This window comes from Adiantum capillus-veneris, chromosome 6 (genome assembly GCF_014529385.1).
Source record: "Adiantum capillus-veneris isolate H3 chromosome 6, ASM1452938v2, whole genome shotgun sequence".
Lineage (NCBI taxonomy): Eukaryota > Viridiplantae > Streptophyta > Polypodiopsida > Polypodiales > Pteridaceae > Adiantum > Adiantum capillus-veneris.
The window spans coordinates 160,644,220-160,788,398 of NC_140936.1; the positions used below are offsets into that span (position 1 = coordinate 160,644,220).

Below are 144,179 nucleotides of genomic sequence, written 5' to 3' on the forward strand. Positions count from 1 at the left end.
GGAAAGAGATGGGACCCGTGGTGGGGGTCCAAAGGGGGAATCTCGAGACGAATGGATGGCAGAAAAAAATGGGCACCGACTGTAGACACAAGGACTCGAACCCAAGCAACCAGCGTGAGAGCCCAATGCACTAACCGCACAGCCATGTGAACATGTGGGCAAACCATAAAATCATAAATAAACTTGGACAAGCTCCCCACCAAGTTTACTATATTTTGTCCTAGTTTACCCCCGAAATCAAGGACTGCGCACGCCTTGACCCCCCCCCCGTCATAGTTTTCCCGCCGTAGATCCCAACGTTGGAGCTTCATTAAACCTCCCGTGCCCTTGCCCCTCACCCTCGACTTTTGACGCCCGGGATTGGTCCCCTGCTGACCATTCCCTTTTTTCAGTGCTCCTGCCAATGGCTCCCAGCATCCGCGAATAGCCATGCATTTGCCCTGAAAACAGGGAATGGTCAGGTGACCATTCCCTACACTTCAAAGCGTAAACATTATATTTCCGAAATAAATAAAGGCAATATGTGCAACCACCATAGATTGCACTTGTCCAGCTAGCCGAGAACTGAAATGGGATGGTTAAAGGTTTGTCAAGGAAGAGGAGCTCTAAATGTTTGAGGGCTTACTCAAGCGTCAGGTTTGCATTTATCTAACACAAAAGTATGATCTCTAATATTAAATCTACTAAATTTCTAAGGTCTTTTTGGCACCCTAATCAAACATAAAAGCGGCTTCTAACAGTCAATGCTATCATCACCAATAAGGATCAAAATGGCCCACGAGTTAAGGCTTGGCAGCTAAGTCAATAGAGAAAAGGAACATTTGTTATGGCTTAAAAAACTAAGGTGCAAGGAGATCATGCTCTGTACACTCTCAGGTGTAATTAGAGGTAGATCTTATCTATTAAGTAAGATGATTATAGCCAAACCATGAGGTATGTATACTTTCTGCAGTCTTCTAACAAGTAGCAACCTTGCCAAGATACCTCGTGCTAGAGAACCATATTGCAATCACAACTTCATATACTCAACCAAATGGCAAGTTAAGCCATTAGCAAGGAATCAGAAATCTCATTGGTGAATCAAAAAACTCAAAAAACTAGCAAGGTCATCCCAAAATAATGGTACAATAACTGCCATATTTTTGCAAAAAGCAGCCAAAGAATCAGATGAGGCAATATAGGCCCCAACCTTACCGAGATTAGCTGTGCGCAAAAACCATATATTTCCTTGTCAAAGATAAGAAGAAGATCAATGTAGCACTTGACTTTCAAACACCTACAATACTACTAGCAGAAGATTTCACATTGGCTATTATTCTATCAAATAGAGGAGGTAATTCCTGAAAAAGATGTTTAGACATTCATTGAACACGTCAGTAGTGAGACTAGTAAGTTCTCGACCTTGAAGAAAATTGAAAACGAGAAAGAACTAATGCTTCAGCAGCAGCTAACCGCGCTATCTTCGAGGCTGGCTTGGATGGGGAATAATCCGCATCCGAGCGTCCCCGACATAAGCGTGACTGCAAAGAATATCTAGCACAGGCCCAAGAAGAGCATGCTGTTGGCAGGGCAACCTCCTATGTCCAGGAGTCCTCATGTATGTATACATAGCATGGTGGGATCTGCGTATTAGCAAAGAAGTAAACCACAATCTGTCTACATCTTGCCGAATCTGGAAGTGTCATTGAGAACTTGGCCAACGGCTACAAAGTCTGTACCAGGTCTCAAGTGTTCCATGTGGTGAGATAACTCGAGTGTTCCATGTGGTGAGATAACTCGAGGGCCTGTGTATGCAGCCACTCCATCACTGAGTCCAGAGTCCACTGAGACTGGTCCCTGCCACATAGGGGAAAAGAGAAACACAAGGTCGCTATCTCTCTAGCTGCAAGGAACAATACATGGACTCTGAAACAAGCTGCCTCAAAATCTGGTGGAGGGTCGCTCGAGAAACCGAGTGAAGTCGTAGGCGAAGAAGTCCCACCTACGACGAATGTTGAAGTTCGTAAGTCCACGAGAAACAGCTGCAAAGGGAGACGTCTGCACCAGAAGGGCGGTTCGCAAGAAAGGTTGTCTCTCTCTTGCCAAGCGACTTGCGCATCTATGCGCCCAATAGATGCGCCCAATGTGGCAAGTGCACGTGCAGAGTTTTGGTTTCCCATTGTAGAGTCTCTTCTGCATACAGAGCAATGGTGCATTGGGGTGACTTCAACATGCTGGAGGACCCCTCTGAGAGGATTGGAGGTAGCCATGCTACTGTGCACGGGGCTGAGTTGGCAGCTTGGGAGAGGCTATGTATGACTTTTGGGGTTTCAGATGTTTGGCATTACTCTGGCTTTGTGAGGCCCCAAACAGCTTGGCCTTCTCTCGCTCGGACCGTAGAGTGGGAGGAGTGAATCTATCTCAGATAGATTGCTTCTACGCTAGTGACCACATATGTGACTAGGGTGGGTCATCTTTTTGGCTGGGACATCTTTTTCGGCCATGCACCAAGTGATCCTCATTGTGACAAATAGACAGAGGAGGGGGGAGCACGATGCTACGCATCCCTGAGAGGATCTTGTTGGATTCAGAGCTCAGTGAGCGAGTGGTGGCTCTTTGGACAGAGGGCTTGGACATGTAGGACTCTCCTGCTGACAGAGTGGCCTCTGGACTTGCTCAGCTTAGTCGTTTCTTTCTTCAGGAGTCTACGGCCCGCCTAGCTGCAGCGAGAGGGAGGAGGAGCAATGTCTCCGACGGAGCGTTGCTTCCTTGCAGAGGATACAGGAGCAACACCCAGACAGTCCTTGGTTGGAGGAGCAATTGCAGCAGGCTCGCCAAGAGCTTGCCAGCATAGAGGAGAGACGACATGAGTTTTCTTTCCATTGACAGGCGTCTCAGTGGACCCAGGTGGGTGACAGAGTGACTCGGGTGTTCTTTGAGGCAATGGGACCCCGCCATGCGCACACCAGTGTCAGCCAATTGAGGAGACTCGACGGGTCGGTGGCTTCAAAGCCAGAGGATATGCGTGGAGTTGCTACTAACTTTTACTATCAGAGCCTCAGTCAGAACGTTAGGATGCATGAAAAGAGCAGGTTTGGGCACAAATGCCTTGTCTTGTGACTAAGGAGATGCGCCAAAGGCTTGAGTTGCCTCTTCATTTAGAGGAGCTGCATGCAACCCTCAGAGCACTTCCACGAGGTAGTTGTCCCGGTGAGGATGGTTTGACTCTCGGTTTTTTCTTGGAGTACTGGAACTTGCTTGGCTCGGACCTTTGCAACACTTTTCAAAGTACATCTTGCACACAAGAGAGATGCCTGACAGCATGAGTGAGGGCTTGATCTACCTCATTCCCAAGGAGGGTGGCTCCTTGGATGAGATTCAACAATGGCAGTCCATCATCATCCTCAACTCAACCTACAAAATTATAGCCAAGGCTCTAAGTTCGAGGATTCACCACTTCTAGAGAGTATTATAGATGGGACCCAGACAGGTTTTGTCAAGGAGCGCATATCCTTGACATCATCTTCACTTTTTGGGAGGCCTCTGCCCTCCCGCGCCTCCGTGGGGACGATCTAGGATACTTCTCGATTTTGAGAAGGCCTACGACAGAGTTGACTGGGACTTCTTGGAGGGAACTCTACGCACGATGAGTTTCTCAGATGCTTGGATCAGAGGTGTGTCAGCTTTCTACAGACATGCACACAGTCGGGTGCTTTTGGTAGGAGGTAGAGGAGACCATTTCATGCTCACACGCTCGGTCAGACATGGCTGTCCTCTAGCCCACTTCTTCTTTCTGTTCTATGCTGAGGCGATAAGCAGATTCTTGCTTTCATAGCAGGTTGGTCTGCGTCGCTTAGCGCTCCCTATTCGGGGCGATGAGCTACTGGATGCTGAGTTTGCAGCCGACTCAGCTTTGTACTTGGAGGGCGGAGGCCAACATGCACATGTGTGAGCAGGCTCTAGCGACTTTTTGTTGTGCATCAGGAGCACTGATCAACTGGAGGAAGACAGTGGCTTTCTGGGTTGGCAGTGCTCCTACGCTTGATTGGTTGCCAAGTGAGGGTTTTAGATGGATTCCCCCAGGGACTACAGTTCGCTACTTGGGCTGTCAGGTTAGCCTGGACTTGTCTCCTAAGCAGCAGATTGCTCCCCTCCTCCTGTCCATTAGGAGGAAGTTGTTACATTAGAGTTCCGCATGACTCTCTTTGGCAGGCAGAGTTGTAGTGGCCAACCAGGTGTTGTTGGCTACTACGTGGTACATTACATCTTGCTCGATCTTTACAAGCTCTTGCATCAGCCAGGTAGAGAGGCTGATCAAGAACTTTCTTTGGTCAGGGCGCGACACTCAAGATAGCCCGGGCCAAAGTAGCCTAGCAGGTCATCACTCTACCTTGTTCTCAAGGGGGGTTGGGGATCATAGACCCAGCACAACAGAGCAAAGCCCTTTTTGGGAAGTTTGTTGTCAGAGGACTGCTTCCAGGGAAGGAGCCCTGGAAGGAGTTTTTGCTTCAGTGGCTTAGAGCTGGAGTGCCTCGGGCAGAAGGCCCCTGGAGAACTTCCATCACATGGATCTTCACAGAGATGCGCAGAGTTGATTTGAGCAGGAGACCGGAGGATCGTTTTGCTGTGAGCTTGCTTCGCTCTTGGGAGCAGCTGCGGAGAGGCCTGGAGCAGCACCAACCCATTTGCACGGAGGAACGCTTGAGACAACCCTTGTTTGGAACCCGCTCCAGATGGATGGGACCTTCACGCGATTGGAGGTCTTCATCGCAGTTCGAGCTTGCTCAAAGACTATACCCTCCCTGTTCTTTGAGATACAGGGCAACGGTCGGTCACACAGAGTCTGAGTAGAGGCTCCACAGGTTGCAGAGTGTTGTTTTCAGGGGATTCGAGTAGTGTGCATCTGCGGGAGGACTTGTGTCATCGATCGTGACCAAGCAACTCTTGAGACAGGCCACCGGAGGCCTTGGGCTTGGAAGAGCTGTCCACTGGCACAAGTGCAGTGGTATCCTGGAGAGTGGTTTTGGAGGGACCCTTTCTCTTCAGCCGACCATCCAGGGGTCCCTTTCTTTCAGTACATTGTTCGACAGGGACATCACATACTAGTAGCACGGAGAGAGGCTTGTCTTGCTACAGCACCTCATTGGCGGGAGGAGGGTCTCATGTCAGCCTTTTGGGTGAGGTTGTGGTACGCCAGACAGCCGCGGCAAGTCACTTTGTTCCAGTGGCTAGTTGCACATAGAGCTACAGCAGTGGGGAGCTGGCTGGTACATAGTGGCATTTCGACACAATGCGCAGCTTGTGACCATCCTTTGGAGAGTCAGTGTCACTGTCTATGGGACTGCCCTATGGCACAGTAGGTTTGGCTTCAGGTCCTTCGGCTCATGCCAGTTCTTTCCATAGCACGACAGTACACTTGGGGGGCAGCTGCTTGGTCCACTCTCACGGGCCTTGCACTTCAGTTTGAGCTATCCTCCACTAGCAGGATGATAGTGATACAGGGGGGTCAACCTATACTCCAGCCTGCTACAGAGCTTACTCCACAGGAGTGGTGCAATGAGAGAGAGGTGTGTTGGGAGCTCGTCTGTGGCCTGACACTCTGGTTCATTTGGCGGGCCCGCTGCTTCCGCATCTTCGAGGCTCGCCTTGTGCCACCAACTAAGACTGTTCGAGATTTTTGGCTGGAGTTGATCCATACTCTCAAGGGACAGTTCAAGAGACTTCAGGGCAGCTCCGACCGCATGCCGGGATGCGTTCCTTAGACTCTGGCGCCCTGGACCTTTCTTCACCATGGTCCGAGGTGAGCTCAGATGGCACTACCGTCCACCTGTGTGGTTTTTCCCTCCTCCCATCTCCTGATTTAGCCCTCATTATACATATGCTGTTTTTTCATTGGGAGAGTCTCCCCTTATGGTTGTCTCTAGTAGACGTGGTTGTCGCCCTATGGGCAGTTTTATTAACTAATAGAAGGATCTTTTTCTCGGAAAAGAAAAAAAATGTATCCTTTATCGCATGAACTACTCAGCTCTGAAGTAAAGACCCACTTGCCACTCGAAATTTGACATTGCCAACTGCCCTTGCTACAAACAAGGTTTTCAAGCCATCAAACACATAGACATACAAAACATAAGATGACATGGAAAAGTAGAGTGAATGAACATGTGATAATTAAGGCCGAACCAAAAATGACATCACTTCAATAAACACTCCAAAAACCAAAATTTGTTACATTCGCCACGTCATAATATGAAAGCACCGTTACCAACCGCAGGAAACAGTTTTTGTGGCTTGGGGTTTCAGCATATTTTATTTCTGTGTGATACTCTTCGATTGGCTGCAGTAAATGCTAACATTGCAGGCTTTCAAGATAAATAAAACTTCAGGATCCTTTCCATGCTCGAATGGATCTCATTTCACAACATTAGAACCCAGCTTGCTTCTTCTTCAAGAGCCTGTAAGTCCCAAATTTATTTGCAGATTGCCAAGACCACGGGAAAAAGAAAGCACGTTGAATGGCTGGTGATCTCTCGTTGTCTAGAAAAGGAAGCTCCACAATCACCTAGAAGTCCAGTCACATTCCTCAGTGACGTAACCTTGGCAATAAAAACGATAGAAAAAGTAATCACTCTACCTCCCACAAGGTTCTGTTACTCCCTCTAAGTTGCATTCCTTCACGATGCAGATCCAACTCCAGTAAATAATTGCACGCATCTTCATTTGTCATCTGTCGAGAAAAATAATGGTTAAGAGAACACTAAAACTAAGTGCAGTGACAATGAGAAATTTGGCTGGTCAACATTGAAATTACATACAAACTGCTCAACAGAAGCCTTATTAAGTTTGTTGAAATAAGGAGGGGCTGCTGCAGTTCCACCAATAGAGGCATTGAAAGGCATTGGTAAAAGCCCATTAAAGCCATCATCAAGCCATCCGACTTTGTATGAAGGGGATGGCAAAAAAAAAGATGAAGGAAACCGGTGCCATTCACTGCCAATGCAAACTATAGTATCTGCAAAAGAAAATGTACACTTACACTTAGTACTTTTCACTTAGAGTTTGTGTTTATAGCAGACTCAAAGGAATCCTCTTCAGCTACCGTTTTGAGTTGCTGGGGGCAGATAATTCAGTACTTTCATGGGTGCAGAATACCCATTCAACAAGGAAGTTGTTCTGCTATATGAAATTACCAAAATGATCCCCAGTATCACAGGTCTGAAAATCTTCAGTGCCTGAGAGGACATCAGCTTATGTTAGCTCTCCAGGAAACACATTTACCCCTCCGATAATTACTAAACAATCAGTGGAGTTTCTCACAGAAGATTTTTTGCAGATAAAAGCCAAATAAGGCTTCCAACCGTGAAAAGAGTAGAATCTTGGGAGCGCCGTTTGCCTCGGAAAGCCATTTCAGGAATCATCTCAATAGTAGCCGCTGCTGCCAAGCATATCAACGTATACACAGGATACAAGAACCTGCATTAAGAGGACAAGCTTGAAAAACCATCTGAACAATAATTACACTCAATTCATTAATGGTTTGATTGACTTCAACTTATGCACCGGACCATGAGAGAACTTCGGTGAAAGCGGAGCTTAAATAATAAAACCCACATGCACTAACTAGCACATGCATGTAGGAATTCAGAATAAGTATCACCCATGTCCACAGATGCTTTTCCAAGCCCAGCTGCCCTTCAACTGCAAAGTGGCCATCCCTGTAGCTACTAGAAAGTGTTCCCAACAAGGATGCACGATAAAGTACATCCTCCACAATGAAATAACAGAGGAATAAAAAATGCACATGTTAATAGTTCCTACTGTATCCCTTGTGTACAACATTATGAACTAGGAATTCTTTACCTTGATTGTCTAATAGCGATTCACGTGAAATACCTAAGAAATTCAAAAAAAATGCCAAAAGGCAGTGACAAAAAAGGAGAGGAGCGACAGAGGACAACGCTGAAAAAGGCAGAGATGAGCGTCTAGGCTAAGGTAAAGTGGAGAAATGAAATGAAATGGTATATTAATGTCTTCAAAAGGCCAAGGTGAACTGAGAGACCAATTCGTTACAAACTGGTGAATCTGATACCATGTCGAGTACCAAAAAAAAAAAAGAGAAACTTGCTACTAGCTGGAACTGTGTGGGGTATGTGTAATCACTGATACAATGGGTGCCCAATACAAGAGAGAGATACAATGGGTGACGAATCCATCCTCATATGTACTCTAGATGTTGAGATAGTATGGCTCGAATCCTCTGTTGTAGTCTTCGTCAATGCTATGAAGCTCCTCCCCTTAGTTGTGGGAGTCTCGATCTCCCTAGCTCCAATGCTAGGTCAATGAGAGTACCGCGGGTGTGAGTATGAGCTGAGCTTTGCAGTGGTGGTTGTTCCTCTATTTGTCCAGAGTTTGGTGTGAAGAAATCAATAATCTGTCTGTGGGGTTGTCTCTCTCCAGATCTCCTCACTAAACCATCTCAATGTCTGTGTACCTTAAGTAGATACTGTAACCGGCCTGTTCAATCCAAAAAGGGCGGTAGACTCTAGACTTAAACCTTATTTGCTTTCACCCATTTAATTTGTGGCCCACTTTACCTGTACTTTAAGGACACAACAAAGGGGAGAGGGATACAAGCTGCTAGATTGCACTTGTATGAGTAGACCGACACCAGATTGGCCCCTGACTTAGGCGCCCCTTTCGGTATTTCTTTATTGTTTAAAACAGGGAATAAACGTTGTGGTTCCCTACAAGCTGCCCTGCACAAACTTGGCTGAATTCCAACTGTTCCGGCCCGATTTCGGCAGCATAACTGTACTAGGACCCTTCACAGTCAGTATTCCCACGCATTGAATGACTTTCCCGACGCATACGGGCACTTTGCAAAACCTGGCGAGAATTTCTCTGTTTTGTGCCCCGAAAATGCGCCAGATCACCTGTACAACGGTCCCCTCGCGTCCCCGAACCTCCTGGGGGTATTAGGGACCGTTTAGGGCCAAAACCCTAAACCTGCAAAAATACACAGCAGGCTGTAATTTACTGTTTCGGGCTCTGTTTCGTGTGCCAGTCGCATCCGTAGCAAGTCCTCGAGCTCCCGCACCTGTAGGGCTACTTGCCCTTTGAATCGGACGAGATTTCTGGCGTGAAACCTCTCTGAATCCACTTGTACCTAAGGGGGATTAGCCGCTAGCTAATCCGGTACCTGTGCAAGAGGCTCTTGCCTCTGCAATCGCGCATGAACCCACACAACTGTACATTGGTCAATTGAAAAGCCCACTAGAGGGGCATAACATACTGCCATAGGGGAGAGAGAGGGCAGTGCGTAGCGTGCAGGGAATCACTCCTGGAACCGCACTGTACATTAGAGGGAAAGGAAGCACTCCATAGCTCTTAACCTGTGACAAAATCTACAAATGAGCCTCTTTCCCCTTCAAATTCAGCGCCACCTTCTCTTGCATGAGGAAAGTGCACCAGAATGTGCCACTTGGCGCATTTACAAGCATTTTCCCATTTCGGGGTTGCCGCCTAAAAATCTCCCAACCGGTTGCCCAGTTGACTTCACGGCAGAGTAAGAAAATGTTCCCCTTGTCATTCCGGAGGTAATGACGCAAACACATTTTCAGGTCCCAAAATAGCAGTTCCCTAAATTTCAAGAGATGCTGCCATTGTATCTTTCTAGGTCATCTGACCCCCTTTGTACATTACAGCCACACACAAAACTGAAATGTAGCCTCTGTAGCAAAGGATTCCAGTTTGGCTAGTCAATGACCCCACTTTGGCTAACCATAGTCTTTGTCCAACCTTAGTGCTCTCTTGCCCTCAGGCCTGGACTCCCTCTAGACAGTTCCACACTAGCTATGCAGTTCCACACTTCAGCATCTACATAGGACTGGATATGTAGGCGCAACTTTCCGATGATGGGTGTCACAGCCTCTGTATGGCCAAGACATGCCAAACCTGCCTCTGCTGTATACCCCATCTCTTCAGGTCTGATTCCCAACTTTGAAGCCAATTCTGGGGAAATGAAGTTGGCTTTGGCACCTGGATCAAAGAAGATAAGCATTGTTTGATCCTTGACCTTTCCCCATGCTCTGCAAAGCTCACTTGCATCTGAATTTGGCTTGTCGCCCACCATATCTGGCACTAGACCAGCCATGGGCTTCTTTCCTTTCCTGTTCTCCTTATCTTCAGAATCAACTGGCCTTTTCTTTGTAGAACAATTGTAAGCAATGTGGCCAAGCTGCTCACAAATGAAGCATTTGTTCTCTGACCTCAGGACCTTTTGCTCTTCCGACTTGCGAGGAAAACGTCTTTTCCATTTCTTCCTTGGTCCCTTTTCTGATTCAGCCGTAGCTTTGTCTTTCCCTGCGTTGGCTGGCTCCTGAGTCACTTTAGGAACCTCCTTGGGAACATACTTCTTTGCTGAATTTTTCTTAGCTGATCCTTCCTTGACGCCAGTATCGAATTCACAATCTTCTCCCTTGAGCAAACCATTGCCAGTGTTTCCTACCTCGATGAGCTGCGTCAAAGTAGTGACTTTGGTCTTCTTTCAGTACTTTCTCAATCCTTTGAGTAGGCCACAACAATATTTTTCAATCTGTTCTGTCAATGGCACAAACCTATAGGAAGTTACTGGAAGTAGAGCTTTCCAAAACTTCCGATTATAGTCATCCAGATTCTTGTAAGTGGCAACATTAAGCTCGTGCCATTCTGTCATGACATCTGCTTCAAACTCATCAGATAACCATGCTGCTGCAAAAATCTACTTGAAGTAAATCCATGTGGACGGAGCTTGCCCTTGCAACAATAAAGTTGTCCACCATTGTCCCACATTCCCTGTCAAGAAAGTGGCCGCCTTGCGGACCTTTGAAGCCTCTGTAAAATTTCCCCCTGCATAGGCCTTGTCAAACTGCTGGAGGAATGAGAGAGCCTTCTTCTTGTCATCAAACCCTGTTAAGGTCGTGAATGTCACACCTTTGCCACCTTCTTTGTACGGAGTTGGCCTCTCCAGCGGCGTTAAATTGTCATATGGAAGTGACTGAAACATGGGAACACTGTTAGGGTTCGTTTGTGTTCCCTGACCGCAATTAAGTTGACCTGGAAATGCCATATTTGGCTGTTGATTTGTAATTCTAGCCTTACCAAAATTTGCCTGTGGCATCCCAAATTGGCCGTGAGTGCTTTGAAACCCTGGTAGCATGCCCGTGACACCATACATGGGGTTAGGCATCATCGTTTGAGCACCCCCGAACACTGTTCCTGGCGTGTAAAACTGATTTCCAGGTGCATGACCAACCATGCCAGGGTGTACTGAAGGTGGTGGGAAGACCTGTTGCATAGCCTGTAGGTTGCTTCCCTGCCCATTAGAACCAGCTATAGGCTGCTGAAAGGTGGTGGACTGAACTGGTACATCTTGAAAGATTGGCATCTCAGCCACCTGTTCTTGCACCTTAGACACAGGTTGTGGAGACTGCATGTTCTCCGTCAAGTGTACAAGTGTTTCCATTGACTGTGTAGTATAAATCACCTGTGCTCGAGCTTTAACAGGCTTTTGAATATGATCCAGTGACCCAACTTGCTGAGACGGAAGAGGAGGTTGCAGAATGGCTAAAAACCTCGGGTTCTGCATTACTTGTGTGAACATAGCCACAGCAGTAGCCAACTGGGTCCTGAATATATCATCATCCGTCTGTGGTGGTCTTGAAGAATCACCCACTTCATGTGTCTGTTGACCCTGTGAAGAGGAAACCTCTTCAGTCACATCATCATCTGGTTTGTCAGCCATAATTGCAATTCCCTGTGTCTGGTCTATGATCCCTTGTGTCTTCAAGCCCAACCCGACCAAGGCTCACTTCTATGGGAAAAAGTGATTTAATCCCGGCGAGGGAACCATGTAACCGGCCTGTTCAATCCAAAAAGGACGGTAGACTCTAGACTTAAACCTTATTTGCTTTCACCCATTTAATTTGTCGCCCACTTTACCTGTACTTTCAAGACACAACAGAGGGGAGAGGGATACAGGCTGCTAGATTGCACTTGTATGAGTGGACCGAAACCAGATTGGCCCCTAACTTAGGCGCCCCTTTCGGTATTTCTTTATTGTTTAAAAGAGTGAATTGACGTTGTGGTTCCCTACAAGCTGCCCCGCACCATCTTGGCTGAATTCCAACTGTTCCGGTCCGATTTCGACAACATAACTGTACCAGGACCCTTCACAGTCAGTATTCCCACGCATTGAATGACTTTCCTGACGCATACGGGCACTTTGCAAAACCTGGCGAGAATTTGCAGCACGCTGAATTCTCTGTTTTCAGCGCCGAAAATGCGCCAGATCACCTGTACAGTGGTCCCCTCGCGTCCCCGAACCTCCTGGGGGTATTAGGGACCGTTTAGGGCCAAAACCCTAAACCTGCAAAAATACACAGCAGGCTGTAATTTACTCTTTCGGGCTCCGTTTCGCGTGCCGGTCGTGTCCGTAGCAAGTCCTCGAGCTCCCGCACCTGTAGGGCTACTTGCCCTTTGAATCGGACGAGATTTCTGGCGTGAAACCTCTCCGAATCCACTTGTACCTAAGGGGGATTAGCCGCTAGCTAATCCAGTACCTGTGCAAGAGGCTCTTGCCTCGGCAATCGCGCATGAACCCACACAACTGTACATTGGTCAATTGAAAAGCCCACTAGAGGGGCATAACATACTGCCATAGGGGGGAGAGAGAGAGAGAGGGCAGTGCGTAGCGTGCAGGGCATCACTCCTGGCACCGCACTGTACATAAGAGGGAAAGGAAGCACTCCATAGCTCTTAACCTGTGACAAAATCTACAAATGAGCCTCTTTCCCCTTCAAATTCAGCGCCACCTTCTCTTGCATGAGGAAAGTGCACCAGAATGTGCCACTTGGCGCATTTACAAGCATTTTCCCGTTCGGGGTTGCCGCCTAAAAATCTCCCAACCAGTTGCCCAGTTGACTTCACGGCAGAGTAAGAAAATGTTCCCCTTGTCATTCCGGAAGTAATGACGCAAACACATTTTCAGGTCCCAAAATAGCAGTTCCCTAAATTTCAGGAGATGCTGCCATTGTATCTTTCTAGGTCACTTGACCCCCTTTGTACACTGCAGCCACACCCAAAACTGAAGTGTAGCCTCTGTAGCAAAGGATTCCAGTTTGGCTAGTCAATGACCCCACTTTGGCTAACCATAGTCTTTGTCCAACCTTAGTGCTCTCTTGCCCTCAGGCCTGGACTCCCTCTAGACAGTTCCACACTAGCTATGCAATGTAGGGCAGTTAGATTTCCCAAGGGGTGTTTCCAAAAAGTGAAAGTAAATAAATAATAAGAAAGAAATCAACAAAAAGGATAGATAGTAGTCACACGCTGGTGACAGATACAATCCAAGACATCTCTGGTCCTAACTCTGGAGAAGGGTCTTAAGCCTTCTCCAAATAGACAATGGAAGCAAGTCCATATTTCGTAATACACTCTGCATTGACATATATAATGCATCTCCGTCTCTGGCTCTGTATGGCATAGGCCGCATATCCTGCTAGCTGTTGGTATCCCTTTGAATCTACCACTATCAATCTCAAGCTGTTGTGAAGATGTCTGGATCTAACAAATGGCACACCGTAACCCATGAGATAAATATGTATCTCATGTGTATCCAGCTATGTGTATCCACATAGCTAGGTCGAATCACAAACCCATCCCCTGTTAGTTGGAGAAGATGCTCTCTATAGGAGCCATCTTCGTGCCCAACTCTTGTGTCGGCTCTATCCATGTCCTCCTAGTGTCCAATTGGGTCAGGTCCTTGCAAATATGAGTGAGAGAGAGAGAGAGAGAGAGAGAGAGAGAGAGAGAGAGAGAGAGAGAGAGCCAATTCTATCAATAATAGGAACAAAGAGAAAGTCTTCTCATTTGAAAGCTGAAAAATGAGCTAGTAAGAGCAGTACATGAGCACCAGGTTTTAGTTGCGATCGGGAAACTGGTTTAGGGAAAACAACACACAGGTTACACAATATCTAGCGATCAAGGTACACGACAATAAGAAGGATTGACTGCATATAACCTCGAAGAGAGTGGCATCAGCGTCTGTAGCCAAGAGGGTTTTTGAAGAATTTGGTCACACGCTTGGTGAAGAGGTTGGTTAATCAGGTTTGAAGTTTGCACGGGGGTGTGAGATATTAATCAAGTATATGACAGATGGTTGTTTTCATGTTTCTATAGAGATGTTTCTTCATAGAGAGACACACACTTAGCCATCTTTTTCTGTTCGTGGAGCCTTTGTATTAAGGGCAGAGAAGCTTCGTGCTTTGTATTATATGTATACTTGCAAGAGGTCTTGAATGTATTCTTCTATTGTCATGAGATGGGCACCACGTGCCAATGGAAAAGAGTAGACTAAACAACTTTAAGCACTTCAAATAACAATGAACCTGAAAAAGATGCACGACACAAGAGATGGAGAGTAGCCGAGAGAGCACTAGCCCCAAACCTTGGCGCCCCTTTCAGTATTTCTTTATATTGCTTGAACTCAGTACAATGCCAGTACTCGCGTTGTGCACCTTCACCCAGAAGAGTGGTAGAGAATGAGCGCTCATATTCTTGAAGGCCCTTGGCCATGAAAAGCAGTTATATACCTTCATAAGTTCAGAATAGTCTAAACTCACGAATTATAAGAGGGAATAAAGCACTCATAAAACTATAAAAGCAAGGGACACTGTAACTAAGTCAGACTTTGTAAATAATTAATTTATTTACGAGAAAAGAATTATCTAATTAGTTGTGTGCACACCAGAATAGACCTAGCAGTTCTAAGGCCTCAAGTGAGCCTAAATGCGGGCTAGAACACCTCAGAGGGACCTTAGCAGAAATTACCCTGAAGCCCTAGTGATTGGGAAATCGGGTCTTCAGAAAGGGGTAAGCAGTAGCCTCAGATTTTAGGCTCAGAAAAATACGCGCGTCAGTACAAGCACATGAATGAGATGGGGTCCTTAGAACAGTGACCCTAAGGCTAATAAAGCTAATAAAGCCTTAGGGTAAGTTTCGTGAAATTAAATTTAACCATCCGTGCCCGGGCGGGCGGCCGGACAAGTGTGAACAGGTAAAGGCGGTGCAGTGCCCGTGCGGCATTGCGCCGGCAGACCTTTGGTGTTCTCATAAAAGAATCATTGGTAGCAGTTGTTAGTTAGTTGCACATTTTTTATTAATGAGCTAAAAGTTTTTAAAGTCAAAAGTTGAATGGTTTTTAAGTTTTTAAAGTAAGTGTGCCAAGTGGCAAACTTACCAATGCAAACTAACTCTCTCTCACTCTCACTCTCACCCTCTCTCTCTTCCTAGCGCCCCCTCTCCCTGATGGCTATTTAGGAGCCCCCCTCCCCCATTTTCAGGGCTGGCAGTGCACCTACCCCCCCCTAATGTGAGCGTGCTCTACGCGGTGGAGCCCTCCATTGAAGCTTGAGAGCAGCCCCTTGCGACATATGTGGTAGCCTTGTGCTCCCATTGTCAAGAACAAGGGATCTCACAGTCATAGACACCTTCTGGTGAAGTTTCATCGCGATAAGCTGCCGTAGACGCTCACTTAGCAGAGTGCGGCTGCTGAAATTCTCTGTTTTCAGCCCCTAATCACCTCGATTAGGGCTGTTTTCAGCAGATCAGCCATAGAAATTGTCTTCTCTCTCCTTATCCTAAGTCTACATCAAGTTTGGCGCGATTCCATCGCGAAGAAGACCTCTGTTTCGGCGTAGGGGTGCGCACAGGTAAGAATTTCAGGTTATGTGCAGAAAATTACAGCAAGCATGTGCGTGTGCATTTTGCTTGTTTCTCTTTTCTGTTCGATGCATGAAAGAATGAGCATGAAGGCAACACATAACGGAAGATGGGCTCTCCTCTGTGAGAGCTTCCGATGAGCTGTTTCGGAAGATAGACTCTCTTTTCGAGAGCTTCCAACCAGTCTCGCAGAAGAGGGGAAATCCCCTAAGCCGTAAGAAAGTGGAAACACTTTCTCAGTCAGTAGTCAGAACAGAACAGAAGAAAGAATAGAGGACGGGCGTATGCCCCGTTCCTGTGCTTGTAAAGATTCTCCCTTAGTAATAAAGATATTCTCTTTATGGAGGGGGGACCAGCCCATCTTCTAGTCCCCAATGAAGTGTCAAGTTTTCTCGCTCCCTCTAATTCTCTTGAGTATTTGAAGTGCAATTAAACGTCAGTTTACGCTTCCGTGTTTTTTGTGACAGTGGTATCAGAGCAAGGTCCTCTCTCTCTTCCTGAAGGGATTGACGACTCTTGGCAGACTGCAGAAATGGGAGGACGCGAGATAGAGTTCTCTCTCCTTCAATAGCAGGTGGAAGAGTTGCAGAAAGCTCTCTCCCATCCAGAAGTCCAAAAGATTCTCCATACTCTTGAAAAAGGGAAGGAGAAAATGCCGATGGGGTCAGGACAAATCCCGCAGAACCCACAGGCACCACAACCAAGAAAAGATCCTTTGATTGGAACTTCCTGCATGCACGAGAGGCAGAAGAAATCTCCAGAACGTCATGTGCGGTTTAATCCAAAAGTTCAAGAGCAGGATCCCCCTGATTCCCCTCAGTTCTCTTTCATGAAGGATCTGGAAGACATAGTTTCTCCGGAAGACATGTTTCTCGACGATCCGTCGCAGCAAGAAGTACATTCAAGGGAAAGGACTCCTGTCCCCAAGGAGTCTAAGCATCGAAAGAAGGAGCACCATAAGAAGAAGCACCACAGGCAGAAAACATTCAAGTCGGGAGATAAAGATGTGAAATTCGACACCTACAATGGACGGCGTGATAATGACAAAGCTTTGGCTTTCATCCGCCAATTTGAAGTTGCATTTGCTGAAGGGAATTTTAAAGAAAGATCCAAGCTTCGCCATGTTAGTTTGTACCTGAAAGGCACCGCCAACAATTGGTGGTTAACCCTTATCCTGGAAGATCGCAAACCCCAAGATTGGACCGCTTTCAAGAAGGAGTTCTACGCACAGTTCCTTCCTCCAGACTATGAGGAAGAGGTAAAGAAAGAATGGGATCGACTTTCACAGTCAGAGAACGAAACCGTTCCACGCTATGTGGATAGGTTTTGGGACGTTCTCTTGAAAGTCACTCCATTCAAGAAGATTGACGATTCGGAGAAGATGCGCAAGTTTGAAGCAGGTTTGCATGAAGCCTTGCAAAAGGCTATGAAGCTTTACCCTCGAGGTAACTTGCAGATACTTATGGAATCAGCCCGCATAGCTGATGGAATACATGACAAGGGTACTCCCAGGAAGATGGAGCAAAGCACTTACCATGCTAAGCAGAAGGCTCTACCTCTTCTACTTCTTCTCAAAGAAGAAAAGAACCGCCTCCGAAGCAGAAGCAAAGCCAAATCAGCCCAAGAAAGGGAGATATCTCTCTCCTGCTGAGTTGCGAACATACATTAGTGAAGGAAGATGCTTCAAGTGCGGACAAGTTGGTCATATGAAGGGTGACTGTCCTACCAAACCTCCAAAACCACCCTCTTCCAATGCAATCCCAGATGTACAGGGAAATAAAACCAAGGATGGAAAAGAAAGAGCTCTTCTCAAAGCATGGGGTAGTATCAACAACCAGCGGGCTCTTATTTTGTTTGACCCTGGTAGCACAGACAACTTCATCTCTACCAAGCTAGCTGACGACCTGAACTTGCAGCCCAATCGTTTGGGAGTCTCTATTCAAGCGCAATCTGCTTTCAAAGGGCAGAACTCAAACTCTACTCCAATCATAGGGAAGTTGAATCTAAAGGTCGACGACTACAAGGATCAAGAGTCTTTCTTACTAGCTTCACTTGAAGGATGCGATGTTATCTTGGGAATGCCTTGGCACTACAAGATGCATCCCATTCCTGACTATGTTCAGAAAACCTTATCTTTTGCTCATAAAGGAAAGGAGTATCTTGTACTTGCAGATGCAGGTGATTGGCGTATTCCTATCGCCAACCACATTGCCATCAAGAAAGAAATGAAAAAGTGTGTTTCAGCGTACTTGATTTTTGCAAGAGAGAGATGTGTCTGTTTCACAACTTTCTTCCTCTTTAGAGCAAAAAAAACTTAAGTTAATAGAAAGATATAAAGATTGTTTTGCAGATGAACTTCCAAATGAACTCCCACCTTCGCGACCTGAGGATCATACCATTGATTTGATCCCAGGGAGTTCTCCTCCAAATCAGCCCCCTTATCCAGTTAGTCTAATGCAGCAAGAGGAAATTCTCAAGCAGGTTAACGAACTTTTGGAGAAGGGCTTAATAAGGCCTAGTACTTCTCCATATTGTTCACCTGTCTTGCTAGTACAGAAAAAGGATGGCACATTCCGCATGTGCATAGACTATAGATCTCTAAACAAGATCACAATCAAGAATCGATTTCCAATTCCTCGGATTGACGACATTCTTGATAAGTTACAAGGAGCCAGTGTCTTTAGTCGTATAGACTTGAAGAGCGGTTATCATCAAATCCGCATAGCTCCTCAGGATGTGCATAAGACTTCATTTAGAACAACCTTCGGGTTGTATGAATTCTTAGTGATGCCTTTTGGACTCACTAATGCACCAGCTACATTCAACAGAATGATGGATAGAATCTTCCACTCATATAGAAGTTTTACAAGCGTTTTCTTTGATGATGTCTTAATCTTCTCAGAGTCGGAAGACGAACACTATAAGCATCTCGCCTTAGTGTTTGAAGAATTACGCAAACACAAATTATTTGTGAATGCTAAGAAGAGTGAATTCTTTTTAAAAGAAATCCACTATTTGGGCCATATAGTGTCTCACAATCAGGTGAGAATGGACCCTGATAAGATTCAAGCAGTTGTAGAATGGCCTACGCCAACTACAGTACATGATGTACGAAGTTTCCTCGGCCTTTGTTCTTATTATCGGCGTTTCATTCGAGCTTTTGCCGCGATAGCAGGTCCCCTCCATGACCTGACAAAGAAGCGGATTCCATTCCATTGGGGGTCTGGACAAAAACAAGCTTTCGAAAAGCTTAAGTATCTACTCAGTCACGGACCTGTTCTCACCGTCCCTGATCTTCGCAAACCTTTCGAGGTATACTGCGATGCATCTGGAGATTGTGTAGGAGCAGTTTTGAACCAAGAGGGTCACGCGATAGCCTATGAAAGTCGGCGCCTTAAAGATGCAGAGTTGCATGTCTCCATATACGAGAAAGAGCTAACGGCAGTAATTCATGCTCTTTCCATTTGGAAACACTATCTATTAGGAGCTGATTTTATTATCAAGACAGATCATCAAAGTCTTCGCTACTTTCTCACACAGAGAAAGTTATCAGAAAAGCAGATGAGATGGGCCAACTTTCTTTCAATGTTTCATTTTCAGATTTTACACACTTCTGGAACAAAGAATGCAGTTGCAGATGCTCTCTCCAGGCGTCCAAAGATCAATGCACTAACAACAATTTATATGAGGAACTAGAATCTCTCAGCGAGATGTATCCTCAAGATCCAGACTTCGCCACAATTTGGGCAGATCTTCAAGCTGGTCATTCAAAGCCACCTTATTGTATCAGGGATAATACACTCTATCGTCAACAAGCAATATGCATAGCTCAGCCCTTACGACAAAAAGTGATGGATGAAGCACATAATTCTCCTTATGCCGGGCATCGGGGAATTGCTTCCACCACTAGTCCCCTCGAAAGGCATTTCTTTTGGCCAACACTCCGTGCGGACATTGAAAAACATGTACGTGAGTGTTTAGTATGCCAAAAAGTGAAATATGACAGACATAAAGTTTATGGCAAGCTTCAGCCGCTCCCTGTGCCTAACACGCCATGGGAAAGTATTGCCATGGATTTTATTACGGATCTTCCTAGATCCAAGAATGGAAATGATGCAATCTGGACTATAGTAGACAGGTTCAGTAAGCAAGCACATTTTCTTCCAGTAAAAAAGACGATCAAAGCTGATTACATGGCTAGAATATTTCTAGCTCAGATTTTTAAACACCATGGATTGCCAAAGACTATTGTCAGCGATAGAGATCCCCGCATGACTAGTCTATTTTGGCAGGCATTGTTTGAAAACTTGGGAACTAAGCTTGATTTTTCATCAGCTTATCATCCTCAAACAGATGGTCAAAGCGAAATCGCTAATGCCACTGTTTTAGATCTCCTCAAGTGCTATGTTTCGGAACGACAATCCGAATGGGAACAGTACTTACCAATAGTTGAGTTTGCGTATAATAATACCATACATTCCTCAACTGGTAAAGCCCCTTTCGAAATTATTTATGGGAAGCCACTCTTACTTCCTATTATGGTGACCAAAGAAAACATCTTCGCTGCAGATGAATTTGTGCGCAATATTGATATTGCCCATCAACAAGTAAAGCAAGCGATTCTTCGTACTCAAGAGCAACAGAAGAGAAAAGCAGACAAGCACAGAAGGAATCTCAATCTTGAAAAAGGACAATATGTCCTGCTTCGGTTTGAGAAAGCTAGATTGAAAAAGCGGGTCGGCAAAGGGAAAGTTGTCAAACTTTCCCATAGATTTTACGGCCCTTTCAAAATTACAGATAAAGTCAATGACGTGACTTTCAGATTGGATTTGCCTTCTCACTGGCGCATCCATAATGCTTTTCATGTCAGTCTCCTCCGACCATATGTTGGACCTCCTCCAGTGGCACCAGTACAAGAAGATCCTCCAGAAGTCGCAGAGACTGAGGAAATCCTTCAACCTGAACAGATAATACACCACTCGGAGAGACAACTCAAGTCGGGGAGTCTACATCGAAAGTATTTAGTCAAGTTCAAGAATTACACTCCTTTAGATGCAAAGTGGATGACTGAGTCCGATATCAAGGACTACCCTGACATCTTGCACAGTTATGTTGACGCTCTACAGTTGAGGTCAACTGTTTAGAACCAAGAGGGATGTAACTAAGTCAGACTTTGTAAATAATTAATTTATTTACGAGAAAAGAATTATCTAATTAGTTGTGTGCACACCAGAATAGACCTAGCAGTTTTAAGGCCTCAGGTGAGCCTAAATGCGGGCTAGAACACCTCAGAGGGACCTTAGCAGAAATTACCCTGAAGCCCTAGTGATTGGGAAATCGGGTCTTCAGAAAGGGGTAAGCAGTAGCCTCAGATTTTAGGCTCAGAAAAATACACGCGTCAGTACAAGCACATGAATGAGATGGGGTCTTTAGAACAGTGACCCTAAGGCTAATAAAGCTAATAAAGCCTTAGGGTAAGTTTCGTGAAATTAAATTTAACCATCCGTGCCCGGGCGGGCGGCCGGACAAGTGTGAACAGGTAAAGGCGGTGCAGTGCCCGTGCGGCATTGCGCCGGCAAACCTTTGGTGTTCTCATAAAAGAATCATTGGTAGCAGTTGTTAGTTAGTTGCACATTTTTTATTAATGAGCTAAAAGTTTTTAAAGTCAAAAGTTGAATGGTTTTTAAGTTTTTAAAGTAAGTGTGCCAAGTGGCACACTTACCAATGCAAACTAACTCTCTCTCACTCTCACTCTCACCCTCTCTCTCTTCCTAGCGCCCCCTCTCCCTGATAGCTATTTAGGAGCCCCCCTCCCCCATTTTCAGGGCTGGCAGTGCACCTACCCCCCCCTAATGTGAGCGTGCTCTACGCGGTGGAGCCCTCCATTGAAGCTTGAGAGCAGCCCCTTGCGACATATGTGGTAGCCTTGTGCTCCCATTGTCAAGAACAAGGGATCTCACAGTCATAGACACCTTCTGGTGAAGTTTCATCGCGATAAGCTGCCGTAGACGCTCTCTTAGCAGAGTGCGGCTGCTGAAATTCTCTGTTTTCAGCCCCTAATCACCTCGATTAGGGATGTTTTCAGCAGATCAGCCATAGAAATTGTCTTCTCTCTCCTTATCCTAAGTCTACATCAAGTTTGGCGCGATTCCATCGCGAAGAAGACCTCTGTTTCGGCGTAGGGGTGCGCACAGGTAAGAATTTCAGGTTATGTGCAGAAAATTACAGCAAGCATGTGCGTGTGCAGTTTGCTTGTTTCTCTTTTCTGTTCGATGCATGAAGGAATGAGCATGAAGGCAACACATAACGGAAGATGGACTCTCCTCTGTGAGAGCTTCCGATGAGCTGTTTCGGAAGATAGACTCTCTTTTCGAGAGCTTCCAACCAGTCTCGCAGAAGAGGGGAAATCCCCTAAGCAGTAAGAAAGTGGAAACACTTTCTCAGTCAGTAGTCAGAACAGAACAGAAGAAAGAATAGAGGAAGGGTGTATGCCCCGTTCCTGTGCTTGTAAAGATTCTCCCTTAGTAATAAAAATATTCTCTTTATGGGGGGGGACCAGCCCATCTTCTGGTCCCCAATGAAGTGTCAAGTTTTCTCGCTCCCTCTAATTCTCTTGAGTATTTGAAGTGCAATTAAACGTCAGTTTACGCTTCCGTATTTTTTGTGACAGACACACGAAAAGAAAAGGAAAACAAAAACAAACAAACTAACTAACTAAATCACTTTGATTGCTTCGAAACAAAACTAGATAAATTATTAACTTAAAAATGTTTTCAAAAAAGGCATGCGTAAAATAAGTTGACGCAACTTACTTGGCTTAAAACAAGTACTCAACTTTAAGCAAAAAAAGGATAAGACATCTTAAACACTTAATCCTAGAAATCAAACTTCACACAACAACCTATAACGGAACGCATTATTAAGTCCTCAGGTAAGCTAAATATGAAATCAAAAAATGAATACTACTACAAACCTACGAAGAGCAAAGAACCAAACTTGACAATATGTGATCTCAACTTCACTACTTGTCCAAACAGGAAGAATAAGATTATCACCTTTATCATGCATAGCTTGGACAACAGCTATGACATCCCTACTCACGTCGTCAGTGCCCAAGAGTAGGTGCAGGTTTATATAGAGATCATTCATGCTTTGAACGTACTCTACAAAACCAACGAGTTGAGTTTCTATCACCCTCCGGAGGTGATGGGCATACTCAGCCATGATAAAGGCTAGCAATTGTCAAGCTATAGTGAAAATACTAGAAGCGCTAAAGATCAAAACAACAACATAAGGTGTTATGAAGTCAAACAATAAGTGGGCTTTTTAGCTCCCCACTTCTATTGAATTTACTACTGATTATCTTGAGCATTCCAAAGGAAGAAACACTAAAAATAAACTTACTACGATGCAAAAATGACTTAAACTTAAAAGCAGCTGGTCCCAAGAGCTGCTACCCAACGTAAATCACGGAAATCCGTACACCCGCCACGTCAGCATGTATGTCAGCGCGAACGGTGGAACTCCGTACACGCTGCCACGTGGCACTGCCAACGCAAATCACAGGCGTCCGCACAACTCCCACGTCATCATCTTCTACGCAAGAGAGTGTGGTCGTGCTTTATTTTAATCTCTTTAGGTCCCCAGGGCCCCATCAAACGGAGTCCCATAAGTTGATAAGACCACTCGGCAAGACTTTGCAAGTTGATAGAACTTTTGCTGCTTTAAAATAGGCCACTCGGCAAGACTTTGCAAGTTGATAGAACTTTTGCTGCTGCTTCTGCTGCTTCTTCTAGGGTTTTGGCTCCTCTCTGTATGTTGGCTCCGTTCTTCAGTGGCTTGACACATCAGCATTTTGTGACATCCCCCCTTCTTGAAAGAAAGTAATCATCCGCAATTACAGCATATCTGCAAAACAACTCAAATTAGCTCAAAATTTTCCAAGAGTCATTCAGAGGGACAATCAATTTTCTCATTCCAGATTGGAACTCTTGATATCTTGGGTCGTTGGCTTCGCAAAAAAATCTCATTCAATGAGGAGTCTCATTCAAGATTGGAGCTCTTGATATTATGGGTCATTGGCTTCCCAGAAAAATCTCATCCAATAAGGAATATTCAATGGTTGGCACATCACAATGCAACACAAACGCTCACATATGCATGTTACAAGACACAACGAACGACGCCGTTGAGCACTCCCCCCGAGACAGACGATCTGTGTTATGAAGCTACTCAACGACTACCTCGTCACTCCTCCCGCAAATAACCTAAATAAGTATGGCCATGAGCTCAGAGGACTCGTACAACCAAATGCTCCCCAGACCGCAGTCTGCGTCGTTCGGAGGTTTTCCAGCATACAACAAAATGCTCCCCAGACATCCCGTTTGCATCATTCCGAGGTTTTCAAGCATACAACGAAACGATCCCCAGACATCCTGACTGCGTTGTTCCGAGGTTCAGACAATACCAAAACAACATTTCTCACTACTCCACCCAGGAGTGAAATCTCCAATCATTGAAACCAACATTAAAACCAGAGTCAAACAATTCAAATTGGCACCAAGACAGGTTCAAAACACATACCATCCTTTTCTAACAAATTCCAAACAGGATCACCAAACAAGTTCTCAAACAAAATTGAAACTCAAAAAGCAATCTCGACAATAATCGAGCTCGAAAAGACAACCATCCTCAAACCTGCACCAAGATTAGGGTTAGATTGCTTCCATAAGGTTGCAGCCGACCGTAGCATGGTCCATAAACTCTTGAATAGTGGAAACAAGCCTCAACAAACAGTGTTCTTGTGGTGGTGATGGTAGCCCCAAGATACACCAATCACACTGGGCGAGTTATCAGCTCGGGAAGAGACAACTGATGAAAGATGTCGAGAAATTTCAAGTTGTAATCTGCTAGGGTCTCTGTGGCAAGCATCTCAAGATACCCCACTCGCCAACTTGCCAAGTCCTTGGAGTGTGCGGCTTGGTAGCTATAGACATCCACCGCTCCATAGCACTACCTCTGAGAAAATACAGCGGCTTGAAAAAAAATCCCTGATCCTTCTCTTCCAATTGATCTTCATGGCTTATTCCCTGTAAGACAAAGCGATAAAGACAAGAGTGTGCCCGATGCATGATGAAGGGTGGGAGTGGCTAATAAGTACGGGTCGGGACACGAAGATTCTTTAATAAAATTTATGTATGCTCTTTGGTAGGACCGGTATGCTTTGAGAAAAGCAGATGTCTGAAGCTCCATTACCACTGTCACAGGACACGCACCACGTGCCAACGGTAAAGAACAGATTAGACAACTTTAAGCACTTCAAATACCAACTGAATTAAAAGAGATGCACGACACAAGAGACGGGGAGTGGCACAGTTCCACCCCGAGAGAGCACTAGCCCCAAACCTTGGAGCCCCTTTCGGTATTTCTTTATATTGCTTGAACTCCGTACAATGCCGGAGAGAGCCCGCCTAGAGGTTAGTCAGAAATCTCCTCTTGAGGTCTCTGGCTTCGCTCCTGATATGGACTCTCTCATCACGAAAGAGTGTCTTGATGCTGCTACTTGCAAGAATCTGGATGATTACAATCGGAAGTTTTGGAAAGCTCTACTTCCAGTAACTTCCTATAGGTTTGTGCCATTGACAGAACAGATTGAAAAATATTGTTGTGGCCTATCCAAAGGATTGAGAAAGTACTACACGAAGACCTAAGTCACTACTTTGACGCAGCTCATCGAGGTAGCAAACTATCACAAAGTGATGACATGGCTACGGACAGCAGAAACCCTAATTTCTGCCAAAAACCCTAAAATTCCTGCAAACCCTAATTTTTGCCAAAAACCCTAATTTCCGGAAACCACGGAGGCTATTAAAATTTTATTTTATTTTTTAAAAAAAATGAAAATGATGAGCGACGCAAATTTTGCTTCTTCTCTACAATATGAGAAAGAGAGAGAGAATGCTTTTGCTTTCAAGTTTTGACTCTCTGTGGGAGAGAGAGAGCAATTGCTTTTGATTTGAAGCTTTTGGGGCTCTGCTTTTGGGCATCCCTTGTAACCTTTAAATTAGTGGTGAGGGCCTCACTTCTTAGAGCATCTGGATGCAGAGTCTGAGAGTGAAACCCTAGCCACTCTCTTGTACTTTGATTTGATTAATATAAAAAGAAATACTGAAAGGGGCGCCAGTCTTTGGGGCCAATATCTCTAGGCACGGAACTCCGCCAGGCCAGTGCAAATCTATTGTGATCTGTGAATTGTTTTAGAGTGGTTATTTGGTGTTGTCGCGATTGATTCTTGACTTGGAATGTCCAAGTTTGTTACAGTGGTATCAGAGCACGGCCGATTTCTCTTCAACGGGAAATCCGATCCCCGAAAATTTTTTCCCGCGGCACCTATGGCTTTAGGCAATGATCAGTCGACTCCCTCTGCATTTGGAGATGCGCGCTGGGATCACAACGAAGATTCAGACAGAGAGTATGGCCCGCCTCGGCCTACTCAGGCGAAGCAAAGAGAGGTGGAGCATCGTCAATTGATTGGCGATGCAACAAAGATGATGCTCAATTTTGCCGAGGACCCGAAGATGGCAAAATATATGAACCAGACCTCTTTTGAAGAGTTACAGATGGAGTGGCAAAGAACCACAACACCACTCCCGAAACCTGCTCTCAAGAAACCTTCTGCCTCCAAGAAAATATACGGAGAAGGAACTGGAGAACGTGGTTGATGCACGGATTGCTCAGCTTTTTGACGTGCAAAAGAAAGCCAAAAAGCACGGCAAAAAGCAGAAGAAAAGCACTGACTTTCCACGTTATTTGGGTCGTCAGTCGACTTTTGACAAGGCAAAGAAACAGAAGAAGCGTGTTCGATTTGAAGGAGTACCCAATTCTTCTTCTTCTTCTTCTTCTTCTTCTTCTTCTTCTTATAGTTTTTCTAGCTCCTCGGATTCGAGCGAAGAAGACAGAAAAGGTAAAAAGCGAAGCAAGAAACAAAGCGCAAGAAAAAGGCAAAGAAGGCTACATCTCGCCCAGAGACTGACAATTCTACTGAGGACTCGTCTACAGACAGCTCAGATTCCGATGACGGAAAGTTTTATGCGAACAAGAAGAATTTTTACAATGCCAACCAGTATGACTTTCTCGAAGATAAAAGCAAGAAAGTCCGAGAGTTTAAGGAAGGTGGCCACTCGATCAAGTTTGATACTTTTCAGGATACTCAGATGCTTCGAAGGCTTTGTATTTTATACAGCAGTTTGACATCGCTTTCGCGGGAGGACGCTATTCAGAGCACTCCAAGATTCGGAGAGCTACCTCTTACCTTAAGGGGAATGCTCGTACTTGGTGGTCCACGCTTCTTTTAACAAGAGTGCGCCAGTTAAATGGCTGAAATTTAAGAAGCTTTTTATTTCTTCTTGGTTGACGCAAGAATATGAACGAGATGTACGAGCTGCTTGGAACCATCTTCGGATGACCAAGAAAGATACAATCAATGCTTATTGTGAAAGATTCTGGAGCTCTTTTCTACCCGCCTCTTCATTCAAGAAGATCTCGTTCAGAGAACAGATTGAGCGGTTTACCTTGGGTCTACCTACAGAGATCCGAGATCACTGCTTGGAACAGAAGTCAGCTTCTATTCAGGAGTTGATGAGTCATGCGAAGCGGGGCTTTGCCATTCACTCTGGCAGTTTGACCTACCCCACAAATAAGGCCATGACACAACGAGAGGAACAGACTTTTGAGAATGAAAGTAGAAAGAAAAAGAGCAACCCAGAGAAAAAGGATGCACGACCCAAGCTTACTCCTGAGGAGAGAGCTCGCTTCATCAGAGAGGGGAAGTGCTTTGGATGCGGGGAACATAGACATTATCTCCGCGAAGCGCCCTAAAAAGGCACAGAAAGAACAGAATGATAAAGACGACGACAGGCCTGAGAGTTCGAGAGCAGCTGAGGAATGTGGCAGAAAAGGCAGATAGAAAAGCAGAACTGGTACCACATGGCGTGGGACCTGCACCGAATCTAATGAATGAAAGTACAAACTTTGCCGCTTTTGGGGCAAAGTGAAGGATCAGGAAGCTCTATTGAAGGATCCAAGGCCAGCTTCTTTTCACTTTGAATTGGCGGATCGAATTGGAATTACGCTCGACAAACTGACGCCACACGCGGAGGTAGTTCGATTGGCACCCGGATGGGATGTTGCCATTACACCGAGCATTGGCAAACTTCGTTTGCAATGACAGGGGTGTTCAGGGCATGCGAGTGACGTTCTACTCAAGATCCCTTGGTACCACAAGAACTACGCCGTGGTTGACTACCGGGCCGAGAAAGCGACTTTGATAAATGAAGGGCTTAGAGATTCTACTTGATGAACTTCAGTTTCTTACTCATTCTTTTGGGAGAGAACTGAACGATTGATAAAGGTTGAATATGTTTTGACCTGATCAAAAGAACGCCATGATTTTTCTCCACACTCATGCCGATTGCTTTTCAGAGGGCCTGAAGATCAAACCATTGATCTGATACCTGGAAGCACGCCACCGAATCGGCCACCTTATCCTGTGAGCCAAGTACAGAATGAAAAGATTATGAACCCAGTGAAAGACCTCTTGGAAAAGGGTCTTGTCCAGCCTAGTACTTCACCGTATTGCTCTCCAGTGTTGTTGGTTTTGAAGAAAGACGGATCTTCGAGAATGTGCATCCATTATAGCACTCTCAACGAAATCACCATCAAGAACAGATTTCCGATTCCTAGGATCGATGATATACTCGACAGGTTATAGGGATCCTCGTGCTTTAGCAAAATTGACTTAAAGAGTGGATATCATCAGATCAGGATAACGCCTGGAGATGTCTACAAGACAGCTTTCCGGACGACTTTTGGGTTATTTGAGTTTTAGGTGATGCCTTTTGGCTTAACCAATGCTCCTACGACATTTAACCGGATGATGGACAGGATTTTTCGAGAGTATAGGCTATTTGTTGGCACTTTCTTTGACGACATCATTGTTTTCTCCAAGAATGAGGCAGAACACAGAAATCATCTGCTTCAAGTCTTTCAGGCATTACGAGATCACACATTAGTGACTAATGCAAAGAAAAGTGAATTTTTCCTACCAGAGATACACTTTTTGGGACACATTGTGTCAGCAGCAGCAGGAGTGCAAATGGACCCGGCCAAGATAGAGACTATCTGTGATTGGCCCAATTTGAGGAATGTCCATGAAGTTAGAAGCTTCTTGGGACTGTGTTCGTAGTATAGGCGGTTCATACGAAAGTTTGCAAAGGTTGCTTCCCCTTTGCATACCTTGACACAGAAAGGAGTATCTTTTTCGTGGGGACCCACAGAGGTGACTGCCTTTCAGACATTAAAAGAGAAATTGACTACGGGACCTATTTTGACTTTGCCCGACTTGCAGAAGTCATTTGAAGTATATTGTGATGCTTGTGGTCGTAGTCTGGGAGTGGTCTTGATGCAAGAAGGCCATGTCATAGCTTACGAGAGCCGTTTGTTCTCTAGGCCGGAGATGACAGCACAGATCTATGAGAAAGAGATTTTGGCGGTTATCCGTGCTCTTACTCAGTGGCGGCATTACCTACTCGGAGCGGATTTTACTATCTTTACAGACCATCAGTGTTTGCACTACTTCTTGTCACAGAAGCAACTTTCGGAAAAGCAGATGAGGTGGGCGAACATCTTGTCACAGTTCCACTTCCAGATTGTCCATGTGCAGGGACAGAAGAATGTGGTGGCAGATGCTTTGTCTCGGAAACCGTTGGTTCTGGTTGTTTCCGCGATACATCATAGGAGCTTCGAGGATATGGTCGATCATGGTCGATCAGTATGCCACAGATACAGATTTTGCAGATATTTTCACACGGATACGGGATGGGGAGACAGTAGCTGGATACTCCCTTCGGGAAGGCTACTTGATGAAAAGACTATGTTGTGCGTTACACAACCGTTGAGGGAAAGGGTTATGACTGAATGCCATTGTCCACCTTTTACGGGTCATCGCGACATTGCTACCACCATGAAAGGGGTAGAGAGATACTTCTTTTGGCCGTGACTCAAAAAGGACGTGGAAGAGTTGTGCGCAGTATGCCAGAAGGTCAAGTTTGACAGGCATAAGACATAGGGATTGTTACACCCTTTACCCATACCCATCCACCCCTGGAAAAGTATTGAAATGGATTTCATTTTTTATCTCCCGAGAACACAGAATGATCACGATGATTTTCCGATTACATGGCACGTCTGAGACGATTATCTCCGACACAGACCCCAGATTTATAAGTTTGTTTTGGAAGGCAATTTGGGAGAACATTGGCACGTAGTTGCAGTTCTCGTCATCGTTCCACTTGCAGACTCACGGGCAATCTGAGATTGCCAATTCAGTGGTTTTAGATTTATTGAAGTCTTGTATCTCGGATCAGAAGACTCAATGGGAAAAGTTGCCTACAATAACACGATACACTCAACGGGGAAAACGCCATGTGAGATTGTTGAAAGTGCTACGAAGGTTCCATCCTTCCTGAGCACGAAAGATTAGATATTTGAAGCGGATGAATATTCGCGAGATTTGGATACGGCTTTTGCCAAGGTCCGCGAGACTTTGCAGGAGTCTCAAGAACGACAGAAAAAGACAGCGGATCGCCATCGTCGCGACTTGAAATTGAAGGAGAATGATTGGGTGCTCTTACGTTTTGAGAAGGCACGCCTACGAAAGAAAAAGGGAAAGGAGAGGCTTTCCCCAAAGCTTAGTATGCGATACTACGGACCTTTCCAGGTCACTGAAAAGATAAATGATGTCTCCTTCCGATTGAAACTGCCAGATACTTGGAGGATTCACAATGCATTGCATGTGAGTCTCTTGAAACCTGTTAAGCGTGACGTGCCTGATGATGGGGAGCCTGATGAGCAACCCGAAGTGGAAGAAAATGAGGAGATCCTTGTTTCTGAACAGATTTTGGCACATAACGATACGAAGAAAGGTAAAGTCTGAAGGCGGTTCTTGGTTAAGTTCAAGAACTTTCCTGCATTTGATGCGAAGTGGATGGAGGAGGAGGACCTAGCAGATTCCTCGGATTGTGAAACTTTACCTCGATGTTTTGGTTTAGCATAGTCTACTCCAAATGGAACCCAGAATTCACCTTGGCCGGAGATCTGGTGCAGTGGGATGCACAAGAGGGGAGTCACTCCACTCCTTTGTCAACAAATGCCTCGATTTTGATACTAAAGTCGTTGATGTCTCTTTGAGCTTCAGGGATACTGATAGCTGACAGTATTTTGCTGGATGACTTTATGAAATGGAATTCCTGATAATGATACTGATTTGTTCTTGACTTCTTGTGAGTGCAGGAACTGATAGACGAAATGACTGCAGCATTTTGGTCTGATTGATCTGGAATAGACATGGTTGCAATAGGGGTTAGTCAATCGGACATCGATGAGGTCCCGATTGGACCAAGATGTGATTGCTAGCTACATTGCCGATAAATCATGGTCTAAGATCCGAATGAATGTTGAATGTCATGTGATGTCCTGTGATGTCTGGTGATGTCCTGTGATGTCGTGTGATGTGACTGTCGATTTTGTACATGTGCTAGATGTGTGTTCCTAGTACATAGGTACTAACAGTCAGTGTCTGCTAAGACGGTTTATGGCTTTTGTCGGTTTTGCAGGCGTAATCACGGTCGATTACAATGCTTTCAAGAGGGGGGTATGTCACAAAGTGATGACGTGGCTACGGACAGCAGAAACCCTAATTTCTGCCAGAAACCCTAAAATTCCTGCAAACCCTAATTTTTGCCAAAAACCCTAATTTCTGGAAATCGCGGAGGCTATTAAAAAATAAATAAAATTTTTAAAAAAATGAAACTGACGAGCGACGCAAATTTTGCTTTTTCTCTACAATATCAAAGAGAGAGAGAGAGAGAGAGAGAGAGAGAGAGAGAGAGAGAGAGAGAGAGAGAATGCTTTTGCTTTCAAGTTTTGACTCTCTGAGGGAGAGAGAGAGAGAACACTTGCGTTTGATTTGAAGCTTTTGGGGCTCTGCTTTTGGGCATCCCTTGTAACCTTTAATTTAGTGGTGAGGGCCTCACTTCTCAGAGCATCTGGACGCAGAGTCTGAGAGTGAAACCCTAGCCACTCTCTTGTACTTTGATTTGATTAATATAAAAAGAAATACCGAAAGGGGCGCCAGTCTTTGGGGCCATTATCTCTAGGCACGGAACTCCGCCAGGCCAGTGCAAATCTATTGTGATCTGTGAATTGTTTTGAAGTGGTTATTTGGTGCTGTAGCGATTGATTCTTGACATGGAATGTCCAAGTTTGTTACACAAACACTCGCAATGGTTTGCTCAAGGGAGAAGATTGTGAATTCAATACTGGCGTCAAGGAAGGATCAGCCAAGAAAAATTCAGCGAAGGAAGTATGTTCCCAAGGAGGCTCCGAAAGTGACTCAGGAGCCAGCCAACGCAGGGAAAGACAAAGCTACGGCTGAATCAGAGAAGGGACCAGCGAAGAAATGGAAAAGACGTTTTCCTCGCAAGTCGGAAGAGCAAAAGAAGGTCTTGAGGTCAGAGAACAAATGCTTCATCTATGAGCAGCCTGGCCACATTGCTTACAATTGTCCTACAAAGAAAAGGCCAACTAATTCTGAAGACAAGGAGGACAGAAAAGGAAAGAAGCCCATGGCTGGTCTAGTGCTAGATATGGTGGGCGACAAGCCAAATTCAGATGCAAGTGAGCTTTGCAGAGCATGGGAAAAGGTCAGGGATCAAACAGTTCTTATCTTCTTTGATCCAAGTGCCAAAGCCAACTTCATTTACCCAGAATTGGCTTCCAAGTTGGGAATCATACCTGAAGAGATGGGGTATACAGCAGAGGCAGGTTTGGCATGTCTTGGCCATACAGAGGCTGTGTTACCCATCATCGGAAAGTTGCGCTTACATATCCAGTCCTATGTAGATGTTGAAGAATTTTACATCATGCCACTTGACGGATGTGATGTGTTGTTAGGTATTCCTTGGTTGTTTCGTGTACAGGGAATCATGGATGCCTACAACAAAAAGATCACTGTACAGAGCAGGGGAAAGACTCACATTCTGGATGTAAAGCTTAAAGGGGAGTCTATTCCCACTGTATCAGCTTCTGCTATTACTTCTGTAATGAAAAAGCATCTTTCTACGTACTTGGTTTTTGCACGTGAAGTGTCAGATTGTGATGAATCAAATTTATCTGTGCTAGATAAAGAAAGGTCAATGTTTTTACAACAGTATACTGACTGTTTTTCCGATTCATGACCGTCTCAATTACTGACACAGAGACCCGAGGACCATGCGATAGATTTGGTGCCAGGCAGTAGACCACCAAATAAGCCTCCGTACACGGTTAGTGCGGCTCAGCAGAAAGAGATAATGGGCCAAGTACAGGAGCTGTTAGAAAAGGCGCTGATTCAGCCCAGTTCATCCCCATTCTGTTCTCCAGTGTTGTCGGTGCAGAAAAAGGATGGCTCATGGCGTATGTGCACCGACTACCGTGCACTGAATAAGAATACCATCAAGAATAGGTTCCCTATACCCAGAATTGATGATATTCTCGACAAATTAGAAGGAGCAGCTATGTTTAGCAGGATAGATCTAAAGAGTGGGTACCATCAGATCCGCATTAGATCAGAGGATGTGCACAAGACTACTTTTAGAACAATGTTTGGCCTTTACGAATTTTTAGTGATGCCCTTTGGTCTCACAAATGCTCCTGCTACGTTCAATAGGATGATGGACAGAATTTTCCGTCCACACCAGCAGTTTGTTGGTACATTCTTTCATGACATGATAGTCTACTCAAAGAATGAAGAGGAGCATAGACATCACTTGGCCATTGTCTTCGAAGAGCTACGCAGTCATAGGTTGCTCATCAATGCAAAGAAAAGTGAATTTTTTCTGGAAGAGATCCACTTTCTGAGACACATTGTCTCAAAGGATGGTGTCAGAAAGGATCCTGCAAAAGTTGAAGCGATCAAGTCATGGCCAGATTTGAAGACGGTGCACGATGTCCGAAGTTTCAAGGGACTATGCTCCTATTACAGAAGGTTTATCCGAAATTTTGCTGAGATTGCTTCACCTTTACATGCTCTTCAATAGAAGGCAGTCACCTTTACATGGACACAGAAAGAGATTTCAGCTTTTAATCTCTTAAAGGAAAAGATGACTTCAGATCCAGTCATTGTGTTGCCAAATCTTAGGAAGTCATTTGTGGTCCAGTGTGACACCTGTGGTAGTAGCATTGGTGCAGTGCTAATGCAAGATGGCAGGGTAGTAGCCTATGAGAGCAGAATTTTGCAAGGGCCAGAGATGACCATGCAGGTCTATGAGAAAGAGTTACTGGCTGTGATTCATGCGCTCTTAAGTTGGAAACACTACCTACTAGGTGCAGATTTCGTTGTCCAAACGGACCATCAGACCTTGCGATACTTCATGACACAGACAAAGTTATCTGAGAAGCATATGCGATGGGCAAATACCTTGTCCATGTTCCATTTTCAGATTGTGCATGTGGAAGGCAAGAAGAACGTTGTGGCTGATGCCTTGTCAAGGAAGCCACAAATTTCAGCTGTGTCAATTCCTTATCATCATGAACTTGATAATATGAGAGAACGGTATGGAAATGATGAAGATTTTGCAAGGGTCTTCGAGCACCTAATGGATGGACAACGTCATGAAGACTATCTTCTCAAAGATGGGTTCATGATGATCCATGGCAGATTGTGTGTCACAAAGCCATTGCGACGCAAAGTTATGGAAGAGAGTCATGTCCCACCGTATGCAGGGCATCGTGGTATCGATGCTACAGTTAAAGCGGTTGAGACATTCTTCTATTGGCCTACATTGAGAAGAGATGTGGATGCCTTTGTGCGAGAATGCCTGATTTGCCAGAAGGTCAAGTTTGACAGGCAAAAGGCACCAGGGTTATTGCAACCACTACCTATTCCAGATAAACCACGGGAAAGTATTGCTATGGATTTTAACTTTCATCTTCCGAGAACGCAGACAGGAAATGATGGTATTTGGACCATCATTTGCAGATTCAGCAAGCAGGCTCATTTTATTCCTGTCAGGAAGAAGATAAAGCCAGATCACATGGCACGCTTGTTTATGAGCAATATTTTCAAGTATCATGGCATGCCATAGTCGATTGTTAGCGACCGTGATCCACGCATGACAAGTTTGTTCTGGAGAGGCTTGTTTGAGAATATGGGCACAACGCTCAAATTCTCTTCGTCATTCATCCTCAAACAGATGGGCAGTCATAAGAGGCATATTCTACTGTCCTAGATCTGCTGAAGTGCTATGTGTCAGAGCATAAAGGAAAGTGGGAGCAGTATTTGCCATTGGTAGAGTATGCATACAATAATACAGTGCATTCATCAACTGGCAAGGCACCTTTTGAGATAGTTGAAGGTGGCAAGAAAGTTCCTCCCATACTGCATACAAAGGACAAGATATTTGAAGCAGATAAGTATGTTCAGGACATGGATGAAATGTACAAGAAGGTCAAAGTGGCCTTAGAAAAGACTCAGGCAAAGCAAAAGAAAGCAACTGATCGTCACCGTCGTGAAGTGGTATTTTCACTTGGTGATTGGGTGCTTCTACGCTTTGAAAAGGCAAGGTTAAAGAAGATGAAGGGCAAGGAAAGACTGTTTCCAAAGCTCAGCGTGCGTTACTATGGGCCTTTTCAAGTGTGCGACATAATCAGTGATGTTGCATGTAGGCTGAAATTGCCTGAGAGTTGGAAGATTCACAATGCGTTTCATGTGAGTCTTCTCAGACCCTATGTGGGTGATGTGCCAGAGGATATGCCAGCTGAAGATCAGCCGGAAGTCGAGGAACTTGACGAGATCTTGGTCCCGGAACAGATTTAGGCACATAAAGAAAGAAAAGTGAAAGGCAAGGTTGCTAGGCGTTACTTGGTGAAGTTCAGAAACTATCCACCAATGGATGCTAAGTGGATGGAAGAAGGTGAACTTGCAGAGTCACCAACTGTGTTATCACTTTACCTTGAAGCCTTCGATTTGCAACCTACCTTGACCCCTTGAGTTTCAAAGCTACATGGATTGTCAGTGTGACAATGGCTTCTGAAACAAATGATGTACATGGTATTTAAAGTGAGCTCAAATCAAATACTTGTTACATGAATGTCAGAGCTGTACAGATTGTCAGTTTGGCAATTGCTCTTATGGAATGTCCAAAAGTTTGGTTAGTGCTATAGAAGTGAGTATTTCTTGTCAGTTTGTCAAGGATACAGTAATTACTTCTATTAAAGGGTACGTGTAACTGCATTCTTGAACTGTAGGTTTGGGTATGCTCGAAAGTGTTACGGGATCCAACGTGTATTATAAGACAGTGGCAAAATGTGTAGCTACCATTTTGTCATTGGAAAGTTAGTGACTCAAAGCATTAGCAGAGTGCGAAGCTACCACTATGTCATTGGGACAGGGTTCACACGCAGGCAATACATGTGTCGACGAGGTGTTGAATACACCAGGGTTGACAATGAGCATGTATGTGTCGTACATGTGTCGACAGGTGTTGAATACATCAGTGTTGACTGTGAGCATGTACAACATAGATGCAAACGAGGACGTTTGAGATTTCAAGAGGGGGGTATGTCACCAGCGTGTGACTACTATCTATCGTTTTTGTTGATTTCTTTCTTATTATTTATTTACTTCCACTTTTTGGAAACACCCCTCGGGAAATCTAAGTGCCCTGCATTGCATAGCTAGTGTGGAACTGTCCAGAGGGAGTCCAGGCCTGAGGGCAAGAGAGCACTAAGGTTGGACAAAGACTATGGTTAGCCAAAGTGGAGTCATTGACTAGCCAAAGTGGAATCCTTTGCTACAGAGGCTACATTTCAATTCTGGGTGTGGCTGCAGTGTACAAAGGGAGTCAGATGACCTAGAAAGATACAATAGCAGCATCTCCTAAAATTTAGGAAACTGCTATTTTGGGACCTGAAAATGTGTTTGCGTCATTACCTCCGGAACGACAAGGGGAACATTTTCTAACTCTGCCTTGAAGTCAATTGGGCAACCGGTTGGGAGATTTTTAGGCGGCAACCTCGAAACGGGAAAATGCTTGTAAATGTGCCCAGTGGCACCTTCTGGTGCGCTTTCCTCATGCAACAAGAAGTGGCGCTGAATTTAGGAGGAAGAAGGCTCATTTTTCAGTTTTGTCACAGGTTAAGAGCTATAGAGTGCTTACTTTCCCTTCTATGTACAGTGCGGTGCGAGGAGTGATGCCCTGCACACTACGCACTGCCCTCTCTCTCCCCTATGGCAGTATGTTATGCCCCTCTAGTGGGCTTTTCAATTGACCAATGTACATTTGTGTGGGTTCATGCGCGATTGCCGAGGCAAGAGCCTCTTGCACAGGTACTGGATTAGCTAGCGGCTAATCCCCCGCAGGTACAAGTGAATTCGGAGAGGTTTCACGCCAAAAATCTCGTCCGATTCAAAGGGCAAGTAGCCCTACAAGTGCGGGAGCTCGAGGACTTGCTACGGATGCGATCGGCACACGAAACGGAGCGCGAAACAGTAAATTACAGCCTGCTGTGTATTTTTGCAGGTTTAGGGTTTTGGCCCTAAACGGTCCCTAATACCCCCAGGACGTTCGGGGATGCGAGGGGACCGCTATACAGGTGATCTGGCGCATTTTCGGGGCTGAAAACAGAGAATTCAGCGTGCTGCAGATTCTCGCCAGTTTTGCAAAGTGCCATTATGCGTCGGGAAAGTCATTCAATGCGTGGGAATACTGAAGGGTCCTAGTACAGTTATGCTGCCGAAATCGGGCCGGAACAATTGAAATTCAGCCATGTTTGTGCGGGGCAGCTTGTAGGGAACCACAGCGTTTATTCCCTCTTTTAAACAATAAAGAAATACCGAAAGGCGCCTAAGTTAGGGGCTAATCTGGTATTGGTCTACACATACAGGTGCAATCTAGCAGCCTGTATCCCTCTCCCCTTTGTTGTGTCTTGAAAGTACAGGTAAAGTGGGCGACAAATTAAATGGGTGAAAGCAAATAAGGTTTAAGTCTAAAGTCTACCGCCCTTTTTGGATTGTACAGGCAGGTTTTAGTCGGTTTGCGTCGCTTAGTGCTCCCTATTCCAACCGACGAGCTACTGGATGTTGAGTTTGCACACGACTCAGCTTTGTACTTGGAAGGCCAGGAGGCCAACTTTCACAGGTGTGAGCGGGCTCTTGAGACCTTTTGTTGTGCATCAAGTGCACTAATCAGCTGGAGAAAGGCAATGGCTTTCTCGATTGGTAGTGCTCCTACGCTTGATTGGTTGTCAGGTGAGGGTTTCAGATGGATTCCCCAGGGACTGAAGTTTGATACTTGGATTGTCAGGTTGGTTTGGACTTGTCTCTTGAGCAGCAAATTGCTCCCCTCCTCCTGTCCATCAGGAGGAAGCTGTTACATTGGAGCTCCGCACGACTTTCTCTAGCAGGTAGAGTTGTAGTGGCCAACCAGGTGTTATTGGCTACTACGTGGTACACCACTTCTTGTTGGATCTTTTCGAGTTCCTGCATCAGCCAGGTAGAGAGGCTGATCAGGAATTTCCTTTGGTCAGGGCACGACACTGAGATAGCTCGAGCCAAAGTGGCCTGGCAGGTCATCACTCTTCCTTGTTCTCAGGGGGGGTTGGGGATCATAGACCCATCACAGAAGAGCAGAGCCCTTCTTGGGAAGTTATCACAGGATTGCTTCCACGGGAGGAGCCTTGGAAGGAGTTTTTGCTTCAACGGCTTAGTGCTAGAGTACCTCAGGCTAGAGGCCCTTGGATACCTTCGACCATATGGATTTTCACAGAGATGCACAAAGTCAGCCTGAGCAGGAGACTCGAGGACCGTTTTGCTACGAGTCTGCTCCGCTCTTGGGAGCAGTTGAGGAGAGGCTTGGAGCAGCAACAGCCTACTTGCACGGAGGAGCGTCTACGAGAGCCCCTTGTGTGGAAACCCATGGTTAGCACGTAGAGAGGCCACTTGGTTGGTAGTAGGCCTCATGTTCCTTGAGGTCCCATGGCAGAGGGTCCAGCACGCACCTTAGATGACTGGCTATAGTTCTCAGGCTTGTCAGAAAAGCTTCATAGCATCCAGCTACAGGGCATGAGAGGGGTCCAGAGTGTCACAAGGACGTGGCAACTGCTAACCTTAGTTGTTGGTTTCTTTCCAATGATTTTTGTTTAATTTAATTTTTGAGACCCTCTTTTTGAAGTTGCAAATGGTCGAACATTGTATGGTCAATGTCAACGGTAGTTTCACCCGCAGACGCGAAGTTGATCGGCACTGGAACTCGTAAAGTAAAAGGATGTCTAGGCTCAGTTCAAGGTCATGTAGGTTCCCCCGTCGCACTTAGCAAGTTTGTGGATACTAGGAAGTGAACTCAATAAAGGTACAATGTCAAGGTGGGGTCACCAAAGGAAAGTACCCGACAGCTCGGCTACATTGCATTTTTGGATGCGGTCCCAATGGGCATTGATGGTCAGATGACCAATGGGAGTCCAACGGAAGCATTTCCTAAGATTTAGGGAACTGCTATTTTGGGCCATGAAATGTGTTCACGTCATTAGCTTCAGAATGACAAGGGGAACATTTTTATTACTCTGTTGCAAAGTCAACTAATGCACTAGTTAAGAGATTTTTAAGCGGGAAGCCCAATGCAGAGAAATTGCATGCATGAGTGCCAAGTGGCACTTTTTGGCCAATTTACCTAGTCTAGGAGAACAGAACTCGTAACTGACTTTTTGGAGCAGTTTTGGAGGCTGGTAACTCTGATTTTCAGTCATTTCTCTCCATTTTTGAGCTTCCCATGACTTTACCTAAGACCAAGGAGCTCATTTTCAAGCATTGGAAGACATCAGATGCGTGTTTACAGTGCTGTTTTGCTGCGTTTTCAGCGATACGCAAGTTTTGGCAGCCATGGAAATCTTCCCCTTTTGCATCTATTTGTTCACAAATGCATTACAGGTCAAGCGCAGAAGAGGGGGAGCTCGATTTATGTTGGGGGGATACTTCATTGAGAACCTGTCACAGGTTAAGAGCTATGGAGTGCTTGCTTTCCTCTCTATGTACACTGTGGTGCTAGGAGTGATGACATGCACACTACACACTGCTCTGTCCCCTACGTGCAGTTATGTGATGCTCCACAAGAGGGCTCCTCATTTGACTGATGTTGTAACAGACTTGGACCCTCCAAGTCAAGAATCTACCACGACAGCACTAAATAACCACTTCAAAACAGTTCACAGTTCACAATTTATTCAACAATGGCCCGGTGGAGTTCCGTGCCTAGAGATATTGGCCCCAAAGACTGGCGCCCCTTTCGATATTTCTTTTTATATTAATATGAGTTCAAAGTACAAGAGTGTGGGCAGGCGCTCACACTCAGACTCTGCGTCCAGATGCTCTGAGTTGTGAGAGGCCTGCTCACAAATTTAAAGGTACAAGGGTTGCTAAAAGCAGAGCCCCAAAAGCTGAAATCAAAAGCCCATAAATAAAGCAAAGGCTCTTTCTCTCTCTTGCTTATAAAGTAAAGCAAGTTCCAAAAAGCTGTCCAATCAAAAGCTTTTAAAATATAGCAAAAAAGCTATCTCTTTCTTCCAACATTCGTAGTCAGCCCAAAAAGAAAAACTACCGCAAATCAGCATGCTTTTCCTGCTGCCGTAATTCACGCCATAAATTGCGGAGATGCCATACTGTTGGCCTGCCATGTCAGCATTTTCTGCAGCCCTTTTAGGGTTAGGGTTTACATCAGAATTAGGGTTTTTTATTTTGGGGTTAGGGTTCATCAGAATTAGGGTTTCTAATTTTAGGGTTACGGTTTCAACAGAATTAGGGTTTCTGGCAGCCACATCATCACTTTGTCACATCCCCTCTCTTGAAAGCATTGTAATCGCCCTCGATTACGCCTGCAAAACAGACAGAGGCCATAAACTGTCTTAGCAGACACTGACTGTTAATACTACGCACTAGGAACACACATCTAGCACATGTACCAATCGACAATCACATCACATGACATTCAATATTCATTCGGATCTTAGACCATGATTTATCGGCAATGTAGCTAGCAATCGCATCTAGATCCAGTCGGGACCTCATCGATGCCCGATTGACTAACCCCTATTGCAACCATGTCTATTCGAGATCATTTAGACCAAAATGCTGCAGTCATTTCGTCTATCAATTCCTGCACTTAAAAACAAGTCAAGAACAAATCAGTTTCATATTCCGGAATTCCATTTCATAAAGTCACCCAGAAGAATATTGTCAGCTCTCAGTATCCCTAAAGCTCAAAGAGACATCAATGACTCTAGTATTCAAAAATCGAGGCATCTGTTGACAAAGGAACAGAGTAACTCCCCTCTTGTGCAAACCCACTGCACAAGAATTCAGCTTGGCTGGAGATCTGGTGCAAACTCACTGCACCAGATCTCCAGCCAAGCTGAATTCTGGATTCCGTTTGGAATAGACTATGCTAAATCAAAAGCTTCGAGGTAAAGATTCACATTCCAAAGAATATCTGCTAGGTCTTCCTCCTCCATTCGCTTCGCATCCAATGCGAAGTAGGTCTTGAATTTAACCAAGAACCATCGGTTCGCTTTACCTTCTTTCTTTCTTTCTGTGCCAATTTCTGTTCTGGAACGAGTATCTGCCCATTTTCGTCCAATTTGGATTGTTCATCAACAGGCATGTCGCCTTCAAAAGGCTTCAAGAGACTCACATTAAAAAAACATTGTGAATCCTCCAAGTATTCTGGCAGCTTCAGTCCAAAGAAGATATCATTTATCTTTTTGAAAACCTGGAAAGGTTCACACTATGTCATGCTAAGCTTACAAAGAAGCCACTCCTTTCCCTTTTGTTTTCTTTCTCGGTCGTGCCTTCCCATAATGTAAGAGCACCCAATCCTTCTCCTTCAATTTCAAATCGCGACAGTGGCAATCTGCTACCTTTTTCTATCATTCTTGAAATTTCTGCAAAGCATTCCGGACCGAGTCTCTCGTGAACTGGTCGGCTTCAAAGAAAAATCTTATCTTTCGCGCTAAGGAAGGGTAGAACCTTTGTAGCAAATTCAAAAATCTCAAATGGCATCTTCCCCATCAAAGAGTCAAACGTGTTTCTGTAGGCATATTCCACCAAAGGTAAAAACATTTCCCAAAGTAGTCTTCTGATCCAACCAAGAAGACTTCAACAAATCCAATACCACTGAATAGCAATCTCTGATTGCCCGTCAGTCTGCGGGTGGAGCGACGACGAGAACTGCAACCGCGTGCCTATGTTCTCCCAAATAGCCGTCCGAAACAAACTCGTGAACCTAGGGTCCCTGTCGAAGACAATCGTCTCAAGCATGCCATGTAATCTGAAGACCTGGGCAATAAACAATCATGCCCACGCTCTGTTCTCGAGAGATGAAATTCATTGTAATACTCTCCCAAGGGCGGGTGGATATGGGTAAAAGGCTGTAACAATCCCTATGCTTTATGCCTGTCAAACTTGACCTTCTGGCATACCAAGCAATTGCGCACAAACTCGTCCACATCCTTCTTGAGTCTCGACCAAAAGACGTATCTCTCTACCCCTTTCAAGGTGGTAGCAATGCCGCGGTGACCCGTAAAAGGCGGACAGTGGCATTCGGTTAGAACCTTTTCCCTCAACGGCTGTGCAACGCACAACATGGTTTTCTTCATCAAGTAGCCATCCCGATTGGAATAGTCCGCTACTACCTCCCCTTTTTGTATTCAACTAAATACATCTGCAAAATCTATTATGTGGCGTATTGACCGACCATATCCTCGAAGTTCCTATGATGTATCGCGAAAATAGCCAGTACCAACGGCTTTCGGGACAAAGTATTTGCCACCAATTTCTTCTGTCCCTGCACATGGACAATCCAGAAGTAAACCGTGACAAGATGTTTGCCCACTGCATCTGCTTTTTCCGATAGCTGCTTCCGTGACAAAAGTAGCGTAAACTCCCATCATCTGTGAAAACCGTAAAATCGGCTCCGAGTAGGTAATGTCGCCACTGAATAAGATCATGGATAGCCGCCAAAAGCTCTTTCTCACAAATCTGTGCTGACAATTCTGGCCTTGAAACAATCGGTTCTCATAGACAATGACATTGGCCTTCTTGCATGAAAACCACATCCAGACTACGACCACAAGTATCATAATATACTTCAAGCAACTTCTGCAAATCCGGCAAAGTCAAAAACTGGTCCTATAGTCAAATTCTGTTTCAATTCCTGAAAGGCAGTCACTTCTGTGGATCCCCACAAGAAAGGGACTCCTTTTTGTCAAGATATGCAAAGGGGAAGCAACCTCTGCAAACTTTCGAATGAACCGCCTATAGTACGAACACAATCCCAAGAAGCTTCCAACTTTGTGGACATTCTTCAAATCGGGCCAATCACGGATAGTCTCTATCTTGGCCAGATCCATTTGCACTCCTGCTGCTGTCCCAAAAAGTGTATCTTTGGTAGGAAAATTTCACTTTTCTTCACATTAATCACTAACTTGTGATCTCGTAATGCCTGAAAGACCTGAAGCAGATGATCTCTATGTTCTGCCTCATTCTTGGAGAAAACAATAATATCGTCAAAGAAAGTGCCAACAAATAGCCTGTACTCTCGAAAAACCATGTTCATCATCCGGTGCGATTCGAATCTGATGATATCCACTCTTCAAATCAATTCTGCTAAAACACGAGGATCCTTATAATCTATCGAGTATATCATCGATCCTAAGAATCGGAAATCTATTCTTGATGGTGATTTTGTTGAGAGCTCTATAATCGATGCACATTCTCCAAGATCCATCTTTCTTCAAAACCAACAACACTGGAGGGCAATACGGTGAAGTACTAGGCTGGACAAGACCCTTTTCCAAGAGGTCTTTCACTTGGTTCATAATCTCTTCGTTTTGGGCTCAGCTCACACGATAAGGTGGTCGGTTCGGTGGTGTGCTTCCAGGTATCAGATCAATAGTAGAAGGAGCGGATGGTAACTCGCCTGGCAGGCCCTCTGAAAAGCAAACAGCATGAGTGTGGAGAAAATCTTGGCGTTCTTTTGTTCAGGTCAAAACATATTATTCGACCTTTATCCATCGTTCAGTTCTCTCCCAAAAACAAAAAAAAAAGTAAAGAAACTGAAATTCATCAAGTACAATCTCTGAGCCCTTCATTTGGCAAAGTTGCTTTCTCGGGCCAGTAGTAAACCACGGCGTAGTTGTTGTGGTACCAAGGGATTTCAAGTAGAACGTCACAACCTTCCAAGGCAAATACGTAAAACTCCTCGTGCCCTAAGTTTGCCAATGCTTGGTGTAATGGCAACATCCCGTCCGTGTGCCACTCGAACTACCTCCACCTGTGGCCTCAGCCTATCAGGCATAATTCCAAATCGAGCCGTCAATTCCAAGTGAAAAGAAGTTGGCCTTGGCTCCTTCAAAAGAGCTTCCTAATCTTCACTTTGCCCAAAAAGCGGCAAAGTTTGTCCTTTCATTCATTTGATTCGGTTCAGGCCCCACGCAATGTGGTACCAGTTCTACTTTTTATCTGCCTTTTCTGCCACGTCTCTCAGCTGCTTTGGAACTTTCTGGCCTTTCTTCATCTTGTTCATTCGGTGCCTTGTTAGGGCACTTCGCGGAGATATGCCCGGTTTCCCCGCATTCAAAGCACTTCCCCTCCTTTATGTAGAGAGCCCTCTCTTGAGGAGTAAGCTTGGGTCGTGCATCCTTATCTTTCTATTTCGGGTTGCTCTTTCTCTTTCTACTTTCATTTTTCAAAGTCTGTTCAACTCTTTGTGTCATGATCTCATTTGTGGGGTAGGTCAGACTACCAGAGTGAATGGCAAAACCCCGTTTCGCATGACTCATCAACTCCTGAATGGAAGCTGAATTTTGTTCTAAACAGTGATCTTGGATCTCTGTACGTAGACCCAAGGTAAACCGCTCAATCTGCTCCTTGAACGAGATCTTCTTAAATGAAGAGGCAGGCAGAAAAGAGCTCCAGAATCTCTCGCAATAAGCGCCCACTGTATCCTTCTTGGTCATCCGAAGATGGTTCCAAGCAATTCGTATATCGCGTCCATACTCTCGAATTAGCCAAGAAGAAATAAAATGCCTCTTGAATTTCAACCATTTAACTAGCGCAGTCTTGTTTAAAAGAAGCATGGACCACCAAGTTCGAGCACTCTCCTTAAAGTAAGAGGCAACTCTCCAAATCTTAGAGTGCTCTGAGTAGCGTCCTCCCCGCGAAAGCGATGTCAAACCGCTGTACAAAAGACAAAGCCTTCGAAGCATCTCTATATCCCGATACGTGTCAAATTTGACTGTCCATCTTCCTTAAACTCTAGGACTTTCTTGCTTTCATCTTCCAGAAAGTCATATTGGTTGGCTTTATAAAAATTCTTCTTCTTTTGCATAAAAGTTGCTGTCGTCAGAGTCTGAACTGTCTGTAGACGAGTCCTCTGTAGAACTGTCTCTCACTGGGCGAGATTTAGACTTCTTTGCCTTTTTCTTGCCCTTTCCGAAGCGTTGTTGCTTGCTTCGCTTTTTGCCTTTGCGATCTTCTTCGCTTGAGTCAGATGAGCTAGAAGAACTGTCAGAAGAAGAAGAAGAAGAAGAAGAACTAGGTACTCCTTCAAATCGAACACGCTTCTTCTGTTCTTTGCCTTGTCAAAAGTCGACTGACGACCCAAATAACCTGGAAAGTCAGTGCCTTTCTTCTGCTTTTTGCCGTGCTTTTTAGCTTTGTTTTGCACGTCGAAAAGCTGAGCAATTCGTGCATCGACCACCTCTTCTAATTCCTTCTCTGTATACTTCTTCGGAGCATGAGGTTTCTTGAGAGCGGGTTTTGGGGATGTTGTTGTGGTTTTCTGCCACTGGGTGTGCACCTCCTCCAAAGAGGTCTTGCTCATATATTTGCCATCTTCACGTCCTTGGCAAAATTAAGCATCATCTTTGTTGCATCGTCGATCAATTGACGACGCTCCGCCTAAGTAGGCCGAGACGGGCCATACTCCTTGCCGGAATCTTCGTTGTGATCCCTTCCCGCATCTCCGGATGTAGAGGGAGTCGGTTGATCTTTGCCAGCAGCCATAGGTGCCGCGGAAAAAAAATTGGGATCGAATTTCCCGCAGAAGAGAAATCGGCCGTGCTCTGATACCACTGTAACAGACTTGGACACTCCAAGTCAATAATCTACCACGACAGCACCAAATAACCACTTCAAAACAGTTCACAGTTTACAATTTATTCGAAACTGGCCCAGTAGAGTTCCGTGCCTAGAGATATTGGCCCCAAAGACTGGCGCCCCTTTCGGTATTTCTTTTTATATTAATATGAGTTCAAAGTACAAGAGTGCGGGCAGGCGCTCACACTCAAACTCTGCGTCCAGATGCTCTTAGTTGTGAGAGGCCTGCTCACAAATTTAAAGGTACAAGGGTTGTTAAAAGCAGAGCCCCAAAAGCTAAAATCAAAAGCCCATAAATAAAGCAAAGGCTCTTTCTCTCTCTTGCTTATAAAATAAAGAAAATTCCAAAAAGTTGTCCAATCAAAAGCTTTTAAAATAAAACAAAAAAGCTCTCTCTTTCTCCCAACATACGTAGCCAACCCAAAAAGCAAAACTGCCGCAAATTAACATGCTTTTCTTGCTGTCGTAATTCTCGCCGTAAATTGCGGAGATGCCGTATTGTTGGCCTGCCACATCAACATTTTCTGCAGCCCTTTTAGGGTTAGGGTTTACATCAGAATTAGGATTTTTGGATTTAGGGTTAGGGTTTCTGATTTTAGGGTTCGGGTTTCAGCAAAATTAGGGTTTCTGGCAGCCACGTCATCACTTTGTGACAAATGTACAATGGCAAGAGAGCCTCCTTCAGCAGGAACGAGAGTAGCTAATTGCTACTCCAAAGCAAGTACCGGTGAGGGTCATAACCTCACCAAACAGGTGCGTTTTCAGCGCTGGTATGCGTTGTATTTTGACTGTTTTTCAACCATACGGACGCCCACTGGCGGAGGACAGTTCGGGGACTGTTTAGGGCTGAAAACAGAGCAAAAACCAGTAAATACAGCGAGCTGAATTTACTGTTTTTGGGCAGAAATCAAAAGAATTTCTGCCTGTGGAAGTGAGTTCCAACAGGGGAATTGGTTTCGCGCAAGTTTTGGGGTTGTTATGCTTCCAAAATTTGGCCAAAATAGGTGGTATCTAGCTGGATACAGGTAAAGAATTCCCAGGACTCTACTTTGTAATTTATCCTCTCAAAGTGTAAAGAAATATCGAAAGGGGCGCCAATTTTGGGGCCTACAAGTTGTGGGCGTCTGCTTGAAGCATTCTAGCTTCCGAGCCGTGTGTGTGCATAAGTGTTAATTCTCGTCGCAGGTTCCCTTTGCAAATTGTTCTGTGTGTGCGTCTAAAGTAAAGTAAAGAATTTCGGGTGAAAGCCAACGTCTACCGCCCTATAGGCCAGTTTCACAAAGCACGTGTCGGGACATCACAGAGGCAGTAGCAGCCGAGTGGCTCACACCTCTCGAGTCAACAGTGCCCAGATGGATGGGGGCCTTCACGTGACTGAAGGTCCTCATCGCAGTTCAGGCTTGCTCAGAGACTATACCCTCCCTATTTTTCGAGGGTCGTTTACACCGAGTTTCAGTTGAGGCCCCACAGGTTGCAGAGTGTTGTTTTCAGAGGATCCGAGTTGTGGGCATTTGTGGGAGGACTTGTGTCATAGATCCTGACCCAGCAGCACTTGAGACTGGCCACTGGAGACTGGGGGCTTGGGAGAGCTATCCCCTGGCACAAGTGCAGTGGGATCCTGGAGAGTGGTTTTAGTGGGACCCTTTCTCCTCAGCCGACCATCCAAGTGTCCCTTTCTTTCAGTACATTGTTCGACTGGGACGTCACATACTGGTAGCACGGAGAGAGGCTCGTCCTACTGCAGCACCTCATTAGCAGGAGGAGAGTCTCATAGCTGAGTTCTTGTCAACTTTTTGGGCGAGGTTGTGGGACGCCAGACAGCCACGGCAAGTCACTTTGTTGCAATGGCTGGTTGCACATAGAGCTACTGCAGTGGGAAGCTGGCTTGTACATAGTGGTCTCTCGGCAGCATGTGCAGCTTGTGGCCATCCAGTGGAGAGTCACTGTCATTGTCTTTGGGACTGTCCTATGGCACAGCAGGTTTGACTTCGTGTCCTTCAGCTGATGCCAGCTTTTTCCACATCAGGACAGTACACTTGGGGAGCACCTGCTTGGTCCACTCTCACGGGCCCGGCACTACAGTTTGAGCTATCCTCCACCAGCAGGATGATAGTGATCCAAGGGGGTCGACCTACACTCCAGCCTGCTACAGAGCTTACTCCACAGGAGTGGTGCAGTGAGAGAGAGGAGTGTTGGGAGCTCATCTACGGCCTGACACTCTGGTTCATCTGGCGGGCCCGCTGCTTCCGCATCTTCGAGGCTCGCCCTGTACCACCAGCAGAGATAGTTCGAAATCTTTGGCTAGAGTTGATCCATACTCTCAAGGGATAGTTCGAGAGACTCGAGGGCAGCTCCGACCGCATGCGGGAGCGTAGAGAGGCTTTCCTTCGACTCTGGCGCCTTGGGCCTTTCTTCACCATGGTCCATGGTGGGCTCAGATGGCACTACCGTCCATCTGTGTGGCTTTTCCCTCCTCCCATCTCTTGATTTAGCCCATTGTACATATGCTGTTTTTTCATTGGGAGAGTCTCCCCTTATGATTGTTGTAGCCCTCTCTAGTAGAGGTGGTTGTAGCCCTAGGGGTAGTCTTATTAACTAATAGAAGGATCTTTTTCTCGGGGAAAAAAAAAAAAACTTCGCAATTAAACCTATGACTGGAATTGACACTTCAATCAAACCACGGCTTGGCAGCTAGATGCCACCAAGCAAACAACGACACCCTGTAGGCCCCAAAGACCAGCGCCCCTTTGGTATTTCTTTATTCTCATAAAACTTGCGTGAAATCCTATAAGTTCCTACGAGCTGTTCCGCTTTTATCAGGCTGAAAATGGCCTACTCTAGCCCGACTTCGGCAACATAACCGCAGTAGGAGGCTTCACAGACCAAATCCCCATGCCAAAGGTGACTTTCCCGGCGCATACAGACACTTTCCCAAACCTGGCAAGAATCTGCAGCACGCTGAATTCTCTGTTTTCTGCCCTGAAAATGCACCAGATCACCTGTACAGAGATCCCATCACTTCCCCGAAGCTCCTGGGGGTATTAGGGATCAATTAGGGTCAAAAAACTAAACTTGTAAGTTAAAATCCTGATTTTTCAAAGATGGTCATGACCCCTCAATGCACATAGCTCAATGAGAGGATCAACTTCAGATTCTGAAGCATCTTGAAATAATTGCCAAGACATAGACTAAATACGTGTTCAAGACGTCATTGGCACATCTACAATCTCCTTATCTTGTTGCCCAACTGTACTTTAACCTTTCAAGAGGATGCAGAAGTTGAGATATTTTTACTACTTTTTACATGTCAAACTAGCTTAATTTAAAATTAAGCTATATAAAACGCTAGAGGAAAAATAAATAAAAAGACAAAAAAAAAATGTATCACAGCACACTTTAAGGTCGAATCCTCTTTATATGGACATGAAAAGCCCTTTGACTTTCCAATTCCATGAGGTTTTTCATTTCCTAGACTTACCTTTCACTTATACATTTGAGATGTTTTGAAAGAATTTTTATTTTTTCGAGATTGGGGAGCCCTACTCATACCTTGTTTTTAATTACTTTAAAAACAAGTACGGCTTGAAACTAAGAAAAATGCCTTACCGCTCCTCCTTATGAGGCTGCATGGACATGAAGCCCAACCATGTATAGATGGGTGATGCCAAGACCAACAGAGAAAAATCTTTCTTTCTTCGAGCCAGTAGCATCACAATTGGAAGCATGAGGGCCAATATAAGTGCAAAATTGAAATTATTGAAGCCATTTCGTAGATAAAATGTTTTTGATTCCACTCCATAAAGAGAGCTGTCCCCATCACCAAAGACATTGTACATGACTAGATTGAGGATTGATAGTGTCCATTTTCCATAAAAGAATCTGTCTGCCAACATTGATGAGATCTGCATGCCATAAGAAAAAGCTTTCGTGACTAGACCAATAAAGTGACAACAGTGAGCTTTCAGGATATCCCCACTTAAACTTTCACCCTCGTTATGAGTAAACCAAATCCCCAATTCAAACTGCACCCCTCATGGTGTACAAGGTTTACTAATACCATAAAAGAATACTCACACATGGATGCAATCGTTACAATGTCTAAGATCTACTGAATACAACAATGCTAGAAAGCATTGCTCATAGGGGTCCAGTCAGGACTCTGCACTCAGCTTTGTGCCATGCATACAAGCACACAACCAAGAATCATGAATTAGGACCTAAGCCCCATGGCAACGACGAAACCCATCAGCAATCTAGCATAAAAGTCAGGCAATCATCCCTCAGATCTCATTAGCTTCATACTCGCAATATGCAAGCTCCACTAGATCTCAAATGAGGAAAGTTTCTCTTAGTTCTGCTGCAGACAAAGCATATAAGCATGACATCTCTTTCGCTCAAGGATCCATGCACATTCAAAAGCACCTTCATCTATTGATTTTATAGTTGAAACTGGTGTGTACACACCAAAGTCCCACTCACACACACGCACCCCCCCCCCCCTCCCCCCCCCCCCTCCTTTTACATGTGTGCACACAAGCACACGCACACAACAAACCTACACACTAAAAAACGGTGTGTAAACATCAAAGCCCCATGCACACACCCTGCTCCCCCCCCCCTTTACAAGTGTGCATGCAAGCACACTCACACAACAAACTTACATTGGGAGTACTAATACAGCACGTCATTTAGACCTTCACAATGGAGTCTAGACTCTACTTACAAGGATAAAGACTGTAGTTAACACGCCCACAAAAAGTGTTCTTAGAAACCCTCCTGTCAGCACAGCGTAGCCCACCAATGGAGCTGTTGCAAGCACAGAAAATGGCCAGCCTATTAAGACACCAACCACAGAGGCAATCACCGCGAGGAGGGGCCTTCCAGACATCAAAGCAGCAGTAGCAGAAGTTATAGTGTACATGGAGAATGTGCTAGGAAGAAAACCTGTCAACAAACGCATTACCAACATATCAGATTTCAACTCTTCCTTTCTTCTGTTAGCAACGGATTCGAATCATACTTGTGCTAGAATTCGAGCATCCAGTTGAAAAACACAGCAGCATGAGGGTATAGGCAGCCAGCCTTTTGCCAAAGCGCCTTGAAGTAGCAGAGACAAGAGCTGCTTCTGATGCTGCTGATATAAAGCCAAGAGCTAGTCGAGTGGCATAGAAGACATGCACCTGTTACAGATAACTTTATTGTTGGTACTTACTCTCATATTGTCATCCATCAGTAGAACCATGAGTGCAGAATCGAAACCTTTCGAGGACCTCCACCAAACCACCATGCTGCTGGCCCAGCTACAAGAGCATGGAGCAGCAAATATAGGTATGACCGCAAAGCAAATTCTGAACTGCCCAAATACAAGACACAGTTGATGGATTAATTGTAAGCTTAATATGCAGAATATCAGTCTATATACTAGGAAATACCAAGCCTAAGATATTTGCAAGCACATCAGCTCAGAAAACTTCTTCCAAAGAAGCATAAAAAATTGTTGCCCTTGTAAATCCCTCCCTGCAACACTATCAGGTAAGGAAATCACAGGTGCCAATAAGCTTCATTGCAGGACCGCCAGAATATCACTGCAAAGAAAGTACAAAGGGCACGATAACAGTCGCGATTCTATGAGCAACATGACACTTTTACCTCCCAAGAACTCCGATTGAGGTAATTAAAATAAGCACTTCAGGCACCCTATCAAATGCTGTACATCACAAATCTTACGTACATGATGGTGAAACCGGCCCGTAGGGCAGTAGATTTTGGCTTTCACCCAAAAATTTACTTTAAATTTTAGGACTCGGAGAAACTTTGCAAATAAAACCTGTAACTGGAATTAACACTTCAAACACACACGGCTTGGAAGCTAGAGCGCTACCAAGCAGACGCCGTCCATCGGTTGGGCCCAAAGACTGGCGCCCTTTCGGTATTTCTTTATTCTTATTGCAAATAGACGACCCGAACACTTTCACCTATCTCTCACCGAGCTGTCCAAACCTGTTCATGGCTGTAATTGCAGGTTTTTGACCCAATTTCGCCAACATTACGACGCAAACCCTCTATAGGTCAAAAGTACACGTCAAGGACACTTTCCCTTGCGGTTAGGAAGCTTTCCAATGAGCTGCAGGTCAATTTCAGCATGCTGTAATTCCCTGTTTTGACAATGTCAGTTGCCCAAGCCCTGTTTAAGCATCCCGAGGCTCCCTTGCCATTGTCCTGCAGTTAAGGTGTGAAACCCTAAACCTGCAGAAAAACACAGCAGGCTGTAATTTTCTGTTTTGGATCGTTTTGGGCAAAGCGAACACATCTACGCATGTCTCCTGTGCTTCCGCACACAATGGGACATTTCCCCTTTGAAACAAACGAGTTTCCACGCGAGAAAAGTCTTCGTTTTCGCAATCCTTCGCAATGGAACTGTGCGTACCTGTGGGGGATTAGCAATTAGTTAATCCGATTCCTGTTCAAAAGGCTCTTGCCTTGGCAAACACGCATAAAAACCTCAGAACTGTACATGGTCATCTGAGAAGCCCAACTAGTGGGGCATTACCATATGTACCAACGGGATAGAGAGAGAGATGCGCAAGAGCAAATCGTCACGCTACATAGAGCAAGGGAGAAGACAAGTTTCCAATTGAAGCTTCATCACCTGCACCAACTACTCACACACACTCTGTAGTCATTTAATGAGCCAAGATCCGCCTCCCCTCTTGAAATGGGCGCCCCCCTCTTCATGCAAGCTGGGAAAGCTGCTCTGGAACAGCCATGTGTCTAGTTTGCCTCTTTCGAGTTAATTCCTAGTACCCACCGGCTTATAAGTGTAGCGAGGGGCCTAAATGACTTCGAACTGAGCCTAGACACCCTTTTACTGCTCGGATTCCACTGCCAACTGGCCCAACCATCTCGTGGCGACCTACCCTTCCCGACTGCAGGCGAAACTCTTGGCCATCGTCCATTTCACATTGGCAACACAATGTCCGGCCATTTGTGACTTCAAAAGAGGGTCCCAAAAATTAAATAAAAATCAAGGGAAAGAAACCAACAACTAAGGTTAGTGGTTTCCACGTCCTCGTGACATACCCCCCTCTTGAAATCGCAAACATCCTCGCCATATGTACATGCCATTGATGATCTTGTGTTGTTAGCACCCTTTTATCATCGCATGTGCCCGCAAGAAAGGTCATAACACATAGATACAAATGACTTAATGAGACCTTTATACTTTTGTCATTTCCATCTATGATAGAAGTGAGCATGTAACAGACTTGGACACTCCAAGTCAAGAATCAACCGTGACAGCACCAAATAACCACTTCAAAACAATTCACAGATCACAATAGATTTGCACTGGCCCGGCGGAGTTCCGTGCCTAGAGATATTGGCCCCAGAGACTGGCGCCCCTTTCGGTATTTCTTTTTGTATTAATCAATTCAAAGTACAAGAGAGTGGGTCGGGATTCACTCTCAGACTGCCCTGAGAAGTGAGGCCCTCACCACTAATTTTAAAGGTTACAAGGGATGCCCAAAAGCAGAGCCCCAAAAGCAGAGCCCCAAAAGCTTCAAATCAAAAGCAATCGCTCTCTCTCTCTCACAGAGAGTCAAAACTTGAAAGCAAAAGCATTCTCTCTCTCTTTCTCATATTGTAGAGAAAAAGCAAAATTTGCGTCGCTCATCATTTTCCCAAAAAAAAAAAAAAAGCCTCCGTGATTTCCGAAAAGTAGGGTTTTTGGCAAAATTTAGGGTTTGTAGGAATTTTAGGGTTTTTGGCAGAAATTAGGGTTTCTGGCAGAAATTAGGGTTTCTGTTGTCCGTAGCCACGTCATCACTTTGTGACAGAGCGTAATACCGTTAACACTTGAAGAGCGATGCATACTTCTATTGCACTCAATTCATATGAACATTTGATGCGCTAGCTCCATCATTACCCCTCCTTTGCACACATTGGGTTGGGGCAATTGTGGGTTGTAACTCAATGGCCTCAAGGTAAAGCTGCAATACATTTGGTGACTCTGACAGTTCATGCTCTTCTGTCCACTTTGCATCCATTGGTGGATAGTTTTTGAACTTCACCAAATAGCGTCGTGCAACTTTTCCCTTAACTTTTCTTTCTTTGTGCCAAAATCTACTCAGGTACCAAGATCTCATCACGTTCATCAACTTCTGGTTGATCCTCCGGTGGCAGATTTGTTGGCACATCACCCACAAAGGGTCTTAGAAGACTCACGTGAAACGAATAATGAATCTTGCAAGTGTTAGGCAATTGCAGCCTATAAGCAACATCGTTGATCTTATCAAGCACTTGAAAGTAACGCATACTGAGCTTAGGATACAACCGTTCCTTGCCCTTCATCTTCTTTAACCTTGCCTTTTCAAACCTCAATAGAACCCAATCACTAGGTGAAAACAACAGTTCACGTCGGTGACGATCAGCAACCCTTTTCAACTTTGTCCGAGTCTTCTCCAAGGCAACTTTGATTCTCTTATACATTTCATCCATGTTCTCAACATATCAATCTGCCTCAAAGATCTTGTCCTTTGTATGCAAAATGGCAGGAGCCTTTTTGCCACCTCAACAATCTCAAAAGGTGCCTTGCCTGTGAATGAATGTACCGTATTGTTGTAGGCATACTCAAGCATAGGCAAATACTGTTCCCACTAGCCCTTATTATCTCACACATAACATTTCAGCAAATCCAAGACAATAGCCTCTTCTGACTGTCCATCAGTTTGTGGATGAAACGAAGACAAGAACTTGAGTGTAGTACCCATGTTCTCAAACAATCCTCTCAAAACAAACTTGTCATGCGAGGAGCACGATCATTGACAATCGACTGTGGCATACCATGGTACTTAAAACACATTGTACATGAAGAACCATGCAATCTTATCAGATTTTATCTTCTTCCTGACACGAGTGAAATGGGCATGTTTACTAAACCTGAAGATAATGGTACATGTACCATCATTCCCTGTCGGCGTTCTTGGAAATTAAAGATAAAATCCATAGCAATACTTTCCCATGGCTTGGTGCCTTTTGCCTATCAAATTTGACCTTTTGGCAAATCACGCATGCTCTCACAAAGGCATCCACATCTCTCCTCAAAGTAGGCCAATAGAAGAATGTCTCTACCGCTTTAACACTCGCATCAATACCACGATGCCCTGCATACGGTGGGACATGACTTTCTACCGTGACATTATGTCGCAATGGCCTAGTGACACAAAGTCTGCAATGCATCATCATAAAACCATCTTTGAGGAGGTAGTGGTCATGACGTTGTCCTTGCAACTGTTCTAAAATCCTTGCGAAATCTTCATTGTAGCATATTGTTCCTTCATGTCATGAAGCTCATGATGATAAGGAATTGACACAGCTGAAACTTGTGGCTTTCTTGATAACGCATCAGCCACCACATTCTTCTTGCCTTCCACATGCATGATCTGAAAGTGGAACATAAAAAGAATGTTTGCCCATCACATATGCTTTTCGGATAGCTTTGACTGTGTCAAGAAGTACCGCAAGGTCTAATGATCTATCTGGACAACAAAATCAGCACCTAGCAGGTAGTGCTTCCACTTACAGAGCGCATGAATCACAGCCAATAACTCTTTCTCATAGATTTGCATACTCTTTTCTGGCCCTTGCAAGATTCTGCTCTCATAAGCTACTACCCAACCATCTTGCATTAGCACTGCTCCAATGTTGTTGCCACACGCATCACACTGGACCACAAATGACTTCCTAAGATCTGGTAAAACAATCACGGGATCTGAAGTCAATTTTTCCTTTAAGAGGCTGAAAGCTGAAATCTCTCTTTGGGTCCATCCGCGCAGAGCGGGACTCCTAAATCTTATGGACAACCATGATGTTTGAAATGTTTGTTTATCTATACTCCGTGGTAGCGGATGTGAGCTTAAGAGGATCAGAAACTCAACTTGATTTTGGCACTAAAATAACATGTATCAAAAGCTTCTTAGAAAGTTTTCATTATTCTTCGAGAGAAAGAAGAGAGAGAGAGAGAGAGAGAGAGAGAGAGAGAGAGAGAGCATGCTGGGCGGAGGAACTTTCCTTAAGTTGTTGGAGTGTGTACCCAATCTGCGTGCTTTTACATATCTTATGCCTAGCTTGCAGCTTATTCTATAAGTATGCAACAATCGGCGTGTATGACGCTCTCATCGAGAGAGGTAACAAAGCATACGAGTCACATCTTGATCCATCGACCTTGTAGGGGTCTCTTTCTTTTGCAAAGAGTGAAGAGGTGAAGCTATCTCTGTAAAATTCTTGATAAACCTTCTATAGTATGAGCACAATCCCAAGAAGCTTCGGACATCGTGCACAATCTTTAAGTCTGGCCATGTCTTGATAGCTTCAACCTTTGCAAGAGATCCATTCGAACACTATCCTTTGACACTATATGGCCAAGAAAGTAAATCTCTTCCAAGAAGAATTCACTTTTCTTAGGATTGAGAAATAACCTGTGATGACTGCGTAACTCTTCGAACACAATGGTCAAGTGACGCCTATGCTCCTCTTCATTCTTCGAACAAACTATCATGTCAGCAAAGAATGTGTCAACAGACTTTTGATGCGAGCAGAAAATCCGGTCCATCATCCTATTGAACATAGCAGAAGCATTTATAAGACCAAATGGCATCAGTAAAAACTCATAGAGACCAAATGTCGTCCTAAAGGCAGTCTTGTGCACATCCTTTGGCCTTACGCGAATCTGATGGTACCCACTCTTAAGGTCTATCCTGCTGAAAATTGCAGCACCACACCCTCTAAACGGTCAAGAATATCATCAATCCTTGGAATAGAAAACCTATTCTTGATGGTATTCTGAGGGAGAGAAAAGAGACGACACAGGGATGTCGAGTCCCAACCCTCAAGGGCCCCCTTGCTCTATGGCCAGAGCAAGTACTTTCTTTATTCTTGCACAATGCTGATACAATGACTAAATGTTGAGATGTTGATGCTAATGCATACTGATGTTGGGTACTACATACTGAGGTACTAAAGGGGTACTGAGGTTCTATGTCGATGATGATGATGTCGACAACGAGGTGTTGATGGTCTATGTCGACGACGACGATGTCAACGACGAGTACTATCACAAAGTGATGACGTGAGAGAAACCCTAATTCTAAAAACCCTAATCTGCAAAAACCCTAATTCCAAGAACCCTAAATGCTGCCAAAAACCGTAACCCTAATTTTGTGCATGACACATGGCAGCAGTACGGACGCCCGCAGATTGTGGCGGAAATTGCGGGGTCTGATTTTCTGCGGCAGATCTGCTTTTCTGACAGTTTTTGAATACTACTTTTTCCTACGCAAAGGATGGGGGAGAGAGAGAGAGAGAGAGAGAGAGAGAGAGAGAGAGAGAGAGAGAGAGAGAGAGAGAGAGAGAGAGAGAAGCTTTTGCTTTATTTTTTATTGGCTCAAGAGAGCTTATGAGAGAAAGAACCTTTGCTTTATTTTTAGGCTTTTGATTTTCAGCTTTTGGGGCTCTGCTTTTGGCATCCCTTGTAAACAAATAAATAAGTGGTTTGGGCTCCCACCCTGCAGAGCATCTGGACGCAGAGTCTGAGAGTGAGACCCAACCACTCTTGTACTTTGAACTCAGATTAATACAAAAGGAAATACCGAAAGGGGCGCCAGTCTTTGGGGCCAATATCTCTAGGCACGGAACTCCGCCGGGCCAGTGTAAATTAATTGTGAGCTGTGAACTGTTTTGAAGTTGTTATTTCGTGCTGTCGCGGTCGATTCTTGACTTGGAGTGTCCAAGTCTGTAACAGTGGTATCAGAGCACGGCCAATTTCTCTTCTACGGGAAATCCGATCCCAAATTTTTTTTTCCCGCGGCACCTATGGCTTCACGCAAGGATCAGTCGACTCCCTCTGCATCCGGAGATGCAGGAAGGGATCACAACGAAGATTCCAGCAAGGAGTATGGCCCACCTCGGCCTACACAAGCGGAGCGACGAGAGATGGAGCGTCGTCAATTGATCGGCGATGCAACAAAGATGATGCTCAATTTTGCCAAGGACCCAAAATTTGCAAAATATACGAGCGAGACTTCTTTCAGGAAGTGCACGAGCAGTGGCAGAAAACCACAACACCACCCCCGAAACCCGCTCTCAAGAAACCTTCTGCTCACAAGAAATACTCAAAGAAGGAATTAGAAGAGGTGGTCGATGCACAGATTGTTCAGCTTTTTGACGCGCAAAACAAAGCTAAAAGCACGGCAAAAAGCAGAAGAAAGGCACTGACTTCCCGGGTTATTTGGGTCGTCAGTCGACATTTGAAAAGGCAAAGAAACAGAAGAAGCGTGTTCAATTTGAAGAAGTATCCTTCTTCTTCTTCTTCTTCTGACAGTTCTTCTAGCTCTTCTGACTCGAGCGAAGAAGACTGAAAAGGCAAAAAGCGAAGCAAGAAACAACGCTTCGGAAAGGGCAAGAAAAAGGCAAAGGAGTCTAAATCTCACCCAGTGAGTGACAGTTCTACAGAGTACTCGTCTACAAACAGTTCAGACTCTGACGACAACAACTTTTATGCAAAGAAGAAGAATTTTATAAAGCCAACCAATATGACTTTTTGGAAGATAAAAGCAAGAAAGTCCGAGAGTTTAAGGAAGGTGGAAAGTCAATTGAATTTGACACGTTTTCGGGATATAGAGATGCTTCGAAGGCTTTGTCTTTTGTACAGCAGTTTGACATCGCTTTCGAGGGAGGACGCTGCCTCTTACTTTAAGGGGAATGCTCGAACTTGGTGGTCCACGCTTCTTTAAACAACACTGTGCCAGTTAAATGGCTGAAATTCAAGAAGACGTTTTCAGGATATAGAGATGCTTCGAAGGCTTTGTCTTTTGTACAACAGTTTGACATCGCTTTCGCGGGAGGACGCTGCCTCTTACTTTAAGGGGAATGCTCGAACTTGGTGGTCCACGCTTCTTTTAAACAAGACTGCGCCAGTTAAATGGCTGAAATTTAAGAGGCTTTTTATTTCTTCTTGGCTGACTCAAGAGTATGAACGTGATATAGGAGCTGCTTGGAACCATCTTCGGATGACCAAGAAAGATACAGCGAACACTTATTGCGAGAGATTCTAGAGCTCTTTTCTACCCGCCTCTTCATTTAAGAAGATCTCGTTCAGAGAACAGATTGAGCGGCTTACCTTGGGTCTACCTACAAAGATCCGAGATCACTGCTTGGAGCAGAAGTCGGCTTCTATTCAGGAGTTGATGAGTCATGCGAAACGGGGTTTTGCCATTCATTCTGGCAGTCTGACCTACCCCACCGATGAGGTCATGACACAACAAGCCAAACAGACTTCAGCAAATGAAAGTAGAAAGAGAAAGAGCAACCCAGAAAAGAAAGATGCACGACCCAAGCTTACTCCTCAGGAGAGAGCTCCCTTCATCGGGGAGGGGAAGTACTTTGGATGCGGGGAACATGGACATATCTCCGCGACGTGCCCTAAAAAGGCACAGAAAGAACAGAATGACAAGGACGACGAAAGGCCTGAGAGTTCGAGAGCAACTGAGAAACGTGGAAGAAAAGTCAAGATGAAAACAGGACTGGTTCCAGATTGTGTGGGTACCGATCCCAACACCATGGACGAGAGTACAGAACTTTGCCGAACTTGGGGCAAAGTGAAAGACCAAGAGGCGCTGATCTTCTTTGATGGAGGAGCCAAGTCCAACTTCATTTCATCGGAATTGGCGGCGCGACTCGAGATCACTCCCGATCAGATGGGACCACTTGCGGAGGCAGTTCTAGCGGCACCCGACAGGGACGTAGCCATTACACCTGTCATTGGCAAACTTCGTTTGCATTGTCAAGGGTATTTGGGGCATAGGACTTTTACATAATGCCTTTGGAAGGTTGTGATGTTCTCTTGGGAATTCCCTGGTACCACAAGAACAACGCCGTGGTCGATTATCGGGCGAGGAAGGCGACGCTGACTACAGAGAAGGGCAGAACCATTGTACTTGACATTAAACTAAAGGGCGAGTCTGTCCCTATTGTATCGGCTTCGGCCATTTCTAAATTAATGAAATCCAGTCTGTTTGTTTACTTGATCTTTATGAAAGAATTGAGTGATGAGGATAGGACAAATATGTCTAAACTTGATAAAGAACGCCAAGATTTTCTCCACTCTCACGCCGATTGCTTCTCAGAGGGCCTACCAGGCGAGTTACCACCTGCTCATCCTGAAGATCATACCATTGATCTGATACCTGGAAGCACACCACCGAACCGGCCACCTTACCGTGTGAGCCGAGCACAGAATGAAGAGATTATGAACCAAGTGAAAGACCTCTTGGAAAAGGGTCTTGTCCAGCCTAGTACTTCACCGTATTGCTCTCCAGTGTTGTTGGTTCTGAAGAAAGACGGATCTTCTAGAATGTGCATCGATTATAGAGCTCTCAACAAAATCACCATCAAGAACAGATTTCCGATTCCTAGGATCGATGATATACTCGACAGATTACAGGGATCCTCGTGCTTTAGCAGGATTGATTTGAAGAGTGGATTTCATCAGATCAGAATCGCACCGGAAGACGCCTACAAGACAGCTTTTCGGACGACTTTTGGGTTATTTGAGTTTTTGGTGATGCCTTTTGGCTTAACCAATGCTCCTGCGACATTTATCCGGATGATGGACACGATTTTTCGAGGGTATAAGCTATTTGTTTGCACTTTCTTTGACGATATCATTGTTTTCTCCAAGAATGAGGCAGAAAATAGAGATCATTTGCTTCAAGTATTTCAGGCATTACGAGATCACAAGTTAGTGATTAATGCAAAGAAAACTGTGTTCGTACTACAGGCGGTTCATTCGAAAGTTTGCAGAGGTTGCTTCCCCTTTGCATATCTTGACACAGAAAGGAGTCCCTTTCTCGTGGGGACCCACAGAGGTGACTGCCTTTCAGACATTGAAAGAGAAATAGACTACGGGACCAGTTTTGACTCTGCCAGACTTGTAGAAGTCTTTTGAAGTATATTGTGATGCTTGTGGTCGTAGTCTGGGTGCGGTCTTAATGCAAGAAGGCCATGTCATTGCTTACGAGAGCCGATTGTTCTCAAGGCCGGAAATGACACCACAGAATTATGAGAAAGAGCTTTTGGCGGCTATCCATGCTCTTACTCAGTGGCAGCATTACCTACTCGGAGCGGATTTCACTGTCTTTACAAACCATCAAAGTTTGCGCTACTTATTGTCACAGAAGCAGCTATCAGAAAAGCAGATGCGGTGGGCGAACATCTTGTCACAGTTTCACTTCCAGATTGTCCATGTTCAGGGACAGAAGAATGTGGTGGCAGATGCTTTGTCTCGTAAGCCGTTGATTCTGGCTATTTCCGCGATACATCATTGGAGCTTCGAGGATATGGTTGACCAGTATGCTACAGATACAAATTTTGCAAACGTTTTCACACGGATACGGGATGGGGAGACAGTAGCGGGATATTCCATTCGGGATGGCTACTTGATGAGAAAAACTGTTGGCGTTACATAGCCGTAGAGGGAAAAGGTTATGACTGAATGCCACTGTCCACCTTTTATGGGTCACCATGGCATTGCTACCACCACGAAAGGGGTAGAGAGATACTTCTTTTGGCCAAGACTCGAGAAGGATGTGGAAGAGTTTGTGCGCAGTTGCTTGGTATGCCAGAAGGTCAAGTTTGACAGGCATAAAGCACAGGGATTGTTACAGCCTTTGCCCATACCCACCCGCCCCTGGGAAAGTATTGCAATGGATTTCATTTTTGATCTCCCGAGAACACTGAGTGGTCACGATGGTATCTGGACTGTTATTGACAGATTTAGCAAACACGCTCATTTCATTCTAGTGAAGAAAGCAATCAAGCCGAATCACTTAGTGAGACTGTTTGTGGCCCAGATTTTCAGATTACATGCATTCCTAAGACGATTGTCTCCAACAGGGACCCCAGATTTACGAGTTTGTTTTGGAAGGCAATTTGGGAGAACATTTGCACGCGGTTGCAGTTCTCATCATTGTTCCACTCGCAGACTAACGGGCAATCTGAGATTGCCAATTCAATGGTTTTAGATTTATTGAAGTCTTATATCTTGGATCAGAAGACTCGATGGGAAAAGTATCTACCTTTGGTGGAATTCGCCTACAATAACACGATACACTCTTCGACGGGGAAGGCGTCCTTTGAGATTATTGAAGGTGTTGCGAAGGTTCCACCCTTCCTAAGCACGAAAGATAAGATTTTTGAAGCGGATGAGTATACGCGCGACTTAAACATGGCTTTTGCCAAGGTCCGCGAGGCTTTGCAAAAATCTCAAGAACGACAGAAAAAGGCAACGGATTGCCATTGTCGCGATTTGAAATTGAAGGAGGATGATTGGGTGCTCTTACGTTTTGAAAAGGCACGCCTGAGAAAGAATAAGGGAAGGAAGAGGCTTTTTCAAAAGCTTAGTATGCGATACTACGGACCTTTCCAAATCTTTGGAAAGATTAACGATGTCTCCTTCCGACTGAAACTGCCTGACACTTGGAGGATTCACAATGCATTCCATATGAGTCTCTTGAAACCTTTTGAAGGTGATGTGCCTAATGATGGGGAGCCTATTGAGCAACCCGAAGTGGAAGAAAACGAGGAGATCCTTGTTCCTGAACATATTTTGGCACATAAGGATACGAAGAATAAAGGTAAAGTCCGAAGGCGGTTCTTGGTTAAGTTCAAGAACTATCCTGCATTGGATGCGAAGTGGATGGAGGAGGACCTAGCAAATACTCCTCAGATTGTGAAACTTTACCTCGAAGCTTTTGGTTTAGCATTGTCTATTCCAATGAAATTAGCTTCGCCGAAAATCTGGTGTAGTGGGATGCACAACAGGGGAGTTACTCCGCTCCTTTGTCAACTGATGCCTCGATTTTGATACTAGAGTCACTGATGTCTCTTTGAGCTTCAGGGATCCTGAGAGCTGACAGTATTCTGCTGTATGACTTTATGAAATGGAATTCCTGAATATGAAACTGATTTGTTCTTGACTTGTTTTTAAGTGCAGAAACTGATAGACGAAATGACTGCACCATTTTGGTCTAATTGATCTCGAATAGACATGGTTGCAATAGAGGTTAGTCAATTGGGCATCGATGAGGTCCCGACTGGATCTAGATGCGATTGCTAGCTACATGGCCGATAAATCATGGTCTAAGATCCGAATGAATGTTGAATGTCATGTGATGTCCTGTGATGTCGTGTGATGTGACTGTCGATTGGTACATGTACTAGATGTGTGTTCCTAGTACGTAGGTACTAACGGTCAGTGTCTGCTAAGACGGTTTATGGCCTCTGTCTGTTTTGCAAGCGTAATCGAGGGCGATTACAATGCTTTCAAGAGGGGGGTATGTCACAAAGTGATAACGTGGCTGCCAGAGAAACCCTAATTCTGGAAACCCTAATCTACAAAAACCCTAATTCTAGAAATCCTAAATGTTGCCAAGACATGACACGTGGCAACAGTAAGGATGCCCGCAGATCGCGGCGAAAATTGCGGGGACTGATTTTCTGCGGCAGATTTGCTTTTCTGACAGTTTTTGGATACTGCTTTTTCCTACGCAAAGGATGGGGGAGAGAGAGAGAGAGAGAGAGAGAGAGAGAGAGAGAGAGAGAGAGAGGCTTTTGCTTTATTTTTTATTGGCTCAAGAGAGCTTGTGAAAGAAAGAGCCTTTGCTTTAAAGTAGGTAGGGCAGATTGCCAAAGAGCTATAAAAGAAACCCATTGGGTACTCAGTAGAGGAGAAGAGCCAGGGCACAGAAGAAGGCAGGCACCGCAGCAAATAGGCAGCACCTCAGCAGGAGCACTAGCGTTTCTCGAGAAGAAGATCAACGTTTTTGCATCAGCAAACCAGCGGTTTCAGATTTCAGCCCTTAGTCCACGAGAACCAGCACTCTAGTTGCAGATCCTCGCCGCATCGACCCACCTACAATCAAATCAGCCTAGCAGTTTTGGATCAGCCTCGAGCACAGAAAATCAGCCCAAGATCAGTTCTAGCGTTTTTGGATTCAGCCTCAAGCACAGAAATCAGCGAGTGTTTTGTTTTTCAGCCTCAGCGTTTGCAGATCAGCCCCTTAGCCTCGTAGATCACAGCCTTCCGCTAGCAAATCCTCACCGTATCATTCGAATAGCCAGCGTTTCTGATTTCAGCCAGCGTTTTCAGATTTCAGCACCTACCGTTTGCTAGCCGTCGTCGTCGCCAACATAGTCCCAATTTCCCGCAGCAGATCAGATTTCAGTTTTCAGCCAGCAGCATCTTTAGCATTTTGCATTCTTAGCCCCTCATCATCGTCGACGTCATATGACGTCGCTGCCGACATTGTCATCGTCATCGCAGTCCCGGACTTGACGATGACACCATCATCGTCCTCGTCGCAGTCACCAGCGTCGTCGTCGACATCATCATCTTCGACATAGACCAGCAGTATCCGTCTTCGACGTAGACCAGCGGTACCCGTCGTCGACATCATCGTCTTCGACAAAGACGAGCAGTACCCGTCGTCTCGACATCATCGTCTTCGACATAGACCAACAGTACATGTAACAGACTTGGACACTCCAAGTCAAGAATTGACCGCAACAACACCAAATAACCACTTCAAAACAGTTCACAGTTCACAATTGATTTACACTGGCCCGGCGGAGTTCCGTGCCTAGAGATATTGGCCTTAAAGACTGGCGCCCCTTTCGGTATTTCTTTTTGTATTAATTTGAGAGTAAAGTACAAGAGTGGTTGTGTCTCACTCTCAGACTCTGCATCTAGATGCTCTGCAGAGTGGGAGCCCAAACCACTTATTTATTTGTTTACAAGGGATGCCAAAAGCAGAGCCCCAAAAGTCACTTATTAATAAATAAGTGAAAAATGTGTACTTTGGAAAACACAGTTCTATCCTCTAGAAAATGCTCATGATGGGATAGTATGGACGGAATCTAACCCTAATTTTTGGTGCAGGTTTCAGGATGAAAAGTCGGTCGACTTTTCAAGCTCGGCTGATATAGAGATTACTTTTTAAGTTTTAATTTTGTCTAAGAATCTGTTTTAGAACTTGTTTGGTGATCTTGTTTGGAATTTGTTTGAAATGGATGGTATCTGTTTTGAACCTGTCTTCGTGTTGATTTGAATTGTTCGACTCTGGTTTGAATATTGATTTCAATGCTTGGTGATTTACTCCCGGGTAAATAGTGAGAAATAATGTTTAAGAATGCTTGTTCATACTCATGGCCCGGACCCTTGTGGTTATTTGCCGGGGGAGTAGTGAATGATCGGCGAGGAGTGTTCATCTGGAGGAAGGATGAGGGAGTAGTTGAATATCTCCCGGCCCGGAGCGATGAGGGAGTATTGAATGATGCGCCAACTGCTAAATATTCCTAATTGGATGAGATTGCCTGGGTATGTAATCTTAGTGCATCAAGAAACCTGTGGAAGATCAATGCAGTCTCGGTGTGATGGCTAATTTTACTACGCCAGAATATCAAGAGTTTTGATCGGGATGAAAGGAGAAGCCAACTCCTTAACAATAGAGCCGAAAGTAAAAGCCAACTTCTTAACAAAAAAAGAGCAAATTGATTGTCCCTTGGAATAATTCTCGGAAATTTTTTAGCTAACTTGAGGTGTTTTGCAGATATGTTGTAATCGAGGACGATTACTTTCTTTCAAGAAGGGGGGATGTCACAAACTGCTGACGTAAGCCACTGAAGAACGGAGCCAACCTTAAGATCTCGGCCAAGGGGCCAAAACCCTAAGAAGAAGCAGCAACAGCATAAGAAGAAGTTTTACAGACTTACAAAGTCTTGACGAGTGGCATTTTTAAAGAAGAGTTCCCACCAACTTACGTCCGATGGGGCCCAAGTGACATAAAGGCATTAAAAATAAAGAAGAACACACTCAAAAGACTATGCATAGAAAAATAGAATGACGTGGCACCTGTACGGAAGTTCTACCATTCGCGGCGGATTTTTAGGGAAATCCCAAAATTTTAGGAAAGTGTTTTTTTGGAGTCAGCTTTTCATATTTGATGTTTTTAGGCTTTGGGCCTTTAAATATGAGCCTTGGGGGTCTTTGGTACTCTTCAGCACACAGATTGCAGAGGAGGTGCTCCCCACCTGCTGTACTTTGCGAATCAGCAATAATAAAGAAATACCGAAAGGGGCGCCAACGTTTGGGGCCAGTGCTCTCTTGGGGTGGAGCTTCGCCACTCCTTGTCTCGTGTCGTGCATCTTTTTCAATTCAGTTGTTATTTGAAGTGCTTAAAGTTGTTCAGACTGTTCTTTTTTGTTCGCACGTGGTGCATGTCTTGTGACAATTGTACTCTGTGTCTTCACCAAAAACCAATCAAGGCTCACTTCTTGAGGAAAAAGTGATTCTGTCCCGACGACGGAACAATGAAACCTGCCCGTAGGGCGGTAGAGACTTTGGCTTTCACCCGAAACTTTACTTTAGACTTTAGGACACAGAGAAACTTTGCAAATAAAACCTGTAACTGGAATTAACACTTCAAACACGCACAGCTTGGAAGCTAGAGCGCTACCAAGCAGACGCCGACAACTTGTTGGCCCCAAAGACTAGCGCCCCTTTCGGTATTTCTTTATTCTTATTGCGAATAGACGACCCGAACACTTTCACCTATCCCTCATCGAGCTGTCCAAACCTGTCCATGGTTGTAATTGCAGGTTTTTGACCCAATTTCGCCAACATAACGACACAAAAGCGTCTGTAGGTCAAAAGTACACGTCAAGGACACTTTCCCTTGCGGTTAGGAAGCTTTCCAATGAGCTGCAGGTCAATTTCAGCGTGCTGTAATTCCCTGTTTTGACACTGTCAAGTGCCCAAAGCCCTGTTTAAGCATCCCGAGGCTCCCCTGACGTTGTCGTGCAATTTAGGTGCGAAACCCTAAACCTGCAGAAAAACACAGCAGGCTGTAATTTTCTGTTTTGGATCGTTTATGAAGGAGCGAACACGTCTACGTGTATCTCTGGTGCTCTTGCACACAATGCGACAATTCCCCTTTGAACAAACGAGTTTTCAAGCGAGAAAACTCTCCGTTTTCGCAATCCTTTGCGATGGAACTGTGCATACTTGTGGGGGATTAGCAATTAGCTAATCCGATTCCTGTTCAGAAGGCTCTTGCCTTGGCAGACGCGCATAAAACCCTCAGAGCTGGACATGGTCGTTTGAGAAGCCCAACCAGTGGGGCATTACCATTTGTGCCAAGGGGAGAGAGAGATGCGCGAGAGCAAATCGTCGTGCTACATCGAGCAAGGGAGAAGGCAAGCTTTCCATTAAAGCTTCATCACCTACACCAACTACTCACACACACTTTGTAGCCACTTAACGAGCCAAGATCAGCCTCCCCTCGCCCCCTCTTCATGCAAGCTAGAAAGTTGCTCGAGAGCCACCATGTGTCCAGTTTGCCTCTTTCGAGTTAATTCCTTGTACCCACCGACTTATAAGTGTAGCGAGGGGCCTAAATGACTTCGAAATGAGCCTAGACACCCTTTTATTGCTCCGATTCCAGTGCCGACTAGCCCGACCATCTCGTGGCGACCTTCCCTTCCCGATTGCGGGTGAAACTCCCGCTAATCGTCCATTTCACGCTGGCCACACCATGTCCGGCCATTTGTGACTTCAAAAGAGCGTCCCAAAAATTAAATAAAAATCAAGGGAAAGAAACCAACAACTAAGGTTGGAGGTTGTCACGTCCTTGTGACAGATGGTTCGAAAACAACCAAGACAATATAATTTGTCTCTTTAGGATGATACTTGGAAAAGGATAAAAACCGTTTGTAAAGCTTATCTGGTTAAAGCACATAGACACAATGTTCAAAAACTCGTTATATCCTGCTTGAACTCTCTCCTAAAAGTTAGCTTGGCTCAACAAGGCAGTAGAAGGCATGTTCATATCACATGAATATGCTCCTAATCCGCTCAAGGTTCAATGTAGCCAGTGGTTTCAGAAATGCCACGTCTGAAATGGGTATCATACATATGAAACGGTTTTGTAAACTTTTGGAAACGAGAGAAACGTACATGCGTCTAAAAATATTCATGTACACATGTAAATATAAGGGAAAATTACCAAAATACACCTGAAATTTGTGGAAATTTCCAAAATACCTCTCAAATTTCAAAAAATCCTCAATATACCCCCTCATATTTTACCAAATGCCCTTCAACTTCATCAAAAAAAAAAAAAAAACTTTTATAGGAAGATTGGTTCTCCTTCAATAGAAGATGATAGAAATAGGAATTTAAATGGTATCATGGGCTCTTAAGACGAAATCGTTCATTATTTTTAGACACAAATGCCGCTATTTGTGAGCTCATTGGTGAATAGTTTTGTCTAAGACACTTAAAGATAGGATTGTACTGTCTTAAAAATTAGAGTATGCAAGAATTGGGGCAAATCCATCCCAAAATGATACAAGGGTATATTGGAAATTCTTGAAATTTGAGGGTTGTGTTGGGAATTTCCACAAATTATAGGGGTATTTTGGTAATTTTTCCTAAATATAAATATATGTTGTGAGAGAGAGGGTGAATAAATGTCATGGAAACCCTAAAATTTGGCCTTGATAGCCTTAGGAAAATCCTTGGAATGAGAATCTTCGAATGTTGAATCTTCCACACATTTCTTGTAAGCAATGAACTTATACAGCCCACACCCAGAAGTGCACATTGAATAAACAAGTTGAAACTGGTGTGGTGTATACTGCGCAAGAGGCGAGCCACTCTACTTCTTTGTCACAAATTACCTAGAAGGAATGGAGTCTCTAATTTCTCTCTTAAATTTTAAGGGTACTCACAGGGTGACAGAATTTTGTGAAATGACTTTATGAAAAATGTACATTGAAATAGGAATTCCTAAAAAGAACTTGTTGCATGTGCTGTATCATGTGTGAGTCTGTGTGTGCGCGCGCGCTCTATCATGTGTGTATTTGAGTTTGTGTCGAAAAAATGAAATGATTGCAGCATTTTATCTGTTCACCTGACAGTTCATGTGAATAGGATAGTAATGAGCTTTAATAAATCAGGACATCCGTGAAAAGATCAATGCAGTTTGGATGTGATTGCTAAATAAGTTACAATGATCATAATTCATATCTAAGATCTCCACAGGGATAATCATGTGAATATGATCATGACTGTCCAATAACTGGCGTCTGGTGCGAGTCTTAGATGTGTGTAGTCCAGTGCATGTGTGCATAGGGTCCATGTCTACTAAACTAGTTTCGGTCCTTTGTCTCGTAATCAAGGGAAATTACTCCTTTCAAGAGGGGGATATGTCACAAATGTGATGACGTGGCTACTGGTTCAAAGAGAGGGTCAGACAAAAATCCTAAAGCTGACACATTGCACATGGAAAATCCTCCGTAAAACGCACCGCCATTGCAGTTGCTGCCATAACATCTGTACGGCCAAGTTTGCAGAGCTTTTCAATCAACTTTTGGTTTTATGTTATCAACAGATGACAGTGTTCTTGGGGGCTATAAGGTGCAGTAGAAGTGAATGAAGTGGTGTACGGCTCAAGATGAGTGATCACTGGGTGCTCAAGGTTCCTTTTACTGACGGGAAGGGAGAGCCTTCCTTGACTTAATGAGAGAATGTGCAATGACCAAAAGGGAGACTGGAATGCAAATTGTGAGTGAGTATGCAAGAGTGCTAGCGAGAGAGAGAGAGAGGGGACGACACCAGATGGGATCCCAAAGCCCCCTCCAAGGGTCCCCCCTCTCTATTGCTAGAGAGGTATTTGCTTTAGATTGCACAAAGTCTGGTACAATGCTTCTAGATGTTGTGGTACTTGACGTTGACAATGACGACGACGACGATGACGATGACCGTGGTGACGACGACGACGACAAGGTCAATGCTGAAACTTGAAAATGCTAGGTGCTCTGCTATGGATCTGCAATTGTGCCGGTATTGCGGGGCTGATCCGCAACCGCCGGAGTCATGTGAGGGCTGAGAATGCAAAACGCTGGCTGATCTGGGCTAGAATTGCACTACACTGGCTGATCTCTGCTGAATCTGAAAACGCTATGTTCTTCTTGGTTCGGATGGTCGATGTGATGAGGATCTGCTAGGGGATGTGGTGGATCCACGAAGCTAAGGGCTGAAAATTGAAAACGCTGGTGCTTGTGGCTGAAAACGTTGGGTTTGTGGTCTAAGAAAACGCTAGGAACCTGTGAGTGCCTGCCGGCTCTGCTGCGGGTGCTTGCCCTTCTCTGTCTTGCTTCTTATGTTTCTTCTAGGCGGCTGAGGGACTACATTTATAGGTGTTTTGCAGTGGGTCGAGCAGCCATCATCCAACCTCCACAATTTGGGAATAATTGCTAAAGTCACTTTTAATAAAATGACCTGTAAGAGGTGTTTCCCACGCTGTCGCAAAATAGGTCAATGCAATGGAAAATGTTCATGTTGGGTGCTGGGTACCGGTATTAATGATCATGTTGTGTGCAATCAGAGGGTATGCAGCTACTCTTAAAGTGCCTGGACATGCACGGCCCGCGTACAGGCTCACAAGGTTGCCACAACACTTCCTAGGTTGGGCTATTCACGAGAGTCTAATGGATACCGGCTTTATGATCTTGAAGCCAAGACCACCACAGTTGGCCGTGATGTGACTTTCATGGAGCTTTTCAACACATTTGCAGAGGGGGCAACATCCAAGCCTATACCTTCCCTACCTCCTCCTCGTCCACCTCCTACACCTGATCCTACCCCTATCCCTGTTCCTGTACCCTCTACACTGCAACCAGTTACTTCACCCGATCATGCCATGTCAGATTCCGATTCTGATGTGGATGATGCTTCTCCTCCGGCAGAGGCGGTCCCACCTTGCAAGGAGAAGTTAGTACTTGGTTGGCTCTACTCTACGGTTTCTTCCTTTGGAGTCATGAAGTTGCCAGATTTGCCAAACCCTGGGCAACCTCGACGTTCTGCACGCCTCAAGAAGAGGCAAGTTTATGACGACGCAAAGTTCGCGAACTTTGCACTCATGTCCCAGATTCATGCTTCACCAGTTGAGCCTTCCTTGGTGGAGGAAGCACTCCAACATGATTGCTAAAAGCGTGCCATGCAGACAGAGATGGACGCTATCGAGCGAAACAAAACATGGACTTTAATTCCCAGGCCCAACAAGCGAAATGTGATTTCTACGAAATGGATTTTCAAGACCAAGTACAAGGGCAATGGTTCCCTCGACAAACAAGGCGAGACTTGTTGCTCGAGGTTTCACACAACAACCAGGCGTGAACTTTGACAAGACCATTGCTCCCACCGCTCGCATGACTACCATACGCAGTGTTTGCTCTCGCAGCCAACTTTGGTTGGCATATCTTCGAGATGGATGTCAAAAGTGCGTTTCTCAATGGAGATTTGGATAAAGAAGTGTCACCTGCACATCTAACCCTATGTGCATGTGGACAAGCTACAAGTCCAGGGTTCATGTCAGCTTAGGAAGTGTTCTGGCACCTTTGTGATCCTGTGCGCAGGCCGTGCATGTCCAGGCACTTAGAGTAGTTGCATATCCTCTGGTTGCACATAATATGATCATCAACATTACAATCAGTAGCCATCATGAGCATTTTACAATGCACAGAACCTATTTTCCCTATTTTAGCCACTTTTCACTTATTATTAATAAGTGACTTTGTTGGCAAACTGGGTAGGGCAATTTTGACAAGCTAATATATAAGAAAAGCTAGCGCTAGCACTTTCTAGCTATAGAGGCAACAGAGACCCAGTGTTTGGGAGTGTGCACCTTCTCAGCAAGACCCCCGGCAGAACAACTTAGCGTTTTTTTCAGCCATCAAGAAGCCTAGCATTTTCAGCAATTGGAGATCAGCCCCAACGTTTTGCAGATTGCAGATCAGCCTGGCGTTAGCAGATTGCAACAAACTCCCTAGCGTTTTTGCAGCAGACAACAGATCAGCCTAGCGTTTTTGCAACTTGCAGATCATCTAGCGTTTTGCACATTCCCGGCGATAGAACATCCAATTGCATCAGCGTTTTCAGTTTTCAGCAGTCAGATTCCACACCGCAGCCCCCAAACCTCGCAAATCTCACGTTCCCGTAGCAGATCCTCGCCACACGGTTAGATCAGCCAACGTTTGTAGATTCAGCCCGCTATTCGTAGATTTCAGCATCTGAGTTTTCAGCACATCGTCGTCGCGTCATCATCATTGCCGACGTCACCGACATAGAGTCAAAATTCAGCAGATACAAGATTTGCAGATTTCAGCCCTTAGCGTTTTCAAATTTCAGCCCGTCTCGTCGTCGTCGACATCGTCGGCAAGCCCATTGCATTTAGACCATTGTATGAGATTTGTGCAACCAATAGCATAGACCTCTCGCGCCATAGAAAGTGGGGCCCTTGAAGGAGGGTTTGACAACTTTCTGGTGTCGTATTCTTTTCTCTCTCTCTCTCTCTCTCTCTCTCTCTCTCTCTCTCTCTCTCTCTCTCTCTCAGCACCTTCATTCACAGTGTTCACCACTTTGTTTGTGATCATTTGCACTCTCTCACTAAAGGAACGGAAGGCTCTCCCTTCCGTAAGTAAAAGGAACCCTTGAGCACAGTTCGGAGCACTCATCTTGAAGCAAAGTAGTTTATGTAGAGCAACCTCCTGGGTTTCGTATACCAGGCAAGGAGGATTGGATCTATCAAGCATTGTATGGTCTGAAGCAGTTTGGACGACAGTGGTACCTCACACTTGACTAGTTTCTCGTGAAGCTATGGTTATGGCGTGCCTCATTAATGATTAGATTCCAACTGTTATGTTGTCTCTAATGGCTCTTTGGTTGCGATACTGATTGTCTATGTGGACGATCTCATTTCACAGGCTCATGGATTAGCAAGATCAAGTCGATCATGAAAGCTATGGAAACACTTTCGAGATGACTGATCTTGGGATTCTTCACTATTTTCTTGGATTCGAGATTATTCAGACACCGTGTTAGATTCTTCATCTCTAGATGCTTCGCACATTGTCTACAGGCTTCACACACACGTGCACTGGCCCTTGGTTGTGGGTTGGCCACCCGTACACCTACTGGACAGGGATCTCAGGCACACTTAGGGTTGTTCAACACATTTCCCACTTATTCCCCCATTTATATTGGAGGGTCATATTTTTAGGTCATTGGGCTATATTGAGGATTATTGCCCGACCAGCTCCTATTCTCCTATATATAGGAGGGAGGGCACCCTCATTGTCTTGTCTCACACCATGTAGCCATCTAGAGTTATTGGGCTGCCAACCTTTCCACCATCCGTCTCCTATCATGTCTCTTCTCTCTCTCTCGCGCCATTGTCTCTCTCTCTCTCTCACCTTCCGCTGCACACTCTGACATGGTATCAGAGCACAAGGGTGCTAGATCTGCCCCATCGCCATCAGCAAGAAGGCCATTGCAGAGAGTTTCATCGCGAAGAAACCCTCGGCTGCTACCTGCGTTTTTTTAATCCTAGCGTTTTGGGCAGTCAATTGGTGTTTCTGCTTCTGCATCTCTCCTCTCCATCGCCAACCTCCTCCCCTCCACCATCGCTTTCTTCTACACCCCTCTACTGCCTAGCATTTCTGGCTGGCCTGCGTTTTACTGCCCATGCAGCCAGCTTTTTGCTTTGCCAACAGAGGATGTCTTTCACTCCTGCGTTTTCAATTTTTGTGCTGCCCATTGGAGTCCTCTTCCAACCGGAGTTTTCCCTCCTCAGCCACCCAAGATTTTCTTCCATTGCTGCCTGCACCGACTCATGGACCTTCCACATTCAGATTCGGGACTGTTTTCCCTTATTTTCAGCCGGGAGTTTGTGCCCCACCCGTCCTCGTGCCCCAACCTTCAGCACCTGGTGTCCCCCGACACTCAAAGGATGGCTCAATGCTCTGTTTACAACAAGGTAAGTACCTGTAGGACAAACTCTTGCATGCGTTGGTCCTTTTGTGCCTCACGCTCTAACTCCAAGGCCGCTCGTCTATCTTTGGCCGCCAAGCGCGCTTGCTCATGCTCACGCTCCAAGGCTACCCTTCTGTCTTCGACCGCCAAGCGCGCTCATGCTCCAAGGCTAACCGTCTTTCTTCGCGCTTGCGATCCAATTCCGCCTTTCTTTTCCTTGCGCTCGCGATCCAATTCTGCCTTTCTTTCTTCGCGTTCGCACTCCAAGATTGCCTTTCTTTCCTCGACCGCCAAGCACTCTTGCTCACGCTCGCAATCCAAGGATGTCTTTCTTTCCTTGGCCACCAAGCACTCTTTCTCACGCTCGCAATCCAAGGTGGCGCGTTGCGCTTCTTCTTGTAACATCATGTCCATCATCGTCTTGACCAGAGCCTCCATAGGATTTGGTGCAATCCTTGGCGTAGATGGGGAGTGTAAGGTGCAGCAGAATGAATGTTTAAACTTTGCTCAAGATGAGTGCTCCGAATTGTGCTCAAGGTTCCTTTTACTTACGGAAGGGAAATCCTTCCGTTCCTTTAGTGAGAGAATGCTATGATCACAAACAAAGTGAATGGACACTGTCCGTGCAAGTGTATGAGACAAAGAGATAGAGAGAGAAGAGAGATACCACACAAGAGACGTTGTAAAACCCTCCTCCGAAGGCCCCACTCTCGTCGGCGAGAGTGGTCTACTATTGATTGCACAAATTGGTACAAACTGAATGCATGTGATTGATGCAAGTCTAAGCTATGTCGACGATGACGACAAGGATGGCGAAGCCGATCTAAGGTGTAACCGGCCTGTTAACTTCAAAAAGGGCGGTAGACTTTACTTCAAACCTTGATTTAGCTTTCACCCATTTTTAGTCATCTATTCTACCTGTGCTACAATGACACAAGAGAGGGGAATGGGATACAGATGCATTCTAAAGATGCTAGAATGCATCTGTATGCGAAGACCGACACCAGACTGGCCCCTAAATTAGGCGCCCCTTTCGGTATTTCTTTATTCTTTAACGAAGGGAATAAAAGTTGTGGTTCCCTACAAGCTGCCCCGCACAATCTTGGCTGAATTTCAACTGTTCTGGCCTGATTTCGACAGCATAACTGTACTAGGACCCTTCACAGTCAGTATCCCCACGCATTAGATGACTTTCCCGACGCATACGGACACTTTGCAAAACCTGGCGAGAATCTGCAGCACGCTGAATTCTCTGTTTTCTGCCCTAAAAATGCGCCAGATCACCTGTACATCGGTCCCCTTGCGTCCCCAAACCTCCTGGGGGTATTAGGGTCCGTTTAGGAACGAAACCCTAAACCTGCAAAAATACACAGCAGGCTGTAATTCACTGTTTTGGGCTCCGTTTCGCGTGCCGGTCGCATCTGTAGCAAGTCCTCGAGCTCCCGCACCTGTAGGGCTACTTGCCCTTTGAATCGGACGAGATTTCGCACGTGAAAACTCTCCGAATCACCTGTATCTGCGGGGGATTAGCCACTAGCTGATCTAGTACCTGTGCAAGAGGCTCTTGCCTCGACAATCGCGCATGAACCCACACAACTATACATTGGTCAATCTAATGAGCCCACTAGAGGGGCATAACCATAAAGAATAGGGGAGAGAGAGAGAGCAGTGAGAGGTGTGCAGGTCATGACATCCTGCACCTCACTGTACATAGAGGGTAAGCCAGCACTCCATTGAAGCTCTCCCACCTGTGACAGCACTCAAAAACGAGCTCACAGCTGAAAATCACGTTTTTGTCTTCTCTTTAAGTAGTAAACTGGCCTCAGAGTGTCAAGTGTCACTCATTTGTGCATTTTCCCGCTTTAGACCCTCGGGTCTAAAAATATCTCACTTGCAGCCTCTGTTGACTTGGCCACAGAGTAACAAAATGATCCCCATGTCAAACTGCACGTAATGACGCGAAGACATTTTGCCGTCCAAAAATAGCAGTCCCTAAAATTTAGGAGTTTCTGCCATTACATTCTTCTAGGTCATCTGACCCTCTTTGTACACTGCAGCCACACCCAGAACTGAAATGTAGCCTATGTAGCAAAGGATTCCGCTTTGGCTGGCCAATGACCCCACTTTGGCTAACCATAGTCCTTGTCCAACCTTAGTGCTCTTTAGACCTATGGCCTGGACTCTCTGAACAGTTTCACACTGGTTATGCAATGCAGGGCAGTTAGATTTCCAGAGGGGTGTTTCCAAAAGGTAAAACAAACGAAATTCCCCAAAGAAAGAGAAAATAAACAAAAATGGAATTGCCACTGGCTGGTGACATACCCCCCTCTTGAAATCTCAAACGTCCTCGTTTGCACCTATGTCGTACATGCTTACAGTCAGCACTCGGGTGTATTCAACACCTCGTCGACACATGTACGACACATACATGCTCATTGTCAACCCTGGTGTATTCAACACCTCGTCGACACATGTATTGCCTGCGTGTGAACCCTATCCCAATGACAGTGGTAGCTTCGCACTCTGCCATTGCTTTGAGTCATTAACTTTCCAATGACAAAATGGTAGCGACGCATTTGGCCACTGTCTTTTAGTACACGTTGGATCCAGTAACACTTTCGAGCATACCCAAACCGACAGTTTAAGAATGCAGTTACACATGTACCCTTTAATAGAAGCAATTACTGTATCCTTGACAAACTGACAAGAAATACTCACTTCTATAGCACTAACCAAACTTTTGGACATTCCATAAGAGCAATTGCCAAACTGACAATCTGTACAGCTCTAACATTCATGTAACATGCACTTCATTTGAGCTCACTGTAAGTAACATGTACATCATTTCTTTCAAAAGCCATTGTCACACTGACAATCCATGTAGCTCTGAATCTCAAGGGGTCAAGGTAGGTTGCAAACCAAGGTTTTAAGTTCCCATACTTTTAGTGACTCTGCAAGTTCACCTTCTTCCATCCACTTAGCATCCATTGGTGGATAGTTTCTGAACTTCACCAAGTAACGCCTAGCAACCTTGCCTTTCACTTTTCTTTCTTTATGTGCCAAAATCTGTTCCGGGACCAAGATCTCGTCAAGTTCCTCGACTTCCGGCTGATCTTCAGCTGGCATATCTTCTGGCACATCACCCACGTAGAGTCTGAGAAGACTCACGTGAAACGCATTGTGAATCTTCCAACTCTCAGGCAATTTCAGCCTTTATGTAATATCACTTATTTGCATACTGAGCATCGAAAACAATCTTTCTCTGCTCTTCATCTTAATCTTTGGAGATTAACCTGTGATCTACCCTTATGCTGTCACTTTTATTGAGCTGAGAAATCTCTTTTTGACCCAATTTTGGCAGCATAACTGTAGTAGAAGCCTTCACAACCAAAAATCCACATATCCAAGTGATTATCCACGCATAATAGAGCACTTTTGCAAACCTGTTCTGGAAATTCAGCACGCTGAATTCTCTGTTTTTAGCTCCTAAAATGCTCCAGATCACTTGTATTACTGTCCTCTAGCTTCCCCGAAGCTCTTGGGACAAAAAGGCATCAAATAGGGTCACAACCCTAAATCTGCAGAAAAATACAACAAGCTGTATTTTCTTCTTTCGGGCTCTGTTTTGCGTGCCAATCGCACCAATTCGTAGCCTTTGATCTTCTGCATCAATAGGACTACTTGCCCTTTGATTTACACGAGGTTTCTCGCAAGAAATCTTGTTAAATCATCCTGTACCTGCTTTGAATTAGCCTTTAGCTAATTCGGTACTTGTATGAAATCATTCCAAGTGGAAGGAGTCTATCCTTGTAACAACAGTGTATTCCGCCATTGACTTGCATTCTTTTTCAGAAAAGTGACAGCTTTCCTGACTTTAAATGCTCCTTCCAACAAATGCTTTGTCAAACTGTTCGAGGAAAGAGAAAACCTTTGTCCTCTCATCAAAGCCATTGAATGTGTCAATGGACTCACTGATCATCTTCTTTGTATGGCTTTAGCTTAACCATTGACTCCAAATTGTCAAAAGAGACAGTTTGCATAATGGGTACACCTGTGAGAGCCATCTATACTCCCTGGCCAGTAACATATTGATGTCCAGGTGTTCATATTCACTGATGGGATTGAAAAACCAGCCATACCCAAGTTGCCTTGTGACACCCCAAACTGACCTTGTGTGCCCTGAAATCCAGGATGAAAACCAATGTTTGCATACATGGGGTTGGGCACCATGCCTTGCATACCCCTAAACACTGTTCCTGGAATGCCAAAACTGCGTGATGTACTATTGATGAAGATTGTATGAACTCCATAAATCTTAGATTCTCCATCAATTGCTTGAACATGGTCATAGCAGTAACAACCTGCAAAGCTTTCAATGCTTGCCTGAACTCTCGCCAATTTCATGTGCAGTTGGAATAGGTTGTCTATCCTCTGAAGAGGAACCCTTTTCCTTGTTGCCATCCATCCTGTATCCAAAGAAAGACTCGTAGCCTTTCTCACCTGTATCCAAAGAAAGACTCTCGTAGCCTTTCTCACCTGTAAATCCAAAGAAAGACTCGTAGCCTTTCTCACCTGTATCCAAAGAAAGACTCTCGTAGCCTTTCTCACCTGTAAATCCAAAGAAAGACTCGTAGCCTTTCTCACCTGTATCCAAAGAAAGACTCTCATAGCCTTTCTCACCTGTAAATCCACTCGATCTACTTTCAAACTCTCTGTGTTTTCAAGGTCATCCCAAACTCTCTCTATGTCTTTAACCCAAACTGACCAAGGCTCACTTTTTGAGGAAAAAGTGATTTAATCCCGTCGATGGAACCATGAAACCTGCCTGTTAACTTCAAAAAGGGCGGTAGACTTTACTTCAAACCTTGATTTAGCTTTCACCCATTTTTAGTCATCTATTCTACCTGTGCTACAATGACACAAGAGAGGGGAATGGGATACAGATGCTAGAATGCATCTGTATGCGAAGACCGACACCAGACTGGCCCCTAAATTAGGCGCCCCTTTCGGTATTTCTTTATTCTTTAACGAAGGGAATAAAAGCTGTGGTTCCCTACAAGCTGCCCCGCACAATCTTGGCTGAATTTCAACTGTTCTGGCCTGATTTCGACAGCATAACTGTACTAGGACCCTTCACAGTCAGTATCCCCACGCATTAGATGACTTTCCCGACGCATACGGACACTTTGCAATTCTCTGTTTTCTGCCCTGAAAATGCGCCAGATCACCTGTACATCGATCCCCTTGCGTCCCCGAACCTCCTGGGGGTATTAGGGTCCGTTTAGGGTCGAAACCCTAAACCTGCAAAAATACACAGCAGGCTGTAATTCACTGTTTTGGGCTCCGTTTCGCGTGCCGGTCGCATCTGTAGCAAGTCCTCGAGCTCCCGCACCTGTAGGGCTACTTGCCCTTTGAATCGGACGAGATTTCGCACGTGAAAACTCTCCGAATCACCTGTATCTGCGGGGGATTAGCCGCTAGCTAATCCAGTACCTGTGCAAGAGGCTCTTGCCTCGGCAATCGCGCATGATCCCACACAACTGTACATTGGTCAATCTGATGAGCCCACTGGAGGGGCATAACCATAAAGAATAGGGGAGAGAGAGAGCAGTGAGAGGTGTGCAGGTCATGACATCCTACACCTCACTGTACATAGAGGGTAAGCCAGCACTCCATTGAAGCTCTCCCACCTGTGACAGCACTCAAAAACGAGCTCACAGCTGAAAATCACGTTTTTGCCTTCTCTTTAAGTAGTAAACTGGCCTCAGAGTGCCAAGTGTCACTCATTTGTGCATTTTCCCGCTTTAGACCCTCGGGTCTAAAAATATCTCACTTGCAGCCTCTGTTGACTTGGCCACAGAGTAACAAAATGATCCCCATGTCAAACTGCACGTAATAACGCGAAGACATTTTGCCGTCCAAAAATAGCAGTCCCTAAAATTTAGGAGTTTCTGCCATTACATTCTTCTAGGTCATCTGACCCTCTTTGTACACTGCAGCCACACCCAGAACTGAAATGTAGCCTATGTAGCAAAGGATTCCGCTTTGGCTGGCCAATGACCCCACTTTGGCTAACCATAGTCCTTGTCCAACCTTAGTGCTCTTTAGCCCTCAAGCCTGGACTCTCTCTGAACAGTTTCACACTGGTTATGCAATGCAGGGCAGTTAGATTTCCAGAGGGGTGTTTCCAAAAGGTAAAACAAACGAAATTCCCCAAAGAAAGAGAAAATAAACAAAAATGGAATTGCCACTGGCTGGTGACATAAGGACTGAAATCTGCAATCTTTTATCTGCTGTTCAAAAACGCTATGGGCTGAAATCTGGCCTGCTTGAAAACGCAGGAAAAACGTTGGTACCTGCTGTCTTTAAAGCTGAAAATCTGCACTTCCTTAGGGCTGAAACTGCAGGGTCTTAAGGGCTGAAATTGATGGTCCTTTCGTGCTAAATCTACTACTCTCTTAGGGCTGAATCTGCAGTTTCTTTATGGCTGAAAAACGTTGCATGGCTGAGATTTCATCTGTTGAAAACGCTAGGTCGGAAGGGAGGTGATCTGGCTTTTTACTAACGCTAGGGTTGAGACTTCTTGCGGTGAAGATCTGATGCAAAACGCTATGTATCTGTGATGCTAGGCAATGATCCTCATGATGAAAACCGCCAGGCTGATTTGGGAATTCTGCAAACGCTAGATGATCTGCTGCAAAAACGCCAAGGGCTGTCTACGGGAGAAAACGCTAGCTTGGTCTTGATGGCTGGAAACACTATGGGATCCCGCCGGTCTTGCTGAGAAGGTGCCTGTTGAGCTTGGCTCTTGTTGCCTCTTTTGCCATTTAGTGCTCGTCTACGTTTGCTTATATACAAACTTACTCAATTTGCCCTACCTACTTTCCAACAAAAGTCGCTTAAAAATAATAAGTGAAAAATGTCAAAAATAGGTAAAATAGGCTAAATGCACTGAAAAATCCCCTGAAGGCTTATGATGGATTGTGATGAGAATGCTTATGATCATGCTGTGTGCAACCAGAGGATATGCATCTACACTAAGTGACTGGGCATGCACGGTCTACGAATAGACTCACAAAAGTGCCAGATCACTTATAATCTAGACTGACTGGACTGACTGAACCCTTGTCGTGTTGTAGCTTGTCCACGGACACATAGGGTTGGATGTATCACGTGACACGGAGGGGGGAGGGTCGGAAAATCCTCCTAGTGGGGAAAATTCTTCTTCGCCACTTCCATGCTCATCACCTCCATGCGAAGTATCCATTCCGCTTCGGGTGATGACCATACACTAAAGTCTTGGGTTCTTAAGTGCACGAGGAACTTGGGTTCTTGTGGTTCTTGGTTCTTGAGGTTCTTGAGGATCTTTGAGTCTTGAGGTTCTTGAGGTTCTTGAGGTTATCTTTCGCTTGCAATCTGTGTTAGAGAAGGATATTCTCTTACCTGAGCTCTTCTCTTTCCCACGGGCGCACCCCTTGGCGGCCTTGCGCTCACACCAAGGTTGCTTTTTCCCACCTCTTGTCAATTGGCCGGCCGCTAAGTGCACAGTCCGCTCTCAATGAGTGAAAAGAGAAACAAAGGGAGACTAGACAAGCCCTTCCTTCTTGGGTTTCCTGTCACTCTTCAAAACACGATTAGGAATCGACACACCCAAGTGGACTTGGGTTACGTGCGATCGCAACAAGCAAAAAAAATTATGTGGTTCTTTCCTTGAGTGATACAGAACACTGCCAAAGCTCTGATACCAACGTAAGGTGCAGCGGAAGTGACTCTTGAACTTTGCTCAAGATGAGTGCTCCGAATTGTGCCCTACGGAAGGAAGAGCCTTCCGTTCCTTTAGTGAGAGAGTGAAATTGATCACAAACAAAGTGGTAAACACTGTGAAGGAAGGTGCTGAGACTGAGAGATAGAGAGAAGAAGAATACGACACCAGAATGTTGTCAAACCCTCCTCCGAAGGCCCCACTCTCAATGGCAAGAGCGGCCTACTATTGATTGCACAAATCTTTACAATGCACTGGACTTGCCGACGATGTCGATGACTATGAGGACGACGACGAGATGCGTTGAAAACTGAAAACGCTAAGGGTTGAAATCTACAAATCTTGTATCTGCTGAATTCTGACTCTATGTCGGTGACGACGGCGATGACAACAATGCGATGACGACGCGCTAAAAACGCAGATGCTGAAATCTGCCAATAACGGACTGAATCTGCAAACGCTAGCTGATCTGACCGTGCGGCGAGGATCTGCTGCGGGAAGGTAAGATCTGCGTGGTTTGGGACCTGCGATACGGAATCTATATGCTGAAAACTGAAAACGTTGATGCAAACAAGGGGCTTGTCGCCAGGAATCTATAAAACGCTAGGTTGTCATGCTGATCCAAAAACGCTAGGGCTAATCTGATGTCCTTCTGCAACAACGTTGTGGTATCTGTTGTCGCCAGGCTGTCTGCAACTTCTGAAAACGTTAGGCTTGTTCTACAATTGATGAGAAACGTTACCTGTCTTTGGTGGCTGAAAACGCTATGTCTTCTTGTCGGACTTGCTGAGAAGGTGCACTTCAATTGTGGTCTCCTGCCTCTTCTGTCAGAAATCACTAGCGCTAGCTTTTTATTTATAGATCCTTAGCCAGATTGCCCTACCCAGTTTCTCAACAGTCACTTATTAATAATAAGTGAAAAATGGCTAAAATAGGAAAAATAGGTTTTCTGCACTGTAAAATGCTCCTGATGGAATCTGATGGTACTGATGGTATTGTTGATGATCATGTTGTGTACAACCAGAGGATATGCATCTACTCTAAGTGCCTGGACATGCACAGTCTCAAACAAACTCACAAAAGTGCCAGAACACTTCCTAAGCTAGGCTAACTGAACCCTTGTCATGGAGTAGCTTGTCCACATGCACATAGGGTTAGATGTGCACATGACAGGCCACCTCTTTGACATGTGCATGATGTGCACGGGTTTGTGTTCCTATTATTGACATTTATCAAGTCATTTGTTGAAATTGAAGCTCCATTACATACTCTTACCTGCACAAGAGGCAAAAGGAGGTTACCGCTTTGAACACCTCAAGGAGAAGCTTACTAAAGAACTCGTCTTTATATTACTAAATCTTCAAAAATCTTTCAAAATTCATTGCGATGCAGGTGAGTGTAGTTTTGGGACTGTTTTGGAACAGGATGAGCATGAGGAGAGTCGGCTTTTGACTAAGGCTGAGTGTCTTGCAAATTTTTGAGGAGCTCTTGGCAGTCATCCAAACTTGCTTCTCAAGAAGGCTTTGGTCCCCAGACCACGATGATGGATTGCAACATTCAACTATGTTTCATAGAGCTTTGTCACACAAAGAAACTTAAATGCGAGGGAAGTAAGGTGGACCTACATGAGACCACTTAAACTTTTGGTCAAAAGACTCTCTCATACATGGTAAGGTTTCAAGCCACTAGAGCAACAAGTTTCAGCATACACGACAACAGAGGGCATGGTTTTGATTCTGACAATTATTTCTTGAATGCGTACCTCAATGGCTCCCATGAAAGAGCTTTACGCTTCCCCTCTTCTTCTAAAGCTCCCCCTCTTCTTCGTATGCAAAGTCATTGCATGTCACACTATATATGATACACATTACCGGTACCCTAGATTGTACATCTTCATAAATTTGAATTGCCTGCCCAATCTCTAAACATTCTGTAACTTTTAGTCTGAACGGTCATTTTGGCCATTTTGATGCATCTACTACAGCTGTTTCATTCTTTCTTTTTTTTGGAAGAAGGTTTTTTTCCTTGGGATTTCCTCTTTTATTGTGGTTAGGGTGCGCAATGATGAACCGTGGTGGTGGTTTTGTTGGAAAGGAGGCCATTTGATGATTCCAGTCTCTTGAATACGTCTCAAAGAATCTCTTCGGAATGTAAAATTCTCACACTTTTGAAAGATTGTTGACAGATAAATCTTTCTGGATCATTGCAGGCTTCATGAGAAATGATGTTAAGCTTCAGCTGACTATGATTATAATACTGCAAACAGAGTCACGTACGTACCTGTATTCCCAAGTTTGGAACCCCGACTTGTAGAGGAGGTAGTGAAGGGGTTCCCAGTAATTGAAAACCTCATCACAGTCATGGATGAGGTTGGACCTGGCGCTAAAATGGCGGAGAAAGAGAAGAGCCACAAAGGCGAAACCCCAGGTAATCCCCTCCTCTGATGCTGGTGTTCTCGTTGTAGAGGTTGAAGACGATGAGGGTGTAGCTCTTTGTGATTCACCCTCTGCCGCAGAGGTTGCCGCACGCCTCCGCAAACCCACCTCTTGCTGCGCATCCATCGCACCACTCTCGTCAACTCGATAGTCTGAGGAAGGGCAAACCAATATGGTGCTTAAACAAAGCTTAATTGTTTTATGAAGGACTTTAGTTTATTCCAACAGCTGAGCTTTCTCCTATTATACGTAAATGGCTATACTTTTATTTTATCCCTTTCATTTCGAAGATTCCTTTCTTTTGTTGGCACTACCTGCTTGCGATGGCAGATAGTGATATAGGTGTGGTGCCTATCAAATATTGTACATATTTTTTAAATTTTCTTTTAAGTTTTTTATAATTTTATAATAAAAATAGAGTGCGTGAAAAAGACTTTGTCGATCTTTCTCTCTCTCTTTCATTTACGATGTCGTTCAAAGCTCTCTCTCTCTCTCTCTCTCTCTCTCTCTCTCTCTCAATAAGCAGTGCCGTTGTCTGCGCGTTAGTGACGGTCTTGTTCATATAAACCTTAGCAATCATCCTCAAGAAGGCCAAAGGTTTCACACACTTGCAAAATGAGATTCGAACTCTTCCATAGCTTTAGGTGCTTTGCTATACAAATGACGTAAACCAGTCGCACCAAAGCAACTCTGTGTAGACCCCCAAGATTGAACAAAAAGACCATCAACATTCGTCGCTACTGGTCAGTCAAAAGGTGCACCCATACGGGATTGTCGCCCATGTCTCCTCCCTTCAACGCTTTGTCAACGCCTGTTGCATGAGAATTGGGCGACCTTGATGTCATACGATGACAACAGGCCATCGCAAAATCCTTGTCGCATTTGGAAAGATTCGCCTCCGAATTTCTTTTTTAAAATTCGTAGCACCTACTCGCACTGCTCGAAAACAAACCATTTTCTTGGCCATGTGTTTTAAGGGCAAACTAGAGTTTGCCTTCTCTCTCTAGAAAATTGGTGTGGTAAAAAAAAGGTGTCATTTTCAACCGTTCAAAAAGTGTACTTCGAAGTGGATTCTTTCGATAAAGTCATAACGGTCGTAATGATTGATGGAATATCCCTTTTCAGTTATATTGAATGCACCTCGTCATATAGTAAGGAAGTTCTTCTCCATACGATGTATGCAGTAGGAACTAATGGCGTTCTCCTCTTTCATTTCTTAATTTTCTTAAACTGTGTATTCATGGCTTCTTCATCCACCCCCTCAAACCTCCTCACTAAACGACATAAATATCATCTACACGTTGATTTGAATCATGAATATGAGCCTTCATGCAAGCGAAGTAAAACAAACACAATAGTAACACCCACCGAGAAAAAAAGACTCAGAGTAGAGGGAGCAAAACACATAGATTTATGGACAAATGGCTCACTCTATCCTTTTGAGCCTTTTGGATTTGTATTATAGGTTTCCCCCATTAAGGGAGACATTTTACAATACAATTCTTTGTGTTCCTTCAATAACTAGCTAGTGCAATGAAGATGGAAACTTCAATCACTAAGCGAACACTTATAGAACACAACATCAATTCCCTCACGGTCTCAAACCCAAGACCTCACACACCTTTGAAGATGGTGAGAGCTAGCAGGGTATGAGAGTAGATTGAGAGGAAGAAGGAGTAGTCTTACGAGAAATAAGTATATCTCTTCACATAATCACTCATAAAAGCTTAGCATAGCTTAGTAATTAGCATGGTAGAGGAGATGAGCATGCATTGAAGCTTGGCTCTTGATTGGATTTGCATCACAAAGCCAAGAGTTGTTGGTGTAGGCCTCCCTTCTCACAAGCTTGGAGTAGATGATGAGCTTTCCATAAAAGCTTGAGAAGGAGAGAGAGAGAGAGTCTTCTTGCTTTACACATGAGATTGTGTGAGTGTGTGTGTGTGATAATGCCTTGCCAAAATCAGCCCCCTTTCTCTCTCTTAGGCGTCACCCATGGTGGTGACGCCTAAGAAGAATGGCAAGTGGAGGGTCTCCGTCGACTACAAACCACTAAATGCATCCACAAAGAGGGACCATTCCCCTCTCCCTTTATTGGATGAAATTTTGAATGAAGTAGCTGGTTTTGAATGCTACACAGTATGCGATGGGTATTCCGGCTATTTTCAAATACGCATAGCCTTTGAAGAGCAACTAAAGACCACTTTCATTACACCATGGCGTTATTTTGCTTATATTGGTCTCACAAATGCACATGCCACATTCTAGAGATATGTCACATAGCGGCTCCATGTAAATCCGGTCCTCAACCAATGTCAATAGCTTAATTTCTCTCTCTTTTGAAGTATTGTTCATGCCTATCTAACCAGGTGTTATGCATTCTGTTGCTCTCTCCATCCAGGAACTCTTGCTATGCTCTTTAGGAATCTATTCTAATGAAATTCTCACTATGTTCATGTTATTTTCCGCTACACACAAGCTACTAGGCCATTGAATGTTACATTGGTATCAGAGCACAAGGTTTCTCTTTTCTTGCTCAAGAAGGGAGGTCCTCAAGCTAGCTATAAATGGTTGGTATTATTAATTGCAATTGAGTAAATTTTCAGCCTTGCAGTGTGCCTGCCTTTGTGCACATAACGGGGCATCACCGTCGAGAGCTATGGTCTTAACAGTGGAGTCCTACGGGGCTTGCCTACGGCTTAAGCACTATTGAGCTATTAAAAGCTTGACAGGAGCCGGTACTGTTTTGGTGTTGAAAGACCCTCTCTTCTATTCCTTGCAATTAATGATATTCTAGCCACGAGTACAGTAGCTTGAGTGATTTTCTAAAGGGGTAAAGAGGAGCAGCAACTAGGGCTTGAAGTGCCAAAGTACACCTAAAACTAGTACACCTAAAAATTGTTAGAATGGTTGACAATAGTAAAGAGAGTGAAATTAATGTTGATAGCTTTGATTTTGCTAATGAGCAGGCTACTAATGATGCCCCTATGCTTGTTAACTACTTTGTTTCTGGGCTTCAACAAGCCATGGGCAATCCATCCCTCCAAAGTGAAGTGCAACGGCAGCTTCGTGCTCATGGGATTCTCCAAACTCCCCACCATGACGAGAGAGTACTTAAGAAGCCTCCTTGTGAGACATCCAAAAGAGGCCTCTTTCCGATTCGGGAAGAAGAAGAGGATCCATACGAAGGGCTCAAAAATTTACTTCTTGATGACGCATCTCTTCCCAAAGGAGAACTCAAGAGCCCCCACCAAAAGAGTGAGAAAGAAGTGAGTATCCTGCCATCTCGAAGGAAATGGCTCCACAAAGACGGCGGGCAAAACACTCTCCATCACCTCCTAAATGGAGAAGACCATCGCACACCTCTCCACACCATAATTCAAAGAGAGATGATAAAAAACAAGAGAAGAAAAAGGCTAGAAAGAGGTCACCCTCTTCTCCATCTTCCTCAAATTCTTCATCTTCTGAAGAAAGAGATGGTACAACTTTCAAACCATCAAAACGAAGAGGCCGTAGGAAATCTTATGCCACATGGAAGAGATCGTCCAAGCTTAAGAAGTTCAAAAGAGGGAGGAAAGAGCATCTCTTTCCTTACCTACGATGGTACTTTTGGTGCTACGGACAAAGTCTTGGATTTCATCCAACAATCCGATGCGGCTTTTAGAGATGAGGGCTTCACGGAGTCCTCTAAGCTACACCATGTAGCTATGCATTTTCAAAGTCCACCAGGCAATGGTGGTCTAGCCTACGCACAGATGGTGAAGCTCCACAAACATGGAAATCTTTAAGAGCTTCCATCATGAAGCAGTTTTTGGCCTTCGATGCCAAAGACAAAGTACTTACCGAATGGCGAAGCTTAAAGTTCTCTCCCTACAAATCCATTCACAAATATGTAGACAAATTTTGGGACTTACATCTCAAAGCCACTGTCTTCAAAAAGATCGATTTTGGAGAGAAAAAACAAAAATTTTGTGCGGGCTTAAATGAAGATATGGCAGAGTATGTCAACTCCCAAAGTCCACGCACCATATCTGCGGTCATACACCATACCATGGTGGCTTCATGAATCAATTTCCAAACAGGGGCTAAGAGAAATCTTAAGCCTATGGAAAACAAGGGTTCCAATGAGCCTAAGGGGAAGGACAATGTCCAAAAGTCTCCTAAGGACAATTCCAATAACAACAAAGCTGAGGAAAAGGGAGTTTACAAAGGCAAAAACAAACTCTCTCCTAAAGAGCTTGAGCGTTATCGCAAGGATAACCGTTGTTTCAAATGCGGCAAGCAAGAGCATGCGTACCATGCTTGCCCCCAAAAGAACACCCGCCATGAGCCTCCTAGAGCTACCTTGGTCAAAATCCAAGAAGAGGAAGCTCACCACAAAGCATCTCCTCTATGCCATGCTTGGGGAAAGGTAAGAGAACATGATGCTTTTATTCTCTTCGACCCTGGTTCTACTCACAATTTCATATCCACTGAGTTGGCCACCAAGCTAGGCATCCAAGCCTATGAGATGGGAGATGTCCTACCCGCAGATGGTGCTTTCAAGGGGTAAGAAGCTTCAGTCACTCCCTTAATCGAGAAATTGAGGCTCCATGTCCAAAGCCATGTGGACAAAGAGGACTTGTTTATTTCTCCTCTCAAGCACGAGGATGCAATCTTAGGGGCACCATGGTTTGATTGCATGGCTGCCAATGTTAAATTTCCTGAAAGGAAAATCTACTTTAGGTTCAGGGAAAAAGATATGTACATAGATGCCAAAGAGATGGGTAACACCATACCCATTGTACATATGCAAGATTTCAATAAGTCAATAAAAAGCTCTATTTTCGTGTACATGATTTTTGTTAAAGATTCTCAAAATGAACCTAGTGTTTAGCAAAAGAAAATATAAATAATCACAAGGAACTAGAGTTATCCAATTTTCTCAAGGGATTTCAAGATGTTTTTATTGACGACATGCCTTGTGAACTACCTCCTAAACGAGGCAATGATGTGACCATGCAATTGAACTTCTTCCAGGAAGGTCGCCGCCTAATAAACCTCCTTATAGAGTTTCTCAAGCTCAGCAAGAGGAGATTATGTGGCAAGTGCATGAGCTAGTTGAGAAGGGCATGGTTAGGCCTAGCTCATCTCCATTTTGCTCACCCGTGTTATTAGTGCAAAAGAAAGACGGCACATATCGTATGTGTGTCGACTATAGAGCACTAAATAGGATCACTATCAAAAATAGGTTCCTGTTCCACGGGTAGAAGACCTATCTGATAAGCTACAAGGGTTGACCTACTTCATTAGGATTGACCTAAAAAGCGGCTACCATCAAATAATGATAGTTGATCAAGACATTGTAAAGACTGCATTTCGCACTACGTTTGGTCTTTACGAATACATTGTCATGCCTTTTGGCTTGACCAATGCACCAGCCACATTCAACCGCTTGATGGAGAAGCTATTTAGGCCTCACAGAACCTTTACTAGAGTGTTCTTTGATGATATTATCATCTACTCTAATTCACTAGACGAATACAAGCAACACCTCAAGGTAATATTTCAAGTTTTAAGAGAGAATAAACTTTAAATTAATCAAAAGAAAATGAGTTTTTCTTTCAAGAGATTCAATATTTAGGTCACGTTATCTCTCAAGATGGCATCCAAATGGATCCATCAAAGCTAGAGGTAATACAAGGATGGCCTAATCCAAGGAATCTTCATGAACTAAGAAGCTTTATGGAAAGTAACGTATGAATCTCATGCTCCTCCTTATGCGGGGCATAGAGGGGTTCAGTCTACCTTAAAATGGATTGAAACATAATTCTATTGGCCTACCATTAAAGCAAACATACAAGAGTATGTTTCTAAATGTGTGGTATGCCAAAAGATGAAGTTTGATAGAGGGAAGCAGCCTGGATTGCTTCAACCTTTGCCAATCCCTAACTCACCATGGAAGAGCATATCCATGGATTTTATCTTTGGATTGCCTAAGTCTATCCATGGGAATACGAGAATATGGACGATAGTTGACAGGTTCAACAAACAAGCTAATTTTATACCTATCAAAAATACTATCAAAGCCCATCAAATGGCAACCCTCTTCATATCACAAATCTTCAAATATCATGGCTTGCCAATGTCCATAGTGTAGACATGTAGTAGTGTTAGTGTGTATACGCGCTTCACCACGGACACTTTTCTCCCACTGGGTTTTTCCCCCTTGACATCTGGTGTGAAAGGACACCTTATCTCTTAGGGTTTCATATAAGCTTTGTAGCTCTGAGTTTGTATACACTATTATTCTAATACAGAGAGATAGACTACAGAGATCTCGTACGCAAGCTCTGTGTCTTCTCCTTCTCCATCTTCTTCGTACTCTAAGTTGTTGGCTTCCTTCTGTTTTCTGTTTCATCATCTTCAACAATTGGTATCAGAGCAAGGTGATTTCCAGAGCCTCTACTTGCGTTTTCGCGTCCGCGCGCGCAATCGCAGTTTTCAGGCAGTTTTCGAAAAATGTGCTCGTGGGAGCATTCTCGACGTTCTGGGAGTATTCTAAGTAGGTAACCTGAGGTTTTACCCCCCTTTCAAAGCCGTTCGAGCCCTCAGAATTTTGTTCTGAGCAGCGTAGCAGAAGTTACTTTTCGGAGGCGTTTAGATCAAGAGGGTGTGCTTTTTGATAGATTTTCTTCAGGTAAACAGTTCTTTTGGGAAGCAGCTTGTCTTAGCTTTGTGCTGAGATTTTGTGTAGAGTTTTGCTTGCATTGGAGAGGAGATTTTTGAATCTCTTGGAGGTTCTTTTACTCTCTTGTGTGCATCCACAGTATGGCTCAATCTACGGAGAAAGAGATTTTTGGTGCATTTACATCCGAAGACAAATTGGATGGTACCAACTATTCTCTTTGGTCTTTTATGGCCAAAAATGTTTTGGTTGGTAAAGGATTGTGGGATTATGTTTTGGTTGGTAAAGGATTGTGGGATTATGTATCTGGAGATGAAGTTCGTCCAGTTAGCATTGCACCTGCCACGCCTGGTCGTGGTGCAGCTGTTGGTGCAGGACCCTCACAAGTCACTCCAGAGCAAAAGAGATGGGATACTAAAGATGCACAAGCTATGGCTGTGATTGCCTTAACCATAAAGAGGACAATCACACCACATATCAGATCTTGCAAAACTTCTGAGGATGCTTGGAACACTCTGCAAGCTATGTTTGGAGGAAGAAACGCTGCCAGAATAGAGTTTTTGAAGAAACAACTTGACAAAATACAGATGGACGAAGGTGACGATATTGTCGAGCATCTTACAAAAATCAGGGATCTTAAAGAGCAATTGCTTAGCATTGATGAAGTGATTCCAGAGAAGGACTTGGTTTCCAAAACACTCAATTCACTACCACCATCTTATTTGACTTTTCAGACTTCTTTGACTCTGTCTTTGCGAGCTAATCCTGAGCCTCTTCATTTTGAAGAGTTAGTGGCTTTGCTATTGCAGGAGGATCAATCACGTAAGAACAAGTCTTTACAGGTGGATGGTATGGATCATGCTCTTGTTGTACAGAACAAAAACAAGGGTAAAGAGAGTGCTCATTACTCCAAGTCTAGTGCAGGACAATCTTCAGAGAAGTCTAAAGGTGATTCCGACAAGTCCAAGAAGAAAGGTAAATGCCACTACTGCAAGAAACCTGGTCACTACATTAGTGAGTGTAAAAATCGAATTGCTAAAGAAAAGAAGAAAGAGTCAAGTTTGGTTGTTTCAGCTTCTGGTGATTCTTCTACAGCTAAAGAAGAGTCTGCAAACTTTGTGCAAGATTCTTATGCTTTCGTAGTATGTTCAGATTTTTCTGCTTACAGTGTTGACAAGACACAAATGATTTGGTACTTTGATAGTGGTGCATCCAGGCATATTACTTCAAGGAAGGATTTGTTTTGTTCATTGGATGCAGCTCCAGCAGGAAAGAAGGTGACATGTGCAAATAATGCTTCTTATCCAATCAAAGGCGTTGGTAAGATTTTGATTACCATTTCAGATGGTTCAGATTTATGCTTGCCAGATGTCTTATATGTTCCAGGGATCAAGAAGAATTTGTTGTTTGTATCCTCTCTTGCAAAAAATGGTCTTCGGGTCATTTTTGAGGATGACAGATGTGTTGTACGAGATCGAGAGAATGGTTATTCTCTTATCACTACAGGTACGCTGGAAAATGGACTAATTGTCCTAGATCGTTATGAAAAGCAGATTCAGGTATGTATTACAGAAACAAAGACTCAGGCCATGTAGGATGCTGAGTTGTGGCATGCTAGATTTGGGCATGTTAATTATGGCAGTTTGATGACTTTACAACGTCATAATATGGTGCATGATTTGTCTTTATTGGAGATGCCACCAAGACATGTATGTGAAGGTTGCGTTCTTGGAAAGATGCACAGATTTGCATTTTCGCAGGATGGTTCAATTAGAGGGACACGAAAGTTGCAGCTTGTACACAGTGATGTATGTGGTCCTATGAGGACGCCATCTATAGGAAACAACCTTTATTTTGTGACCTTCATTGATGACTTTTACAGGTTTTGTTGGGTGTATCCACTCAAAGCAAAGTCAGATGTGTTTGCAGTTTTTCAACATTATGTCGCCATGGTTGAAAATGAAACAGGTTGCAAAGTACAGACTCTTCGTACCGATCGAGGAGGTGAATACATGTCAGGTGCATTTAAGGATTTTTTGGGAAAGAAAGGCATTAAACACCAATGCACTATGCCATACACACCACAACAGAATGGTGTTGCAGAAAGGAAGAACAGGTCTTTAATGGAGACTGCTAGATGTATGCTCAAGGCTAAGAGTTTGCCTCATAAGCTATGGATGGAGGCAATTGCTTGTGCAGTACATGTTTTGAACAGGTGTCCTACTCGTGCCTTGAAGACCATTACTCCATATGAAGCTTGGTATGACAGAAAACCTTCAGTCAGTTATCTTCGTGTTTTTGGTTGTCTTGCTTATGCTCACATCCCTCAGCAGTTACGTGGGAAGCTTGATGATAAGGCAATCAAATGTATATTTGTCGGGTACAGTAGTGGAAGTAAAGGTTATAGACTTTACAGTCCTGCTACAAACAAGATTTTTGAAGGTCGTGATGTAATTTTTGCAGAAACTACTACTCAACCTATGGTTGCTTTTGATGTGCCTCATATGCAGACACATGATGTATTTGAAGGTTTGCTTCCTTCTTTTGTGGAGAATCAAGAATCACAACAGGTTGATAACCTTGATCAATCTTTTGATCAGCATGTGACACCTCATGATGTAGAGGAAATTGTGCGTGAAGAGCAAGAAGTTCTCAGGGAAGAAATAACCTTTCCTAAATGGGTTCAAAAAACTTTGCAGGATAGCAAGTTGGATGCACCGTTGCCACGAAAAACACGTGCTGGTACTACTTTTGGCAGAGAGCAAGTAGATTTGGCTTGCTTTAGCACTCTTTGTGATGCAGATGAGCCTAATTCATTTGAACAAGCTTTAGAGTGTGTTCAGTGGAAAGATGCTATGCAGCAAGAAATTGATTCTATTCATAAGAATCATACATGGGATCTAGTGGACTTGCCTACAGGTAAAAATCCTATTGGTACAAAGTGGGTTTTTAAGGTAAAAAGGAAACAAGATGGTACTGTTGACAGGTACAAAGGAAGGCTTGTGGCAAAAGGCTATGCGCAACAGAAAGGCATAGATTATGATGAAACCTTTGCTCCTACTTCTCGTGCATCCACAGTTAGATCACTAGTTGCAATTGCTGCTCATCATGGTTGGAAAGTGCATCAGTTGGATATCAAAACTGCTTTTTTGAATGGTGATTTGCAGGAAGAAGTTTATGTAAGTCAACCAAGTGGTTTTGTTGTAAAAGGTCAAGAGCAAAAGGTATGTAGATTGCGTAAAGCTTTGTATGGTCTCAAACAGGCTCCAAGAGCATGGTATGAGAAGATACATACTTATTTGATTGGCCAGGGATTTCAGAATAGTCCAACAGAAAGTACTTTGTATGTCAAAAAGAGAGATGGAGTTCTCATTATGCTAACACTTTATGTGGATGATATGCTTCTTACAGGCAATACTGCAGATGAAATTGAAGCGTTTAAAGATGCTTTGAGAAAAACCTTTGAGATGTCTGATCTTGGTTTGCTACATTATTACTTGGGTATTCAGTTTGTGCAATCAGAGGATGGCATATACATGCTGCAGGCAAAATATTTGCATAAAATTTTGGACAAGTTTGGTATGCAAAATTGTAAGCCAATCTCTACACCCATAGAAACTAGATCAAAGTTGAGCATGCATGATGCTGGAGAACCTTTTGATGTACATACTTATGCAGCAGCGGTTGGTTGCTTGATATATTTGGCAGACAACACTCGTCCAGACATTCAATTTGGGGTTTCACAAGCAAGCAGATTTATGCACAGCCCAGGTATGCATCATTGGTAGGCTGTGAAGCGCATACTTTGCTACCTTTCAGGTACCCCTAATCTTGCCATGTTCTTTCCAAGGGGGGATATGTATGGAAAGCACAGTTCTATGCAGCTTCTTGGTTACAACGATTCAGATTGGGCTGGTGATTTTGACACACGACATTCCACAAGTGGCAATTGTTTTTTCTTGGGAAATGCATGTATATCTTGGCTAAGCAAGAAGCAACCCACAATGGCTACATCAACTTGTGAAGCTGAGTACAGGGCAGCTTTCACGGCAACAGTTGATTGTGTATGGATACGCAGGTTATTGGCAGATCTTTGTGAGTGTCAACAGGCACCCACTACCATTTTCACTTACAGTCAGAGTGCTATGGCAGTTGCAAGGAATCCAGTATTTCATGCAAGAATAAAGCACATAGAGGTTCACTACCACTATGTCAGGGAAAGGCTACATGCAGGGGAGATCACACTAACTTACTGTCCTACACAGGATAACATTGCAGATCTATTTACGAAGGCGTTATCACGAGAAAAGTTTTAAGCTTTCCGAAAAGCTTTGGGCTTACTCTCATACACATGATGATCTGCTACCTTGTACGGATTCACACTATCACTACAGGGGGATTTGTAGACATGTAGTAGTGTTAGTGTGTATACGCGCTTCACCAGGGGCACTTTTCTCCCACTGGGTTTTTCCCCCTAGACATCTGGTGTGAAAGGACACCTTATCTCTTAGGGTTTCATATAAGCTTTGTAGCTCTGAGTTTGTATACACTATTATTCTAATACAGAGAGATAGACTACAGAGATCTCGTACGCAAGCTCTGTGTCTTCTCCTTCTCCATCTTCTTCCTACTCTGAGTTGTTGTCTTCCTTCTGTTTCCTGTTTCATCATCTTCAACACATAGTGTCGGATAGAGATCCTAGAATGGCCATTAATTTTTGGAAGGGTCTCTTTGAGGATTTAGGGACAAGGCTAAAATTCTCTTCGGCCTATCGCCCCCTAACGAATGGCCAAAGTGAAATAGCTCACCCAACAATTCTTGATCTACTAAAAGCTATGTAACAGAAGTAGATCAAAGGTCCCAATGGGAGAAGTACTTACCCTTAGTGAAGTATGCCTACGATAACAAATACATACTTCCATGGGAAAAGCACCTTTTGAGGTAATTCAGGGAAGATAAAAAAGTCCCCTGCTATTTAAGATACACGGGAAGATCTTCGCTGCAGATGAGTATAGCCGAGACCTACAAGAATCTTTCCAAAATATTAAGGATGCTATCTCTATCTCACAATAAAGGCAAAAGGCTGCTGCTGATAAGCACAAAAGAGCCCAAGCCTTTAAAGAAAATGATTGGGCCTTACTTAAATTTCCCAAGCCTCGATTAAGGCACACGACGGGCAAGAATCCTACGAGACACCAAAAGTACTATGCTAAGTTAGCAAAAAGGTACTATGGTCCCTTCCAGATTCTTAGACCAATCAATGAGATGGCCTATAAACTCAAGTTGCCCAACCATTGGCTCATACACAATGCTTTCCATGTGAGCCTACTAAAGCCTTACAAAGGAGAGCCACCTCAAGAACCAACTATTGAAGACCCACCGGAGATCGAGGACCAAGAAGAGGTGCTGCAGCCCGAGTCCATTCTCTAACATGAAGACAAGGTATTAAGAGGTGATAAGACTATCCGAGGTATCTTATTAAGTTTAAGAATTATCCTTTTGAAGATACTAGATGGATGCTAGGCATACAATTAAAGGATAACCTAAACCTTGTCAATGCTTACAACACTTCCCTAGAGTAAGCAAATGTACAAATGTTTAAAATGAACAAAGTTTTTGTCTTATAAGACTCTCTTTTTCTTTATTATGCACAAATGTTAAGTAGTATGCATACTTAGAATCAAGTTTGTGGAGACGACGTCTTCCAAACACCAAGTAGAGCTTGTCACTCTACTATGGAAGATTGATATGACTAATGTGTAGACATGCTTGCGGCAGCTTAGGCTCTCAAGCACCAAATGGATTAGTCATCGATTCTCGAACGATGTCGTAGGGTAAGATAGGGATCCTCTACCCGCTAGAAAACGGAGTAATGAATAGGCTTTATCTTCTCTACCCCATAGTCAAGGACGACTATGGTTTCAAGAGAGGGTAATGTCATAATAACTAATATCTAATTCTCCTAAATGACTTTCTCATGTTAAACTGATCATTTAATATGGGAAAGTACCATGGGAGAAAAAGCTACAATATTGGCTAAGCTGGCAGACCGGCCACACTAGGGATCCAAAGAGGGAAAATAGGGATCCAAAGGGGGGGGGGGGGGGGGGGGGGGGGGGGGGGGGGGCATCTACAAAAGAGCAATGTGCAATAATGGGCTTTAAAGACCATAAGGTTCAGCCCATTAAGACTTCCAAAATGCTAAGGTTCCCAAATTCAAAGGTTATGTCCAATGGTCCAACCCTAGGGAAAATTGGATGGTTTAGTGATGATCAAAAAGTCTTTCATGACTCCTAAAGAGCATGGGGCGAGCCCTAAAGGTAGGGGAAGAGAGATAATCTTGTGAGAGAACACACACATACACACACACACATACACTCAAAGGCTTCCCTTTACACAAAGGGCATAATGGACACATGTCGGCTCCCTAGGCCAATTGCCCACCACAAGGTGCACTCAAATCCTATTGGATGGCCATAGAGGTGGACCAATGAGAATTAGGCTAGAGTAAATCTAGTTTAATTCATTTAAAAACACTTAATGAAAGAACCAATAAGAATTAAGCTCTCTAGAAGACTATTGGCCAGTCTCCCAAGGGGTCCAATGAGCATTCAACAGCCCAATGGCTTGCCTGATTCCTATTGGCCAGAAGACAAAGGGGTCCAATGAGAGGTTAGTTGAATTATTATTACCTAAAGCTCTCACAAAAGGGGAAAGGGGGACACATGTCACAAGGCTAGCACTTATGCTTCTCAAATTTCATTGGCTAAGCTTTGCAGGGTCCAATGGGGTGGCAACATGAGTATTTTGCAAGAGGGGTCTACCAAGAGAGAGAGAGGGGGCTGATTTTGGCAAGGCATTATCGCACACACACTCACACAATCTCATGTGTGAAGCAAGAAGACTCTCTCTCTCTCTCTCTCTCTCTCTCTCTCTCTCTCTCTCTCTCTCTCTCTCTCTCTCTCCTTCTCAAGCTTTAATGGAGAGCTCATCATCTACTACAAGCTTGTGAGAAGGGAGGCCTACACCAACAACTCTTGGCTTTGTGATGCAAATCCAACCAAGAGCCAAGCTTCAATGCATGCTCATCTCCTCTACCATGCTAATTACTAAGCTATGCTAAGCTTTTATGAGTGATTATGTGAGGAGATATACTTCTTTCTCGTAAGACTACTCCTTCTTCCTCTCAATCTACTCTCATACTTGCTAGCTCTCACCATCTTCAAAGGTGTGTGAGGTCTTGGGTATGAGACCATGAGGGAAATGATGTTGTGTTTTATAAGTGTTTGCTTAGTGATTGAAGTTTCCATCTTCATTGCACTGGCTAGTTATTGAAGGAACACAAAGAATTGTATTGTAAAATGTCTCCCTTGATGGGGGAAACCTATAATACAAAGCCTTTTGGAGGGGGGACCGGCTCCATGTAAATGCGATCCTCAACTGCTGTCAAAAGCTTAATTTCTCTCTCTTTTGAAGTATTGTTCATGCCTATCTAACTAGGTGTTATGCTTTTTGTTGCTCTCTCCATCAAGCACTCTTGCTATGCTCATTAGGAATCTATTCTAATGAAATGCTCACTATGTTTGTGTTATTTTCCGCTACACACAAGTTACTAGGCCATTAAATGTTACAATATCTATTGTGTGCCTTGAGCTTCTTCATCTTCTCCAAGCTGTGTGTGTCCCTCCAATCTTAATCCCAACATTTTCAGAAGAAAGTCAATAGCCCAAAAAAAAGCAATGGAATATGCAACTTCTAGGTTCTAGTAGATCAAGTACAACATTTCTTCATAAGGTCAAAGACCAAAAGTCCTTCGTCTACCCCAACAAGTTTCTAACATACAAAAGGAGGCAACTAAACATTATTTAATAGTCATTAGCTCTGATCAAGGCCACACAACAAGTTGCTCCAAGTCTATGAGAAGGCAAAAAGAAATAGGCATAATCCTGTATAAATCAATCGCAAATATAAAATTTGAAAAATCCTATTTTTTCAAGAATGCGAGCACTGAAACCTAGATGCTTTGTCATACATAAGCACCCACATCCATACATATAACATATCTTATGAAGATTTAAATTTTAATTACCATGTCCATAATCTCTAACTAGAAGTGAAAAGAGATCCAATAACCAGCAAGGGATTATGGGGAATCGCTATATCCAACATCCAGAAACAAGGTCAAAGACTAAAATCCCTTAGTTTTCTCAAACTGTGATTTTGAAAAAGATAAAATAGCCATCACAACAACAAAAAACCATCAAATTTGTCAATAAATAGTCAAATTCTACCCATTAGATTTGCCAAGACAAGAACAAAGCAAAGAATTATCTTTGGGATCAAAACAATCCGAAGTTTTCCTAGACAAGGAGATCTTCTCATCATAAAATCTCAGAGCAAATAAAATAAAGGTAGCCCCATTCTCTCTCATGATGTCTAAACAAAAGGCAAGAAGGCTTGCTTGAATATTTTTACTCTGATAAACTTGACTGATGGTAATATTTAGCTCGGGTAGCTTACAGATGATTGAAGAGTTTAAAACTCTAGGATAGTTTGTCTATTTTTGGATCTTGGCATGTATTTCCATCCAGCTAGTTTTTCCAAAAATAGCGGTGGAAGTACACTATTTCTCGGTGTTTTGGTAATATCATGGCAAAAGGGAAATGGGTATATGTGATGATTTGATATGTTACAACCTTTTTGGTTTTTGACTAGCTATTCATCACTGTTTCCTTGGTTTTGGTGATTTACAAGTTTTTATACACTTGAAAAACTAGATCTTTGACCTACTGAGCTCTTGATAGGGCCTTTACTATCTAGAGTTGGTTAAAACCATTTCCCCCTATTTTCAATCAAATATTACAATAAAAACCCACTCTAGGTGCAATATATAAGTAAAAAGAAAAAATTGGCAAGAGGTAGGCTCATCAACTAACTCCATATTTGAAGTGCAAAGTACCCACAAGCCACTCTCTCCCTCAATTACAAGTGTTCAAAAAAAAAAGGGTGCAAATGCTCGATTTAAACCACTAAAAAACGCCAAGGCTAAGTGAAGGCAAGACACCCTCACCTTAAATAAGGTTTTGATGGCACTATATTGGAAGCTTCCTCCTCCTCTCATTGTTAGGTCAGTAGGTCAATCAACTGAAAGTATCATTCAATACAAGAAATCCTCCAATAGGCCTACCTGAGATGTCACCCAAACAACACCATGGTGCCATGGCCACAATATGCCCCATTGTTGGCTCCTTGTAGCATAGCTCCAACGAATCAACAAAATCATCAATCCATCGATGGTAGTGACCCGGCTAGGGCATGGAAGTATCACACATGGGTGGGTGTGTGAGAGTAATGATTAAGAAAAGAGTGGGGGAATCATGAGAGTCCATCTAGATTAGAGAGAAGAGAGAACTGATGAAAGGTATTAGTGTTCTACACACATTAAACCTTATGTTAATCACACATTGCTCTTTGTTGCATTCCCTACCAATGTTTGTAAGCACATCCTAATCACAAGCTCACCCAAGCTCATGGGGTTATGATTAGGCCAATGCATGCACAAATCCTAATCTACACACTAATATAATCATGCACACAACACAATAATTAAACACACAATAGGTAGTCAAGCAAGTAGAGGGTGATTAGTTCTTAACACGGACAAATCAAGACACTAATACACAACTTGAAAGAAAAGCAAAGAGAGAAGCAATAGGACTCAAATTCATTGCATGCTTAACCGGTTTGTGAAGAGAGTACACGCAGCTCCAAGCCTCCACCTCCATAGCCACCGTCTTCCTCCTTTCTACTCTAGGTTTTCTCTCAAAATGATATCTCCCCTTTCACATGACCTGCAATTCACTTATATGCCTAGAGTTTTTTTATAATCATTGGCCGCCCAAGGCACATAAAGCAAAGTAATAGATACAATCTGGAACTCGTTGAGAGCCCATTAACCTATACATAATAAATGGAGAAATATATTGTGAAGAAGAGGTAAACAATTGTTGGTGCTGGACGCTTCCAACATTCCCCCACTCCTAAGATTTTTCTTCCCTATCAAAGCCATGTCATGGTAGACGCTTAAGGAAGGATGTGCCTGCAAAAGAAAAACGTGGATGAGGGAGCAAGCTAAATCATATGGCAATAAATCATAATGGGAATGCAAAGCACATGTGAAAATGAGTAAATGCAAATAATCATGAAATGCTACACTACCATCAAGGACAAATAAATTGCACTTTGCTAAAATTATTTAATCAAGAGTTTTGGGCTTATGGACAAGTCTCTCGACTAGTTAGCTATGACTAAGGGTCAAAACACTCACTTTGGCACTAGCTAAGTTAGGAAGATTATCTAAATGCAAGATTCCCTATTTGTGTCTTTTGGCTTTGATTAGCTAGCTACTTTCACAACTCTAAACACAAGCTTGAATTTTTCTCTTGAAGCTCAATGGAAGTCTTTTTCATGTCTTTTTTCTTTCTTTTCCATTTTTTTTTTTCATATTGATTCAAAGTCATTTGAAGTGTGTGCTTATTTTGCATGTTAGGGCATTTTTGCTTCTCAAAGAAAAGCGCCCACACTGGGAACCTCTAGGGCTCTAGTACCATAGGCCATACATGTGAGTGAAGTATCAAGATCATGCCGAAATTACTCTTCTAGCTTAAAATTTTACATTTGTGGCACTTTTGTTTTTTGCTTCCATTTCCTTTTTATTCTCACTAGTGTTCTTTGTTGTTTAAGTGAGCAAGCCTCTCTATGCCTAAAACGCTCATAAGGTCTCAAACATTCATATAATTTTACTAACTAGGACTAGCAGTCAAGTAAATGCGTTCACCTAAAGTCACGGCCTCCTAACCTCAAGACTAAACTCAAAGTCAATTAACTAAAGCAAAGACAAATTTATACATTCTCAATGGCAGATAACAAAGCATAACTAAAAGCAGTCAATCAAATCATGAAAAACCACAATCAACATATATAAATGTTTGTCAACGTGAATCATAGGAAGTAGTACACCTGGAGGTATGGGATGTGTCTCCACAAGAGCTGTGGAAGCAAACATGCAATGTTGAAACTCGATCTATCCATGCTACGTGAAAGCTCAAGTCCGTTTATGCTACAAAATCAAAACCAAAAAACTACCACCTAGAAAGGTGTGTCAACATAGAAATGAAAGTTTTATCACCTAAATACAAATAAAAAGAAATCCTATACTAAGGTCTCATACCTGGATGCCTAGAGGGAAAAAACCCAATGGGGAAAAAGTGTCTCTAGTATATGTGCATGTGTCTAGTGCACCATGGTCAATCTACACAAGTCAAGGGTCTAGTGCAACTAGGAGGGATAAGAGAACTCTCTCCAAATAATAAATTTGCAATCTCCTAGCTCTCTCTCTAATGGTCATCGGCTGACTAGCACCTAGCTCCATGTGGATGGTAGAATATGTAGCACAAATAATGGGTCTAGGGATGACATCATCCTATGATTGTGTGGTCAATGAACTGTGTGGCTCAAGATCCCTCAATGGCTGACTCATGCCTAGCTCTAATTCAACAACATGGTCAATGGAAATCTTTGGTGAGCTATGGTTTGTGTCAACCTATGGTGTGATAGGTGGTCGGATCTTTGGTAGCCAAATCTTTAATGGTTCAGTATCTCACTGAATGTAGGTCAAGATCTCCTCACTTGTGGTCGTGAATGTCTAGCTCTTATCAATACTTGTTGTGGGGTAGGCCTCTCTATAGATTGTAGACATGGTTTAGATCTCTGTAGAGTGGGTGTGGTCAAAGAAACTGTAGGAGATCTATGAGGATGTGCTATGGTTTGTGGTCTAGGGACCCAAATCTGTCTATGTCCTCTCCTCACTTGTGGTCGTGAATGTCTAGCTCCTGTCAATACTCGTCATGGGGTAGGCCTCTCTATAGATCGTAGACATGGTTTAGATCTTTGTAGAGTGGGTGTGGTCAAAGAAATTGTAGGAGATCTATAAGGATGTGCTATGGTTTGTGGTCTAGGGACCCAAATTTGTCTATGTCCTCTGTAAGATCCGTGTGCCTCTAGTGATTGTCTAGATGTGATCCAACCCTGGGATAAACCATCATGTGTATTGTTGCTCTCAATCCAAATGAGTGTATCATCACTAGCTAATGGTCTAGTATTTGTCATCATATGAGGCATGTGAACGTGTCTAGTGGCCCTACAATAAGCTCTCTGTGATGAGCTATAGACCTGATATGTACTAGGTCGTGCATAAATAGTGTTACTCCTGTGAACATCCTCTAAGGTAGGCTCTACTTGATCTCAGGGTGTCTCAAGTGTCATGGTAGGAATCACTCTAGGAAATCTTCTCTTTGAATCCTTGGGTGTGACCTTTACTTTAAGGGGTTGGTGACAGTCATGGTCTATTAAAACCTCATCTGCTCTTGTCTCGCATAGGACATCTAAATGCTCAATCGTTGCTGAATCTGGTCGTGGATGCCCGTGAACATATATCTCAATGGCAACCTATGTCTCTATCGTATTTGCAGGCATCTTGGTCTCTAATGGCTTGGTCGTAATGGTAGTACTCTCAAGGTCATGTTCATTAGCAATATCCTCAAGTGTAGGCTCTAGTGGGACATCTACCTATCTATCTCTATTGGCTCAGGTCTTGTCTCTAGCATAGGAGCAATCTAACTAGGTTGTACCACCTTTGTGGAACAAGTAACAACCTTTGGAATAGTCACTCTAGGTGGATCTATGGTAGTGCTCTCTGGTGTACTCGTCCTGTCAACAGTTCTAGGCATCCATCTCCTTCATCTCAATCACTCTAGAACCTCAACTGATAAATTGTGCTCTGAGGCAAAATCTATCTATGTGACGGAGATTTGGGAGGTAACCTTGTAGGGAAAGAATATCTAGCAGGTGTGTGGTCATGACTACAGGATCGTGGCCATGCCGCGGAGAATAGGGCAATCAACGTATAGGTAGGCTCGTCGTAAATGCTCTTATAGGTACCCCGCAAGAAAATTGGTGGGGTAGCACTCATTGTGTCATAGGGAGGGTACTCTCCAAATTTGACTTTCTTCCTCTTGTACATCCTCCAATCCTCATGAGCATTCAATGGTCTAGTCTCAAACACATCCAAAGATACAGTCTGTGGTAGCTCAAAGGTGTCTAATCAAATCGAGCTCTAATCGTGTGCAAGCGTGTGATCAATGGCTAAAATCAAGCTATGTTGAGATCTTGCGTGTGAATGGGCTCTAACTAGCGTAATTATGTCAATATCAAGGCCATAAATGAATCTCTACAGCAAATCGAGGTCAAATGTGGTCAGGTGTGGAATTTGCAATCAAATCGAGCCAAAATGGAATAATGCACGTAAAAAAGCTCTAAAGCTTGCAAACTAGTCAAATCCAAATCAAAATTCGTGTACAAATAGAGTCTATGCGTGCAATTTGGCTCAAATTTAGCGAAATCTCCCATAATCAGGCAAAATCGAACAAAATCTCGCAAAGTTGGACTCTCTGGGCGTATCTACTCTAAATGTGCCTAATCGTGCATAAGTACGTGTGAACAAAACTTGTAGAGGGTGTGTGACGTGTGTGTGAATCAAGGAGAAAAGTCAGTAGGGAGAAATGCAAAATAAAGAATATTTTTTATAAAAAATTAACTTATTGGATTTTTATTTTCAAAAATAAAAATAGAAAATAAAAAAAATTAAACAAGTAGTACAAAAATAAAAAGTAAAAATTATTCAAAAGAAAAAATCAATTTTCTTAATTTTTTATTTATAAGTTTTTCTTTTTTTTTGGATGTTTTTTGTGATTTTTTGGATGGTTTTCTTTTTAATCTCAATTTGTTGATTTTTCAAAGTTTTTGGGATTTTTTTAATTTTATTTGAATTTTCCAAGTTTTTTGGATTTTTTCCTAATCTTTTAATTTTTGTTACTTTTTTGTGATTTTTTTTTTTTTTTGGGTTTCTGGTGAAATGTTTATTGTTGTTTTTAATTTTTTTTGTATTTTTTGTTTTAAATAAATAAATAGACACCAAATGAAATTAAAACAAATTAAATTGAACTAAAGATGAAATGAAATGAAGCGAAGTGAAACTAAATGAAATAAGATGATATGAAATGCTAATAAAATGAAGTAAACCACCCAAATGAAATTCAAAAAATCTAAAAAAATTAAAGAAGCTAAATGCAATATATATAAATGTCGACCTTTTAAGGTGCAGGGCTGCAGGCACCGCCGATCGAGGAGAGAATTTGGGAGAGATTCGAGCGTGCAGAGCGAGGAAGGAGGGGCCGGCTTGGCACAATGCAGACGGACAAAGAGAGAGAGAGAGAGAGAGAGAGAGAGAGAGAGAGAGAGAGAGAGAGAGAGAGAGAGAGAGAGAGAGAGAGAATCCCGTCGGTTTGGCGCAGCATCAAGGCACGACAGAGAGCCGATTTTTCTTTTCAAATTTGTCTTTTGTGTCTGTGTAAGTGTGTATTCACGCGTGCGTGTGAGTGGGTGTGTGAGAGGTGTGTGTGTGTGTAGTGTTTTTTTTTCTTTTTCTCTTTTGGGTTTTGTTTTTTTCCTTTGTTTTGTTTTATGTTTTCTTAATTCTCTTTTTTTTGTTTGTTTTTATATTTATTTATTTATTTTTAAATTGCTTTTATTAGGGGGGTGGATTGTTTTTTTAAAGGAAAAAAAACAAAAGTAAAAAGGTCAAAAGGATAATGCACAAATAAAATTAAAAATAGAAAATATTAGCAAAAAAATATACAAAAAATGAGCCAAAAACTACAAAAAAATTGAAAAAAGTGATAGAAGAGATGGGGATTTTGTGGGTTAGGGTCGGTGCATTTATTTTTCAAAAATTATAAACCATGCAAAAAAGTAAAAACAATTTTCTCAAAACTCAAAAACTACGCAAAAATTATTCAAAACATTCCTAAATAGCCAAAAAAAAATAGAGAAAATGCACAGACTTACATGTTTCGCATTGACAGTTGGCATCAAAATTTTCCATTTTTATTATTTTTTTGGATAAAAATTATCAATTTTAGGCAATAAATTAGAAAAAAGCTAAAATTTTATTAAAAAAATAGCCGAATAAGTACCAAAAACTTTGTGAAAAATATGAAGCCAAATCAAATTTATTTCTTGCACTTGGAAATGTAATTACATTATCCAATCAATCATCAATATATCACTCAAATTTGAACAATTTTAGACCGTTTTTAATCAATTTTTACTCAAATTCAACCCAAAAATTCGTCTAATTAGTGGTCTAATTAAAAAATTTATGCACATTGGCCCAACACTCTTATTCAAATCAGCATTTGCAACATCTCATTTTCACATCAATGCAATCATTCAAATCGATTTCAAAGTGTGAACTATGCACAATCAACATACTTACAAGCTTACACACACATAATTTTAGAGCAATTTCCTTAGCTATGTGCTTACATATATTGTAAGTTGTGGACAAAATGAATCTCCATCCATATTTATGGGCTTATAGGGTTTCATACAAAATAGGTATGAGTGCCACTCCATTTAATTTACTCTATGGACTTGATGTTATATTGCCAATGGAGTTTTTACTACCAACACTTAGAGTTGCACATGAACTATTAGAACAACTAGAAAACCTTGCGCAATTAGATGAGCAAAGACTTTTTGCTGTTGCACACATCTATGCTCAGAAAAGGAAATAGAAACAGTTCATTGACTTACATTTGCTGATGAAAATCTTCAAGCAAGGGGGATCTTGTATTGGTCTATTCCTTGAAGCAACAGATCCCTAAGTTCAAGAAAAAGGGACGTGGTCCATTATTCATTCAAAGTGTTTCACCAAGTGAGGTGGTTAAATTAGACAGTTTAGATGGGGAAACAATGGAAAACTAGACTAGTGGATGTCGTTTGCATGAGTATATTATACCACTCACCAATGATCCTTAGAAAGAATGCATGCAACAAAGAAACGCAAGATCAAGCGACAACAATTCATTGAAGAAGCACAAGAGGAAGCTCGCATTTGAGTTCTACAGAGGAAAGTGGCGATGCATCCAGTTCCAAAAATCCAATCAGTCAACATGATTCAAGTTCAAGCTTTACATTTTACTCAAGCCTTAGCAGAGGATGAAGTAGAGATGGATGATTAATGGCTTGATGGACTTGACATAGGATAACACTGACCCTAAAAGATTTGGATTCAAAAAGACATTAGCGGATATAGGCGCCAGGATTAACGCATTCAATTATTTAACTTACAAAAGGTGACTACCCAACCCTTGAAGTATTGCAAAGTTAAAGAGAAGGCATGCCATAAAGAGTTCACGCCGACCTTGGGCATGCTCATCCTGAATATCTTTGTACATGGATTTCCTTGCCCACACATGTTTATATGCATTCCAAATGAGCACATGAATGAAGATATGGTCCTCAGAGTTCTATGGATGCGAACATACAAAGTTATTCAAGATTGGGACAAAAAGGTCTTGGAAGTTACACTCAAACGTGGACAATTAAAGGTACCATTTGCTTAGAGTAAAGAGAAACAAAAAGTAGAGTTAAGGGCTTCGAAGTCGGCAAGAAAAAATCCAAACACTACACCAATGTCAACTGATCAGCACAAGATCTATCCTCATAGCATAGGCATGCAAGGAACTAGAAAATATTGGGTATCAAAGGCTCAATTGCAAGGAAATATTGGGTACCAAAGGCTCAATTGCAAGAAAATCCTAAACAGATTTGGATATGCCCAAGGAATGATCAGACAAGAAGAGAACCTACAAATCACCACAACAATCTCCCCAACCCAAATAGGCAATAAAGTGTCACCACCAAAGACCAAGCGAGTGGGGGTGCCAAAGAAGCAGCTTGAAGCAAAGTAATCAACCAAGTCGGTTTACACGTGGATACCAAAATCTAAGTTAGAGTCTAAAAAATTGAGCAAAGTGGTTTACAAATGGCTGGCAAAGCTTTAGCAGAGACCAAAGCAACAATTAGTCTCTCAACAGTATGATCAAAATGGAAAATATAGTTGTTCACCAAGGACTATCAAAGAACAAGCACAATTGCTTCAAGACCTACTCTTCAAGACAGCAAGAACCTCGATCAAAAACCCTTGAGCAATCCACTCAAGACCCTCCTCTTATACAACATAGTTTTTTGGAGCATTGTTCTCACAAGCATGGTTGATTCAATCAAGGCTATGTATAGACACTATTTATTAACCCATGCATTGCACTATCCAAGCTATCAAGCAGTGTCCTAAGTTGAAGGCCAAAGAGGCCAAGAAGAAAGAGGGTGGTTCCACTGCAAATGTTGGTTCCACTACAAATGCAGCCAATGTTGAGTCTTTTGTGAAAGGAGACTGTGATGTTGATGTTGATGTAGAATGGGCTTTTAGTGCAGAGTGCACTTGCAATCCTGTTGTCCATGATGGATGCATGTTAGCTGCTGCAGATTCACATGTGTGGGTATTTTGACAGTGGTGCTACAAAGCACATTACCTCACATCATGAATTGTTCACCTCTCTTCAGTCTGTCCCTCATGGGAATTCAGACACTTGTGTCAACAATGCCTCTTATCCGGTTTTGGGAGTTGAAAAGATTGTGCTTACTGCTGCAAATGGCAATTCTTTCACACTTGTAGATGCACTTTATGTACCTGGGATCAAGAAGAATCTTTTGTTTGTATCTGCACTTGCTAGACTTGAACTTGTAGTCAAATTTGTGGATGACAGATGTACAATTCATGATCTCAGTTTTGGTGATGAAATGGTTGCATCTAGCCTTTTGTGATGTGGGTTGTATAAGCTCACTTTGTATGACAAGTGTGGACAAAATTTTGCAAATGCAGTTGCAGATTCAAGGACTGTTTCAGATGCAAAATAGTGGCATGCACGTTTTGGGCATCTGAATTTTGCCAGCTTGCTGCATTTGCAGAAATTTGATATGATTGCTTCTTTGCCGCCTCTTGAAGCACATGTCAAACATGTTTGTGAAGGTTGTATTTTGGATAAGATTCAATGCTCAAAGTTTCCAAAGGATGGTTTAGTTAGGGCCACTTGCAAAATGCAGCTTGTGCATAGTGATGTTTGTGGGCCCATGCAAACTCCGTCCTTGGGCAATCACCTTTACTTTGTGACTTTCATTGATGATTACTCCAGGCATGCATGGGTAATTCCGCTTAAAGTGAAGTCCGAATTTTTTATAAGCTTCAAACAGTTTCTGGCTATGGCTGAAAATGTCTCCAAAATGTACTATGGGAACCCTCCGTTCTGATTGAGGGGGGGAGTATATGTCTCATGAATTTAATGCATTTCTGGCTAGTCGTGGGATAAACCACCAATGTACAGTGCCTTATACACCTCAGCAAAATGGTGTTGCTGAGAGGAAAAACAGGTCACTTACGAAAATGGCACGATGTATGGTCTAAAGTCAAGCTTTGCCGCATTTGTTTTGGCTTGGGGCCATCATGTGTGCCACTTATGTACTTAACAGGTGTCCTACAAAAGCTTTGCAGTCTATTACTCTATATGAAGCATGGCATGATAGAAAGCCTTCTATTGAGCACATGCGTGTTTTTGGTTGTCTGGCATATGCTTTGGTGCCACAAACACAGCGCAAAAAATTGGATGATAAGGCTATCAAATGTATTTTTTTTTGTTATAGTGGTGAAAGCAAAGGCTACAGGTTGTATCATCCACAAACAATACATATTTGGTTTCACGGGATGTTGTGTTCGTGGAAGATTTTGTTCAACCCTTGCTGTCAAGTACTAGAGACAGTAATGTAAGCTCACAAGATATTTTTGACACTTTGTTGCCTCTTTTCAGTGGTGGAAATACGAATGTAAATTCCAATGAGGCAAATGTATAGCCTATGGGGGTTTTGAAAATGTTACATATCATTATTGATGTAAATGTACATGGTGTACTTGATGAGGAAAGGGCTGAAAATGAGCAGGCTAGAGGTATGCCAAAATGGCTGGTGTATACTTTGCATGACAATAAATTGGATGCATCTTTGTCTAGTCGTACTCGTTCAGGTTCTCACCATGCATCTTATGCATCAGATTGTTATCCTTTGGTTGTGTCTAGCCCTACATGATGTTGAGGAACCTCTGTCTTTTGATGAAGCACATAATTCAAAAAATTGGATGGCTGCCATGTAATCAGAATATGATGCACGTATAGAAAATGACACATGGACTTTATGTGATTTTCCTCCTAGCAAAAAGGCCATTGGTACAAAGTGGGTTTACAAGTTGAAACGCAAGCCGGATGGTGAGGTTGATCGCCATAAGGCTCGACTTGTTGCAAAAGGCTATGCACAACAAAAACGCATAGATTATGAAGAAACTTTTGCTCCCACTTGCCGTATGACTACTGTTCTTTTTCTATGTGCATTGGCAACTCATTTTGGTTGTGATGTACATCAATCAAACATTGTTACTGCTTTCTTGAATGGTGACATATTTGAGGAACTTTATGTAATGTAGCCTCACGGTTTTGTCAAGAAAGGACAAGAGGACAAAGTGTGCAAATGTAAGAAGGCTTTGTATGGGTTGAAGCAATCTCCTCGATCTTGGTATGAGAAAGCTGACACTTATTTGGTCAAACGAGTCTTTCGTAACAGTCCAACAAAAAGCACATTGTATGTAAAGCGTGAGGGTGATGTACTTCTCATTGTTGTTCTTTATGTGGATGATTTGTTGATCACTGGTCCTAATGAGGCACATATTGTTGAATTTAAGGCTGATTTGAATGCTACTTTCAAGATGAAAGATTTGGGGCTGTTGCATCGTTACTTGGGCATACAATTTAAGCAGTGTGATGGTGGTATTGCCTTGTGTTAGAAAATTTACAAGAGACATTGCTATGTAAGTTTGGACTTGAGGATTGCAAACCTATTGCCACTCCCATGGAAACAGGTTTGAAGTTGAGTCTACATGATGTTGGTGATCTTGTTGATGTCACTCTTTATCAAACTATTATTGGCTGCCTCATTTATGTATGCAGCACGAGGCCAGATATTCGATTTGCAGTCTCACAAGTAAGCAAATTTATGCATAGACCAGGGTCTAAGCATTGGCAAGCAATTAAGAGGATTTTTAGCTACTTGAGTGGCACTTTACGTATTGGCTTGTTTTATCCCAAGAGGGGATCGTTGCCGTGAGACTTACATGATTTTTTGGACTCGGATTGGGCTGGTTATTTTGACACGCGAGTGTCCACAAGTGGTTTTTCTTTCATGCTCGGTAGTTCGTGTATATCATGGTTGAGCAAGAAGCAACCTACTATGGACACTTCTAGTTATGAGGCTGAGTACAGGGCAGTCTTCACAGCTATGATTGAGTGTGTATGGCTCAGACGCCTTATGGTTGATTTGGGTGTTGGACAGGACACTGCCAACACTATCTACACTGACAGTCAGAGTGCATTGCTAGTGGCGAGGAACCCAATTTTTCATGCTCGCATAAAGCAATTGAGGTGCATTACCACTATGTCAGGGAGAGGCTCTCAACAAGAGAGATCAGCTTGGCTTATGTGCCAACACATGACAACCTTGAAAATCTTTTCACAAAGGCATTGTCTCGTGAGAAGTTTGATGCTTTTCGCAAAGCTTTAGGCTTACTCCCCTTTGTGGACTGATCATGTCCTCAGGGCATGGCACTTCCCTTTACTCATGTGTCGGCTCTCGTTCACCGCATCACTCCAGGGGGGATTTTTTACCTTATACATGTGGTAGTGATGTTTCTGAACACACTTAGTACCGCCAGGGCATTTTTCCCTTTTTAGGAGGTTTTTTGCCCCGTGCATTGTATATACGCCCATTCATTCTAGGGCTATCTATCTTTCCATTGGACACTAAGTAATACACTCTCTATTGTGTGCCTTGAGCTTCCTTCTTCTTCTCCAAGCTGTGTGTGTTTTCTTGCAACCCTAATTCCAACATGTACTACAGCCCTAACTGCCATTGAGTGATAGGGTTAGTCAACTCTAGCTATAGTCCATGATTTTGCCAACACTAGCAAACACGCATATGATAGGACATTCCCAAAATTGCACAATTGGAGACAAACACATACTATCGACTCATTCATATTCATAAGAAATGATTGTGTACAAGATATAGGCTTAAACTAGACTAAGGATTACAAACCACTCTGCTAATTACAATGGTGCTAGAGGCAATCGCATACTCACACACCCATCCTCCCAATGTTTCGAAATTTGCTTCCTTTTATCCTTGCATGCAATACCGTTGTGCTTCTTGAATCTTGCTTCTTGATTCTAACTGCCCATGGCTATTGGTCACCCTTTCTAGATTGTCACCTTTAACATTCATCTCCCTTTTCTTGAATTAGCTCCTCATACCCTAGTTGATGTGTGTGGTAAGCCCAAGTATCAAGGGCCAAGACCATGAACTGTTTGGTAGCTAGTTTGAGTTGTTGTCAAATTCTAGCTTGAGATCTAGCTCTTTTGATCTGGGATCCAACTCTTCTCATTTAGCCAGAGCCTTGGCCCTCTTTTTTGTGGCAGCCATATCTTGACTTTCTTGGTGCATGGCTATCATCCACATGAGATCTTGTTCATGTTCACGATGGAGGCCTTTTGTTAGCTCTATGGTTTGAGAAAAGGGTTGGATGGATTTGCATATTTTTGGTGCTCTGATCCTCTTGAATAGATGAAGCCTTTGGTGCTTGCATCTTATGCTACCTAGTAGTGTCCCTGTTAGGTAAACCCAAGCTTCATCAAGAATCCACTCTCATGTGTGCAACACCTCTTATGACTTGACAGCCATGTGTCAACCCAAGGCATCACTTCATGCATGTCACCCACCTAGCAATTTGTGTGTCAACCTATGTGTCAAAAGACTACATCCCTCACTATGCCTATATAAGGGCCCTTTTTGTACATGTATTTCAACTCTGATAATTTCAAGCACTCTTTTTCATAATGAATGGTTCTCTTGTCTATCCTCTGTTGCCCTACAAGTGGTATCAAAGAGCGTTTAGGTTCTAGGCCATTTAGGTTAGTTAGACATAAGTTACCCCTATTATATCAATTAGCTCCTCTGTTTTTTATCGTTTCTTGCTTTGCGCCTACACATACACTCATTAGTGATGGTGCTTTGTGCTTCGCCCGTCAGAATCCACCCCTCCACTTGCTCTGGATCCTGTTTCTCTGCTCAATTTTGAGCCTCCAAGCTTCAATGCCGAGGTGCTAAATTTCAATAGATGCTCTCAGGGTCGCATATTTCAATTATCTTTGTGGGTTATAACCTCATTCAAGCTCATTCACGACATAGAGGAAGCATCATTGATAGCTCCCCTCTTGTGTGACCTCGAATGTTGCATGTTGTTTCCTCACATGAACAAGGCGTAGAAACAGCGGAGGAAAAGCCTTTCATGGAAGCAAAACAACAAAAATGGTGTTGGAAAGGGTCACAGACACAACTTTGGCATGTTTCAATGCTGTGAGGAAGCCTACCATAAGCCCTAGAACTCCTTGCACACATGCTTCCACCCTCCCTGCACATCCCACCGACTATCACTCCCCAACGCCTCATGAAGCTTCCTCGATGCTCCTCCAATTGTTGCCACGTGGCAAGGCTCACAACTGCTAGCATAGATCATAAACAATTTAAATTTATTTTTTTTGGCATTTGAAGGGCCCTATCCCATGCAACATTATCAAGGCCTTATTCTTGTATCTTCAAATCTCCAAGAGGTCAGCATTTTTCATCAACAACTCAAACCGAATTAACTTATTATGTATGGTAGCAAAGGGCTACATGATGACAACTCCGAAGACTCACTAAAGTCTATTGCTAGAAGATAACATGGCCGAGAAGAGATGTCAATTCATATTCAGCAACCAAATACATTTTATATCACATGTCAAATATTTTTGCACACAAAATTATAATGTCAAAATTATGTCATGGGTACTTTGTACGAGTTTAGACACTGCCGCACATGAATGGCTGTAAGACCTACCCTAAAAACCTATGCATGGATGTATTCAAGTGCAAATCCAAGCATGATGGATCTAGTTAGAATCACATCTTGATGTATCCAAATGTGAACATATACCTATTCCTAAGGATGTCCATTGAGAACCATGCACTAATGCATCCACAAAGAACTAGCCATGATGTATCCTGGCATACCTAGGATGAATCTGGGTTTAAGGGGGTGATTGTTAAGTAAACCCAAGCTTCATCCACTCTCGTGTGTGCAAGACCTCTTATGACTTGACAGCCATCTATCAACCCAAGGATGATATCACTTCATGCATGCCACCCACCTAGCAATCTATGTGTTAGCCTATGTGAGTGTCAAAGACTACATCCCTCACTATGCCTATAAAAGAGGCTCTTTGTACATGTATTTCAACCCTGATAATTTCAAGCACTCTTTTTCATAATGAATGGTTCTCTTGTCTATCCTCGTAGCTCTATAGTACTTTGTATGCTCCAGATACACACTTGTATGGATTCAGGCAAACTCTCTTCTCTATACACCTCTCAAACATGAGCCACAAGCATTCCAAATGTTCAATTGCACTTGATTATATGGTGAAGTCATCAACAAAGATGACCATAAATTTTTGCAAGTACTTTGAAATAATAGCCATCATTGCCCTCTCTAAAATGTTGCATGTCTGTTACATAACCCAAATGGAATTTCCAAAAATACAAATGCACCCCATTCTATTATGAATGTCATCTTCTCCCTATCTCCAATAGCTAGCCTAATTTGGTTGTATATGTTGTAACCATCTATATAGCTATACATTTCATATCCTGATATTCATAAATTGTAGGGGAATGGGATCTTTTATGGTCTACTCATTCAATTTCTTGAAATCCACACAAATCCTCAACTTGTCGTTCTTCTTCGGGACCGACACAGTGGCAAATAGCTAGTCATTGCTCTCCACCTTGACGATGAATCCAACCTTTAACAATGTATTTATCTCTTCTTTCACTTTTGTTGTATAGTTACGATTAATATCTGTGCATCCTTATTAGCATGGCATTCATTTGGCACTAGAAACTGCAACATACTATGCTTCTATGGTGGAAGATGAAGTTAAATTCTAGAGACATGACCTCCACTAGATGGTTGCTTCAAACGCGAAGACATAGCTAGATGTGAATTTTTGACTATCCACAAAACCTGCATAATATGCATCCAAGTAGCCCACTAGGATGCATTGCTATTCCCAAAGTGTAAGCACTTGCTCATTTTACACTTGAGGTATCTCGAAATTGGCTTCATTGCTTCCCATCGATTTTTTGCTAGGATTTGCATGAATTTGCTAACCATTCCCACTACAAACGCAATGCTTGGTTTGGTGGCTACCATGGTGCACATAAGACTATCACACTTGCTGACAAGTATGGCACCTTTGTCATTTACACTTCTTAGCATTAAACTTGGAAGCATAATCCTTGCTAAGTTTCACATATGCCTCCATTGGGGTACTCAATGAAGCCTTCCCACCCTATATGTTAAAATATTGAAAGAATTTGAAGAGGTGATTAGAAGGATAAATGAAGTCTACATACAAAACCCGAATGTACAAAAACCTCAATTGAGGAGATGTAATACTTGTGGAGGGGATCACCATGGAGGGGATCACCCCACTCCATGGTGTAGCACTCAACCAAAGCAGCAACAAATGCTAGGGCAACAACCGCCTCTTTTGAATGACGGTAGATTAGTAGTCAACTACACTCAACCATCACATGTGCCACAACCCATGAGAAATCAGGATTCCATGGACAGGAATAAGCTCATGTTCATAGACAATCAAGAGTATGGTTCAAAGGCCATCCTCACCAGACAAGGACAACGAGCGGTTGGATCACCAGCTATGAAACAAGAAGGTCCATGCTATAAATGTGGAGGTGACCATTGAACATGAGACTGTTCAAACAAGGGTCAACAAATAGAAATTTTTGTTTTCTGTGACGGTTGTGGGAGAGACCATCTACTCCAACACCGTGCTAAGAATCCAGACTATAAAGGGAAAGCAACAATGAATGTTGTAGGAGTGATGCCTTCTTCAAGCGGATCCGAGGTAGAACCCATGATTCCTTTAAAGGTAATGACTCGAGCTCAATCTCAATAAGCTGCCAAAAACAACTATCCAAGGAAGCCACATTGCTTGTTCAAATAGAAATCAAGAATATATCGGTGAGAACAGGAAGAAAATTATGGAAAGCCAAACGAGACAAAATAAAAGCAAAGAGGCTCAAGGAGAAAACAACTTTAGAAACAAAACTGCATCAAATAAAAGAATAGCTTAAACACGAGCAAGAAAGCAAGAAAAATGCAAAGGGAGCCGAGGAGTCAAAGACTGACTTAGGTGGTTTAGTCTTGGTGAACAAAGTCTTTGAACCTTTAGATGAAATTTTGAAGGCCTAGGAAGCTATGCTAAAACCCAATCAAACCCAAGAGCATAGATGGTCGACGTATCCTCATCTAGGGTATTAAAAAGAGAGGTTGCAAAAGTGCAAGGAGCTCATCCAAGCGGCCTACGCTCTTATGGAAACTAATGTTCCAGATGCTCCAGAAACGGAGGTGCTAATCCACAAAAGAATCCAAGAAATGGGGAACCACGGTGTCGTAAACAAAGACTAGGAAGAGCCAGAAGTTGATGCACCTTTAGATACAAGGGAAGTAGCCAATACCATAGATGGGGTGGGCTCAAAAGCAGTGATGTCAATTCCAGAGGTAGAAGAACCGTGGCCACAATCCTTATGGGAATCGATTAGAAACCAAAAAGATGGTAGTGCTACTTTACAATCAGCACCTATTCTTGAAATAAACATGGATCACAAAAATTTTCCAGGGGATATACGATCTCTATATGGGGATGTTGGGTATGTTGCATCTGAAGAGAGCAAACCACACTCTCTACAAACTTTGCCATCTTTCATAGGAGAACTCGAAATGAAATCTGAGGTTAGAGTGATACCATCTCAGTGGAAATCCACACCAAAAATGATGGATACCAAGAGCTTGCACGAATTGATGCCTTCTCCTATACAATGCATACTTTCTCTCTTACAGTTGCTAAAAATTAGACCGCATCTATCGGGCCAAATGGGCAAACACATGGAAAAGATGGGGTTGAAAATACCTTCACATGACCAACTTGTACATGATAACATGGATGAAACTTCACCTAAGAAACCATAGACAAAACAGGTACCAATGGATAAGGTGGGTGATTACTGCGAAGGCAAGGAAGGAAACACCACCTTACCACTTGAGTACAAAGAAGTAAAGACAGTTGCTATATTAGATAGTGGGACAGGAATTGCCATTGCAACCAAGGGGATGTGGGAAAAATGGGGAAATCTTGCAATTAAGAAAACTCAAATAAAAATGCAATTAGTGGATGGATACATGGAGAGACCAATAGGACTGTTAGAATAAATCATTGTATCCTCGTGTGGCATTGAGTATGTGCACACGTTTGCCATAATGAATTTTGACAAGAGCAACAACTTTGATATCATATTGGGCAGATCATTCATGCATCAACTCAAAATGGTACAAGACTGGAGCTAAGACTATATCTACTTGAGACAGAAAGAGGTCACTACAAATATCAGTGTCAAAGGATCATAGTTATAGAGATATAGAGCAAACCTAGGGGGAAGAATTACACTCCACAACTAAACAAGAAAACGAGGTACGTACTTGGTTGCAAAGCAAAGCGCATATTTGGATGTGTGGGGCATCTAAATGTGGAAGTCTTAGAAAGGAAGATTGCATCCTAGAGCGTTCAGTAGAAGATGAAGCTTACATTAAGGAACCATTTCCAGAGGAGTTATTTGAATATTGGCAACTCTTGATGTCTGCGTAAACGAGGTAACCATTATCAAATTTTATGACGAAGATGGCTATGATATAAAACCCTTTCTAATGGTTTCTGTGGTCCAAGAATTTGAAAACCTCTCCGAAGCTTATGAATACCCCTTGCTAATTTGACTAATTTTTGCTAACTTACTAATTTTCTATGAAGGATTGGAGCATTCAACCATTCAATTGATGTTCAACGGAAAGGTAATTAAGGTGGCATTCTCAACCTCCCTAGAATCTAAGGATGTGTAGAATTGTGTAGAGATCCCACCATGATGCAATGTAATGTTGATACAATGTAATGCTATGCTATGTTGATGTTATGGATTGAAAATTTTGCGATTATTCATTTTCACGCCGTCGTAATGCCGAAATTTTTAAGAATTGGTGGTGCATGAATTTGACAAGTTTCAATTGCTATTTGGTGAATGTGTGTTGCTAATTGGGTGCCTAATTGAATTAAGTGCATGTTTGGATGGTCAATTGCAAGTGTGTGTGCACTAAGATCAAGTGTGTGTGCATTCTAATTGAGTGTGTGTATGCCTAATTTTAGGTGTGTGTGCACTATTTTGCTCATGTTTGAGCACCTAGAAATCAATGTGTACGTTATGATTTTTCAATTGTGATGATTGATGCGTGTTGTGCTCATGCCCAATTAATGATTTGTGAAGTCACATTGCAAATCCGACAAGTTAAACCCTTTTGTGTGCTCACCTAAAGATTGGTAAAAACTACCAATTTTTTTAGTGTGTGTGCCCCTAAAAAGTGTTTAATTTGCATGGTTAATTCAATGTTTTAATTGCATAATTGATGTATGTAATGATTAATTTCTACATTTTTGTGCTCAAAACAGAGATTTACACATTTCACTTGCGTCAATTTTTTACCTAATTTTGTCGGTAATTTTACTGGTTTAATTGCATAGTCTTGATTTTATTGATAAAATTGTTGGCAATTGAATTGATGTGATTTTGGCAATTTTATTTGGCTGCACTATTCCCCAATGTGTAGAGAATTTATAGATTTTTTTGGGTATTTTTTGGATAATTTTTATAATTTTTTGTTAATTTTTGGATAATTTCATAAAAAATTGATTTTGCAATCTTTACAAGCTATTTTGTGTGTGCGTATTTACGGCATCATTTTGTTCGCATTTGTGCCCTTCGTGGTTGAGTTTTGAGTGTTTTGCTATTTCCGAAGACCGGGTGAATAATTTTGTCAAAATTGGTGTTTTCAAAAAAATCTGCTATTTTCGGTGTGGTTTTGCGTGTCAGAAATGCTCGATTGTGAATTACAATGATTCTCTGAGGTTTCTAGACTTTTTTGGGATTTTTTTGGATTTTTATGATGATTTTTGGAGTTTTGACTAATTTTCGGTCTATTTTTAGCATTTTTGGATGATTGAAAATAAAAAAATAAAAATTTAATAAAAACCGGGTTTGAGCTTGATTTCGTGCCTTGCGGCGCATAAACTTCTGGTGGATAGATCTTTACGGCCTGCTTGGATAATTTTTGCCGACTGTAAATTTCTCTTCTTCTTCTTCTTGTTCTGCGGGAACATACCCCACACCCCCTCGCCCTCTCTCTCTTCTCTAACTTCCTCTGTCTCTGTCTCTCTCTCTCTCTCTCTCTCTCTCTCTCTCTCTAACTTACTTTCTTTCTCTGTCTGCCTTTCGGCACAATGCGTGAACCCAATGATAGAATAAAAACCGAGGTCTAATGTATTTTAATCGACTGAAATCCTAAAAATCCCGGTTAGATTTTGAGCTTGCCTTGAGGAAAACCGGGCAAATTTACACAAGTTTTTGTGTAAATGTCGGCAAAAGCTTCAAATTTTGACCTAAAAAACGGTAGAATTCAAGTTGCCCTTATTTTCTTCGGTTAGAAAAATGTACTTTTCTAGCCCTAGCTCTTATCCTCCCCCTACTCTCTCTCTAAATCACACTCTCTCTCTCCCTTTTTTCTCTCATACTCTCTCCCTCTCTTTGGTGAGAACACCCTCCCACTCTCTCTCTCTCTCTCTGCCTCTCATACTCTCTCCTCGTTTTTACTACAAGCCAAGCGCACCGCCTGTCGTCTCTTTTCTCTCTCTCCTGCTCGTGCAGGAACCGCTTCACCAACCTCGGGAGTCGGGCCCCGCTGTAAGCACCGTCAGGACTCTCTCTCTCTCTCTCTCTCTCTCTCTCTCTCTCTCTCTCTCTCTCTCTCTCTCTCTCTCTCTCTCTCTCTCTCTCTCTCTCTCTCTCTCTCTCTCTCCCCCCCTCCTGGGACCTCACGCGCTCGTGCAGGCACCGCTTCACCAACCTCGAGAGTCAGGCCCCGCTGTAAGCACCGTCAGGAGTCTCTCTCTCTCTCTCTCTCTCTCTCTCTCTCTCTCTCTCTCTCTCTCTCTCTCTCTCTCTCTCTCTCTCTCTCTCTCTCCCCCCCCCCTCCTGGGACCTCACGCGCTCGTGCAGGCACCGCTTCACCAACCTCGAGAGTCAGGCCCCGCTGTAAGCACCGTCAGGACTCTCTCTCTCTCTCTCTCTCTCTCTCTCTCTCTCTCTCTCTCTCTCTCTCTCTCTCTCTCTCTCTCCCCCCCCCCCCTCCTAGGACCTCACGGACGTTGCTGCGCTATGTCACCCCGAACGGTGCGTTGTCAAACGGCTGTCAGCCCGTCCCAAAGTCAAAGCAGTTAACGACCTCCAGGTAACTGAGGTAAGTATATATATATATATATATATTTGTTGTTGTTTGTTAATTTCAATTTAAAAATCTCATTAAAAAAAAGGAATAAAAACAATAAAAAATTAATTAAAAAATAAAAATAAAAAATCCAATAAATTTTTTTAAAAAAAGGGGATTTAAAAATCACATAAAAACAATCTAAAATTTGAAATTTCAAAAAAAAAAATCATTTTAAAAATAAAAAAAGAAACTAAAAAATTCATAAAAAACACGAAAATTTCAAAAAAAATCATAGAGAATTAAAAAGCTCGTAAAACATAAAAAAAATATTTTAAAAAATCATTAAAAAATAGAAAAAAACATAAAAATCCACAAGAAAAAAAAAACACATAAAAATCATTAAAAATCCAAAAATTCACAAATGAATCACAAAAAATAGAAAACTAACACAAATAAATTCCTACAACATAAAACATTCATTAAAAAATCCAAAACTGATCGGAAAAAATCCCAATAAAAATTGTAAAAATCATAAAATCTTCAAAAAATCACAAAAAAATATAAAATTACTAAAAAAATTGAAAAAAAATCAAACTTTTCTCAAAAAAATCATAAAAAGACGAAAAAATTAAAAAATTCAAAATTTTAAAAATAATTTAGAAAAATAAAAAGAAACTAGTTGAAAGTACCAAAAACAGCCGAAAAATATAATACGTCGAGCAAACAACACAGAAACGAGCAACTCAAAAGCCGAAAAGCAAAGCTGGAGAAGTGCACTGCAAAGCGAGTGAAAATCAAGAGCAACAGCCATGAAAAATCGACGAAATAGTGAAAGTCAGAAATAGCAAAAGTAAAGTCGGAAATTACACACCGCAAAAAGTGAACCAACTCACCGGAAGAGCAGCTGAAACTGACAACTCAAAGGTGTGAGTAGAAGAAACAAATTTTGTGCTTGGGTTTGGAAAGTGCAGCCACAATTCAGTCAAGAAGTCAGAAGCGAACGTGCACACTATAAATAGGCTAAGTGCAAGCAATTGCATTGAAAATTGAGCTTCCAGTTGGACGAACAAGAGCACAAATCACGGTGGATTGCAAATTAAGCTGTTTAAGTCCTAGATTTTCATGAGTTGAAAGGCCAATCAATTTTGACACAGTCGAGCTAGAGTTAATAAACTCTTATGAGTTTGGCAACTACAAAAGTGCTTTGACATGAGCAGTTTTATCAAGCCGGGCAGGAGAAATTCTGCTAAGCAACGTCAAAATCTGCCAATTGACAGTCTTTGTAGATTGAGCCAACATGGACTCAAATCGAACCGAGAGTTCAAGTACAGCAAAGCAAGTTAATAGCAGGGGCAGCACAAGTGCAACTGCAACAGGACAAATTTTGCAGCTATATGGCTACAATGGGGATAGATTTTTGTACACAAATCAGAAGGCCATAAATATCTTATGAGTAGTAAAAGCAACACAGGAGCCAATATCCTATTGATAAGAGTAAAGTCAGATTCAAAGAACTCCCAGATGTTCACAGACTTCAGTGGAGCTAGGTATTGCAAGCTCAAAGATGAAGTGCAGATAGAAGTTCAGAAAATTAACCCAAGTGTTTATCCAGAAATCTGCACAAGCCCGCAAAGCATCCATTTAGTGCATATGCAATCAGGATCATTGTACATGGATTACAGTGGTCATATCTATAATCGAGAACCAGAATTGCAAGATCCAACAGATCAACCAATAGAAGCAAATCTAATTGGAGAACCAAGCCAAAGACGGTACAAAGGTCAAGATGGAGCAATCTACAGCTTGATGCTCAGTGTTCTAAAAGAAGAAGCCAACAACTGGACAGGCATAGAAGTAGAAACTTCTCAGCTAGAGCTTGACATGACAAAACCAATTGAAATACCACCAGTCATGGTGTATTGTTCAGATTGTGGACGAAAAGATGGACATTTTTTTGAAGATTGTCCAAGAGATCCAGACAACAGGGATGCATCAACCTCCAAGCAAGGTACATAGCAAATTGGAAATGCGAATCTCGATGTAAGTGCAACTGACTTGTCACTTTTAATGCAATCGGATAATTCTACATTACCATTAGAAGCACCAGGGAAAGCATTGCAAGTTCAAAGTCAGCATAAAGATGGATAGACACCTGAAAAGCTTAAAATTGATTCTTTGAACAACAAATTCTTGCATGAATTTAGTAAAGGTGTCAAGATATCACCAAAGGTTGAAAAGATTGTTAAATTTGCAAATGATTATGCATCCACTGCCACAAGTGTGCAATCATTCACGAGTCCAAGGGACACATCAGACAGAATGATGTTAGCTTTGTATGGTACGTATCATTCATATGCACACTATGTAGACCAAAAAGGAAAACTGTACAAAAAGGATCAACTAGTGTTTGAACGACCCACATACCAGCTCATAGAAGTACGTCCAGTGAGAGATCAGAAAGGATGGTTCATTTTACAGGAAAAAATCTATTATAGCCCATCCTCTCTAGAGCTGAAGGATATTAACCGTGTGAACCCAGAAACCTGTTCAGAGCCAAATCTTCCTCCATTGGAAATCAAGCTTCGATGTTGTGACCAAAACGAACATATACTTTGACCAAAACAGTCGTACATATAGACGAGAGTCTAGCATCTATGATGCCTTGGGTCCTGAAACCACAGAAGCTCATATCATAGGGAACGCATGGGATAGACAATATCAAGGCAAAGATAATGCTATCTACAACCTGACTTGAGGAATAATTTGTCATGTTTCAAGGAGATACATAGGAAATTTTGCAGAAGGTTTACAGATGCCAAATGTCAACAATGCTAACCAAAGTGTACCTTCACAATACCAAAAGGTGAGATTAAACCAGAGCCAAACAATTTTGAACTCTTACAATAAAGCAGGCTATAGTGATCACCCTAGGAAGGGGGGAGCTGTAAATCCATCAAGCTCACCTTCTGTACCAGGAAAGGTTACACCAGTTAGAAGCCCTAGCGCTTCTAGCCAACAGACCTCTTCAAAACAGAAACCATTGAAAGATCATATGGTTGTTGGAAGTTTCCAATTGACCCAGATTCCATCAAAATCTGCAGACAAATGCTTATATGAAGATCATCAAGGACAGAAGTTTTAGCTGATCTTCACAAATCAAAGTCAAAAGCCGACAAATACCATAGTGTTCAAACAATTACATGTGATCAAGCTCACATATGCATATCAAGATGCACATGGTAATGAATATCAGCAAGATCATGACCTTGCACAAAACCCTATGGGTGGTACGATAGAAGTCAAAGACTGTCTGAAGATGATGCAAAGTCTCAAGCTGCCAGAACAGGTGATAGAAAAGTCAAAATCAATGAAAGCTAAAGTCCAAAAAGCTACACAAAGGTCACCACCAAAATCTCCTCCGAAGATACAGATTCTGCCAGAAGGTACAATGGATCTTTTAAGGTCAAAGGTTACTCAGATGCAGGAGGACAATGCTCAACAATTGCAAAAGGTGCAATATTACAGCCAATGGAGTCAACATCGACTGAAACAGGTGATCAAAGCAAAGAAAATGCAGACAAAGCTGAACCAAAGGACACTGCCACAACAAAAGCAGTCAATTCAGACACGAATCTTGAAATGATCAAGTGCAACATCATTGATGAACACGAAGAAAAACTATCAAGAGAAGTAAAGCTAGATTTTTAGTTAGAACAAGAATCTCACGTCTTTTCGCACTTGGAACAGATGTGGCCAACCACAGCTGGAAGATGCTCCTGAATTTGTGAGCATATCAGGAGACAAACGAGTAGAATCCTGGGGAATCATTTCCACCACCATTGAAGTAAGCTCATAGATCAGCATAGCTCAATTTCATGTGATCACAGCAAAGGATATGCCAGAAGACATCATAATGGGAATGCCAATGGCCCAGAAGATGTTAGAGATACAGAATTCAAACATGACGGAGTCATCACAGACATCAAAGAATGAAGACCAAGCTTGGTCACCCACGGACAACACCCACGGACAACAACACAAAGTCCTCGAGCACAATTAAAATGGAGATTGATGCCAAAGCAAATCTTCTAGAAGATGATTCATTTCCATCAAACAGAGCTTCAAAAGAGAATAAAGCAAATCAAGCAATAGCAAGTGCAGATCAAACAGAGCAAAGAGCAATCACCGAAGCTATTGAGCAGAGAATGCCATCAAAGCCAGAAGTAAAGAAGAACGGAGTTGCAGACAACCAGGAAGAAACAATAAGAAGTCCAAAGATCGAGACATTGCCAAGTGAATCAGCTGATGCAAGTCAGATTACAACAAAAAGTCTCAAGTTACCCTCCATAGAGACATAGTTAGATCAAGATCAGATCATGGCAAAAGCTGGACAAAGATCTTCAATAAAACAAAAAATGCTAGATTCAAAGTTGTAGAAGTCACAAGAATCAAAGACAAATCTTGCAGACAAAGGTAAAGCTAAAGTGGACCCTCCACCGATTAGCACAAAAGGTGTGACCTCATATGCCTCTACATCAAAGAACCCTCATGGATCAACTTCTTCAAGAAAGTCAGGCTTTCAAAACTTCAAGTTAATTGTTGACCCAACTCAAACCTCTAAGGAGACACCCAGAAAAGCAAAGATATTTCAGCCAAAGTACTCAAGAAAGCAAAGGAAAGTCAAGCAAGTGATTGTTCCGAGCAGTTTAGTCAAAGTCAATGATCTGGTTTGGATTAAAGATGGGAACTCAACATAGAAAGACAAACACATGGGATGGATAGCATCACAATGGAGCTCAAAAGAACAGGAGTACTATGGAGGTAACAGACAAATATGGGTGCCAAAACCGCAGGTTAGAGCATATAAAGTAACTTCATGTCCCTCCCAAGAAAGAAGACCCACAAGGTATCAACCTTGACAATATCCTAGGATACCTAAGCAATATGTACACAACAGAATAACATTGAAAGATGCTGAAGTCTACCACAACTCACAAGAGGATACAGAAAAAAGACGGATCTCAAATAATCTTCCTCTTGGACAAGGATTATACATAGGTTATACAAAGATTTGGCTACCGGTCAACCACAAGCCAACTGCAGCTACACTAGACCTGCATGAAGATCTCAAGAAATTAACAAGACCTAGACTAAAGCAAAGTCAACAATGGAGAAACAAAGGTCATCAAGATATTTGGATTTCTAAGTCTTTCAATGCTCCTAGTCAAAAGTCAAATGTCAACGATCAACAGAGGCCTACAACAACATCAAAGATTCCTTACGACATGTCTAATTGGAGAATAAAAAAGATAATGGAGTCTTCACAATCAAAGAAGGACAACCCAACCAATGCGAATGTAGATTCGAAGAAGATGAAACATGTATGGCAAAAGAAACCTTCAATGCCAACTTGGTCCTTCACTAATCCTCTTTTTGAGGATTCAAGCTTACTTTTACCTGAAGAAATGTTTGTAGTAAGCACAAGAATATAAAAAGTCAAGTCGCCAGGGTACAAAAAACACTCTTTGGAATAGTCAGAGTCGGGCTGTTGAGCCATAAAATGAGCAAAGCATTAGTCCTAAAGCTTTAAGTTGTATTAAACTCTGTGCTAAGAGTCGTAGTTATTAGGATTACGCTCAAGCTGGAAGAGTTGAGCATATCTAAGTAGTCTTACTCATGCTAGATGAGATGAGCATAAGAGTCAATTGGTGGAGTGTTGTAGAGTCCAACACTCACGCACAGTGCACCGTAAGATGAGAGCACATATCCTCGTCAACAAAAACCATTCTTAAAGGGGTGCGAGCTTGCAAAGCCATGTCATATGCTTTTATAGCTACACTATCTTTCTGAATAACCCCTCAAAATCTTTCTTGCACAACATATTGTTTCCCATGTATTTCTGTGTATGCATAAATTGGATGTCCCACCATTGGACATATGCATTAGACACTCTTTTTTGCTTCCACCTATGCACCTTGAGTGGACGACAACAGGCAAACCAATGTTCCATCATGCTACCCTCTCACATTTGCTGCCTTTTTATTTCCATATCTATTAGCAAATAATCCCTTCAATACTTTATTAATATTTCCCATGCTAATAAGTACTCTAATAATGCGCGTATCCCAAAGGCCCTTTTTTTCCACTAGATTTTTTCCCTTTGGTCATCCAGGTATTAGACCCTAATTTAGAACCTCATCATTCTACTTCCCTTGTACATACTTTTCATAAATAAACATCAGTCTCATCATTATGCTATTACAATGGACAAATGCAACATCATCTCTCACATCAGACATATTTGGATTAATGAAGATGCTGCAGAAAATTGAACCTCATGAACAAATCCAACGACAAATGAAGACAATCAGCTCATCAACAACCAATCAAAAACCTTCCACAGCCTCCATGGACACTTTTCAACAGTGCCCGAGGACGGGCACTAAAATCGAAAGGGGAGAATGTTAACTGAAGCCTTACGAATGTACATCGAAGATCAACAAGAAGAAGCAGTAAAGATTGGAGTTACACATTTTCCATGTTTTCCCAAAACAGTCACGTATTATAAATTCCCGATTTATTTCAAGCTATTGTAATATTTTAATGTTTTACGGGCTCAATTGGAGTTCCAAGCTGTAAAGAATAGGTTGATTACTGTGCCTAGGTTGCAGATTCACTAAGTGATGGAGCCCTAAAGGCCTTGGGCGCTCGGAGATTGCATATTTTTACCCTAGGTATATAAGGCAGTGTGTAAAAGAAATTAGGGTTCTCAAGCTCATTTATTGAGAGCACTCTTTGGTGAGAACTCTCAAGGTGTGTGGCTATGGAGTCCTTGAGCTTCTCCTTGCTCATGAGACTTGATTAACACTAATCAATGATTCATTCTCTTTCACTATGCCTCTCTTATACTTCTTATGATTGCCTATGATGCTTAGATTAACTAGATATTAACTAATTAATGGTTAATCCCTCTTTAATCTTGTGTGATTGCCATCTTTTGCTTGTATGTGCATGTAGGTTTGATTGGAGTGTGGTTCTCGATAGATCTATGTGTGTGTGTGTGTGCTTGCGATTAGTGTGTTGCATGATAGAATTAGTGTTGTGTGCATCTTGCAATTGTAGTGTGTGTGATTGGGTTGATTAAAGGTGAAGAGAAGTGGATATGGAGATTTCCCTTCCATGCGGCTTAGCTCCTCCATAGGCCGAGAAGCTCACCTCGTAGAGTTAACCATTTGTGTTTTCACGATTAGCTCACTAACCGTGTGAGTGTTTCCATGCCCTAGCCGGGTAGCTCATCCCTCTGTATTGACAATTTTGTTGCTCATTAGAGCTATTGCAACGATGGGACCCCCAACACCTGGGTTGTATGAACTTACTTACAACTCCCACTGCATGTGCAATGTTTGTCCTTGTCCAGGCCTTGTCTAGACCATAGCATACATAAGAGAACCTACCGTTGCAGTATATGGAACTTTAGACATATAGGCTATCTCCTCTTGTGTCTTTGGACACACATCCTTGGTTAGTTTAAAGTGAGCAGCCAAAGGTGTAGAAACCATTTTTTCATTTTGTATTGCAAACCCTTCTATTACCTTCTTGATGTAATTCTCTTGAGATAGCTTTATCGTCTTCTTTGTCTAGCTTTATCGTCTTCTTTGTCCTGTCCCTTGATATACCAAGTATCCTCTTTGAAACACCTAAATCTTTCATTGAAAAAGATTTAACAGCCCCTCTTTTAGGTCTTTGATGTCATCAACATACAACATTAGGATGATGAACTCCCCATCTCCCAAATTCTTCGTGTAGATGCAATGATCAGAGTTGCACCTTCTGAATCCATGATCCATCATCCATCGATCGAACTTCAAGTACCATTGTTTCGATGCTTACTTTAACCATACAAGCTCTTCTTTAATATGCAAACCATTTTCTCCTTACCTCTTACCTTATACCCCTTTGGTTGAAGCATGTAAATTTCCTCCTCTAAGCCACCATGAGGGAATGTTGTATTTACATCCATTTGCTCAAGATTTAAATCACGAGTAGCCACAAGGTTTAAGACAAGCCTAATTGAGTTCATTTATACAACATGAGAAAATATTTCATTTAAGTCAATACCTTTCTTTTGAAAAAACCCTTTTACCACAAGCTTAGACTTATTCAATTAGGTTTAAGACAACCCTAATTGAGTTCATTTATACAACATGAGAAAATATTTCATTGAAGTCAATACCTTTCTTTTGAAAAAACCCTTTTACCACAACCTTAGACTTGTACCTTTTCTTCCCACCTTCTTCTTCCTTTATCTTGTACACCCATTTTGTTCTAAAAATTCAGCTTACCTTTAGGCAACTCAAGTTTCGTTGCGATGTAATGAGTCCATCTCCACTTGCATGCTATTTATCCATTCTTCCTTGGATTCATGATGCATAGCTTCTTCGTATGATTCTGGCTCTCCAGAATCTGAGATCAAGAGATGGTTGAAGGAAGGAACAAGACCTTTTGGAGGTCTATTTGCTCTTGTGGATCTTCGGGGAATAGGTTGAGGCTCCTCATTTGGTTGACGTTGTTGCATGTTGTCACCATTTTCACTCCTTGAGTCTTCACCGTCCTCAAGCTCCATGTACTCATCACCTATTTCTTTTGTTTGTTTTCTTTCCAAGTAGTCTTTGTACATATTTTGTTAGTTGAAAATTACATCCCTACTTCTAAAGATTTTACCACCTTCAGGATTCCATAGGCGACACCCAAAGTCACCTTCTCCATAGCCAATGAAGAAACACTTTTGGATTTTGCATCTAGGTTTGACCTTAGGCTTCTATCTATGTGTATGAAACAAAAACTTTGAGAAATAAATAATTCATGGGTTTACCTGTCTATGCCTCCTCTCGAACTCCCCCATCCAATGCCGTTGAGGGTGTCCGATTGATTAAGTACACAGACGTACATAGCTTCCGTCCAAACCTCAAGCAACAAGCCTGCATGTAGCTGCATGCTTTGTGCTCGCTCCATGATTGTTATGTTCATCCTTTCAAAAAAGGATGCTTTGTGCTCGCTCCATGATTGTTATGCTCCATGATTGTTACGTACTTATAGCTTCCGTCCAAACCTCAAGCAGCAAGCCTGCATGTAGCTGCATGCTTTGTGCTCGCTCCATGATTGTTATGTTCATCCTTTCAAAAATTCTATTTTGTTGAGGTGTCCTTGGGGTTGTCCTTTGCCTTTCTATGCCATTGCTAGCACAAAAGCTTTCAAAATCTTCGCTGCAATATTCACCTCCATTGTCGGATCTGAGGCATTTAACCTTGGTACCTACTTCATTCTCCACAAAGGCTTTCCACCTTTGAAATATGGAAAACACATCGGATTTTTTCTTCATGACATAAACCCATGTTTTTTTAGTTGCATCGTCTATGAATGTTACATAGTACAATGAGCCACCAAGGGACGGTGTACTTGCAGGATCCCAAACATTAGAATGAACCAGTTCAAATTCTTTATTTTTTCTTTTATTTCCTGCTTTTAGGAACTTTACCCTCTTTTGTTTACCGTAAACACAATCTTCTAAGAAATCTAAGCCCACTTCTTTCAAACCTGGTAGAAGCTTCTTTGATTGAAGGATTTGCATTCCTTTGGCACTCATATGCCCAAGCCGATAGTGCCACACTGCACTGTCGACTTCTGTAGCTATTGCACAAGTTGAAGATTGCATGCTAACTAAACACAAGTAAAGTGTACCGACCTTTTCTCCCTTGGCAACCATGAAAGATCCCTTTGAGATCTTTCACCGTGTCATAAAAACTAATATCTAATTCTCCCATATGATTTTCTCATGTTAAATTGGTCATTTAATATAGGAGGTACTAGGGGAGTAAAAGCTAGAATATTGGTAAGGCTGCCAGACCGATCTCGGTAGGGATCCAAAGGAGAAAAATAGGGATTCAAAGGGGGACAGTCTGCAAAAGAGAAATGTGTATCAATGGAGCTTAAAAGACCTACGGTTTAGCTTCATTAAGACTTTCATAAGCTAAGGTTTCAAAAATTTTAATTAAAAAGTCCAAATGGTCAAAGCTGAGAAAATTGGATGGTAGTGGGAAGACTCAAAAGTCTTCTCACATCCCTATCAAGGAGGGGGCGAGCCCTAAGAGTAGGGGAGGAAAGAGAAACACACACACACACACACACACACACACACACACACACACTCCAAAGTTTCCCCCAAAGGGAATACTGTACACATAGTAGACTCCTAGCCCAGTTGCCCCCAATCTTCCCTCAAATCCTATTGGATGGCCATAGAGGTGGACCAATGAGAATTAGGCTAGAGTAAAATTAGTCAAATTAATTTTAAAATGCTTGATAAAAGAAACATTATAAACTAAGCTCCCTAGAAGACTATTGGATAGTCTACCAAGGGGTCCAATGAGCATTAAGCAACCCAATGGCTTGCCTGATTCCTATTGGCCAAAAGACTAAAAGGTCCAATGAGAGTTTAATAAATTATTTTAACTACCTAAAGCTCTCACAAAAGGGAAAAGGGGGACACATGTCTCAAGGCTATCGAGTATGCTTCTATTTTGTGATTGGATAAGCTTTGCAGGAGCCAATGGGAGGCCAACAAGAGTAATTGGCAAGAGGGGTTGACCAAGAAGAGAGAGAGAGGGGGCTGCCATTTTTTTTACTAAGACAACGCTACACACACACACACACACACACACACACACACACACACACACACACACACACACACACAACTCATGTGTGCAAAAAGAACTTCATCTCCTTCTCCAAGCATTGAGAAGTTGAGGCATACACCAACAAGTCTTGGCTATGGAATGCAAATCCAACCAAGAGCCAAGCTTCAATGACATGCTCATCTCCTCTACCATGCTAATTAGTAAGTTACGCTATGCTCTAAGAGTGATTATGTGAGGAGAATAATTCTTTTTTGTAAGATCATCTTCCTCCTCTCAATCATCCTCATTCCCTACTAGCTCTTACCATTTTTGAAGGTGTGTGAGGTCTTGGGACTGAGGCTAGGGACACTAGGTGTGTTTTTCAAGCATAATTTGGTGCATGAAGCTTCCATCTTCATTTCACCAACGAGTTTTGTCAAGGAACACAAGAATTGTATTCTACAAAAGTCTCCTTTGATGGGATTAGCTATAATACAAAGCCTTTATGGAGGGGGGATCGACTCCATGTAAATCCGGTCCTCAACTGTTATCAATCGTTATATTTTTCCTTTGTTTTCAAGTATTGATTATGCCAAGCTAGCTAGGTGTAAATCACTATGCTTCTTTCTCAAATTAAGTACTCTCTCTATGCTCATTAGGAACTTATTCTTAATGAAATTCTCACTAGGTTATCAATTTCCGCCACACAAGTTACTAGTGCATTAAATGTTACGTTGGTATCAGAGCTATTGGTGTAATGTAAATGGCCTATGAACTTTGAAAATAACAGAATTAAGAGAATTAGAGTGCAAATTTTTGTGAGATCACGTTGAGAACTTGGAGGGTGAACTTAATTGATGGTAGCAACATAAACATAGTACTTAATTAACTTGGCATGAACAATACTTTTGCAAGAGAGAGAGAGTATTAGAGAACATGACAATAGATGAGGACCGGATTTACTTGGAGCCAGTCCCCCCCTCCAAAAGGCGTTTGTATTATAAATTCTCCCATCAAGAGAGACTTTGTTACAATACAATCTTTGTGTTCTTTGTGACCTTGGTGATGCTATGAAGATGGAAAGCTTCATGCATCACGAGCTTAACATAAACTTTGCAAAAAGCATTAACTATCCCAAGCCTCTCTATCATACTTGGTCTTTTGGCATACCACACATTTTGAAACATACTCTTGTATGTCCACTTTCATGGTAGGCCAAAAAAAGTATGTCTCTACTCCTCGAAGAGTAGGTTGAATGCCTCTATGCCCCACATAGGGAGGAGCATGGGATTCATACATGATTTTCTCATGAAGGGAGTAGGTAACACATAGCCTATTGCCATGGACATCCTGCAAGGTGAATGGTTCCTTTTTCATCCCCAAAGCAAGGGCTGACATTATGTCTTTAAAGTCAGGGTCAATAGCATACTCATCTATCATAGAAGATAGATCATTATGAGTTGCTATAGACACATCATTAACTTTTGGCCGTCGTGATAGTGCATCGGCCACTTGATTGTGCTTAGCAGCAATGTGAGAAATATGAAAATTAAATTGCAGAAGAAAATTTGCCACCTCATTTGTTTGTCAGAAAGCTTTGTTTGCGTCATGAAGTACTTGAGACTTTGATAGTCTGTTTGTAAAATGAATGGAGTCCCCAATAAATAGTGCTTCCATGTGTCTAGGGCATGTAGAACAGCTAAAAGCTCTTTCACATAAATGCCCAAGACTTGTTCATCCGTATTGAGCCTTCGGCTCTCATATGCTATGGCATGCCCTTCTTGAAGCAAGACTGCTCCAAGGCAATCACCACAAGCATCACATTGGACCTCAAATGGCTTTGAGAGATCCGGAAGCATGAGAACTGGTTGAGAGGTAAGATTCTCTTTGAATTTGTCAAAAGATTTTTGCTCCTTAGTAGTCCATGAATACTTAACGTTCTTCTTTGTTAAGTCATGTAACGGTCCTGCTATTTGAGAAAATTTTGCTATGAAGTGTCTATAGTATGCACACATACCAGTAAAGCTTCTTAGCTCATATAGGTTCCTTAGATTAGGCCATTATTTTATTACCTCTAATTTTGATGGATCCATACGTATACCATCTTGAGAGATAATATGACCTAAGTATTGAATCTCTTCAAGGAAAAATTCGCTTTTCTTTTGGTTGAGAAAAAGATTGTTCTCCCTTCAATGCTTGAAAAATCACTTGGAGATGTTGCTTGTGTTCCTCTAAGGACTTGGAGTAGATGATGATATCATCAAAGAACACTCCAGTGAACTTGTGGTAGGGTCTAAATATTTTCTCCTACAAATGATTGAATGTGGCAGGTGCATTGGTTAAGCCAAAAGGCATGACTAGATATTCATAAAGACCAAACGTTGTACGAAACGCGGTCTTTAGGATATCTTCCTCTAGTATCCTTATTTGATGATAGACACTTTTAAGGTGAATCCTATTAAAGTAGGTAGAGCCTTGTAGGTTATCAAATAGATCTTCTACCCGAGGTACAAGAAATCTGTTTTTGATAGGGATATGGTTTAGTGCACGATAGTCCACACACATGCGGTATGTACCATCTTTCTTTTGCACTAAAAGGATTAGAGAACAAAAGGGAGAGGAGCTAGGCCTCACCATCCCTTTGTCTACCAATTCTTGTACTTGACTCATAATCTCCTCTTGTTGAGCTTGGGAAACTTGATAAGGAGGCTTGTTAGCCGGTGAGCTTCTTGATAGGAGCTCAATTCGATGGCCATCATCCCCTTGTTTTGGAGGTAAGTCCATAGGGATATCATCGATGAACACATCTTGGAATCCTTATAGAAAGCTAGACAAGTCTAACTCTTCTTGATTCCTACCATTGTCACTTGATAAACCATTAGCGTCATTAGTGGATTCTTTGATAAAAATCATGTACGCAAAAATCGAGCTTTTCATTGACTTATCAAAAGCTGGTGGATTTACAAGTGGTATAGTATGACCAGACTCATTAGCATCTATATAGGCCCCCCTCCAAAAGGCGTTTGTATTATAGATTCTCCCATCAAGAGAGACTTTGTTACAATACAATATTTGTGTTCTTTGTGACGTTGGTGATGCTATGAAGATGAAAAGCTTCATGCATCACGAGCTTAACATAAACTTTGAAGCATTAACTATCCCAAGCCTCAGTCCCAAGGCCTCAAACACCTTCAAAGGTGGAGAGAGCTAGCGGGGAATGAGGTAGGAAAGAGGAAGAAGAACATTCCATACGAGAAAGAAATAGTTCCTCACTTATCATCACTCTTCTTGCCTAGCATAGCACAATAGCATAGTAATGAAGATGAAGAAGATGGCAAGCTTAAGCATTGAAGCATAGCTCTTGGTTGGATTGCATTCCATAGCCAAGAGTGTTGGTGTAGGCTCTCCACTTCTCAACAAACTTGGCGAAGGAGATGGTGCTCTTGCATTTTTCACTCCACACAATGAGATAATGTGTGTGCGTATGTGTGGGAGACTATGCCCCCCCTCTCATGCTTGGTCCACACCTCTCTCTCTCTCTCTCTCTCTCTCTCTCTCTCTCTCTCTCTCTCCCTCTCCCTCTGTTGTATTATTTTATTATTTCTTTTGGACATGTGTCCTCTTTTTCCTCTTTGAATGAAAGAACTTAATTATTTATTTTTATGTATCTAAATTCTCATTGGACCCCTTTAAAACCTATCCAATAGCATTCAAACACATCATGAGGGCCACATGTGGAGGATCATTTGAACATGTGTCTTTTATGCTTATTAAGTCATTTGGTTGAATGGAATACTTCAAGGACTTATTCAATCAAGCATGGCATGTTCACGTCTCTTGAGAGTTATCTTTGAATTAAATAATTCAAGAACTTTAATCATTTAAGCATGTGAGAAACACCTCAAGCTTTTGGATAAAGTTCCCACTAAAACTTAGCAAGCCAACAAGCACCTCATGCTTGGGTAGGATTCCCACCGTAAGGTCAGCCCTATCTTGCCTAAGGTCAAAGGAATTTTGAACACTAACTTTTGGAGGTCCTTAATGAAGCTAACCCTATGGTCTTTAAGCTCCATCATGTAGCATTTCTCTTTGACATAGCATCTCTCATTTGGACCCCTTTACCATTGGCTCCGTGTTGAGATAGATCCGTACGCACATGTCTATATTCTAACCCTTGTTCCCGTTGATTATCCCACATTAAATGATCAATTTAATATGAGTTTTCTTGCTCAAGAAGAGAGATCCTCAAGCTTGCTACAAATGGTTGGTGTTATTAATTGCAAAAGAGAAAGTAGAATAGGGATTTTTAATCCTTGAAGCACGCCTGATTTATGTAGTTAATGGGGATACTGTCGAGAGCTATGGTCTTAATAATGGAGTCCTATGGGACTTGCCTATGGTGATTAACCATTATTGAGCTATTAGAAGCTTGACAAGAACCGGTCCTGTCTTGGCTCTATTGAACCTCTCTTCTATTCCTTGCATTGTATAATTTTGGAGCCACGGGTATAGATGCTTGAGTGCTTATCTTTGAAGGTAAAGAGGAGTAGAAACTAGGGCTTGAAGTGCCAAAGTACAAGTAAAAATAAGGGCTTGAAGTGGAGTAGAAACTAGGGCTTGAAGTGCCAAAGTACAAGGTAAAGAGGAGTAGAAACTAGGGCTTGAAGTGCCAAAGTACAAGTAAAAATTTACACCTAAAATTTTCTAGTATGACTGACACAAGGGAAAAGAGATTGAAATGATTGTTGATAGCTTTGATTTTGCTAATGAAAGAGCAACTAATGATGTCCCTATGCTTGGAAACTATCTTGTTTCTAGGCTTCAACAAGCCCTCGGCAATCCATACCTCTAAGGTGAAGTGCTACAGCAATTGCGCACCCATGGTATTCTCCAAACTCCCCACCAAGAAGAGAGAGTACCTAGGAAATCTCTTGGTGAGACTTCCAAAAGAGGACTCTCTCTGATAAGGGAAGAATAGGAGGATCTGTACGAAGGGCTCAAAAACTTACTACTTGATGAGGCATCTCCCTCCCAAAGGAGAACGCAAGTTTCAACGGTAGAGCCCCCATCGAAAGAACAAGAAAGAAGCGAGTCTCCTACCACCTTGGCGGAGATGGCTCCATGAAGACGGAGGGCAAAACGCTCTCCAACACCCCCTAAACGGAGAAGACCATCGCATACTTCTCTACACTATAATTCAAAGAGGGAAGAGAGAACACAAGAGAAGAAAAAGGTGAGAAAGAGGTCACCCTCTTCTCCATATTCTTCATCCTCTTCCTCTTCTAAAGAAAGTGATGGTGTAGACAAGGAGGAACAAGGGAAGAAAAAGGTGAGAACAAGGTCACCCTCTTCTCCATCCTCCTCATACTCTTCCTCTTTCGAAGAAAGTGATGGTGCAGCTCTCAAACCACCCAAAAGAAGAGGCCATAGGAAATCCTATGCCGCCTGGAAAAGGTCATCCAAGCTCAAAAAGTTGAAAGAGGGAGGAAAGACCATCTCTTTCCTTACCTATGATGGCACCTTTGGTGCTACGGACAAAGTCTTGGCCTTTAACCAACAATTCAATGCGGCGTTTGGAGATGAGGGCTTCGCGGAGTCCTCTAAGCTACGTCATGTAGCTATGCATTTTCAAAAGTCCACCAGGCAATAGTGGTCTAGCCTACGAGCAAATGATAAAGCTCCACAAACATGGAAAGCTTTAAGAGATTCCATTATGAAGCAGTTTTTGGCTACCGATGCCAAAGACAAAGTACTCACCAAATGGCAAAGCTTGAAGCTCTCTCCCTACGAATCAATTCACAAATATGTAGGCAAGTTTTGGGATTTACATCTCAAAGCCATTGTCTACAAAAAGATGGATTTTGGAGAGCAAAAACAACAATTTTGTGCAGGTTTATCTAGGGATATGGTGGAGTATGTTAACTCCCAAAGGCCACGCCCCATATCTGCTGTCATACACCATACCATGGTGGCTTCAAGAATCAACTTCTAATAAGGGGCTAAGAGAAATATTAAACCCATGGAAAACAAGGATCGTAATGAGCCTAAGGGGAAGGACAACGTCCAAAAGTCTCCCAAAGGCAACGCCAACAACAACAAAGCCAAGGAGAAGGGAGTTTATAAAGGCAAAAATAAACCCTCTCCGAAAGAGCTGGAGTGTTATCAAAAAGATAACCGTTGTTTCAAGTGCGGGGAGCAAGGGCATGCCTATCATGCTTGCTCCCACACGAATACATGTAATGAGCCTCCTAGAGCTACCTTGGCCGAAATTCAAGAAGAGGATGCTCATCACAAAGGATCTCCTCTATGTCATGCTTGGGGAAAGGTAAGAGAACATGATGCTTTCATTCTCTTTGACCTTGGTCCTACTCACAATTTCATATCCACAGAGTTGGCCACCAAGCTAGGCATCCAAGCCTATGAGATGGGAGATGTCCTGCCTGTCAATGGTGCTTTTAAGGGGCAAAAAAGACTCAGTCACTCCCTTAATTGGGAAATTGAGGCTCCATGTCCAAAGCTATGTGGACAAGGAGGATTTCTTCATCTCTCCTCTCAAGCATGAGGATGTAATCCTAGGGGCACCATGGTTTGATTGCATGGTTGCCAATGTTAAATTCCCTGAAAGGCAAATCTACTTTAGTTTCAGGGAAAAAGATATGTACATAGATGCTAAAGAGTTGGGTAGTACCATACCTCTTGTACATAAGCAAGCTTTCAATAAGTCAATAAAGCGCTCTATTTTCGTGTACAAGATTTTTGTTAAAGATTCTCAAAATGAAACTAATGTTTTAGCAAAAGAAGATATAACCAATCAAAGGAATTAGAGTTATCCAAGTTCCTTAAGGGATTCCAAGATGTTTTTATTGATGACATCCCTTGTGGGCTACCTCCCAAACGAGGGGATGATGACGACCATGCAATTGAACTTCTTCCAAGAAGCTCACCGCCTAATAAAACTCCTTATTGAGTTTCCCAAAGCTCAACAAGAGGAGATTATGCGGCAAGTACATGAGTTGGTTGAGAAAGGCATGGTTAGGCCTAGTTTATCTCGATTTTGTCCACTAGTGTTATTAGTGCAAAGAAAGATGACACATATCGTATGTGTGTCGACTATAGAGCACTAAATAGGATCACTATCAAGAATAGGTTTCCCGTTCCACGAGTAGAAGACCTATTTGATAAGCTACAGGGGTCGACTTACTTCAACAGGATTGACCTAAAAAGTGGCTACCATCAAGTAAGGATAGTTGATCAAGACATTGTAAAAACCGCATTTTGCACTACGTTTTGTCTTTACGAGTACATTGTCATGCCTTTTGGCTTGACCAATGCACTAGCCACATTTAACTGCCTAATGGAGAAGCTATTCAGGCCTCACCGAACCTTTACTTGAGTGTCCTTTGATGATATAATCATCTACTCTAATTCATTAGACGAACACAAGCAACACCTCCAAGTAATATTTCAAGTTTTACAAGAGAATAAACTTTATATTAATAAAAAGAAAAGTGATTTTTTCTTACAAGAGATTCAGTATTTAGGTCACATTATCTCTAAGGATGGCATCCAAATGGATCCATCAAAGTTAGAGGTAATAAAAGGATGGCCTAATCCAAGGAATCTGCATGAACTAAGAAGCTTTATAGATATGTGTGCATACTATAGACGCTTCATAGAAAAATTCTCACAAATCGCGAGACCTTTACATGACCTAACAAAGAAAAATGTTAGGTATATGTGGTCCACCAAGAAGAACAATGCATTCAAAAAGCTTAAAGAGAAGCTTATCTCTCAACCTGTGCTTACACTGTCGTACCTCTCAAAGCCATTTGAGGTCCAATGCGACACCTATGGTGACTGCCTTGAAGCTGTTTTACTTCAAGAAGGGCACCATAGCCTATGAAAGTCGAAGGCTCGACCCTGTTGAGGAAGCTCAAGGGATATATGAGAAGAAACTCTTAGCATTTCTACATGCTCTAGACTTGTGGAAGCACTACTTATTGGGGACTCCTTTTATTCTGTGAACGGATCACCAAAGCCTTAAGTACTTCATGACGCAGACCAAGCTCTCCGACAAACAAATGAGGTGGGAAAATTTCCCTTTGCAATTTCATTTTCATATTGCTCACATTGCTGGCAAGCATAATCAAGTGACCATGCACTCTCAAGATGACCGAGAGTGAATGTGGTATCCATAGCAACTCACAATGATCTATCTTCTATGATAGATGTGATTTCAGCCCTTGCACTAGGGAAGAAGGAAGAACCATTTACCCTACAAGATGGTTATCTTCTCTATGGCAATAGACTATGCGTTACTAACTCACCATGTGAGAAAGTAATGTATGAATCTCATGCTCCTCCTTATGCGGGGCATAAAGGGATTCAGTCTACCCTAAAAGGGATAGAAACTTATATCTATTGGCCTGCCATGAAAGCAAACATACAAGAGTATGTTTCAAAATGTGTGGTATGCCAAACGATGAAGTTTGATAGAGGGAAGCAACCTGGATTGCTTCAACCTTTACCAATCCCTAATTCATTGTGGGAGAGCATATCCATGGAATTTATCTTTGGACTACCCAAGTCTATCCATGGGAATACATGAATATGGACGATAGTAGCACATTTCATACCTGCCAAAAAGACTATTAAGGCCCATCAAATGGCAACCCTCTTTATATCGCAAATCTTCAAGTCCCACGGCTTGCCAATTTCCATAGTGTCGGATAGAGATCCTAGAATGACCAGTAATTTCTGGAAGGGTCTCTTTGATAATTTAGGTAAAAGGCTAAAGGCCAAAGTGAAATAGCTAACCTAACAATTCTTGATGTACTAAAAGCTTATGTCACAGAAGTAGATTGAAAGTCCCAATGGGAGAAGTACTTACCTTTAGTGGAGTATGCTTACAATAACACTGTACATACTTCCACGGGAAAAGCACATTTTGAGGTAATAGAGGGAAGATCAAAAAGTCCCCTGCTACTCAAGGTACATGGGAAGATCTTCGCTGCAGATGAATATAGCTGAGACCTGCAAGAATCTTTTCAAAAGATTAAGGATGCTATTTCCATCTCTCAGCAAAGGCAAAGGCTATTGATGATAAGCATAGAATAGCTCTAGCATTTAAACAAAATGATTGGGTCTTGCTTTAGTTTCCCAAGGCTCGATTAAGGCACACAACAGACAAGAATCCTACAGGACACCAAAAGTACTATGCTAAGTTAGTAAAAAAGTACTATGGTCCTTTTTAGATTCTTAGGCCAATAATTGAGATGACCTATCAACTCAAGTTGGCCAACCATTGGCTCATACACAATGCTTTCCACATGAGCCTACTAAAGCTTTACAAAGGAGAGCCACCTCTAGAAGTAACCATTGAAGACCCACCAAAGATCGAGGACCAAGAAGAGGTGCTGGCAGCCCGAGTCCATTCTCTGACATGAAGACAAGGTATTGAGAGGTGGTAAGACTATCCGATGATAGCTTATCAAGTTTAAAAATTATCCTTTTGAAGACGCTAGATGAATGCAAGGCATACAATTAAAGGATATCCTAAACCTTGTCAATGCTTACAATGACTCCCTAGAGTAAGCAAATGTAAATATGTGTAAATGAACAAAGTTTTTGTCTTATAAGACTCTCTTTTTATTTATTGTGCACAAATGTTAGTAAGTATGCATGCTTAGGATCATGTTTGTGGAGACGACGTCTCCCTAACACCAAGTAGATTTTGTCACTCTACTATGGAAGATTGATACGAACTAATGTGCAGACATGCTTGCGGCGGCAACTAAGGATCTCAAGCACCAAATGGACTAGTCATCCATTCTGGAATGGTGTCGTAGGGTAAAATAGGGATCCTCTACCCGCTAGCAAACAGACTAATGATTAGGCTTTATCTTTTCTATCTTATAGTCAAGGACGACTATGATTTCAAGAGAGAGGTAATGTCATAAAAACTAATGTCTAATTCTCCCAAATGATTTTCTCATGTTAAACTGATCATTTAATATGGGGAGGTACCAGGGGAGTAAAAGCTAGAATATTGCCAGACCCAGACCGGTCTCGGTAGGGATCCAAAGGAGGGAAAATAGGGATCCAAAGGGGGGAAGTCTACAAAAGAGCACTGTGTATCAATGGAGCTTAAAAGACCTAAGGTTTAGCTTCATTAAGACTTCCATAGGCTAAGGTTCCAAAATTTTAATTAAAACGTCCAAATGGTCAAAGCTGGGAAAATTGGATGGTAGTGGGAAGACTCAAAAGTCTTCTCACATCCCTATCAAGGAGGGGGCGAGCCCTAAGAGTAGGGGAGGAAAGAGAAACACACACACACACACACACACACACACTCCAAAGTTTCCCCCAAAGGGAATACTGTACACATAGTAGACTCCTAGCCCAGTTGCCCCCAATCTTCCCTCAAATCCTATTGGATGGCCATAGAGGTGGACCAATGAGAATTAGGCTAGAGTAAAATTAGTCAAATTAATTTTAAAATGCTTGATAAAAGAAACATTATAAACTAAGCTCCCTAGAAGACTATTGGATAGTCTACCAAGGGGTCCAATGAGCATCAAGCAACCCAATGGCTTGCCTGATTCCTATTGGCGAGAAGATTAAAAGGTCCAATGAGAGTTTAATAAATCATTTTAATTACCTAAAGCTCTCACAAAAGGGAAAAGGGGGACACTTGTCACAAGGCTATTGATTATGCTTTTATTTTGTGATTGGCTTAGCTTTGCAGGAGCCAATGGGAGGCCAACAAGAGTAATTGGCAAGAGGGGTCGACCAAGAAGAGAGAGAGAGGGCTGCATTTTCTTTTACTAAGACAATGCTATACACACACAGGCACACACACACACAACTCATGTGTGCAAAAAGAACTTTATCTCCTTCTCCAAGCATTGAGAAGTTGAGGCCTACACCAACAAGTCTCGGCTATGGAATGCAAATCCAACCAAGTGCCAAGCTTCAATGACATGCTCATCTCCTCTAACATGCTAATTACCAAGCTAAGCTATGCTCTAAGAGTGATTATGCGAGGAGAATACTTCTTTCTCATAAGATACATATTCCTCCTTTCAATCATCCTCATTCCCTACTAGCTCTCACCATTTTTGAAGGTGTGTGAGGTCTTGGGATTGAGGTTAGGGACACTAGGTGTGTTTTTCAAGCATAATTTGGTGCATGAAAGTTCCATCTTCATTGCACCAACGAGTATTGTCAAGAAACACAAGAATTGTATTGTACAAAAGTCTCCTTTGATGGGAGAAGCTATAATACAAAGCCTTTATGGAGGGGGGACCAGATCCATGTAAATCCGGTCCTCAACTGTTGTCAATTGTTCTATTTCCCTCTCTTTCAAGTATTGTATATGCCATGCTAGCTAGGTATAAATTACTATGTTGCTTTCTCAAATTAAGTACTCTCTCTATGCTCATTAGGAACTTGTTCTTAATGAAATGCTCACTATGTTATCAATTTTTGCTACACACAAGTTACTAGTGCATTAAATGTTTCACACCGTTTGTTTCCGAATGCAATGTTGTGACCTGCATCGTCCAATTGTCCTATAGAGATCAAATCTTTGCAAAGAGAAGGAACATGCCTAACATCTTTAAGCTTCCATTCATTTCCGCTAGCAGTTTTGACACAAATTGTACCTTTGCCAACAATTTCACAAGCTTCATCGTCTCCCAAGTATACATACCCAAAATTACCTTTGGTGTAATCTTGGAAATGTTTCTTGTGTGGTGTGGCATGGAATGAAGCCCTAGAATCTACTATCCAGGAATTAGACACATTGTCTAATGAGAGAATTAGAGCATCTTGCTCTACTTTACCTACAACATTGGCCTCTAATGTTGGCTTGTTGTCTTGAGACTCCGATTCCATCTTCTCTTGGACCAGAAATCCTTCTTGACGTGGCCCTTCTTGCCGTAGTTCCAACATTCAAACATTAACTTTGTGCGTGACTTGCTCCGTCTTGAGCGATTACGACCCTTTTGGTTTTTGAACCTCTCCTTATGCCTTCGTCTTGTTTCCACTTATAGTGCAACACTTGATGATTTTCCTGTGCTTCTCCTTTGCATTTCCTCGGTTAGGTGAACACCCACAACATCATCAAACTTAAGAGTATTTGTGCCAGAGATAGAATTACTTACAGCCATCACAAGGCTGCCCCAACTATCTGGTAGAGATGATAGTATAAGGAGAGCTTGCACTTTGTCATTGAAATTGATTTTCACCGATCGATGTTGAATTATGTTGGTGTTAAAGTCATTTAGGTATTCTGTAACTGAGCCATTCTCTGCCATCTTTAGATTGAACAAGCACTTCATGAGAAGTACCTTATTGGATGTCGATGGTTTCTCGTAGAGGTCGTTAAGTGACTTCATCAAGTCCTCCGTGGTCTTCATCTCTAAAATTTTGAAGGCCACCATTGACACCAAGCTTAGCCGGATTGTTTCTAATGCCTTTTGTTCAAGGAAAATGCATGCTTCGTATGCCATTGTTGAGGGCTTCTTTGCAAGACCACCTATAGTGGCAAATAAAGGTCCTTCTGGTAGAGATAGTCGTCAATCTATATCTTCCAATGTTGGTAGTTTTTTCCGTTGAACTTCTCAATCTTGAGCTTCCCTTCCTCCACCATACTCCCACTCAATTTAATGAATCCTTTCCTTGAGATAATTTAGCTATGAGCAAACCTTGCTCTGATACCAATTGCTAGGAAATATGATGTAGCTAAATAGATATTTGAGTAGCTTACTTAATGGAGAGAGAGAAATTTTCACACACGAGAGATTATAGAAGAGAGAGAGAGAGAGAGAGAGAGAGAGAGAGAGAGAGAGAGAGAGAGAGAGAGCACAATATACGTGGTTCACCCAATGTGGGCTACATCCACGGGAAAGCAGCCACTTAATGGCTTAACTACTGCAAACAAGAAGTAGGTTACAAAGAGATTATACCCTTAATAGAGCTCCCACCTTGCTTCACTCTCACCACCTCCAACCCACCTTGTTGCATCAACTTCACACTATCAAATGCGTGTAGAAATGGCCTCCTTTTATAGGCTAAAAGTGTTGGCCTCTTTCATGAGAGACAGCCGTGTGTAGCCGCCCTTGTGTAGACAAGTCCAAATCGGACCTCTAAATCCACCCATGTGTGGCCGCCCTCGATAAGACAAGTCCGCCTCA

The 144,179-nt window shown here is 42.8% G+C and overlaps 1 protein-coding gene across 1 annotated transcript; it reads right to left on the minus strand.

Moving 5' to 3' along the window:
- Nucleotides 1-6,147: 6,147 nt before the first annotated feature.
- EBS3 (Alg9-like mannosyltransferase family) lies at nt 6,148-84,295 on the minus strand. The gene is made up of 10 exons (XM_086515044.1): nt 83,941-84,295; nt 51,233-51,326; nt 50,994-51,153; nt 50,697-50,917; nt 49,580-49,875; nt 7,335-7,449; nt 7,076-7,208; nt 6,792-6,988; nt 6,611-6,703; nt 6,148-6,538 (listed from the first exon to the last, which is right to left on the minus strand). The coding sequence occupies exons 1-10, from the start codon at nt 84,219-84,221 to the stop codon at nt 6,401-6,403; spliced, it is 1,728 nt and encodes a 575-aa protein (XP_086371170.1). The 5' UTR covers nt 84,222-84,295; the 3' UTR covers nt 6,148-6,400.
- Between the last annotated feature and the right edge of the window lie 59,884 nt (nt 84,296-144,179).

Coding starts and splice junctions, on each gene's coding strand:
- EBS3 (XM_086515044.1), bottom strand. CDS start 84,221: ATGGATGCGCAGCAAGAGGTGGGTTTGCGGAGGCGTGCGGCAACCTCT. Junction 7,450..49,579: donor CAGCCTCATAAGGAGGAGCG/GTAAGGCATTTT, acceptor CTCTTAATGCAG/GTTCTTGTATCCTGTGTATA. Junction 7,209..7,334: donor AAGATTCTACTCTTTTCACG/GTTGGAAGCCTT, acceptor ATGTCCTCTCAG/GCACTGAAGATTTTCAGACC.